The sequence below is a fragment of the Dermacentor variabilis genome, chromosome 5, assembly GCF_050947875.1.
Source record: "Dermacentor variabilis isolate Ectoservices chromosome 5, ASM5094787v1, whole genome shotgun sequence".
NCBI lineage: Eukaryota > Metazoa > Arthropoda > Arachnida > Ixodida > Ixodidae > Dermacentor > Dermacentor variabilis.
Genome location: NC_134572.1, coordinates 65,400,917 through 65,545,095, shown reverse-complemented (window position 1 = coordinate 65,545,095; position 144,179 = coordinate 65,400,917). Strand labels below are relative to the sequence as shown.

The 144,179-nt window shown below is 47.8% G+C and overlaps 1 protein-coding gene across 1 annotated transcript; it reads left to right on the top strand.

Moving 5' to 3' along the window:
* Positions 1-72,386: 72,386 nt before the first annotated feature.
* LOC142582712 (neuronal acetylcholine receptor subunit alpha-10-like) lies at positions 72,387-134,641 on the top strand. The gene is made up of 9 exons (XM_075692676.1): positions 72,387-72,550; positions 101,288-101,436; positions 123,031-123,075; positions 124,523-124,632; positions 127,346-127,529; positions 128,478-128,895; positions 129,741-129,928; positions 132,226-132,492; positions 133,813-134,641. Exons 1-9 carry the CDS (start codon positions 72,463-72,465, stop codon positions 133,999-134,001), a joined length of 1,638 nt encoding a protein of 545 aa, XP_075548791.1. The 5' UTR covers positions 72,387-72,462; the 3' UTR covers positions 134,002-134,641.
* The last annotated feature ends 9,538 nt before the right edge of the window (positions 134,642-144,179 follow it).

Genomic DNA, 144,179 nt, shown 5'->3' with positions numbered 1-144,179 from the left:
ATTTTAAAACAGGAGACATATTGTCACGTTTAGTTGTCCCGTACCTCGACCAAAAAAATGTCACGTTTAACTGTCAGGCGACTTCCGAAAGAGGCTGTTAAAGTCCGAGTCGTCGACGGGGCAGCGCAGCACCGACAAAAGACCAAGGCGCGAGCTCGCGAGCCAGCCCGTCCTCGTCTTATTCTGGGAGCAAGTGGCCCAAGCGCGTGGCATTATATACACAGATAAAGGAAAGATATGGAGGTTATCTAGGACTGAGCATGTCTGGCTACCCCACTCTGCGGGAAGCGCGAAAGGGAGAAGAAATAAAGGGGGGATCTGGGACAGAGTTAAGGAATGCCGGCGACAGCGACGCAGTGCCGAACATGCTGAAACCGAGGTTTCGCCACTCACAAGGGTGACCGCCATGCCTGGTTTCGCTCTCAATTCTGCTTCGCAAGCGCACGGCCTCCCCAAGGTCCCTTGCCGTTCCGGTACGTGCCTTTGTGTCAGCACCAATGTGTTTTCCCTGCGCGCGTTCCGCTGTCAATGCAATGGAAACAAGCACTGTCCGCATCGAAGGAAAAATAAACGAGGGAACTAACAAACGCCGGGCAGGGTCGCGGCTATAGCCAAAGAAGCAACGCCTCGGGCAAAGCGAACGGACAAACAGCCGGCCGACCAGCGCAATACTGCACGTGGCAGTGATCGTTATTCCCCGATTCGTGCGGCCAGCAGGCCCGGCCCGCTTCTATAACAACAACCGCGAGGCGAGCTGTCACCCTTCGCGGCGAGTGCCTGTCGCGGTAGTAACGTCGTTAGGATCGGCGATTCCTCCCGACCCCCTGCGTTTCAACCATCTTTTGTGGCCCCCGTCTCCTTGACCTGCGTCTTCCCGTGGGACTACAGGCAGGCGTCGGTTTCAAGCCAGAGGACAGGCGTCGAAACAGCCTGTTGGACGGTATCACCGTATTCTGCGGACTAAAATTTATTTAATCGTTTTCTTTTATCTGACGCATAGAGACTTTGTGTATCTATTTCGCCTCGCAGATTTTGCTCCTGCATTTCTTATTTTGTTGCTGGAGATGCAGCGCAACCTGTTCTCTTTCCGTTGTTTTCTTTGTGGTTAAGGTTTGGTTGCCGACATTCGTTGAGAAATGTTTCGCCCCAAAGCTCCAGGCTATAACGGTAAATAAATTAAATCAGCACCAGAATTGCAGCGTCAGTCCCACTCAGTAATGTCCTTTCGGTCTTCTGTATTTTATCTCTCTGTGACATTACTTTCTTTCTTTTATCTAGCATGTCATGTAGCGATGTGGCTCCAATCTGGTTGGAAGTCTTTCAGAAATTAGATCAGCGTCTCTGACATGGCTGTTTTTTTTTTTTTTCACACGAAGTTGCTGCGCTTAGACGCTTCTGATTTTTTTTTCTCTTATGAGCGATTATATGGTCTTTCATTTCACTGCTGTTGTTTTTTTCATTAATAATATGTGTAAGTGTGTGTGTAGGGGGGGGGGGGGGGCATCCTGAAACGAGTGTTGACAGGAACTAGCACGCTACGTCTTTTCCATTAGTCGGATAAGTTTATAAGCGTGGCATGAGAGAAAAGTAAAGGCCGAATAGAAGACAACCTTCGAGAATGGCCTTAAGAAATACAGAGATCAAAGTTTAATGCAAGTTGTTACTTGTGACAACACTACGTCGGTCGATCAGCTAGTGAGGTAAATATTACACAGACGTAGACTAAGAAACTCAATACTCACTTTCCGAAGCGGGTACGCCTTGCGTTAAACTAACAGAGGAATGGGGCCATCAGATTCCCGGAGTTTAGAAAACTCAAGTAAATCGCGAGAACTAACTATTGTAATACTGAAAAAGTTCTTGGATGAAATAAAGGGAATCTTGCGCCTGTGCGTACATATGGGCACCTTGTCAGAGATGGGTCGGTGTATGTGAGGCAGTGTTTTCATGGACATATTAGTAAAGACATTGTCTGCATTCTTATAACTATCCCTAAAGCGAGCTCGTATAATCATGTGCTGCACTTTTAATGGGTCGCTCCTTACGGTCTGACTAGGTGAATAGTTCTTTTACACTTTTCGGCAGTGTTGATTTGCTTTTACATCACTTCAAGGAGCTCGTTACATATCCATTATTTTTCGTTTTACTTCGGCATTCATTTTACCACAAAGCTTTTAAAAGAGTGGGCATGTGCCACTGCGAAACAATAGGTACAGGTACCTGATGTGTGTTTACATATGTGTCGTTTCTCTCTGTCCCTAAGCCTCTTCTCACTGTTCTCAACTCGACAGGCGTCTAGCGTCTCCTCCTTCGTGCACGTAACATCAATGCGTCGACATCCCGCACTGTGCATACGCCTGAACTGGCATTTGCATCTTGGCATAACTTCTAAATGGTGCAGCGCGTAAACAAAAACGTTGCCTGGCAGAGTAGTGACCTTCGCGACGCATAAGCGTTAACGTTGCAGGAGATTACACGTTGCATAAACATGAAAATAAGGGCAATTGTGCGCATCCGCATTTAAAGGTACCTCACTTAAATAACTGTTTCCCCGAAGCTCCGCTTCAGATAAATTCCCACAAGTGAGTTGCATGTGAACACGTTTTGTCTTATTTGTTTCTTCTGATTTGCTGTGAAGTTTGTAAAGAAGGGGGAACCCGAGGGAACGGAATGACTCCGCATCTCCACAGCAAGCTATTTACCACAGAACAGAATCCCAGTTACGAAACTGCAAGCGCAAAAGCACGCGTCACAGAACTGCCAACTAAGGCTAGAGTTACTCTGTTTAAGCACTACAGCAACGCTCTTGAAGTGAAGCGCGTAGAAAAAAGAAAAAGAAGGTGTGATCAAGTTAATAATCCTGTTATACAGCGCACACGTTCCGTCAGCGAGACGCGTTTACGCTAGTCTCGAAGGCATCGTGCAATGCTCATTTGGATGACGCCTCGGCCGCCGGAAATAAAGATGCCCGCACACACAGTGCGCAGCTGCTTACGGTGTGAAACAATGTCGCGCGTAAATTAGCGCTCGTTAGGTTTAACTTCCTGTGTTGCTACGCTGCATGGTTGACCTGAGTTATGAGGCGCACCTCTCTCTCTCTCTCTCTCTCTGTCTCTCTCTCGCGCGCGCGCTTTTTGCTTGACGTTCGCCTGACGCCAGAGCAACGGTGCCGGGTCGGCAAATGGTTACCGACTGCGCCACCGTGGCTAACGATAACTGAACGCTTTGCAAGGGATCTGCCTCTTTGTAAGAGGTCTGTTCTTTCTTTTTCGTTATTATTTAAGCCGGTGAAATATGTTCTCCATGCATTAAAGGGCTCACGCGAAATGCATAATAATAATAAGGGACACAGCAATGGAATAAGGTCATAGCCCCTTTACGGGAATAGGGATCTTTCTGCAACTTCGTTAGGTGGCATTAGCGATCTGTCTTCATTAAAAAACAAATTATATTATGGGGTTTTACGTGCCAAAACCACTTTCTGATTATGAGGCACGCCGTAGTGGAGGGCTTCGGAAATTTCGATCACCTGGGGTTCTTTAACGTGCACCTAAATCTAACTACACGGGTGTTTTCGCATTTCGCCCCCATCGAAATGTGGCCGCCGTGGCCGGGATTCGATCCCGCGACCTCGTGCTCAGCAGCCTAACACCATAGCCACTGAGCAACCATGGCGGGTTCTGCCTTCATTGAAGGTAGGAGTTTCAATGGCTTCGGAAATATCTGCACGTACTCCTTTAGCGAACTACGGATGGACCGAAATTGATCCGAAACTGCCTACATTGTCGTTTCTCGTAACATGGGTCTTCTCTGCACTGGGTTGTAGTGCGCTGGCGTAGTAATGGCGTAGCAATAGTGCAGCAATAGTGCAGCTTTTGACCGCAAAACAGTACCAGGCATTTAGTGCAATTTTATCTGCGCCCTCCACGACATCTATATAATCAATGAAAATTAATGGATCGCCGAATTTATAATTAAGCATTATTAATCATTTTAGTTAATATCTTATAATATAAGAACCACAATATGCATTTAGTAAGACTGGAGATGCGGCAGAGACAAAGTAAGAAAATATGGCGCGAATGATCTACACGTGCTAGGAAGAGACACGAACTAAGAAATCGATAAAGTATAATAACAGATAAAATGCCTAAAAAAAATGTTTCTAATTCAAAGCATGAGGAAAACTTAGAATACAGTATTTAATAATAAAAAACCACGAGATATTTTATATATACATCAAAAAGAACTATGGCAAATAAAGAAACTGTGTGGAAGTAAACTCGGCGCTCCTGCGCGTGCTACGAAAAGCACACAATCAATTTTTTTTATGATTTCGTTATTCATTTTAAAATAATAATCTTGTACCCTGTAAGCGCTCTGCGGGCATCAACATCTTTAGTCCGTTAGGAACTCCACCTAGGTACCGCTTATAGTCGCGCGCTTCGAAGCTTCACTTTTGTCATGTTTGAATCTCCTGTTGCCTCGTTACAGTACCAATCTGGATACTGGTTCTTAGTATAATGCTTCGCCATTTCCAAATCGTTCCTTTGACGTGTAATAATATTGTTACGTAGGAAGACACCGACGAAAAGCTATTTACAAGTATATTTACAAGGCTACAAGGCAATACGCTGCGCTTGGCCAAGAGGCAACAGCCCGCGCTAGCTTCTAATCGTCGTCGTCGTCGTCTTCACACTGCTCGCCTTTCGTGATCGCACATACTGTGCCGTAGCACTACCCCCGGCGGCAAAAGCGCCGTCCCGGAGCGACTAAAGATCGGACTCGGAAGCAGTGTAGTAGGCCTTGAGCCTACTGACGTGTACGACATCACTAGATGCCAGAGGAGTGGACGAGGTTGAACCCACAGGAGCAATTTCGTAAGTCACAGGCGTCACCTGGCGCAGCACGCGGTAGGGCCCTGTGTATCGCGAAAGGAGCTTCTCTGAAAGTCCGACGTGACGAGTGGGCGACCACAGGAGCACGAGCGCACCAGGCGAAAACTGTACGTCACGATGGCGGGCGTTGTACTGGCACTGCTGAGTGGTTTGTGAGGCCGTCAGTCGAGCACGGGCAAGCTGGCGTGCATGGTCGGCGAGGGCGATGGTGTCGCGCGCATACTCGCTTGTTGAGACCGAAGCAGGAAGAAGTGCCGTGTCTAAGGGCAAGGTAGGTTCGCGACCGTACAGTAGATAAAAGGGAGAAAATCCAGCGGTGTCGTGCCGGGAAGAATTGTACGCAAATGTTACGTAAGGAAGGGCAATGTCCCAGTCGTGGTGGTCCTTGGAAACGTACTTGGCCAGCATATCGGTAAGAGTACGGTTTAACCGCTCTGTCAGGCCATTGGTTTGAGGATGGTATGAGGTAGTCAGTTTGTGTTGAATGGAGCAGGAACGCACAATGTCAGCGATGACTTTCGAGAGAAAGTTTCGACCACGGTCAGTAAGGAGCTGTCGCGGGGCGCCATGAAGCAAGATAATGTCACGCAAGAGAAAGTCCGCGACGTCAGTGGCGCAACTGGTAGGGAGAGCCCGAGTGATAGCGTATCGGGAGGCGTAATCAGTCGCGACGGCTACCCATTTGTTCCCAGAGGATGACGTGGGAAAGGGACCGAGCAGGTCTAATCCAACACGAAAGAACGGTTCCACAGGGATGGTGATCGGCTGGAGATGACCGGCAGGTAGCACCTGAGGTGTTTTCCGACGCTGGCAGGGATCACAGGCAGCAACATAGCGTCGAACGGAGCGAGCGAGACCAGGCCAATAGAAGCGGCGGCGGACGCGGTCGTACGTGCGGGTTACCCCAAGATGTCCTGCAGTGGGTGCGTCATGCATCTCAAAGAGCACAGTCTGTCGTAGTTGTTTTGGCACGACAAGAAGAAGGTCAGAGCCGTCAGGGAGGAAGTTCCTTCGATACAGAATGCCGCCCTGGAGGACATATCGGCGAACGGATGCGTCGGTAGGTGTAGAACGCAGACGCTCGATAAGTGCTCGCAGCGATAGGTCTCGGTACTGCTCATCGGCGATGTTAGCGAAGGCAGACACAGAGAAAATGCCGTTGGCGCTACTACTGTCGGCGTCGTCAGGCTCGTCGACCGGGTAGCGAGACAGGCAGTCAGCGTCCTTGTGTAGTCGGCCAGATTTATAGGTGACAGTATACGAATATTCTTGGAGGCGTAAGGCCCAGCGGCCAAGTCTGCTTGTAGGATCTTTCAGTGAGCATAACCAGCAAAGCGCGTGATGGTCTGTGACAACGGAAAAGGATCGGCCATATAAGTATGGGCGGAATTTCGCAACCGCCCAAACTAGGGCCAGACACTCACGCTCAGTGATGGAATAGTTGCGCTCCGCGGGTGAGAGGAGCCTGCTGGCGTAAGCGATAACCCGGTCGTGGCCACGCTGACGTTGTGCCAGTACCGCGCCAATTCCGTGACCGCTGGCATCAGTACGGACTTCGGTAGGCGCAGAAGGATCGAAATGGGCCAGAACGGGAGGCGTTGTGAGAATGTCGATTAGATGTGAGAATGCAGAGGCCTCGTTATCGCCCCACTGGAAAGGGGCGTCTTTTCTCAAAAGCTCGGTTAGTGGTCGTGCTATGGCGGCGAAATTTCTCACGAAACGGCGGAAGTACGAACAAAGGCCGATGAAGCTGCGCACATCCTTGACACACTTCGGAACAGGGAAGTGCGCAACAGCATGGATCTTGCCTGGGTCCGGTTGCACTCCGTTCGCGTCAACGAGATGTCCAAGGACGGTAATCTGGCGACGGCCGAATTGGCACTTGGATGCGTTGAGTTGCAGACCGGCTCGACGAAAAACGGCCAGGACTGCTGAGAGGCGCTCGAGGTGCGTAGCGAACGTTGGGGAGAATACGATAACGTCGTCCAGGTAGCACAGGCACGTGGACCATTTGAATCCGTGAAGAAGGGAGGCCATCATGCGTTCAAAAGTGGCAGGGGCGTTACATAGACCGAACGGCATCACTTTAAATTGATAAAGACCGTCGGGTGTGACAAAAGCAGTCTTCTCGCGGTCGAGATCGTCCACGGCAATCTGCCAGTAGCCGGAGCGAAGGTCAATAGAGGAGAAATAGCGAGCACCGTGGAGGCAGTCAAGGGCGTCATCAATCCGAGGTAGGGGATACACGTCCTTTTTGGTAACCCTATTAAGGTGCCGATAATCCACGCAAAAGCGCCATGAGCCATCCTTCTTTTTGACCAGTACTACAGGTGACGCCCATGGACTATGTGATGGTTCAATAATGTTCTTGTCAAGCATTTTGCGAACTTCTGCGTGAATAACTTGACGCTCAGCTGGTGACACTCGATACGGGCGGCGATGAATAGGAGGGGCATCGCCGGTATTAATGCGATGTTTGACAGCTGTAGTTTGGGCCAAAGGACGATCGTTAAAGTCAAAAATATCGTGGTAGGAAAACAGAACGCGGTAGAGTTCACGAGTGTGCTCGGACGGCAAGTCGGGGGCAATCATTTTCTGGAAGTCAGCGATGGTACAATTTGCCGACTGCGATGGTAGAGGAGTATCGGATGAAGTGTCGTCAACTGCAATGGATGCTACTGAGTGATCCTCGAATGAGCAAAGGTGGGCCAGAGACATCCCACGTGGCAGCACTTGTGTCGTCAAGCCAAAGTTGACCACTGGCAGGCAGACGCAATTCGCCGTAATAGATAAAACTGTATGAGGTACTGTGATCCCGTGTGTAAGGAGGACGTCTTGCATAGGAGCCGCGATGTAGTGACCGTCGGGGACTGGTGGGGATGACACGAGGTCAACGTAGGTCAGTGCCGAAGGTGGCAAGCGAACGAAGTCGGCGGAACTGAGGCGACTGGGGTGTGGTTCAGCAGGATCGAGAACAGGCAGGTCAAGGCGGAGAGTACTGGCGGAACAATCGATGAGAGCAGAATGTGCGGAGAGGAAGTCTAAGCCGAGGATGATGTCGTGGGGACAGTGGGCGATGACTGTGAATAGCACGATTGTTGAGCGATCGGCGAAGGAGACGCGGGCGGTACACATACCAATAACGGGGGCTGTTCCGCCATCGGCGACACGGACAACAGGCGTCGTGGCGGGCGTGATAATTTTCTTGAGCCGGTTACGAAGGTCAGCGCTCATTACGGACAAATGCGCCCCAGTGTCTATGAGTGCAGACACAGAAACACCGTCGACTTGCACGTCAAGAAGGTTCAGATGAGTGGGCAAGGTCAGTAGAGGATTTGGCGGCGTAGGGAGCAATGCAGCGTCACCTCGAGGCGCTGCATCGTCTAGTTTTCCGGCGGGGAGCGGCGTCCGAAGGGAGTTGGCGAATAGGAGCGACGGGGCTGGGGAGAGCGAGATTGTCGTCGTTGGGGCGAAGGCGAACGAGAATAGGGGCGGTTCGTTGCAGGAGAATCAGTGGCGGCATTATCGGAAGGTGCGGCATAGGGACGAGAAGGGCCACCTGGGGAGCGAGAGTAGGCAGTGTAAGTAGATCGGATCGGGGAACTCCAGCGACTGCGACAGTGCCGAGAAATGTGCCCGATTCGATGGCAGTAGAAACAAATGGGCTTGTCGTCAGCAGTGCGCCATTCAGATGGGTTGCGGAAACGTGGTGGGTAAGAAGATGCGGGACGGGGCGGAATGGAAGAAGCCGGGCGGGTATCAGGGCGATGGGCCGAGCAGATGGTGTGAAGACCCATGTTTTCGAACTCCTGGCGGACAACTGCCTGGATCAGTGAGACCGTGACTGCAGATGTGTTAGTGGGACTGGAGTCGAAGGCAGCCGGATAGGCGGCCTCGATCTCACGCCAGACGATCCTGGTAACATCAGCAGTGTTGTTGGGACGAGGAGCGTCGGCACAGGAAGATGTCGCTGGGGTGTTGGGCAGACGGGCAAACTTCGGGTCAATACGTCGGCTTTTGGCGAGTTCCAGGCGGCGGCACTCTTTTATAACAGCATCCACCGTCGCTACGTTGTTGCACACGAGCAAGTTGAAGGCGTCATCGGCAATGCCTTTGAGGATGTGGGAAACCTTGTCTGACTCAGGCATGTGGGTGTCAACTTTGCGGCACAGAGCCAAGACGTCCTGAATGTACGTGACATAGGGCTCTGTTGACGTCTGCACACGGCCGGAAAGCGCCTTCTGCGCGGCAAGTTGGTGACCGTAGGGGTTGCCGAACAAGTCTCGAAGCTGTGTCTTAAGGGAATCCCAACTGGTGAGCTCATCTTCGTGCGTGCGATACCAAACTCGAGGTGTGCCACCGAGGTAAAAGACTACGTTGGCGAGCATAATAGTAGGGTCCCACCGGTTATTGCGGCTGACGTGTTCATACAGGCTGATCCAGTCATCGACGTCTTCCCCATCTTTGCCTGAGAATACGCCAGGATCACGGGGAGCGGGGAGAGTGATGTAGGTCGTCGAAGTGGCAGCAGGTGTCGGAGCCGGCGGAGTCGGGTTGTCGTCGCCGGGAGCCATGAAGGAAGGCACGACGTACCGTCCACTGCGAAGCTCCGTGACGAGGTACAGGGAACGTCCACCTCCACCAGATATGTTACGTAGGAAGACACCGACGAAAAGCTATTTACAAGTATATTTACAAGGCTACAAGGCAATACGCTGCGCTTGGCCAAGAGGCAACAGCCCGCGCTAGCTTCTAATCGTCGTCGTCGTCTTCACACTGCTCGCCTTTCGTGATCGCACATACTGTGCCGTAGCAATATGCTTACACTGAAGCAACTTCAGAACTGCTAATCGTCCCTCTGCGCTCTCCGATGAGCAACAGCAAGGTGTACTACTTGCCTGCTAGGTAAAAATACTAAAAGGCGATGTGATTTTCGGCTATAGTATAGTATAGTATAGTATAGTATGTATAGTATAGTATGTCGACGAAATCGTCTTTGGGCTTCGTTATTACCCTTCGAAAGGAAAACTACTGCAAAAACAGCCGATTGCACTGAATAAAATGGTGGTAAAATGTCGTACTGGGTATCCTGAACTGCCGGTAACTAAGTTTACATAATTCTATATAGACCAGGACAGGGAGGTTGAGCGCGGGTTTAAATAAATATGTAAAAGAAATGAAACGAAGGCAATAAATATGGTTGAAAAGATCATGTAGATCCCACGCCCTATGGGAATCGATGCAAGCGGAGCTTTCTGCGCTGTTTTCGCTGAGTGACAACCATTGGTGGCGGTTTTGACGCGGCATACGAGAGCCACGAGGTGATGTTAAATGTTACCTCGCCTGCACTACTTTTGTTTGTCTATGTACGTAGTAAACCGAACACAGAGCGAGACGTGTCTGCTCGAGGCGTTGTTGCGCGTCATTGTTCTTAGCGTCCGAAAATGTAAGCACTGTCATTTTGATTCGCACTGCGCATCAACTTATGTCTGAAGTGTTGATTGCTCAACGGCCGCTTGCGTATAGTGTTGCATTTGCGTTGCGGTGCTTTGATGCGGCTTCGCGTCTACACTCCGTGCATCAGTTGTCCACGTGAACAAACTGTCAGGGTGTTTATTTTTTTTTTTCAGAAATGGCACCAACGTACGGTACCGTATGCCCCCAATTTACATTTGTGATGTTTATGCGCAACTTATGGCATGCCTAAGAGTTGTGTTTTCTTTATTGAAGAAGCCCCGAGCGAGAAATACTTTCTGACGGCGCATTTCCCGTCTATACCACGTTCCTTCCATGTATGCGAGCTGCAACAAGCGAAAAGCGTCAAGACAGATTCACTCGTTTAGTCAGCTCGTCGTTCTACTAATCCCCCTGCCTCCTCTCTCTCTATATACTCTCCGAACTGTCGCGCGTAAGTACAAAGGTAAGCGCCGCAGTTTCTGAAATAATTTTGCGGGGAAGCTCATGCGTGATCACGAACGTTCCAGAAGGCATTGTGGCGACGACTAGGGAGCTCCAGAGTGCGCTGCTGAACTGCGGCGGCCAGCGAGCTCTCGTTGGAAATGCCTAATAGACCCCAAACGAGGCATGCTTTCTGTATTTTTCTTTCTCCTCTGCCACGCTTCTGCCATGTAGACCCACACGTTCCCAGCAACCCTCGGACGCGGCGTGCAAGACAGCAGCAGCATTAGTGAAAAAGTCGAAGGAAGAGGCAAACAACGCTTCGCATTGAAAAGAGAAAAATTCACGCAGAAACTCCTCTTGTAGTTGTCAAAGTTGCGTAAGCATTCTGCCACTTTCTCATTTTCACGCATCCTGGTGTCATTATCAATGTTACAGAACTTGATCCGGCCAGTTTAAACCCTTATCAACCTTTATCGGCTGTTCGCTTATCACGTTCCATAGCGAACATGATGAGGCAGGTTTAATTAAGGTACCGTTCATTATGGCACTCGAACACACGAACATTGGCGTTATTTTGAGCGAAGTTAATTAGCCACAGTTCACTGAGATATAATTGAATAAGGCACTCGAACCCTCGACGTTTGGTGGGAGTCGAATGCACGACCTTTGGCTTTAATTACGGTGAATTAACGTTATTTAGCGAAGCTGTGGCAAAACCACCACTACATTTGCTGAGGAAGGTATGCAATGCTTTATTGATGGTTCGGATGCTTGTTTTGAGCTTCTTCTTTATTGAAACGTATGCCGTTCTGTGTGCTACATGGGTGGTTTCAGTGAGCGTATGAACTGTTCGCTTCACTTTGCTGAGTGCTTGTAGCCTCTGCCTTACGTGGGTATGAGGGGCTGAACATTTTTTTTTTTTTATTTTGCTTGTTAAGATGGGTATGAGCCATCCACTGTCTTGCGTGACGGAGAGATTTCTCGTTGGGTAGGCGTGCACAGAAATGCTTACGCATTTAAAATCCCTCCCGCTTCGCCGAAGCGCAGCTCGCAAGACACATCAAGACGATTGTTCAAGGAGGTACTTGAGGGGACCGCAGGCGTATAGCACACTTTACTAAGTCTTTGCTTCCGTGGACGACATTGCAAGTCCTTCACCAGCCTGAGCTGTCCGCGCCTTTGCTAGAGCGAATGCAAAATTTGGGCGGAGCACTCTAACGAAGCGCGAGTCATTTCGGTTAAATTTTTGCGAGTTGTGACGCTACTAAAGCCGCTCTTGAGAGATAGCGTACAGGTTAGCTCACGAAAAGTAAATATTATATGTCTTTGCTATTATCGTCGTCGTTATCATGATCATTATCATCTTACTCCTCACCCAAACTAGCTCCAACAACCCCCATCACCAACCACTACCGCCAGCAACAGCAATAGCGGCTGCTGCTACTCTGCCGTCACCACCGCTGCCATCAGCGTCGCTATCGTAAACACTGATTGTTATCATTGCCATTAATCATCTCCGGTGTCATCACCGCTATTATTTTAAACTCGCTGTTACACTCAACAACATCTGCTTTCTCTAGTATTAATTACAAAATTCTCCTTCGCTATGACGTATCCACTCAGCAAGAGAACCATAACAACCATCCTTACCATCTTGAACACCAAGGAGAATAATGTCAGTTTCAAAGGCGCTAAAGACTACAAAGTGCGTGCGCAGGCACAAAGAAAACAAAGATGGAGAGAGGGAGAGAGAAAGAGTGAGTTGCACCCAGCTTTGATGGGGTTCGATCGAAGGATAAGTGCCGGTCCACGTCTGCACGTTCGTGCCAGCATCCATCATCGGCCGGCCGTAAAAGGTCCCCATTTCCCTTTACCCTACACGCTCGGGGCGGCATATGCTTTCTGTGGCATTTAGGCGAAGGGCGAAATAAAAAGGGGTTTCGAAACAGACACGCCACCCAGAGGAAAAGTTGTACAAATACGGCGCCACTGTAATCTCTCTCTCTCTCTCTCTCTCTCTCTCTCTCTCTCTCTCTCTCTCTCTCTGCGCGTCCCACAGAAAAAGCGTCGACGAATGATGCTTTCGATAACGCATATTTCGCTCGACGCGCCCGGAAAACATGGTATCGTCGTCGTTCACACACGCACTTCACTTTCCCCACTCCCAGAAACTTGCACGCGCTCGCAGAAATGGAAGCAACGTTTCGTTCCATTTTCTTCCGAAAGAAAAAAACTGGCTTCGATATAGATTGTGAGGGAGTACCTTTGTTGAATGTGCATTGTTTTCCACAGCGCCGGTGTAGAGTGACTGTCATCCTCCTAAGCATCGCAAAACAAGAAATGTCCCGCCGTGTTTTCTTTTAGTTTAACTGGAAAGCGCGCGTCCGATACGTGTACTCCGTCTCACCGACTCGACGCAGTGCAGTGGACGCTACGCGTTGCTTCAGCCAGCCAAAACACAGAACCAGAACCCGTTCTTCATTGTGCGCCGTTGATCGCACTCTGCGCGACGCTGGCCGAATGGGAGAGAGTGAAAAGAGGCGGCCTTTTAACTGTGCTATCTATTGGCCTCGAGCTCCACCACTGGAAAAGCTGGCGCCACCGTCGGCGTGACGTGCTAGGAGGGATCACGTGGACATAGCGGCCGCGTCGGCTGCTTCGGCCGCGCCGAAGCGAGCTGAAATCGAGAGTTTAAATTCCCTCGTACGCTGCGGTCCTCATTTAGTGGCGAGATTTTCCCGCTTCGAGTGTCTCCTTTACAACGCTTGAAAGCACTACAATAGGTAGAGGCTGCCTTTGAAGGCGCACAACATGGTAGGCTACTGCTCGGTGCCGCAATGCCGGACGCACGCAACGGAGCACGGTGTCAGCCATATTCATACGTAGCCGCAGGACAAGAAGCTGTGTGAAGCTTGGCTCGCGAAACATAAAACCGGCAAGCAGTCATCGGCTACAACTCGGGTATGCAGCAAGCACAGACGCGAGGAAGATTTTTGCTACGGCGCCCGGTCTGTGATGTTCTGAAAACGCGCACTGAGACGCTCGCCCGAGTCCGCTGCCCGACTAGTGTCATGACGGTTTGGTCTCTGAACTTGTCGATGCTATAGCAAATGGCAAGTTCAGTGGAGGAAAGGCAGCGGTAAGAAGCACATTTAAAAAAAGCATGGCATATGGTCATGTTTGTGTTATGAATCAATGCACTGGATTACAAAAAAGGAGCAGCGGGGAATTGCACGCTGAGAACACCGATAAACATACAGTGCGACGCAACTCGAGAAATAGTATCGAAAGGTCAAAGAATTTAGAAGAAAAAAAAGATTGAATCGTCGCGACGTCACATCACAGTCCCCGTAGGCGTCGAAGTCTCTACAATGAAATTATTTTTGAACAGCTCTGATAGCGCCCACGCAACAATGGTTGCTTGTATACTGTCAAATGCTCATATTCTGCGGCCTAAAGCTCATGGCACGGTGCGAAAAAGTGCGCGCGGAGAAAGCGAAACAGTGCGCGGACAAGCATGCAGACGCGCAGTCGGTCGCTGCGAATCTGCGCGATCGCTGCATTGAGGCTTTTCTATTACGCTCCATTTAGTTATACAAACACTATAAGAACGTATTTTCAGATAGCTTGCTCTCAGCGTTTACTTACCTTTCACGCAAGAAGCCGGTTTGGGAGACTCCATCGCGGCGACCGCGCGCAGTGGCGTTCACTGTACGTATTCGGTAAAGCGACAGCGTCTGTAAACGATTGTGTGCTTTCAGTTTGCCCAAGATTATTATTTAGACAATAAGAAACTTCTCTCGTTTCGAACGTACTTACAGAAATGTCCGGGAGAGCTCGCGCGTGGTGTTTTCAGTGAGCGCTGACAGCAGAACCTACGAGGAGCGCGCCACGTGATCCCTCATACTACGCCAGCGAGGCGCTTCCGATAGATGGCGACTCCGTAACTCCTCGCCGCCAATACCAAATCAGGGCTGGGCAAAGGTGCTTCGCAAATGTAGCGTGATACAGGTACAAGATACCGAGTCGATAAGTATTTGAGATGCAGATACGAGATAATAGCAAGCTAATTGTATCCGACGCGATACTTATAGTTTGAATATTAAGGTACTTCGATAAATTTAATTAATTCCTCACTATAGCGGCTCTACAGGGGCTGTTGCAAGTTTTTAGGTGTGCACTTATAAATTTCTTATCTCCCGCCCGCCAGATATTGTTCTCTTAAAGTTTTCTTTAGTAACACATATGATTTTCTTTTATATTCTAACCATGTATTATATCGCTATTCCGCAGCAGTCTTTAGAGCCTACCGGACTTAGATCAACTCAAGTGCGCTGCGCAGTGAGCGATTTTTCCGTGCCGCCTTTACATTCCGTGCCGATTTACTGCTTTATTGTCCAATAACAAAATGGGTCCGCGTGCTATTTTGCTTCGTCTTCGTTAGTACATGTGTGTAATTGGCCCACGCCAAGCTTCAGAGCTTAATCTGCCTATTACGCGCTGAATAGGTTATGTGCTTTCTGCAAATGTAGCAATGATTATAAACAACACATCGCGCTATGTGTTTTTCTTTTTGTTTTAGTGCGTCAGGAAACAACGAACGTGGCACCATAAGGAAGTTTGAGATTTTGTGTGCGGCAAACGGGGGCTTGGGTACCCAAAGAGACCTTAGCATACGCAAAATGTAACGCCCGGCTTGCGTTGTTTTGTACTCCTTTGAGTTCTCTTGTATACCTTTTGGAGTTATATTGTAAGCTAACCTGTTTGCTTTACCTAACTTTCCCTACGCAAAATCTAAAGTTCCGTATAGTACCAAGGTACTTAGATATGTGAGAACACCAGAAAGTTGAAAGAAAGAACTGGGTGAAGTGTATCAGTTCATATCATCTATAGATATAAATGAGATGCCCGTACTTCACTATCATCGTCATGACTATGGCGTAGTGAGTTTGTACCAATGTTCAATGTGCGCGTAGTTTTGAGTTAACGCTAAAGTTCCAAGTGGAGCAGCTTACACAGCGCCGAAGGTGGCCACGCAAAACGCTTTGATTTGACTATGTGCTTGTCGGACTAAGAAAAGGTAGATCGTATAACAGCGCATAATGTTCCATGTAAGAGAGCATGCTGACTGTCATTAGCCGCTCTAAGCTTTTCTTATCCTTATCTTATCGTTATCATTATCTCTCTACTTACACAACTGCAAACGTCCCAGCAGAATAAGTTCTAGCCTATAAGTACTTAGGCGTAACCCTGTCCCACGACCTTTCCTGGGATGCGCATGCGACTAACGTAATTTCGTCAGCGAACAAGACCCTTGGGTTCTTGAGACATCGCCTTCGTCATGCTCCACAGCAAGTAAAACTACTCGCATGTAAATCAGATCACAACAGGAATATACCACTGCCATCTGGAACCCTCATCAAACATATATCGTCATTGCACTCCAGTCAGTTCAGAATCGTACGAGTGGATTCATCCATTCTTCATATCCATATAACATAAGCATTTCACTCTTAAAGACAGAATCTAGCTTGACATCTCTTGCTTTTCGTCATCGTATCGCCACGCTCTCTCTATATCGCAATTATTTTACAGCTCGCTAAGCTGCCTACCTTATATCATGCCATCATCGTCACGCATGTATAGAGCACCAGCCATCAATTGCAAGTTTCTCGTCCTCGAACACGAACTGTCACTTTTCAAGCTTCATTTTTTTCCTCGGGCTGCCAAAGACTGGAATGACCTACCCTTCGATGTAACTGCCATCACATGTCATTCAGAATTTCTGGAAACTGTTCAAGCTTGTATTTCACCGTAACACCTGCCTTTTCTTGTGCACACAGGTTAACCACCCCTTATGTAAAGTAACATACATGTAACCACCCTTATGTAATTAAAGACCCAGAATGGGGTCTTTAAGATAATAAAATGAAATGAAAGGAGATTTTCTGTAGACACTTCCAGAATATATATATGCTCGCAAACCATGGGGGAGATCTCGGCGGTTGCCCGCATTTGACAAATCGTCCTTTGCAGTCTCATGAGAAGGTGTAGGAAGAACAAGGGGAAATGTTGGCTACTTTTGAAGAATGTTCACTCACAGCACATAAAAAGCGCGCAAATATGTCACAAAATGCACCAGTAGATATTATGTTCGCAGACGTGTGGACAGTGGCGGAGGAAAGGGTGTTAAACGGAGGTGCATGATGTAACAACATGATGGAGAGGAAACCAGCTATAGAACTATATTGAGCAGCAGAGAACAAAATTAAAGAAGAGAGAAGCCATGATACATCGAAGCGCTGGGCCCTCCTGTTCAGACCCTGTAAGGGTATCTGATCATCTGAACGGCCGTGTCATATAGGCGAAAATTTGCCGATGACTATTCGTCTCTAGCGTCCGGAAATAGCGCAGAAACTATTCAGCATGCTTTCTAATCATGTCAAAGTACCCATACAGAGGTAACTAGTGGCTACAAAAGATATAGTAAGACAAAGGTAAATGAACCTGTTTCTGAAGTAGCAAAAAAATGGCTGGAGTGATAGAGCCGAGCGAAAGTGTATATAGCTCCGCGTTATCATGTACACGCCTCAGGCTGCTCGCTAATTGCGACAGGGACCATGTTGTTCGGCCTCATGTTATTCAAGTTATTCCTAATGGTCAACTATTTACAGAATTTCATGCGGATGCACGCCGTAGAATAACTTGGCGAATAATTTGTCAGGTCAACCGACTTCAAACTGCGTGCCGGCGCGAAATCATTTGTTCCACAGCTGCTAGCAGAATAAGTACATGCGAAAAAACGTTGCTCTCTTGTTTGGCGCCCACTTTTCCAGCTTCTAACTCTACTACAGAGCGTCTGTGCGGGTATAGAACAGTGACTGCGCCAGCACCCGTAAAGTGTAATCAAAGTACTCATTATGTCAAGCAATGTGCATTGCTGTTCGAAATTATATCTTCCTGCATTGTGCAAAATGTGTGTAGAACTCTTACCTGGAAAAGCAAGAGAGAGAGAGAAGGGAAGACGGAAAGGCAGGGAGGTTAACCAGACTGAGTCCAGTTTGCTACAATGTATTTCACGACACGTACGTGGTCAGCACGCATTTCTCGAAAATCGTTCTAACCACAAACTTTCCAGCAAAAGTGGTATGCTATGAGCACTGGCTTGTCTTCCAGTATGCAGTTAAATCATTCCACCTATTGCACACTGAAAAGATTTTGCGCCAAAAAACAACACACACAAGAAAGAAGGCGACACCACGGGCGCTATTATTATTGACTTAATTGACCTATTGACTTAAAAATTATTGACTATAATTTAAAAGGTATATAGTAATATTTCATTGATTCTTAATGGTGGCACCATAAAGCATCCACTTTTTTCAATCATCCTGGTTCATTAAAAACACGAGTTAGCATCAAATCTCTTAGAATGAGCTTTGACTGCCGTCAATTCCTTGCCTCAGTGACTATGGGTGTTTTCGTGGATTTTGCTATAAGCGTGCATTGCATCTTAAGATGCAATCTCTGTATGGCGTGCGCGCGCGCACGCTCACTAAACAGGCGGAACAACAAGGAGGAGACATTTATTGAACTCTTGGCTTACTTGGGCGATGGAGCGTGATAAACTGTGATAGAAAAGAAGGCAGCACAGTGTTAGCTTAACGATTATCTTGTGTTACGGATATTGGAACGTTCGTCGCTGCATGACCGGCCTGGAAAATTATTGACTAAGCGGGAGAAAGAAAAAGAACTCTGAAATATAAAATAATTACCTTCACGTTAAGACTACTAATAAATAACAGTGCTTACAACCACTATGCAAAGAGTGTACAGCATTGAACGTTCGTTGGTTATTGCACGCACGTGAAAGTCGTCACGCAATCATCTGTGGACTTTTCTTAATGGGAAGTTCGATAAGCCTTATAAGGGAAAGCCATTTTTTTTCACTATAGGGACACGAGTAAATATATGGCGAATGTAGAAGCAGTCTGTGTTTCTCTATTAAGGCATGTACAGGCCAAATAAATGATACGATGGCACCATGTGGGAACATTGTACAAATTTTCTTTCGCAAGAATGTTCCGGTTCATTTGCGCGAAGGAAATTACTTTTCTGCTTACCTCCCCTTTATCATGTGCACGCTTACATTCGTTAGGAAGTATTCTGGTGTTGAAATGTATCGCTGGCTTAAGCTACAATGCGAGAGTGTCCCAACTTCAGCGTAATAACCGAACCGCAAATTTAAGTCTTTTCCGCTAGTTTTCCGTGGCAAGCAGGTGACTTATTGAGCAAAACTTGTTTTGTCTTCCTAAACTTCTATACTTTTAGCAGAGAGGAAGTTAAAAATTTTGCGAAGCAGGCTGGTACCATAGAAGGCTTCCTGGACTCGTGCACAGTTCTTTGGATGTGTTCGTGCTCATTCGGTGCTTTTCGGCGCTATTCGGGATCTTCTAAATGTGTTTGTCATGTGACGAAAATTACCCGGTGCACACGAAAAGGCACCAACCTTCCCTTTGAATTCATATAAGAATGCTAATAAAACAACCGGCGGCTCACTTCAGCCTGCGTGATAATGTAGAACTATGAGAAAATAATGCCCAACAAGCAGTGAAACAGCGAACAAGGTACCGATGAAAGATTAAGAGAAATAAATAAATAAATAAATAAACTGTATCGCAGTCTCACCTCGCACTGGCAGTGTTATCACGGTAGAAAAGACAGCAGACCCAATGTACTTGTTAATATATACGATAAGCCACGTTATTTTTATGTTCTTTAATAAAATGGTATGCGAATAGACACATATGATGCGTGTAATATTTGACATCCGACTACACGCAAGTAACGCAAGTGATTTTTTTTTTTTATGTCATCGCATAAGTTTGGTGTCGTTCGGCTTCGTGGTAACGCGTATGCAGCTGTTCCGGTTCTGCCTGCCTCTGTCAGCATAGGCCCTGGATACCTGCCTGGCCTGCAAGATGCTTCTTCTCGGTTTCAGAGAATGCGCTTCGGCCCCATGACACAGGTGCTAACACAACGCAATCATGCGAGTTTTTATATGCTCAGCCTTACTAACGCTATCCCACCAATACGCTCACGCGGACATCTCCGTCAGGTGACACAAGTGACTTACGCGACCGCAGATTTGACAAACTCTGCGATTGGCGCATCTTACTGTTACTCGACTTACGCGTAACACAAAAGGCATTTAGTTACTTGAAATTAATTACGCTTTTTTGTATTTTTGTAATTTAACGATTACTTTGTTTATTCGGTAACGCTCGCTCGCATTCAGCTACTGTATTTTTTTTTTCAGTAACCAGTTACATTTTTCTCACGACACAAGCTATAACAGGCGACGTAGCTTTGAGGAGTGAAATTTGGCAGGAACTACAGTGTCCATAGCCATGAAGAGCTTGGTATGAGCGCTGCGGCCTCCGCATTTCGGTGGGGGCGAAACGTGAAAACACCCGTGTACCTAGATTTAGGCGCACGTTAAAGAAGCCCAGGTGGTCGAAATTTTCGGAGACCTCTACTACGGCGTGCCTCGTAATAAGAAAGTGGTTTTGGCGCGTTAAACCCCATAATCTAATTCTGAAGATTGAGAGAGGGAAGAAACGCGTCTTGATCGCACTTTCACATGCACTATAAGCCAAGTGCAGCATACTTAAAGTCAGGCACTCAAGTCTTCTCCTTCAGACGCGGAGAAAGAAGTATTTGAGGAGAGGAACCTGCTGGGCCACGACAGTGCGCGCGGGCAGCCCGATAAAGTCATGGTCGAGCGAGCAGGAAATGACGGCAGCACGCCCGACGCGTCACCTGTCGCGCTACGACGAAAACTGAGTTTGCGTGTTCTTCTATAGACGTGACGCACAAAAAAAAATCGCGATATCATCTCACATATGCTGCCTTCTCGGCGAGCCGACTCACGACAGGGGGCGCGTCGGCGCTGTGCACGGCGCCGTGACTTTATTGGGACGCCCGTGCGAGTGCTGTTACGCCTCCTCAGTAATCCTTGCGCCATGCCTTCAGGTACTCTAGAAGACGTGTTTTTTTTTTTACAGCAAGTTAAGACACACACAAAAGGAAGACACATAAGGACAACACGGTTGGCCGTGTTGTGTTTATGTGTATTCCTTTTGTGTGTGTTTTAACTTGCTGTAAAAAAAACATGTCTTCTAGCAAGCACCAACTAGGCCAACAAGCAGTTCTGTTGCCACATATGTACTCTAGAATAGCTCGAGTGGATTTCTGGGCTGATAAGTTGTGAAAACATGCACCCGGGTTGCCTCCTTCCCATGATCATCGTCCTGCAGCTACGCCTCGATCACCGTAACGCGACAGGTTTGTAGTATTACACGCCTCTCTTGAAAGTCCAAATTTTCAGCTTTTCTTTTTTCTTATGATAAATTTCTATCCGTCTCCTAGAGAATTGTTTAAGCGGCCTTCCTAGCAGGTAGGATCTGCTTCTCAATTCTTCGCTTAGTGCCTTCTACGACTTCTCTGATATAGACAGAAGTTCTTGGTCCTTAAACGCGTATGTTCTTGTCTAATATCTTACGTGATTTGCATAACCTATTCACAGGTGTACTTGGTTATCGGGTGAGCGCGTTTTCACCCTCTAACAAATGTTATCGCTTAGCGCAGGACGCGCCTGCATGTATCGGAAGTTTCTCGGTTGTTATCGATGGTTCTATCCGTTGTCTGTTGCCACCGAATATTATGTAATTTGACTGCATGTATGCGCGACGCGAATTGTGTAGTACTCTCTGGAAGGTTCCAGAGTGATTACTCTGGAACCTTCAATAACTCATGTGCAAGAGAGACGCGCTTGACCCGCTGATCAGACTTTCGGCGATCGCCGACTGTGTTCGCCGCTATCCTTGTGCTTCGAGTGTAGCCTGTTTTTGAAGGCACAGGTTTGCCCAAAAAAGTACTAGTTTTGCCAACCACAGTTTTGCTGCTTTATTCAGTGGACTGGACAAGCGGCTGTAGCATGAACAGATGGTTCATAGTGCTGCAAGTGCTACTGTTGTACTGTGCGGTGACATTATGCGGTAACAGTGACCGACTGTGATTGTATGTCTGTGCTCCTTTCTCTCTTTATCTCTACTTTGTTATCAATTTACCTCCCCCTCCCCTCTTTCCCCAGCGTAAGGTAGCAAACCGGATCTTCCCCTCTGGTTAACCTCCCTGCTCTCTCTCTCTCTTTCTCTCTCTCTCTCTAATAATATACAGCTTTATATTAAATTACGTTACACATTTGCCCATCTTTCCAAGGAACGTGAACGTTTGCTCGCATTCACTCAAATTAGTCGTTTTAGTCTAAATGTCTAATGAGTGAATAGCGCCGGGTGGCCTCCACCAGATGTGGGTCGACAAATATAAACGGCGCTTCTGCGACGGCTACACCGGAAGCCGCGGAATCGCCTATGGACGATTTTTTTCAGTTCTCCCCTGGTCCTGTCGGGAACGCCTCCCGCTGGCCCCAGCCGCAATCGTGGCATTCAGTAACCATAACCTTGTGAACAAGGTGTTCATACATTTCAATACAGTCCCTATCTCCAGTGAGCACGTCGAGCGAGTTTTAAGTATCGCTGCAGTTGTCATCGCAAGAAAGCGAGGGAAAATAATCGAGAGAAATAGTCAAAGGCAATTTTTATTGAAGATAAAGAACGTGTGATGGCTGCAAAGTACATAATGAAGGAGCCAGGCTAGCCCGTTCTATTTACTGGACTTCTCTAATTTTAATGAATGTAGGGAGGAAAGTAATTTTAAAGTAACTGATTATTTCTTTTTTGCAAATTGTGCAGCTACTTTAGTAGCGCAGTAAACGGTAAATGCGATCAATTATATTTTTAAACAACTAATTGTAATTGTAATAGGTCACCTTTTTTTTCTGCAACGTGTAGAAGTCCGACTATTACACTGTCTCTGTAATAGGCTTACTTTTCGCGGAGAGAAAGCGGTCGGGCAACCGTGCCAAACCGCGAGGAAGTAGGCAAAAGAAATTCTCTCTTTAATAAATATAGTACGCGCTTGAAAGTGGATATCTTGTGCAGCGAGGATATTTACATATCCTTCGTCGCTTCCGTGCGTAATTGCCTGCAGAACAAAGCCAGTCATCGGCACGTCTATATATGTCCAGTGCGGACGGCTTTATGAACTCACCCGTCGTCATCGCGACCATTCCGTCGTCAACTCGGTGAGCAACACGCTCACGCTAAACCCTTCGCCACGATCGAAGCCAATCAGCTGGCTTTGAATTAGAAATGCCATTCGCAGCCAACGGTCATGAAAAATGGCTGAAGCGGCAAAAAGAAAGCCTACACCCGAATACATAAAATTTCCTAAGTTCCTACACGAGTTGAAAAACCAGCCTCGAGGCCTCGCCAGATTGCTTCACCTGAGTAATCGCATCGCAAGCACCCTCTTTTAACTACCTCGTTTATGGGTACTGTGTATAAAACTCGCCCATAGAACGCCTCTGCCTACCAAGAGAGAAGTTCATATAACGGCGTTGGTTGCGGACGCGGGGCAGGCTATCGGCGCTCCATTTTAATGCTAACGAAGTCCTAATGACGACGCATCGTTCGCCGACGCGAGCGAGCGAGCGAGCGAGCGAGAGAGAGAGAGAGAGAGAGAGAGAGAGAGAGAGAGAGAGAGAGAGAGAGAGAGAAAGAGAGAGAGAGACAGAGAGACAGAGAGAAGGGTATCCACTGCCTCGTAGGTTATTTACGCTTTGATGAAAGCGCTCGCCCACTTCTCTCCGTGCCGCGCCCTCTCAGTTCTTCGATAAATAACGCGCATCCGGCGTTTCAGCAAAACCTACCCCAATCAGCCACGCCCGGAGGGCATTTGGGGGCAACTACAAGCTCGTCGCAGAATCAGCTAACCCCCCCCCCCTTTTCCACTCCTCAACTTCCCTTTCGCTTTACCCTTACCGTACCCACTTGTACATCGATCTGCGTGTTTCGACCGGCGCCTAGAAACCATAGTTCCGTGCTAAAATTACCAGAGGGAACTCTGACGCTGCGATCGTGAGAATGATCATGCGGGAGGGAAAAATACTATAGCAGGGAGCCTCAAGTGACAATCATTCACCCTAGTCATAAGTAATATAAAGGAAAGACTTGTGGGAAATAAAGCATCACCACAATGATAGGGAATGGGTAATTTGAAGCCGACGAGCGCGTGAGTGCCGAGGACTGGGGTCGATCGTCACGAAGGCATCACTGAGATCTATATACCATGATGCAAAAAATGCCTTAAAGTATATGGAAATCCGGATATTTCAACTCCGGAAATCAAGGAAGGCCCATTTCCTAAGGATCTACATGCAGGTGGGCTCCGTAGGAAAGGAGGGCGCCAGTGTCAAAGAAGTTTGCGTGACGAGACTGTCGACTGGCGAGACTAGTTGGCTGGCGAGACGCCATGCTCTCTCCTGGTTTTGATTGCGAAGCATCTTTGACGAGGCATTTCGCTATAGGTGGGTTTATGTCTGGCATCGATACGAACCTCGTCAATAAAAAAAAAAGAATTCAAGTGCCCGATGGCGGGATCAACAATGCTCACATATATATGAGCATTGAACAACGATGCTCATATCTTGACAAACATTAGACGTCAATAGCGTAGGAAACGCAGCTTCTGTAAAGAAAGGTGAATTTGCTCAAATATTTTACGCACTTAGCAGCGCGCAAACGCACGAGGACGACCTCGCATCTCTAAGTCGTTGTCATCGTAGTCGGTATGTGCACTACTTACAACATAGACCCCTTTCAGCTAGCCCGCTTCACCGCACATCTATTTGCCGTACAGCCGGAAGGTGACAGTTGCCGTCTGCACCCTGCAGTGGTATGTGCGACTAAATCAGCGCTCTGCTTATTTAGATGCACTGGGTCAAAGGTAAGCAGATATTGAGCCTTCTTGTGTAATCCTCGGTCCATAAGTTTTTGTCGCCTAATGGGAGTTTTAAAAGCCACGTCTCCGCACAGCAACTACACGAGGCAAGTCCGGACCACTTTATTCGGGCTTTTTCGTATGTCGCACTGTCCAGGAAGCCCTGCGGATGCGACAAAAATTGAAGCAGCATGGCGCATTAATTGTGAAAACACTTGTCGGCACGTCCTTTCTACAGCGGAGTCGTATATGGCTAGGGTACCATAGAATTTGCGTGTCCGCTCACAAAAACTATCGTCATCAATTGCTCATACCCTCGTAAGCAAGCAAAAAATTCAGTGGCTCATAGCCCTGTAACGCAGAGGCCACAAGCACTCAGCAAAGTGAAGTGAACAGTGCTTAGGTTCTTTCTAACCACGCATACAACATACAGAACACCATGTTGAAAACTGTCATCGTCAATGACTCACACCCCCGAAAGCAAGCAAAAAATGCAATGGCTCATAGCCATGTAAGGTTCATGGCTACTCACTTTGCCTAAGTTAGATGCGATGACACTACCCCTGCGATCGTAGTCGGTGATTTCAATGTGGATGTGCCGGGACCCAAAAGGGAGTAGTCCACACGTTTCGTGTTGCAGACATATTGCTTGCGATGCCACGCCGGTTCGGTTCAACGGACCACCCAGCGGCATACGTGCATCGATATGACATTGTCAAAGAATGTGTCTGCAGTTGCGAGTATGCCGATCAGTGTACATCATAGCGACCCCAAAGACAATGTGACCTTCGTTACTAACTGACAATGAGTGATGCCTGTATTTACCGGAAGTTTTCTTACCACGAGTTTATTCCGCTGGTCATCCGCCTTCGAAGGGCGGAATAGCCTTGGTTTTCTTTCTTGGTGTGTGTGTGTGTGTGTGTGTGTGTGTGTGTGTGTGTGTGTGTGTGTGTGTGTGTGTGTGTGTGTGTGTGTGTGTGTGTGTGTGTGTGTGTGTGTGTGTGTGTGTGTGTGTGTGTGTGTGTGTGTGTGTGTGTGTGTGTGTGTGTGTGTGTGTGTGTGTGTGTGTGTGTGTGTGTGTGTGTGTGTGTGTGTGTGTGTGTGTGCGCGTGTGCGTGTGCGTGTGCGTGTGTGTGTGCGTGTGTGTGTGCGCGCGTGTGCGTGTGTGTGTGTGCGTGTGCGTGTGTGTGTATGTGTGTGTGTGTGTGTGTGTGCGCGCGTCATTAAGCTTCGCCTTAATCACCTAATGGGATATTTTTTCAACGTTAAAAGAATTACATTAATTTCATTTAAGAGTAATTATGTGTTATCGCTTTGCGCACTCGAACTTGGAACGTGGGCCGTCTAGCCTTGAGTAGCGTTCTGCAAAACAGTTCATATCCCAGAGAGGACGGCTGCAATTTTGTGCCCTTTCTGTGGCCGCAACGTTTCTTTGACTCTTCACTCTCTTTGAAGAACCCATGTGTAGCAGGTTGTCGTCTAAGTTAGAGACGGAGGCACGTCCACATTTTCTTGTAGGTCGACTAAATCGATGCCAGAATCGGATTTTCTCTGGCTTCAGCTTGCACTTCCGATTTAGGCGCTTGGAACCTGTATGTAGTGAAATCACGACAAGCTGGTAAAATAAGCGGAAGGTGTGTCTCACCTCCCCCATTGATTCGTACGTGGAGTAAATCCTAAACACGAGTATTGGCGTGAAAGCTAACATCCAAAAACACAGTGGAAGACAGGCAAGAGCGATAAGTACGAAAGGCGAAGCTGGAAGGTCCACCAGAAAGGGTATCTCATTTAAGACACCCTACGCGGAGGCACTGAAATCTTAAAACGAGAAGATAATAGTCCTAAGATATTCGTTGCTGTGTTGCAATATGAGGAAATATGAGTCATTTAGGCGCAAAGTACAGAGATGATAGCGAAAAATATTGTCGCATGGTGCTTCCAAAGAAGAGAGAGAGACTACAAACAACGCCGAAGACGACGATACTGACATGTTCTCGCGGATTTCGCCCGCCATGTTGTATGCCACTCCACTGATGTAAATAAATTGCAAACAAATTTTATCTCTCTCTGCTCCCCGTAAGATCTTGGCGGTGATGCAGACTGTTTTGCGAGCAATAAGGAGTTACATTGTGGTCACTCCTTGGCTACCTCGGCAATGCCCACTCCGAATGCCTCCGATACATCAACTAACGTGCCTGCCTTCATCTTGAGAGCGATCCTCGGAAGCCGCAATATTTCTTACGTGTTTAATTTAGATGTTGCCGGGTGGCGTAAGTCGACAACGCACTAAATAGAAGAAGGTAAAAACGATGTGGCTTCGCCGGTTAGCGTCAAGTTATACGTTCGTAGCGAAATGCGAATCGCAAGTGGTGTTTTATGGAACTACGACGCTGTTTGTCAGAGGTACGTAAGCAACAGTATGAATTGAGACATGAGTAAACGGAGTAAGAGAGAGAGAGAGAGAGAGACCGCAATGAATGGGTGAGATTGAGGAAAAAGGGGCGAGGCTGAGAGAACAAACTCGAGGCAGCAGACCGAATATGCAAACGCGCTTGAATCCATACGTCTACCCTCTTACCGCGCACCGAAAAGCTACGGCGAAAAATTATCTTTACCTGCGAAATGCTCGCTCGAACGGTTGACGCTCCGAGAAACAGCGGGTACAAGATAATCCTGCCGCCGAGCGAAATCTTATGTCGCGTTCTCGGATCTCGTTTTGTTCGGAAAAAAAAAAAGTTCCTGCCGCTAAGTTGCGGTGGCGGTGTGACGCAGTGCGCGAACGATATATTAAAGCTTGCGGCTTTCGTTATTTGCAGCCTCACGGCGTGTTAGCCGCTGGCGCTTTTCTGCAAACCAGGTGCAAGCGATGCAAGAGAGGCCTTATCTGTTCGCCGTGGCAATTCGTATTTCTCAACTTTGCTAAATTACATTATAGGTTATCGAGAGCACTATAGCCCTGCCGCAGTACGCGATCAGGAGCCGTAAAATTTGATATATTACGATCAAAAGACGTCAGTTGTGTTCAGATTTTATCGCCAACTTTAGTTATCTCTGCTCCAATATTGCGACGTCTTTTCCAATTGTTTTATCTCCCAACCTCTGTTATCTAGTGCTGCCCACGTTATCGTGCTGCTTTACCTTCTTCCGGTTCGGCGACATTTAGAAACGTGAATGGGTTTGTTGCCTTTGGAGCTCATGCCTACGGTTGTTCTTGCTGCTTGACCAGCTTGACCCTGTAGCAGTTCTGTGTCTTTAAAGCTACTCCCATGCACGCCATCAGGTGTCAGCCACACGAACCTCCTTTGAGTCCGATCTACGACGCAGTTTCGGCGCGTTTCTTCAGAGCCATGCGACACTCGTGCTCTGGTGAGTGCTCCCTTTCATATGATGTTGTTATCAGTTCGAAGCGCAAGAATTGCAAGAGCACTGAACGCTTTCAGAGCTGATTCCATGCGCTGCGTGAGCCGAGGGGTATTAAGTAGGGGTGCCGATGCAACGCCGGAAAATACGGCAGAAACACGGAAACTCTGGTTTCTGCTTTGCTGTGCTGTCTTGATTTGTACGGCGGTCACAGGCTTCACCGCACAGCACACAACTGTGCTTCCAGGACGGAACACAATGTCCACAGGGACCTCGCGCGGCATTTTGGCCGTAAAGAAAAAGCGTGCAGGAGCGCGAAGTGGAGCTTTCGCAAGCGGACGTATTCTGTGACGTAGTCGAGACTGTATAGTACACGATTCGACAAAGAGCGCACGCGCCCACTCGTGGGTTTGCCTCTGCAGTCACGCCATTCTCCCGCGGACCAAGCGACAATCCACGTGGTGGAGGTGCTCATTATGCAAGGGAGTGCCAACGTATGCGGACGTCTTGTTCGCGAGGTTAGGAAAGACATTTAATAAATGCAGCACGACATATAGCGAATACTACTTGCTGGCACATATAAAACACAGCCATCAATCCGCTCCTCCCCAAGTATAGCTTTTTTTAGTACACTTGCATCCGAAGCACAAGTGATCGCGATTAAAAGTGCATGCGTCGCGGGGCCCGTTGAATGCTTGACTTTTCTGTAGTTCGAGTGATTTGACGCACTCCTTGGAGAAACGGAAAAGAGGTCAAGCTCCCTGCTATAGCTGCCGTTACGACGCAAAAAAAAGAGACACCATGTGTCTCTTCCAATCTTAAGTGATTTAGGTGATTTCATTAATTGATTGATTAATTAATTACAGGTTTGATGACCAATCGCATGCTTGCCCGGTGAAGTGCGCAAGTACGCGGCTATTTCGAGGGACGGATTCCCATTCACAGGAAAGACGGCACTAATTATGCTATGCATCACGGCCGTGTTTTCGGCAGGCAGCCATCAATGGCGTCGCCAAACATATTTTGAGTGCAACCACGAATGTTGAATAGCACGCCGTGTGCAGTGACTGCCGACACATTAGGAGCGAACTCAGCGCCGAGCAACTGTTCTTGACAGTTGCAAAATGCGAGAACTTGGGGACGCGTGCCATTTTATGCACGTATTTTAGTGACTTATATTTCATCCAATTTTTATTCAATGAGCTCTGCCTTATTGAAACACTGGATTGGCGTGAAACTTTGGCCTGTGCCTTTCGAATGATCCCCGCCTTGTATATCGGAGAGTCTCTCATTTAAAAAAGGACGGATTTCTGATGACAACCCGCAATAAACGGGAATCTCGGATAGCTGGTTCCGTTAAGGACAAGGTGAATCGATAATGCAATGCCAAACGCGCCTGCAATTATTGTTCCTTTGCAACTTTATAGTTCGCACCAAGATAGTACAACCACACCTCTCTGCTGTTAATGGGCTATTAACCTAAAAGTATAGTCAATTCTGTTTAACTTGTTTCTGACAGTAATGCTTTGTCTCCGCCTATACTCGCCAAAGTTACTAGAGAAACAATGGAATACTGCTGCATTTTCTCATTTAAAAGCCCTCTATGCTCTGAAAGTTCTTTACGCATTAGTGAATGAACTGCATCGGACTGACTTATTCGAATACAAAGCGGGGCTGGCGTCGCTCGTGCCAATAACCAAACGGCTGCCTTTTATCAAGGGCATTATTGTTTAACCTAGAACTGCACTTTAATGTAACGAACGTAGCACCGTTCTGATAGCACAAATGACATTCATACGTTCCTGCGCGCCGCTGCGCGAGTGTACTTTACACACTACCCAATAAAAGTACGCCTAGCTCTCGTTGGTAATCCTTGGAAAGCTGCTGTTTTGCTAAAGAAACAGTTACCGCATATTACGGCATGCTCTACTCATCTAAATAAAAGGAGTGCGATGCACTCTTGTTTGCTATATTGAACAGAAAGGCATCGGGCGCTCCCGACACAACGGCGTATACAGTGCAAGTTTTCGAAGCAAATTGCCGCTATACGCGGCTTCAGTCATTCTGCGTAGTACAGCGAAAGCTAGAACTACCCGTCACTGTGGCCCACGCAGTGGCTACGCCGTTGCGCTACGCTATTGAGCTCGAGGTCATGGGTTCGATCCGATGAAGGCGTCTTGCAAAGCCGCATTCTGGTGGGGGCGGAATGCAAGAACGTTCGTGTACAGCGCATTGAAAACAGATAAAGGATCCCCAGGTGGTAAAAATTAATCCGGAGCCCCCCACCACTCAGACCTGCCTCATCATCATATTGTGGCTCTGGCACGTAAAACACCTGAGTTCAATATAACAAAATGTAAAACTAGTTATCGTGTCAGCCAGCCAATAACGAGAGCTGGCTGCGGGTTTTAGAGAATAAAGCAGCGCTCGCCCATTGCGCACCACTGACCCTTCCGTGAAGCTTTAAAAATTTTTTAATTAAATTGTGGAGTTTTACGGGCCAAACCCACGAGCTGATTATGAGACACGCCGTAGTTAATTAAATTATGGGGTTTACTTGCCAAAACCACTTTCTGATTATGAGGCACGCCGTAGTGGAGGACTCGACCACCTGGGGTTCTTTAACGTGCACCTAAATCTAAGTACACCGGTGTTTTCGCATTTCGCCCCCGTCGAAATGCGGCCGCCGCGGTCGGGATTCGATCCCGCGACCTCGTGCTCAGCAGCCCAACACCATAGCCACTGAGCAACCATGGCGGGTCGCACGCCGTAGTGGGAGACTTCGGAAATTTAGACCATCTGGGCTTCTTTAACGTGCGCCTTAATCGTGAAGCTTCCGTTCGGCCTGTTATGCGTTATTAGAGCGATAGCTCTACTACTCCAGGTACAAACCCAGAGAGCGCCTGGCTCCCTAAATCTCACCTTCAAGCTCAGCCAAGGTCAAACCGGGACTTAGCCTGCCGCTGCCGGCGGCTGCTGCGTACGCCGCGTGGGCGCCCGCATCTTGAAAGCGATCTGCGATGTGTACGAAGTGCGCCGAGCTCTGGTAGCCGCTGTGCTTTCGACGCTTAGTTCACGTTGAAAGGAGACGCAGCATGAAGGTCAATTCGCCCGCTGGTGCTGCCGCGCCGAGCAGCGTCTGCGTCCTGTCCCGAAGCAAGCAAAACCGTGCTATCGCTTGACAAACTTGGTTTAACCGCGTTCAACCACGGCAATTTTTTCCTACTTCCTTATCTCTTGATAGCGTAATATATAAAATATATATGGGGTTTTACGTGCCAAAACCACCTTATGAAGCACGCCGTACGTACTAGAGGACTCCGGAAATTTTGACCACCTGGTGTTCTTTAACGTTTACCTAAATATAAGTACACGGGTGTTTTCGAATTTCGCCCCCATTGCATTGCGGTCGCCGTGGCCGGCATTCGATCCCGCGACCTCGTGCTAAGCAGCCCGACACCATAGCCACTGAGCAACCACGGTGGCTGATCCTGATAGCGTGTGCGGCAGCTGTGTTTTGGATAGCGTTATGGTGTGCGTACCGTCGTGTGAATGCTCCGCGTGCTCCATATCGCGGTGTGCAGTGCGTGTGGAGCGCAGGAGGGCTCGCTAATTACAACGTCGGATAACAACATCAAAATAATACTGAGCCTACTTTCATCGCTCCTCTGCCGAGCTTCAAGTTAATCTTGGTTTCTAGCATAAGGTAGCATTAGGCCAACATGCGTCAGAATTCAAGCCATATAATGTCTCAACTCGTGCCCAGCTCGACGGTGTAAACAGGGCAGTTTAGTCTGGCGGTTTACTCAACGAAATTCAATATTAGATCTGACGGCGTATCAGTAATGTCACCAGTGCCAAAGGCGACTACAGGTTGGAGAGTACATCGGTAGCCCACTACGTTTTTTTGAACCAAATTACTCATTGATGTAATTATTTATTTCACACATCACGAGAGGAAAGGCCCTCCACATACGTGCCTGCTATACCTTTTTTTCGAGAATGGTCTGCTGTAGCCGGCAAGAAAGCTTCACGCATTTTTCTTACATTTCTGGGAGACGCTGATATGTTGTTGACAAGTAGTGAACACCAAAGTTACACTGCACGAGATGCTCAGGTGGAGCAACTGCCGACCTCGATGGCCAGGCTAAAACCGCATGCAGCTACAACACAGCACCATTACACCATCAATGTGTTAACTACGCCTGATTCCAGGCCTTGTTCCATGTCAAAGCAATGAGTTCTTTTTTTTTACTGTTCCCCGTAGCATTGAAACAATCCCCTCACGTATTTTACTGTCCATATGAGGCCCTCTCCGACTTCTTTATGTACCTCACATCAAAAGGGACATTCCTTTGACATGAAGCAAGGCTTAGTTAACGCGTTGGCAGCGATCTTCAAGTAGGTGTGAAAAGAGAACTCGACTCACATTATGTAGGCTTGGTAGAAACGGCAATCTACGTGCATTTCACTTACTGGGGAGCATATAGAAAAGAATAAAAATGCCGATGAATACGTTTCAGAAATCAAGACTTCAGAGCATCAGTGTCAGTCTTTATTGAACAACGCACGTATATCTATCTATCATTCTATCTGAAAATATATCTATCTATCCATAAATTTGTCAAGTATATCCTTCTACGAGTACTGGGGAACGATGCACCGTCCACAGATGTCCCCCTTCGTGCTTTCATTCATGAAACCTATCGCCCATTAGAAAAATGGAAAGTTCAGTAGTACCAAACTACAAAAGAAGAATGAAACTGCCAATAGTATTTCGAAGCGGGTTCTTCAACTCCGAGGAATTTCCATTAATTCGGGAACAGCACGACATGCAACGCGCTCGCTACGACGGCCCGAGTATCTGGGGCGGGGGGACTTATTAACTGCGACAGTCGCGCGCCTCGGCTATTATACGTGCGCGGATGCAATACGAATCCCTCGCGCTTCACCGCACAAAAAAAAAACATCGCTGGCAGCCTCGCTGCCAGTGTACACAGATCCCCAGCGCGAGGCAACACTTTTATCAGCAGCGATGTGCGGATGGGGAAATATTTTGGCGCGTAAGGTTTCGCCTTGCAGGCGTCCCGCTACGAGCGGCAAGACATTTCTTATCTGCGGGTGCCCCCCCCCCCCCTCGCCCTCGCAGCGCGCTCCGCCACGGCGTCCAGTCTTAGCGCCTCTTCTCCTTCACACACTCTCTCTCGCTCTCGCAAGCCACGTGCGACGGAGTGGGGGATGAAAGCGAGAACACGATCCTGAGCTAAGAAAGACGCGGGTGTTCCAAGTGCTGGCGAAGGCTGCTGCCGGCTGCGGCAGAAATGCCATTTACGTAATTGGATGGCGCGCCCGCTTCCTCCTCTCGTGATCTCGCTTTCTTCCGAGGCGATTACATCCGTGCAGCATTGCGGGAACTACCGCTGGCTCCAGCTGATCGCCCTTGCGGACAACAGTCTATACAGACTACCCATTGATATCTTGTACACCATTTTCTTTTTCAGTTGCACATTTCTTTTGCGATACAAAATTTATGTACTCTGGTAAGCCTCAGCGTACGGCACGTCTGCTTCAGTGTGAATGCGGATCGTAGCCTATAGACCAGCTTTTCGAACATGAACGATTATCCTCGAGCTATTCAATTCCTTTATCAAATAGCCGCAGTATCCGTGAATTGGTCACGCACGGTCTGTAAATACTGTATGTGAATATCTATAGAATTTCTATTGAACGGCTAAATAAATTTCTAAATTTGTACTCAGGGTAATGCACAAACCCAAGAAGCTATTTGCACGTAAATGGGCTCGGCAAAAAGGACGGTGCCTTTCACTGAATTGGGGGGGCTCTCATTGCATTTCTTTCCGTAAAGGCGTAATTTAAAAAAGAAAAAAAAAAGCAAGCAAGCAATAGCGTACAAGGTCAGTTTCATTTTAATACTAAAGTTGAAGAATGTAAAATTCTCTGCCCGTAATCCGTGATTTGTTTCCATCAGGCTGGTCAATTCGCCATACACATTTGTACAAGAAAATCACTGGAGTATTAGTGTGGTGCTAGTGTGTGCACAAGGCGGCAACTTGGTGATTCCTCTAACAAGTGGTGTCTGGTTGATAGCACGTAGGAAGTGAATCTTCCTGGGTTTCGTTCTTATAGCTTCGGTCGTACCTTTCGCTCCATATATGAACATTCCGCAAGGTATTTTTGTCACCTCAAGTTTCTGTTCGAACCAATACACCAATACGTTTTTTTTTTTCTTTTGAACACGTCTGAGTATATTATGCTGATGTCTATAACGTACGATAATAAATTGGACTGATTTTGGATGACAAACTTTCCGTTGCAGTAAAAGAACGCTTTGACGCAATCAGGACGCAGATCGTAACCTTAAACGAAACTAAAATACATTTTTATACTCACGGCTACTGATTACTAAAATAAGTGGTATCGAAAAGTCCATAGGAGGATAGTGTACAAGGTACACAATGCCTGCAGTATAAATTACTTGCGGACGTCGCGTAGAGCTCGCGTTACCATTGTGTAGACGTTGCATAGACATATTAGACTATATACGATGCATGTGCTTTTGTATATATTTTTTGTAAGAAATATGAATACTACAACTGTAGACACCGGGTCGGCCGTACCGTATGGACTGCTCTATGTCTGTGCTTCTAGCGGTATTCGCATAAATTGTAGGTCCAGCTGATGTAGTTTTCACAGTACTGCACAGTTCTCCAGGAATAGAGTAAAGCTTCCGTTTGGGCACAATTTCTTGCTCGGCGTTTTCTTCTTTTTGTTTCTTTTTTCTTTTTTTTCTCCCGCCACCCCTCAGTCAGTCGGTTGCACCGTAGCTATAATGCGCTGTTAGAATGAATGGAACAACACCGTTCTCGCAGCCATTTGCTATCATTCTACCATTTCGGCTCTGTTTTGTTCTTGTTCTACTAGTACTACTGCCGACTCTCACTCTCAGTCACTCCTTCGTTCATTTCGCTGATGGGTTTCCAGAGTTTTGTGTTTACTGCTCCGAAGAAGTTTTGCGTGCGACGCGCGAAATGCTCTTCGGGCCGTGACAACTGATTCTAGACACGTTTTAATCTCACGCGAGCAAGGAATGACAAAGAGCACTCCTTTTCTTATGTTATTTTTTCATCTCTTTCTCTTATGGCATGCTGAACTAATCTCTAAGCGCTGTTTTCTTTCTGCTTCTCCCAACGCCGTCGTTATTGCACCATGTCCATAGCGATAAAAAAAAACATGCCCGGGCTTAGTTATGATGAGCTCATGCATCAAAACACCATCTGGAAGTGCGTGTGCGGGGCTCATGAGCGTAAAAATATACGTGGGAACGCTTAAATGCGAGTTCCTGATGTGCTACTGGTGTGCAGCACTGATCCTTTTCTCGCTGTATACGCTTCGCGTGTTCAACCCTAGCTGGGAGCAAAAGGAATACAAGCACTGTAATGTTTTATTGTCTATGTTTCGATGATGCAAAACAGTGTTATTAAAGCGTTCGTTAGCTGTTTCTATGCTTTCCTTTTGTTTTTGCTTTTCCATTAGCAGTAGTAACACTCCAAGGTGGTCTTTGCATTCCACTTCCTGTATGACACTGTTCGTGAAATTGTTGTAATGCATCAGAGCATCTGATTGAATGACCTCATAAATCTTCCGAGTAAATTTTCGCCAGCCTTTTGAGGAAAAAGCTTTCTGCAAATCACCGCAACAAGGCGTTAATAGGTCTAGTGCGGCAACGTAGCGTATTCAGGTCAGTTTCACTATCAAGCAACCATCATAATTTATACGTAGACCTTGTTTATTTTCTGTCACGACACCAGCATCACATTTTGTGAAGCAAGTATTAAATATTAATAAAACGAACATAAAGTACGAAGAAGAAGTGAGGCATATCGACGACGCTTACGAGTGGGGCACAGAGCGCAAAGGTTTAAAAACTTAATGCGAGAACCTGCCCACGTGTCTGTGGTACTGCTGAACAGCACAAGTCGCTCATTAGTGTTCAAGGTGATTGGCTCGTAGTCGAAGGAGCCACTAAAGTTGGAAGCGGGGACCAGAAAGCGCCACGCAGTGCTCACAAATGTTAGCAATGACGCGATCCCCCGTTAGCGGCTTCGAGGCCTCTGTGTTCGCGCTTGGCATAGACCGGGACGACCAGAGAAAAAGATATTGTAAGCGACACCCTGAGGCGAGCCAGGTATCCTCGAAATGTTATGAAACACCAAAAGGCCAACAAGGCCTCCCGGTTTCCGTTTAAAGCAAGAATGACCTCTTATTGACACTCACGCGTTATTCGCAACTCCGCAGATTCATGCCTCTCATTTTAAAGGTCAAAGAACTCGCAAGCAAACTCCTGTATACGCAGCGCAAATTTTTTATCGTTCTTCGGCACAAAAATCATAAGCGTCATAGAAATATATCAACATTTACGATTCTCGCTAACGCAAACGACGATGTCGTTAGCACCTGGGCGACTCTCCGACCGCTACCACGGAAATCAATCTGCGCGCGATGAATGACCCCAACGGTAGACTCGCCTGCAATGCACGTAGCGCCCGCTCTTGTTATTCTTTTCAGGAAAAATTGGCATTACTAGATACTGAACGTCCATACTCAAGTGGATGTAAAAAAACAAGTGTGCACGGACCGCACGACTATCTAAAGCTCATCGTGACACGCGCGCACAAGACCAACGGAGAGGACGAGGTTCAGCACGAGAGAAGAGTTAGGCCTGCGCGCCATCGAAAATTGCTGTCTCGGCACGTACTAATCTCATAATCGGCTGAAGGGGGCGAACGAGGGCGGAAAATTATTCTTAGCCGTTGCGAGGGAAAGCGAGCTAGAGAGGTACGATGCTAAAAACGCAAGATAAAAGAAAGTGCTGGCGCTGCCACGCGGTGGTAGTAAATTAGAGGACGAAGAGAGGTACATACGTCTTGCGTCAGCGAGGCGAACGGCCTCGAGACTACACAGTGACCCGCGATGGAAAGCATCCTAGAGAGAAAGCGAGGTGAAGCCTGCGCTGAACCTAATCTCCGCTAATCGGCCAACTGACGCGAGTGGCCTCGTGGGGATGCCTGATTACTTGGCGGGAGGGAGCATCTGTAGCAGCGGGTTGACTACGGGGAACGACACAGCAAAACCAGAGAGAAAATCAGGTGAAGCAAACGAAAGTGGCTGGTAAGTAAAGCAAGCAAAGCGGCTAGTACACGAAAGACAGGTATATACAAGAAAAACGACAGGGGACCGCGATCGTCGGGGGCTGGATGAGAAATCGGAAAAGGAGCCGGAAGCAGCAGCGGAAGCTGAGAGACGAGCCACTCTCGGTGGCGACCGCGGCCGAGAGCTTGCCGTCAATGTGGCACGTAGGGGAGGAGGAGAGTGCGAGAGAGTAGATTAGCGCGCACGGAGCGGAAGTGGCGCTCTTTCCACGCTGCGGAGAGATGCGGAGTCGACCGCGTTGCTCCGCTCGTTGTCTTCAACGTCCCATCTTGGCCTTCTGCTTTATTATTATCATTATTGCGATAGCAATTATATGGACACTCGAGGCGCATTTTTGCCGTCGTCGTCATCGCCGTCGTAACGTTACGTATGAAGTCCGAGGGCCATAACACCGTCGCCGTGCGCATAATGCTGTATGTGGGAGTGAAAGCGCGCGAGGGGAGCCTACGATCGCGGCTTAAAGGGACACTAAAGCGAAAAAATAAATCAGTTTATACTAATGAAGCATTGTTTGAGAACCCTGTAGGCAGTCATGAAAAAATAGTTTGATTATTAGATGAGAAAATGAAGGTCCAAGTATCAGTATTTGAATTTCGCGCCGAAACCCCAGCGCCGGTACGCCAGCGTGACGTCAGGAATTCCAAAGTACGTTTTCGCATTTGGGCCGCGTTGGCTGAATAAAGGTTCCCGAAACTTGCCATGTCTAATATTTGGTTCCTTTAGAACACAATGTAGGCAATCTGACCGCTACATATAATTAGTAGGCCCTAGAAGATGCTATCAAAATCCAAGACGTCACAGCCTCTAGGTGCGGGAACTTAAGTAAGCGTCGCCACCCGTATTTCATTCTTGCGCTTCTTCTGGCTCGCCAAACGTCTTATCGTTGTAAGAGTGGTGTTTCTGGTGTTGTAGAACGGTAATTTACTGGTGCAGAAGAAATAATTTTTCACTTTAGTGTCCCTTTAATCTCGCTCGCGCAAGGGAGGAAAGCGGGGAGGAGGCGTGCCATTTTCCGTCGCGCGCGAGGCACGTGGGGTACGGGGCGGGGGGAAGAAGGTGGGGCGGCATTGTACTCTGACAACTGCGTATTGCGCGGCCGCCCATGGTTGCGCTGGCCGTATCTTGAAAGCGATGTGCGTTGGGGGCAGAGTCTAGGTGCGCCGATGGCTCATACCTTTGTGCGTGCTGTGTTCACGCCACTCAGTTTACGTTGATGCGATAGACAGCACGAAGGTCACTTCGCGTGCTGCTGCCGCGCTTGCTCACTCAAGCATTTTGACAGCGAGTGTCTGTGGTCATCGAGTGTGACGTGGCGCACTGCCACCATGCTTGTTTAGTTATTAAGCGAATGTTTACAAATTTATGCAGACAATAAATCTACTACCCTTACTTTGTATTGTACGGCTGGATTGACGAATCGCGGCAGTAGCAGCGAGCGAACTGACCTTCGTGCATCTCTCGCTTCAGCGCGAACGAAACGTCGAAAGCACAGCGCATACGAAGCTATCGGCCCTCTACGCTCACTCTGCAGACATCGCAAATCGCTTTGAAGATGAGACCCGCGCGGACGCGCACTCTGGCCACGTCGCAGATCGCTTTCAAGATACGGCGCCCGCAAGGCCGTGCCGTACGCAGCAGCCGCCGAAGAAAAACGCCCCCTCCCTCGCCGCACAACCGCGCTTCGCGCGAGACAGGAGAGGCGCGCTATCGCCTGGCCTTCCTCGCTCGCGAGATTGAGCCGCGTTCGCCGGCTCACTCTAAAAATTGCACGCTTTCACTAGCACATACATCATAAGGGGCGCGGCGATGATTTTATCGCCTTTGGACTTTATACGGAACCTCGCGGCGACGGCAGTAATGCGCCTGGAGTGTCCATATAATTGCTATCGCAATATAAGATCAAGGAGATTAGGCAAAGCGCTAGACTGCAATAGATGTAGTAAAACCTGATTAGCCTCAAGCAGGTTAGGTGGCCATTTCTCACCGTCCCGTTTGGAAGAGGATGCAAAAAAAAAAGAATAATCACCAGCCAGAGAGGCACGGAAGCCAACGCGAAGGGTTCAGTGGTTCAACAAATAATTACGTAGTGATAAGCAAATAACTAAGGGCCGATATTAAGCGCGGAAGAAAGGCAAAAAGAGTAAGCCACTATGCTCCGCCTTGAAAGGGCGCCGTCTTGAAACAAGCACACCAGCTCCGTTTGGCGTTATTTGGCAGTCTGCTCGGCCATGCTCTGCTGTTCGCCAGCAAATATATTACGTAGTGATCAATAAAATGCACAAACTCAACCTCGCAACCTTTGGGAAACTTACCCTGAACGAAAATTACTGCCGAAAGTGCACCAAATGGGATAGAAAATCCGTGGCGTCACAACGATGGTCTAGGAGCGAAATTTGGGAAAGGATAAAAAGCTTGGCCTTCATTTTCCACCTCTAATAATTAACGTATTCTTGCTAAATACATGAAAATAAGCTTTTGACCCAGCAGTCTACAATTCTATACGAATTTGGAGTTTATCATCTATAGAGCTTTAACCACCAGGTATATTGAGCTATATTGAGCCTCTACGTGACGTCATAGTTTCGTTGCTGTGGTAGTGAGAGCTTGGACTGCGCTGCCGGAGATCAGAGCTTTTTACCATTGTGACGTGTACGACATTATTGCGCCCTGAAATACGTTCATACATATCCCTTACATCGACTGTGAATTAGCCAAACAAGCTTTCGCCCCTTCTATATTATTCTACAGTGCGCTAAATATGAAGCTCTCTAATTCAGCATTGCGGGTTTGTCCACCTGACCGAGTCAGTGACTTAACTGCTAAACTGACAATACAGTAAACGCGCACTTTCGAACACGGAGTGTTTCCCAGTGGCTTACTCTGTGTTTTCTTTCATGTAACAACAAACAGCACGTACACTTCCGCGCTTATTCAACCAAACGAACACGAAGCTCCTTGAAAGCTTCGTAGGTGCGAAAAACTGAACGAGTGGGAATAAATTCTTTATGCTACGGCAAGGGAATCATGTGTCGCCTTTCGTATTATTTTCTGCGCTGTTTTCACTATGTGACAATATGAACGTGACTTTCAGCTTCGTGGTAAGACAGTAGCTTCCTTTTTTTAAAAAAAAAAGAAGAAAGATTTGCATCCTGGGGTCCATTTGTTAGAATACATTTGCGTCTAACAACACGTTTACATCGGCGCAAACGGACGTCCTAGGCACCTACGGCTTCACCAAGCGAATCGCTCGGTGGGCCCTGCAGGTCACGCTACTCAACAGAACCACGCGAGCTTCCTTAATTAGTACTGCGAGGTACTCACCTGCTGCAACACGATGAACGGCACGCAAGGGTGAGAGTGACGTCACGCGCAGTCTTCGATGCAGTAGAGAAACGCACGCCAACCGCGCAGTGAGCAGAAAGTTCCCTGTGCCGAAGAATTCCAGGGACACGGGCGATATATGCAGAAGCGCCGACAAGGGCTCCGTTGCGTCGCGTCGGCCACTCGAGATCGCTCTGCAGCTCACGCAAAAAAAAAAAAAAAAAAAAATATGCCGGCGCGTGATGCCGTCGGGGCAAAACGGAACTGGACCAGTGGCTACTCGTCGAGGCAGTACGCAGACAAGTTCGCGCACTCGCGAAAGAAACGCGCGAGCCCGCCAGCGATGACTCAGCTTCGAGTAACGGCGGCTGCGTCCTCGGAGCAACACCAGCAGCGGCTTCTTTAACGCGCTAGACATACTCATCCGCGGGGTCACCGCGCGCGCAGTATCGCGCAAAATCTTACGTAAGTGCAGCCCAAGATTTGTCGCCGCCGCTGCAATATTCGTGTTATAACGCCGCTAGCTCTGTCACGAAGGACGGGCACACGAATGCCAGCCAAATCAGTAAAGATTCTTTGCGCGAGACAACGTTTGCGAGTGCACGGACCCGGGTTAGCGTATAGAAAAGCTCTCGACCACTGTCGTTCAGCTATCCCAGTAAATAAGGGCATGAGCGCCGATTGTTCTAGGATTTGGCTTGAATTCGATTAAGTTATGGGGTTTTACGTGCCAAAACCACTTTCTGATTTTGAGGCACGCCGTAGTGAAGGACTCCGGAAATTTCGACCACCTGGGGTTCTTTAACGTGCACCTAAATCTAAGTACGCGGGTGTTTTCGCATTTCGCCCCCATCGAAATGCGGCCGCCGCGGCAGGGATTCGATCCCGCGACCTCGTGCTCAGCAGCCCAACACCATAGCCACTGAGCAACCACGGCGGGTTTGAGCTTCTCTTATTATTTTTTTCATGTTCAACTGCATTTTGTGCTACCTTCACTACGTTTTTTTCCCCTAGAACAGTAAAGTGTTTTGAACTCACAATTCCTTTCGTTGTTAAATTTATTGCGCATAAATAAATCACGACAGATTTGAGTACGCGCAGCGGTAAACATCGATGTCTACTGTAATATTTATTGTAATTATTTATTTTTTTATAGTATGGTGTAATATTGTTGGTTATGTACCTATCACCATACGTAAGTATTTCTTGCATCCGAAACAAATAGTGTTGTAATGTTCTGAAGACCACCAAACGGCAGAATACACACGGTAACCGCAAAACACTTCCCATACAAGGAACAGGTCAAGCGGGGTGCCGAGGCCAGTGGGGCCTTGGACTAAAGTGGCTCCGACCATTCCACGAAAATCCTTTTAAACAATAAAAGTATATATATATATATATATATATATATATATATATATATATATATATATATATATATATATATATATATATATATATTTATATATATATATCATACAATGAATATGCGATGACATATCAGCACCAGAAATGTTGCTATAAGAATCAACAAGGTAGCTCCAAGCCAAGAAAACAAAGTTTGGAAATCTATGCTACGTTCAATATGATGAATAACAAATTTCTCTTGATTGGCTCTTTAAATTGGGCACTTCGGGGCACATGTTGCAGACGCAGTATTTCAACCGCGTATAGCAATGGGGTCCACTTAGCAGTGAAGGTTACTTAGTTACTTAGCAGTAATGGTTCACCGGTTATCAAACCTGCGCATTACTTGACCTGCCCAGCTCCATTTCTTTCTCATAATGTCAATTAGGATATCGGCTATCCCTGTTTGCTCTCTGATCCACACCATTATCTTCCTGTCTTCTAACGTCACGCCTAACATTCTTCGTTCCATCGCTATTTGCGCGGTCCTTAACTTGTTTTCGAGCTTCTTTGTCAATCTCCAAGTTTCTGCCCCATATGTCAACACCGGTAGAATGCATTGATTGTACACCTTTCATTTGAATGATAATGGTAAGCTTCCAGTCAGGATCTGACAACGTCTGTCGAATGCGCTCCAGCCCATTTTTATTCTTCCGTAAATTTCCTTCTCATGATCGAGGTCCCATGTGAGCAATTGATACGTAAACGTAGTCCTTCATATGTTCTAGAGGCTGACTGGCGATCCTGAACTCTAGTTTCCTTGCCCGGCTATTGATCATTATCATTGTCTTCTGCATTTTAATATTCAACCCCACCCTTATACTCCCTCTGTCAAGGTCCTCAATCAATTGTTGCAACTCCTCCCCAGTGTTGCTGAACAGGACAATGTCATCTACAAATCAAAGGTTGCTGAGATGTTCACCGTTGATCCTTACTCCTAAGCCTTCCCAGTTTAATAGCTAGAATACTTCTTCCAAGCACGCAGTGAATAGCATTGCAGAAGTTTTGTCTCCTTGTCTGACCCCTTTCTTTACGGGTATCTTCCTACTTTTCTTGTGGAGAATTTCTTGTGGAGAATCTCTGTATATACTATCCAAGATAATTGCGTAAATGTCCTGTACTCCTTGATTACGTAATGCCTCATGACTGCTGGTATCTCTACTGAATCAAATGCATTTTCATAATCTATGAAAGCCATATAGAGAGCTTGATTGTACTCTGCAGATTTTTCCATTACTTGATTGATTACATGAATGTAATCCATTGTAGAGTATCCCTTCCTGAAGCCAGCCTTTTCTCTTGGTTGATTGAAGTCAAGTGTTTCCCTTATTCTATTGGAAATTATCTTGGTGAATATGTTATACAATATTGGAAGTAGGGTAACGGGCCTATAATTTTTCAATTTTTAATGCCTCTCTATTTGTGGATTAGTATAATGTTGGCAATCTTATACTTCTCTGGAACCCTTGAAATTGTAAGACATTTCGTATAAAGGGCCGCAAGCTTTTCAAGCATATCTCCTTCATTTTTGATTAAATCGACTGTTTTTCCATCTGCTCTTGTCATGCTTCCCCGTTTCATGTCTTGCAAGGCCCTTCTAACTTCATCGTTAGTTACAGAAGGAGCCTTTGTAACCTGTTCATCACTACTTCGAATAGAGGTATTGAGGCTGCATTGGGTACTGTACAGGTCAGTACAAAATTCTTCCGTTGCTTTTACTATATGTTCGAGATTGCTGATGATAGTACCTTGCCTATCTTCCAGTGCATCTTGGTTTGTCGGATGCCTAGTTTCCTTCTCACTGTTTTCAGGCTGTGTCCATTTTTTACTGCTTCCTCAGTCTTTCTCACATTATAATTTTGAATATCCCTTAATTTATTTTTTCCATGTTGATTAGTTTTGAGAGTTCCACGAATTCTATCTGATCTCTTGAGTTGGACACTTTCATTCTTTGACTGTTCTTTATTAGGTCCTTTGTTACTTGGGAGAGCTTACCTACTAGTTGCCTTGGTGCCTTACCTCCCACTATAATTGCTGTTTCTGAAGCAAGCCTAGTTACGGTTTCATTCATTGCCTCCATGTCATCTTCATCTCTCTGTTCTAAGACTGCATATTTGTTCGCAAGTGCCAACCTGAATTTGTCTGCTTTTACCCTTACTGCGTCTAGGTTGGCCTGTTTAATAATAATAATAATAATAATAATAATAATAATAATAATAATAATAATAATAATAATAATAATAATAATAATAATAATAATAATAATAATAATGTCACAGTTTCGCCCGAAAGGCGAAGCACCGATTGCGATAGCAAACTAGTAGATCGCTATACGAATAAAGAATAGTAGTTTTATCGGCCTATGTATAAACTTGCAAGCATTCGCTTACTAACTAAACTAACAAGTACGGTGTCACGCGCACAGGTTAACATGAACACATCTCGCTCGATGAGCGCGGAAAGTCGCTGTCAAAATGCTGGAGTGAAGAATCGCGGCAGCAGCAGCGATCGAATTGACCGTCGTGCATCTCTCGCTTCAACGCCAATAAAACGTCGAAAGCACAGCGCATACGAAGCTACCGGCACTACGCGCACTCTGCAAAGATCGCAGATCTCTTTGAAGATGAGGCCGAAGGCGGCCGCGCAATTTGGCCAAGTCGCAGATCGCTTTCAAGATGCGGCGCCCGCACGTGCGCACCGTACATAGAAGCTGCCCGAGAAGAACGCCCCCCCCCCTTCCTCTCTCTCTCCTCACCCCCGTGCCTCGCGCGGCAGGAGAGAGCGTGCTTCCGGCGGCCCGCCTTCCTCGCTCGCACACGCGAGATGGAGCCGCGTTCGCCCACTCACTCTCGCAAGCTTTCACTCGCACATACAGCGTACGGCGCGCGGCGACGAGTTTATTTCCCTTGGACTTTATACGGAACCTCACAGCGACGGCGACGCCGACGGTAGAGTTGTTCCTGAACTGTCCATACAATTGCTATCGCAATAATAATAATAATAATAATAATAATAATAATAATAATAATAATAATAATGAAACGGTTGTGTGCCAATACATTCCGCTGTGCAAACGATCCAGGCAGGATGAGCACAATAAGAAAAGCCAGACCGCAAAACATAAGTTTTACTTTATTAATGCGAAACCACTATTTGTCTCATGAGCGGTACCGAAAATGACTGTGACGTCATTAGTCTCTTGTATGGAGTCAATAGTAATGCATAGTAAGTCAGAGTAAGGTGATTTGATGTGTAGTAAAGGGAATTAAGGTGGATTAAAGTGGACTAAGCTGGACAAAGAAGGATTAAGGTGGACTAAATCAGATTAAGGTGTCATAAAATTAAAGCGAATTAAAGTGAATTAGGATTGCTGCAAGTTAGAGCAAAGTGGATTAAGGTTAATTGACTTGGCGTAGCGTGGATTAAGGTTAGTACAAATTAGAACAAACTGAATTAGTGTTATTAAGGTGAAACAAGAACACAAAGACGTTGTAATACATAATAGGTCTTTAATTGTGATAACTTAGATCAAATCACGCAAGGATATTTCAGTGACTGTCAAAGTCTTGCGTTTCTTTACTGCAGTGGCTTCGACCCGCCGTGGAGACGTAGTGGCTGTGGCATTGCGCTACAAAGTCCGGGAGCGCAGGAGCGAATCCCGGCAGCGGCGGCCGCATTTCGATGCGGGTGAAATGCAAAAACGTACATGTACCGCGTATTGGGTACACGTTAAAGAACCCCAGGTGGTCAAAATTATACCGTAGTTCCTCACTACGGCGTGCCTCGTAGTCAAATCGTGGTTTTTGCACAGACCCCAGAATTTAATTTTAATTGCAATGGCTTTCACCAAACTCGGTTTATCCCGACTATCAGTCAGCAAGTCAGATTTGTATTTCATACTTCGAAAGCGGAAGGTTGCGGTGTTACAAAATTACCTGAGGAAGTGGGGAGTAATATCGCGAAGCAATATATTATTGTAATTTGGTGATTCACAGATTCGTTTCCCTGCGAACTACTTAAGATAGCTTTCAGCGGGTGTGCATTTGTGTAGCGCCTGTCTTTCTTTCTTTTTTCTCTCTTTTCCCGGTTCGCTCGGGAAGAAGACACCGCCGCTCCTTGGTGTCGTTTATCACTCTTGACTTTCCGCACCCCGGGCGCACACTGCCACCAGGCTTGACTCGATGAAGCGGAATGTTTTTCAGGTGGCGCTGCGATCGGAGTTGCGGTCGATAGCCGCGCTGTGGGAAGCTCTGTGGCACCCAAGCAACGCTGGCTTCAAAGTTGGTGGGTGGGCGGGCGGGCGGTTGGATGAGGTGGCTCGAAAGAAGGGGGCTTGCGCGCCGGGTCGCGACGCTGCTGCTGAGACACGCGACACTGTCGGGAGCCACTGCGGCTCCGGGACAGCGAAGAAGCTCGGTTGTTGTCTCAGCAACGCCTCTTCTGTGTACTGAACGGCGAGGCAGGGAACAAGATACTGCCCGAGTAACTTGCTCGCCCTTTTCTTGCGGGCTGTGCAACCTTGTATGTGCCGTATCTGGCCTTGACGTGGGCTGCGAAAAAGTAGTCTTTGCAAGGTTGCAGAATAAACGACGTCGCTCTCTACGGTTGTGTCCGACCTAGTAGCAGCTCCAGTAGCAGCATTGGGGGAACAAAAGAATGAGTGAAACAAATGAATGAATGAATGAATGAATGAATGCACGCACTGATAAGGAACAAATGTATCTATTCGGGAGTCAGTGAAACAATGAATGAAAGACTGAATCTTCAATCCCTCTTCTACGAGAAGGAGAAGAATGGTGAGGAAGTCTGATGAGCATTACATGAATCTAAATGGCGTTTCCACAACCATCTTATGATATCTATATACGAAAATCTTGACCAAATAAGTCTTCCAAATTAAAATTTTTGCAGATGTGAACAAACAGACGCCACTGTCTTACCTCAGCACATGTAATGAACGAGAAGAAAGGGGGTTCCACGTCCACGTTCCACGACGTTCCACGTCCGCCGCCAAGGTCTATGAGTGGTGGCGCTGGCTAACACTCCCAGGGTTCTACTAGTACACATAAATACCCAAGAAAGTGGATGGGGAAACGCCGCCGCGGCAGCTCAATTGGTAGAGCATCGCACGCGAAATGCGAAGGTTGTGGGTACGGTTCCCACCTGCGGCAAGTTGTTTTTTCATCCACTTTAATTTCCACTAATTGATCGTTTCTTTATTTCATTTATTCAGCACAAGTAATTTCCCCTATGTTGTCCTTGGTGTCAGTGTTTGTTGGCTTCTCATGATATGACTCAGCACATGTAGTGCTTCTCCGTAGGTTGTACAGCTTGTCAGTCAGTCAACAAATTGTATTAAGGTTCTAAGGAACTACTAAGTCGTAGTTGCGGGCCGCTCTTATGTTGCGGCCGGAAGACCGTGGTCCTCCTCCCGTTCGCGGGCCCTTTGGGCAGCCCTTAGTTGGTCCTGGGGATCGCCACTGTTAAGGGCCTCTTCCCACTCCTCTTGTTATACAGCTTGCGAAGCACGGTTAAGATATATTAGTAACTCAAGTTGCTACAATATAACTCAAGAATTCAATTTAAGAAACTGCAATATTTTATTTAACGCAAGAAGAACATTGAAACAAAATGCATAGGTATACTAGAAAGAAGAAAGAACATCAACAACTTATACATGTCGCGTCAGTCGGAACCACTGCACTGTTTTAGTTCCTTATCAGTTTACTTTCTCTGTGTGTGCATACTACAGAAGCCCTCACCAACAATTTAAGATATTTCACGCCCTTAATAGTTTCGTACCTCTTCACGTAGTTGGTGCAGAGAGAGAGAAAGGTACGGATATAAAGAACTTTATTAAAAGGATCCTGAGAAGCGCCGCCCCTTCGGGCGACAACGCGGGCCGCTCCCACGAGGGGACACTTAAGCATAACCTAACCGCTGCATCGCAGGCTCTCTGAACAGCCCAAAGTTGACGATGGTATTCCGAGCTCTTGACGGCCGAGTTCCACTTCAGTTCAGTAATGTCCTTATCCTCCCGTAACGAGGGACACTGCCAGAGCATGGGATCTAAATTGCATGTCCCCCCGCAGCTAGGACACTGTGAACCAAGAACGTCTGGGAATGAACAGTGCATGAACTCCAGACTAGAACAACAGCTAGTCTGAAGCATCGTAAAGGTTATAGCTTAAGGTCTTGTAAGCTTTTTATGTGGTGGAGGAAAGATTGGTCTCTCCAGATAAAAATGGTTTGTGAACACATTAAAGATGAATAGAGTGTCCATGAACTCTTGGACATTGAACTGTGACAAGACTTCTCCTCCCGTCCAGAGAATTAGTACGTGCGCCTGGGAGTGGACAATGTCATTGTGATTGGTGAGCGTGCCCAGATTTAGGACAAGTGTGCCGGAAACCAAGTAATCGTATGTGGAGTTATTGCCCTGTTACTGAGAATACTGTGGGCCTCTTTCGCGATGGAGCCCGAGGCGAACGCCCTGACTGCCTGTCTAGAGTCGGTGTACATTTGCGTTCTGTTGTCGTCCAAAAGAGCCAAAGCAACAGCAACCTGCTCCACTTTAGAAGAAGTGGTCCCAGCCACCGATGCTGCCGAAAGATCATGGCCTTTGGGATCTATCGCCACTATGGCAAAGTGAGACAAGCGGCCACATTGAGCCGCATCCACAAGAGAGAGAAAGCAAGGACAGGAAAGGCAGGGAGATCTACCAGAAGAGCACCCGGTTTGCTACCCTACACTGGGGATGGGAGAAAGGGGTATCGAAAGAGGAAAAGGGAAAGAGTAAGCACTGAATCCGTGTGGGAGGGATTCTATACAGAGGGACACTATAAACGGTCTCTTAAGCAGGTGCTCTTCAAGTATTGCACTAGTGCAGTGACGCGTGTGGCCACGGTCCGAGTATCTTTGACTCAGTGAACAGTCTTGAGTCCAGTCGGTGCAAAGTCGACCCCAGAGAGAGGCGTTGTACATCGTGGCGAGGGCAGCTACATAATAGGTGCTCGATGGTTTCCTCGCACCCACAGGAGTCGCACATCGGGCTCTCGGCCATTCCCAAACGATAGGAGTATGCGTTCGTGAACGCCACTCCCAGCCACAAACGGCACAGCAAGGTTATTTCACCACGGGAAAAGCTAGATGGCAGTTGTAGCCGTAACGTAGGGTCCAGTTTACGTAATCGGCAATTGAAGGCGTTTGAAATCCAGAGATCTTGTGACTTTTTGCGTGCAAGTAGGCGAAGTTCCCTGGCAGCGTCCGACCTCGCCAAAGGTGTTGGACGCGTCTGGGTATCTTCGTTGACAGATCGGGCAGCCTTGTCAGCTAGGTTGTTGCCGACGATGCCAGAGTGACCAGGAATCCACTGAAAGATGATGTTGTGCCCTCTTTCAGGAGCATGATGGTGCACCTCTCTGGTGTCAGATATCATCTGCTCGTAAGTTCTGCGTTGTAATGCAGACTTGATACTGTGAAGAGCTGCCGTAGAATCGCAAAATACAACCCATTTCTCTGTTGGCTCTTCGGTGACATACGTCATAGCGGCATGGAGACCTGCAAGTTCTGCCGACATAGATGTAGTCGTGTGTGACAATTTGAATCTAACTGTAACCTGCTTAGCTGGAACGACGAATGCGGCAGTTGAGCTGGTAGGTGAGGTGGAACCATCGGTATATATATGTATGCGGTCATGATACGTCTGGTGCAGTAATAGGAGCGTAAGTTGCTTCAGAGCCGGCGATGGATTATTGAACTTTTTTGTAATTCCAGGAATAGTAAAATTCACTTGAGGCTGCCGTAGGCACCACAGTGGAGACGAAGGCTTCGCAGCTGGTGTAAAATATGACGGTATTCACTCTTGATTAGCTTTATTCACTGTTGAAAAGGTCGCTTAAGGTCTCTAGGCTGGTAGGGAGGCCAAATAATGGTCGGGGATCCTTGACGGATGGCGAATGTGCGCTCTGAGACAGTCGACAGCTACATGTGTCTGGATCATATGATCTCCCGCGATGGCAATTGTTGCTGCTGTTGAGGTGCACCGAGGCAACCCTAAACATGTGCGTAGGGCTTGACCTTGTATGCTCTCCAAAGCGCGAAAGTTCGTCTTGCATGCATATGACAACACTGGTAGACTGTAACGTAGGAGTCCGAGAAACAGTACCCTGTACAGCTGCATCGAATGGACTGGTGTACCCCCGTTTTTCCCTCCGAGAAATTTGAAGACCTGTGCAATGGCAGCTAACTTCTTCTTGAGATAGACGCAGTGAGGGCTCCACGAGAGGTTGCGCTCAATGATTACACCCAGAAAGTGATGCGTCTTTACATAGGATACAGCTTGACCATTGATTGAAACAGGATACAATGACATTTGTTTGCGCGTGAAGCCGATCAATGCGCACTTTTCAGTAGACACACTGAGGCCTTGTTCTGGAAGATAAGACGCCGCCATGGTTGCCGCTCGCTGAAGCCTGGCTCTTAGCTGAGGGCGAGTCACCGCAGAGGCCCAGACGCAAATGTCGTCTGCGTATATTGAGACATGAACTGTCAGCGGTAGGTACTCCACTAGTCCTGCCAGGACGAGGTTGAACAAAATAGGGCTCAACACTCCACCCTGCGGCACACCACGGCAGATGTAATGTTCTGAAGTTGGGCCGTCTTCGGTCTGTAGGGAAAAGCACCTCTCTGTCAAATAGTCCCGAAGCCACTGGTACATCCGGCCATCAACTCCAACAGTCTCAAGTGAGTTCAGTACGGCCTCATGGGCGACGTTGTCGTATGCTCCTTTTATATCTAGAAAAAGTGCCACTGATAGGCGCTTGAGGCTTTTTTTTTTTTTGGACCCAGGTTACGATGTCAATGACGTTGTCGATGGACGAGCGACCTCGATGAAAGCCCGGCATGGCGTCCGGATAGATGTTGAATCGCTCTAGGTACCATTCCAAGTGGGCAAGAATTATTCTTTCCATCACTTTGCCGGCGCAGCTCGAAAGCGCAATCGGACGATATGATGACAGCTCAAGGGTTCGTCCTTGATCTTCTTCAAAATCGTAATCTCCCTGGTCCTAAGCCTTCCCCCTTTGTGCTGCGGGTGTACATTGCGAGGGATTGGCGCAACATGAATGCTTTCTCTTTGCTCGTCAGTGATTCGATGCCTTCTCTCTTCAGCAAGTACTGGGTTAAGGTCCAGGATGGCGAGCATTCTTCTCCCCGCCGAAGAGCAGGACAGCCGAGACAGGCGGGCCGATTCTTGCGCCTCGATAATCTCCTCCAGTGAATCGTGCACTCCCACTTGATAGAAACGTTCTGTACTGGCGGTAAGGGGGATGCCGAGTACCCTTTTGATGCTTTTCCGAATGAGGATGTTCAACTTCTTTTTCTCAGAAGTGTGCCAATTCAGCATAGCTGCTACATAAATGATGTCACTCATAAGGAAGGCGTGGAAAAGTCTTAGCAGATTGTCTTCCTTCAAGCCTCCCCTTCTGTTACAGAGTCTGTTGATGTGCCTAATTACATTTTCCGTTTTCGTGGTGATTCTAGCCAACGTGAGGTTGTTGGACCCATTGCATTCAATAATCATGCCTAGTACACGGATAGAGTCGACTCTGGGAATAAGAATTCCATCACGTGTAACTCACGTGTAAAAGAGAGAAAGAGAGAAAATTACACTTAAATGATGGCTCTATAGCCAATTTGGAGAAGTGGGTTAGCAGAAGAGAGCCATGTGGGGCTCACAGTGGAAGCTTCGAACTTGAAGTTCCATAAAGAAGTTCTGTATCTTTATTCAACTGCGCGCTTACATTTGTCAGCCATTTTATAACCATCCCCAAGGCGTCCGTAGAATAGTGCCTCCTCGTTTCGAAATCATCAAACGGCGCATCTATGACACTCAGCTTACTGCACATCATTACACCTATAACAGTAAGCCGATATACACAAAAGCACCGAATACACACTTACGTGTCTGTGTTTTCTACCTCTGTATCGCTTTCACATTTCTTTTCATTCACGGCTTCATTGTTGTCAACGTAAAATATTCTTGTAATAAAATTTTCGTAGCTGCTTGTTTTTCATTGCGCGTATTAAGCAGTCAAAAATACTGTGTCAATAACTCAAAATCGGTTGTAATGCTAAAGACGAGGACGCTAATTCTATTCAGTTGGTCCCCAATAAATAGGGTTACTCCTCCTTTGAACGTCACAGCCGCTTAAGCACTGATTACTGCCAGTGATGCTCACATTTGTAGCACGAAGCAGCCTGAAAATTCTACCTTGGCAATACTCAAAACGTGTAAAATGAGCTATGGCATCCGCGGCATAAAAATGTGCCAGCGTGAATTAAGACAAACTTGAATTCTAATACTTTTTGCTGCTGTTGTTATTTTGTTTTGTTTTGAAGCGAACGTTAATTCTATCTGTTCAGCCCTTATTTAAAGCATCCGTGTCTCCAATATAACAGATTTACCTTTCCTCTTGGGCATGTTCCCGTTTAGCTTCGCATTCTACTCTCTATTTATGCCACATGTTAAAGAAAGCGATGAAAGCAGGCCTAGTCGTGTCGCTTACTTTCTTTCATTATGTTTTGTGTTCTAAGGGTCGTTTTAAAATTCCTAGAACGACAGCCTTCTGACAGCATGCAGAAGACAGCTTCTCCGCATACATACTTTTAATGTGAGAAAGTCGTAACACTCTGGCGGAGAAACTCTCAAAAGAGCGTGGACGGGAGAAAAAAAAAACAAGAACTAAAGAATTGGGTGCCGCAGTGTCTTCGCTTGCAAAGCTTCGAATAGCATCGAGGGCGATAACAGCAACACCTCATTTCCATATTCAAAATAGCGAACGTAGGCGAGGAAGTCCGTGTTTTTCTCCTCGTTTGCTCCATAGTTGTGTTTTTTTTTCCCTACAACGAGTTGGAGTGCATCTGAAACACGTTGCACTTCTTCCCCTTCAGTTACGGGACTCAAAGAGAAGCACCTTTAAGCAGCAGCGGCGTTTTACATATTGAAACCGTGAAGTTTTTCCAACAGCAGGACAGGAATTCCGGAAAGGAGCGAGCTGCCATGTAACACGGTTGCACTTCGCACGATACGATCTACGCTTAGTAAGCGAAAGTGGACCAAAGTGGCGCGCACGAGGTTTGCGCCTTTCGCTTAATCAATTTTCCTTCCCTTCCTCCAAAGCTGCTGTTTCTCGGACAAACTTACCTCAAAATGTCGTTTTTTGTTTTGTTTTGTTTTGTTTTGTTTTTTCCACGTTTTCACGCTCTCCAAAGATAAAGAAAGCGTGAGACCGTTTTGAAAGACGAAGCGACGGTTACGTACTTCGACAAAACCTTACTTTCGAAGTTAAATTAACGTTTCCGCAATTTGGTAAGAAAGAAGGTGCATCCTGTTGAATGCAATTTATTACACACGGGAGGCCTCGGTTAGCTGTTTTCAAAGGCATCGGGAAGCTGTTCACACTGCGCACGCATTACAGGCGCTGTTATACTTCATCCTTTCCTATTTGCGTCTTTTTGGTTTGCTGGCTTTCGCGTCGTCTTAGCTTTTTATTTAAGCGGGAGAGCAGCGGCGTACCCACAAATGCGTGAAGAGTGGCGCAGCCTACGAAAGTGTGGCTTATCCGCGTATGGACTGTGGCGAGTGCGCAGTGTTCCATTGTTATTCGCAAACAGCAAGACACCTGATCACTCGGTATTTTTTTTTAGACGACTCTGGCCTTGTCGACCCACGCTAAGCGGGACATGACGGCAGTACAGGGCTCGTGCAGAGCAAATGTCGTCAATACTATATATTTCTGTAGCCACTTATACGTCAACAAGTATTTTGCTCTCTGAATCGAATGGGCCAACGACACCTCGTGTGATGACTATGGCAGCAAGGAGACGCTTCAGCCCCTTCTCTGTGACTGTCCTCGCTACAATTTACAGAGACGATCGCTCGCAGTTGCGATGGGGCGCTTTGATTAAAGACTTTTAACAGAAGAAATCATTTCAGAATGTCAACATCACAAGCCATCGCAGCGGAGGGCGACGAGGGCACTGTCGCTGTTTTAAGGACAACATACTTGGACGCGCGGCCGTAGCCTGAACTAATGTTTCTAGTGCTACAAGTGCTGCTCTGCTGTGCGGTGATAGTAACCAACTGTGATTGTGTATATGTGCTCCCTTCCTTTCTCTCTCTCTACTTTTCTATCACTTTAACTCTCCATACCCACTCTCCCCAGCGTAGGTTAGCAAACCGTATCTTCCTCTCTGGTTAACCTCCCTGCCTTTTCCCTTTCTTCTGGCTCTCTCTATACGTCAACAACCACGACAACAACAACAACAAAAATAACAAGGTGACATGTCACGAAGGAGAAAGACGAAAATTATTATTATTATTATTATTATTATTATTATTATTATTATTATTATTATTATTATTATTATTATTATTATTATTATTATTATTATTATTATTATTATTATTATTATTATTATTATTATTATTATTCTCTGTTATGACTCGCACTGTTTGGGATCGCACCGCTGGTACGATCTGTTGGGAACTCGGCGCTGACGCCCGTGGTTGTACCTGGGTCGCAAGCCCCAAGGGTAGCGTTGGCCTGGCGGCCTGGGGTACAACTGGAAGCATCCGAAGGTCCCGGCAAAGCATGAGTCGACTGGTAACAACGAAACAACTTGTTTATTTTAACATCGCAAAGAGTTGGCGGTCAGGTTTGACCGAAGTAGAGAGACGGGAGAGCACTTCACTCAACAGAAGAAATCGGAGCCCTCCTTTTGGCGTCCGGGGGCAGCTGTTTTTATACTCTCGCAGTTGAGGGCAAGAAGGAACCCCTCAAAAGACGAGCACGATCTCGTAGCACCCTGTTGTAGCGCTGCCGTAGCACCATGTCGAGCACGATCTCGTAGCACCCTATTGTAGCGCTGCCGGTCGGGCACAATGACTATAATGAGAGGATGATCCCTGCTTTGGCATCGCCTGTTTCGGGCACAATGACTGGAATGAGAGGATGATCCCTGCTTTGGCATCGCCTGTTTCGGGCACAATGACTGGAATGAGAGGATGATCCCTGCTTTGGCATCGCCTGTTTCGGGCACAATGACTGGAATGAGAGGGTGATCCTTTGCGGTCGCATCGCCGCAGTCGCGCCTGGAAACACCTGCCGATGAGTGTTGCGGCGACGACGATCGGGCCAAAATGTCTGCCGCCCCGCCGCAGTCGCGCCGGCAAAACCACGTGTCGCAGGCGAAACGCAACAGACCGCCCCGCCGGGGGAAGGAGATCCCGATGGACAGGGGACTGCATCCGCTGTCCGGAGGGATGTCGCTCGATGATGCTCATAACCGAAGTCGGGCGTCCCTCGACGTTTCTTGAGCGCAGCGCACAGAGAAGGCCTCGTTCTCTTGTTCAGGTTCGCACGGGACACTGCAAAGTGACTTCGGGAGAGTTCACCTTTTTTGTTCTCGTTCCCGGCAAGCGTTAGAACTACGCTGAAACTCAACCGCTCAGTCAGCAAGCACGGCACAACCCTCACTAAGCCCTGCCAGGCTCTTTCCCCTTTTTATACCACTGCCTAGTTCCTTACAGTAGTCTAGCATCACTCAGAACGCGTCCACAAATTGAAAAATTGCACTAGAAAGCATATCATCACTTTGAAACACTAAACAAAAGCAATATGTTAAAAAAAATCCTGCCTCAGGAAGAAAAACATCAGTAACAAACAATTTTGAGGCTGATTCCTACGTTAGGGGCTTCGACTTAAGCCATCGGCGTTACCGTTGAGACTCCCCTTTTTGTAACGCACCTCAAAGGAATATTGTTGTAAAGCGAGGCTCCAGCGCAGGAGGCGGCCATTTTTGGGAGAGATGGTCTGCAGCCATTGGAGAGGGCAGTGATCCGTCTCAATGATAAACCTCGAGCCGGCTAGATAGCATGACAATTTCTGAACGGCCCACACGAGACACGCACACTCTTTCTCGGTGGCGCTATACGCCTGCTCACGACTGGACAGCTTACGACTAGCATACAGGACGGGGTGTTCTACTTCTCCATTTTCCCGTTGGCACAGTACAACGCCCATGCCTCGCTCACTAGCATCGCACTAAACAACGAACCCTTTTGTATAGCCTGGCGATCGTAGCACAGGCTGGCTTGTTAGGGCACTCTTTAGGGCGCTAAAAGCTCTTTCCTTTGTCTCGTCCCAGACGACTGTTTGAGGCTCTGTCTTTCTTAGAGCATCCGTCAGGGGAGCCGCGATATCAGAGTACCTAGGGATGTACCTCTGATAGTAGCCGGCGACACCCAAGAACGACCGAATATCGGTCTTTGTGCGCGGTTGCGGAAAGTCTCGCACAGCGGCCACTTTTATTTCAGAGGGGCGGCGACGACCCTGACCAATCACGTGACCGAGGTAGACAACCTCGGCCTGTGCTAACTGGCACTTAGGAGCCTTGACTGTCAAGCCCGCTTCGCGCAGGCGGGTTAGCACTGCCCGCAAGTGTGTCATATGCTCAGACCAGGATGCGGAGAATATCGCTACGTCGTCTAGATACGGTAAAGCGAATTCTTGCTGTCCCCGCAACACTTTATCCATGAGGCTTGAAAAACAGTATGGCGCGTTCTTCAAACCAAAACTCAACACTTTAGGACGGAATGTTCCCATTGGTGAAATGAACGCCGCATACCTACTAGCCTCTTCTGTAAGTGGAACCTGCCAATAACCCCTGACAAGATCTAGGGTGGAAATAAACTGAGCGCTACTAACTTTCTCAAGGCGCTCCTCGATGTTAGGGATCGGATAAATTTGATCCTTAGTGATGGAATTAAGCCTGCGGTAGTCGACGCAAGGACGAGGTTCCTTGCCCGGTACCTCAACTAAAATCAAAGGGGAGGTATAATCACTCTCACCTGCCTCAATAACACCGAGCTGTAGCATTTTCTTTACCTCAGCCTCCATAATATCGCTCTGGCGGGGTGACACCCGATACGCCTTGGATCGTACTGGCTCTGTGGAGGTAAGTTCTATATCATGAGTAAGTACAGAAGTCCTACCAGGCCTCTCAGAGAACAGACCTTGAAACTCTTGTAATAGCTGGTGTAGTTCGGTTTTCTGCTCGGGCGACAGCGGTGCTCTACTGATAAGGTCACTAATGACTTGACCGGTGTCTTCCCTGTTCGTCACTGAGCCTAGTCCCGGAAGCTCGATCGGAAGCTCTTCAGGAACGTTTACCATCATGCACACCACTGCTTCCCTTTGTCTATAAGGTTTGAGCAGATTACAGTGGTAAACTTGCTGTGCTTTCCGCTTTCCTGGCAGACTTACCACGTAGTTAACGTCCGACAGTTTCTGAACAATTCGTGCTGGGCCCTCCCACTGCACGTCTAGTTTGTTGTTTAGCGATGTGCGCAATATCATGACCTCATCGCCAACCTCAAAACGACGGGCCCTGGCTGTCCGATCATAATAAACCTTGGCCCTCTGCTGGGCCTTTGTCATTGCTTCACCTGACAACTCCTGTGCCCTTCTTAAGCGTTCGAGGAGCTTAAGCACGTACTCCACCACGACTGGGTCGTCGCCCCTACCTTCCCACGATTCTCGAAGCATGCGAAGCGGAGATCGAAGCGAGCGACCGTACACCAGTTCAGCTGGCGAAAACCCCGTAGCTGCATGCGGCGCGGTTCTTAAAGCAAACATCACCCCAGGCAGACACAGCTCCCAGTCAGTTCGATGTTCAAAACACAACGCTCTCAACACGCGCTTCATGACGGAGTGGAGCTTCTCAACGGAATTCGACTGTGGGTGGTACACTGAGCTGTGTAACAGCTTTACCCCACACCTTTCGAGAAAAGTTGTCGTCAAAGCGCTAGTAAACACTGTGCCCTGATCTGATTGGATTTCCGCAGGGAAACCAACTCGCGCAAATATGGACAGTAGTGCATTAACTATCTCAACTGAGCTGAGTTCTTTAAGCGGCACTGCTTCAGGGAACTTTGTCGCTGGGCAGATCACAGTCAAAATGTGTCTGTACCCCGTGGCTGTTACCGGCAGAGGTCCCACAGTATCAATAACGAGCCGTCTAAAAGGCTCCGTAATGATAGGTACCAATTTCAACGGCGCCCTCGATTTGTCCCCTTGTTTGCCCACCCGCTGACAAGTGTCACATGTCCTCACGAAATGGTCTGCGTCCCGAAAACACCCTGGCCAATAGTACTCTTGCAAGAGACGGTCCTTAGTTTTCTTAACTCCTAGGTGTCCGGACCACGAACCCCCATGCGACAAGCGCAACAGATCCTGACGATAGCCTTGAGGAACGATCAGCTGATCGAACTCCACTCCTCTGCGGTCTAGATACTTCCGGTACAGGACTCCACCTCTTTCCACAAAACGCGCATTTTTCCTGGCGATACCTTCCTTAACATTGCAGCGTATGTTTTCCAGGCTGCCATCCTTTTTTTGCTCGGCTAACAAAGCCGACCGGCTGACTTTTAGCAACCTATCAAGTCCGTCTGACGTAGGCGCGATGAGCAAATCAGTAGATAGCTCTTCTAACTTTCCCGTGCCGGGCGTTTCCTCTCCAGTATCTGGCGCCTTTAACGTTACAGACTCAAGTTTATTCAGTTCGGGCGTGCTCTGAATATCAGCTTGCTGCGCCTCTGACCCTTTTTCGTTGTTTGATAACGTCGGCCCCGCAACTACCGCCTTTGCAGCGAGCTCCCGAACCTTCGATCTGGTTAAGGCCTGAACACTAGCTTCACCAAACAAAAGCCCCTTCTCGCGCAGGAGGTGATCGGACCTGTTTGAAAATAGGTACGGGTACTGGGGTGGCAGCATAGATGACACTGCCGCCTCTGTCTCAAGCGCTCCGAAAGGTCCTTCAATAAGCACCTTTGCTACTGGCAGACACACGCTATGAGCTTCCACGGCTTGCTTGATCCACGCGCACTCGCCCGTGAACATATGGGGTTCTACGTAAGATGGGTGAACTACATCCATCGTAGCTGCGGAATCGCGAAGCACTCGGCACTCTTTCCCGTTCACGAGGAGGTCTCGCATGTAAGGCTCGAGAAGCTTCATGTTCTCGTCAGTGCTGCCTATTGAAAAAAACACAACTTTTGGTGTTGTTTCCGGACACTGCGCCGAAAAGTGACCCGGCTTCTGGCACGTATAACAAACGCCCGCTCGCCTCATCTCGAACCGCTTTCTGCGTTTGGCTGCCGCCGTCTCTTTACGTTTGGTCGGACTGCTTCCACTCGCATCCGCACTACGCGTGTTCCCCTTTGCTCTCATGGGTGTGAACTTCGGCCTCTCAAACTTCGAGCCAAATTCACCCTTTTGGCCGTCCTTAGCTCCGCGAGCCCGACGCGTCACAAACTCCTCGGCTAGCTCAGCGGCTTTAGCCACCGTACAAACGTCTGGCCTATCCAAGACCCAGTATCGCACGTTCTCCGGTAACCGACTATAAAACTGTTCTAGCCCGAAACACTGCAGAACTTTATCGTGGTCACCAAACGCTTTCTCTTCTTTGAGCCACTCCTGCATGTTCGACATAAGCCTATACGCAAACTCTGTATATGACTCACTTCTGCCTTTCTCATTTTCCCGAAACTTCCGACGGAACGCCTCCGCAGACAGCCGGTACTTTTTTAGAAGACTCGATTTCACTGTGTCGAAATCCTCTGCCTCCTCTCTATCCAAGCGAGCGACTACGTCGGCCGCCTCGCCGGGTAACAAAGTGAGCAAGCGCTGTGGCCACGTTTCCCGAGAGAACCCCTGCTTCTCGCACGTTCGCTCAAAGTTAACCAGGAACAAACCAATGTCCTCTCCAAGCTTAAACGGCCGCATCAGGTCAGTCATTTTGAACAATACGCGTTCTCCTGCACCGTGTGCCTGACTTCCATTACGAGCGCGTTCCATCTCTACCTCAAGACGCTTCATTTCCAAAGCGTGTTGACGGTCACGCTCTTGTTGCTCTCGCTCTTTCTGTTCTTTAAGTTCGCGCTCCTGTTTCTCTTTTTGCTCTTTAAGTTCGCGCTCCTGTTTCTCTTTTTGCTCTTTAAGTTCGCGCTCCTGTTTCTCTTTTTGCTCTTTAAGTTCGCGCTCCTGTCTTTTTGACCTCTCCTCAATAGTCTCAAGGCATTCCGACAGCTCGTCATCCTCAGCCTCTAACTCAAGAATAGTCCTTAGCAGTTCAGGTTTTCTGAGTTTGTCTGAGACATCCAGACCCAACTCTCTTGCAAGCTCCAACAATTTCGGTTTGCGCAACGACTTCAAATCCATGGCTGCTCTGAATGCTGCTTTCTCTACTGCTTACTATTGTCTTGCCGCAAACTAACCCGGCAGCAACGACAACCACAATTACCAGCTCTGTTTCTGACACTAACAAAAGCCTGGCAAAGCTCAGAAGAAGAAAGTCCCGCACTCACCAAACCTCGCAGGCAGGAATTCCGCGCAGTCGTTCCGCTGCAGGCAACCAGTCGTCACACAGGGCTCGTTGCACTGCTCCCGGATCGTCGTTGAGCTGCTCAGCATACAGTCAACTGCATCTCTTTGCTGCTGGCCTCCGTTGTCGCGATCTCACCGCTGGCAGACAGTTGTTTGAAGTCGGAGGCGATCTCACCGCTGCCAACCAGATGTTTGGGATCGCACCGCTGGTACGATCTGTTGGGAACTCGGCGCTGACGCCCGTGGTTGTACCTGGGTCGCAAGCCCCAAGGGTAGCGTTGGCCTGGCGGCCTGGGGTACAACTGGAAGCATCCGAAGGTCCCGGCAAAGCATGAGTCGACTGGTAACAACGAAACAACTTGTTTATTTTAACATCGCAAAGAGTTGGCGGTCAGGTTTGACCGAAGTAGAGAGACGGGAGAGCACTTCACTCAACAGAAGAAATCGGAGCCCTCCTTTTGGCGTCCGGGGGCAGCTGTTTTTATACTCTCGCAGTTGAGGGCAAGAAGGAACCCCTCAAAAGACGAGCACGATCTCGTAGCACCCTGTTGTAGCGCTGCCGTAGCACCATGTCGAGCACGATCTCGTAGCACCCTATTGTAGCGCTGCCGGTCGGGCACAATGACTGTAATGAGAGGATGATCCCTGCTTTGGCATCGCCTGTTTCGGGCACAATGACTGGAATGAGAGGATGATCCCTGCTTTGGCATCGCCTGTTTCGGGCACAATGACTGGAATGAGAGGATGATCCCTGCTTTGGCATCGCCTGTTTCGGGCACAATGACTGGAATGAGAGGGTGATCCTTTGCGGTCGCATCGCCGCAGTCGCGCCTGGAAACACCTGCCGATGAGTGTTGCGGCGACGACGATCGGGCCAAAATGTCTGCCGCCCCGCCGCAGTCGCGCCGGCAAAACCACGTGTCGCAGGCGAAACGCAACAGCACCAGTCGCAAGCGGTAGAACAAAGAGCTGACTACAACTAAATTTTATAGACTTCTCTGTGCTTCTCGCTGTTTCATCATATCACCACACGAACTCGCCCAGCTGTCATTACTTCAGCAATGACGGTGAGAACTATAACATCAAGAACAACAACAAGCGAAATAAAGCCAATTCGAACTGCAGACGCTGGCGCGCCGTTGCGTACGGCAACGATGAATAATGGTTGTTTTCTGCAACGAGACTAGCGTAAGCCGGTGCGAAAGCGAAAATATTCGCAGTACGTTAGCGGAACCCTACCAAAAAAATGCGTGGAATTTTCCACGGCACGTCGCTGACTGTCTGGTCGGAGGCGTAGCTGCTATAAAACACGCGAGAGTCAAAACTTTTCAGACGCGCCGGGCCGTTGCATTGCGCTTTATCTTTTCCGAGCGAATGTGAGGCCTAAACTTTTACCCGAGTTAGGTCCACGCTGTTCAACGTGACTCGAAGAGAGCATTCACTCGACTCACCGCAGTTGGTCATGATCAACGGCGCCTGCAACTCATGCGAGAAAACTCGAGTCAGCAACATCGTCAAATTCATTTGTCTAACTGGAGGTCATGTTTCTTGTCATCGCGTTTGGTTCAGGCGCACCATTTTACTCCTTTCGAACGGAGGTACAGGCGCGTTTCCGCGAGCACGAAATGTTTACGAGCGGCGTCAGGAACACTTCAGTTTTAGATTCGGCGACGTCTTGGAGAACCTTTCAAGACCTCGTTCACTTCGACGTTCGTAGCAGAATGTCGAGAAAGGAAAAGGAATGATCGCAACGAGTAAATTGAAGTTAGTCTGTGACAGCTTAGTATTCTTCTTTATTACTATTGCTTCCGGTCAAGCAGCACGTGACTCCGGCTGACGACATGCGACGACCATGCTGTCAGCATAGGCGAAATATGCACCATGGTGAATCCGCCATAATCTGCAATCGCACGAGTGACATTTAGGTTAATTGTAAAACGGCTATTTGGCATCGCCACGCCAACCGGCGCCGCCTGGCAGCACGCGGAGAGTCCTTCTCGTGTAGGTGTTGGGAGGCCAACATTAGTTCGCGCCCATCTCCGATAGTCATATTCAAATGTAAACGGCAGTATAGCGTTGTTGTGGCTGTTAAAGCAGTCGAGGTTAGTGTGGCGTGCTTGGCCGAAGATTCTCGCTACTGGGCATCTTTAATGTCGGTAAAACGGGGCTCCAGCAAACGTTCATCAAATCAGTGTGTCGGAGGAATGCAATTAGCCGCCGGCGTAGAACTCTTCTTCCTCGTCATTCTTAGGCATTCGGGAAAAAAACACTAAGGTGGGGGAACTCGCCTGAGGAAGAAGTCACCACTGTTTGGACTTTCAATGCTCGTGTTAAACATAAGGCGGGCGAGGAAAGAACGAACTGCAGAGCAAATAACAAACTGGAATTTAAAATTTAAGTCTGCCAGGTTTCACTTCAGCGTACCTCTACAAAATATTTGTCGTGTCTCGTTCCAGGCACCGCAAACGCTGTTTCCATCTCCACGCAGAGTAAATCTTCCTTTCGCATCAGTGTTTTTTTTTTTTAAGTAGTGCACCAGAACACTAGGCGGAGCGCAATCCCGCTCTTTCGGGCGAACCGAGCAGCTGCTCACATCCACGCGCAGCTTCAATATTCTCCGCTCCACATAATTTGGCCCAGAAACGACGCGCAGGGAAAGGCGTCGTCGACGACGGACGGCTACTGGCGACGCACGGGCGCTCGCGTTGTCGACGACACGTAAACAATTTCGGAGCTTTCACTTTGCTCCGAAAAAGACAAGACGATCCGTCCGCTAGATAACATGGCCGTAGCGCCGAAGTGCGAGCGTAGAAAAACAAAAACTGAAAACGGGGAGACGTTTCGCAAGACGAGAAGGGGAAGCCGAAGGGGGGGGGGGGGGGGAGCAGGAGTGCTTAAAGTACGAGAGCAACAGCATCATCCCGTCTTTGCAGCGAGTAACAACGCAGCTATATAGCGCCAAAGCGGGAACGTTGTCTGCATCCCGGCGTGTTTTGTTTCTCGCTTTTCTTCTTTTCTATTCTAGAAAAATCGAGAGAGAAAAAAAAAAACAAAGGAAGCGCCACATTCGCGCGCATCTGTTCTGCCGTTTTATATTTATTTTTGTGCCTCGTAGAACCTGAGTTGTGAAGTGCCTCCTCACTCTCCTCCCCTGCGTCCTCGAGAGCGCTGCCGACTCTTCCTCGGTTTTGCGAAACCCTGGCAGGGCACCGCTCGAACCCGCGTGGGAACCGCACCACCTGCATATCGCCCGGCGCGCGCACAACTCGGCAGAACGCGATGCTCTCGCGTTTATGGGAAAGGCTCCCTCTCCCTTCCCCAACTCCCAGTTGCGTGCTACGGTGGAGCGCCCCTCCTGAGTTGAGGAAAGTAATGGAATCGTCGCGCGACTGCGCGAGTGTTTCTACGCCATGTTTTTCATTCTTTTCTTCCTTCCTTTGCTTTCTATTTCCTTACTGGTTGGAGACGTGCACGCCTCCGGTTTCGAAGCCTTAAGCGACTGCTCGTGGAGTAGCCCGGACGCTGTCTCTATTTCGAGAGCCTCCTCACGTTGCCCTGTTGCGCCGCGCTCTCTTGACTGACGGTCGTGGAGGCGAGACCCGTCCGATGGTACTGCTTCACTCTTGGGTAACCGTGTTTGCCATGGCGTCTGCGAGCGCTAAAACTTGCAGCAAGACTGTGCCGTCTTGTGTGCGCAGCTGTGATTTTGCCGTTGGCTCGTGTGGCCCGCGGTACTATTTGGATCCGACTGCTGGTACGATCTGTTGGGAACTCGGCGCTGACGCCCGTGGTTGTACCTGGGTCGCAAGCCCCAAGGGTAGCGTTGGCCTGGCGGCCTGGGGTACAACTGGAAGCATCCGAAGGTCCCGGCAAAGCATGAGTCGACTGGTAACAACGAAACAACTTGTTTATTTTAACATCGCAAAGAGTTGGTGGTCAGGTTTGACCGAAGTAGAGAGACGGGAGAGCACTTCACTCAACGGAAGAAATCGGAGCCCTCCTCTGGCGTCCGGGGGCAGCTGTTTTTATACTCTCGCAGTTGAGGGCAAGAAGGAACCCCTCAAAAGACGAGCACGTGAATGTACAATGGGCTAATGGTGACGCACACTGTCGTAGCGATGCCGTAGCACCAGGTCGTGGCGCTGCGCACGATCTCGTAGCACCTGGTCGTGGCGCTGCGCAGCACACTGTCGTGGCGCTGCGCAGCATACTGTCGTGGCGCTGCGCAGCACACTGTCGTGGCGCTGCCGGTCGGACACAATGACTGTAACGAGAAGATGGTCCCTGCTTTGGCATCGCCTGTTTCGGGCACAATGACTGGAACGAGATCCCTGCTTTGGCATCGCCTGTTTCGGGCCCAATAACTGGAAGGAGATCCCTGCTTTGGCCTCGCCTGTTTCGGGCACAATGACTGGAACGAAATCCCTAGGCGGTCGCCTCGCCGCAGACGCGCCTGGAAACACCTGGCGATGAGTGTTGCGGTGACGACGATCGGGCCAAAATGTCCGCCGCCCCGCCGCCGTCGCGCCGGCAAAACCACGTGTCGCAGGCGAAACGCAACAGACCGCCCCGCCGGGGAAAGGAGATCCCGATGGACAGGGGACTGCATCCGCTGTCCGGAGGGATGTCGCTCGATGATGCTCATAACCGAAGTCGGGCGTCCCTTGACGTTTCTTGAGCGCAGCGCACAGAGAAGGCCTCGTTCTCTCGTTCAGGTTCGCACGGGACACTGCAAAGTGACTTCGGGAGAGTTCACATTTTTGTTCTCGTTCCCGGCAAGCGTTAGAACTACGCTGAAAACTCAACCGCTCAGTCAGCAAGCACGGCACAACCCTCACTAAGCCCTGCCAGGCTCTTTCCCCTTTTTATACCACTGCCTAGTTCCTTACAGTAGTCTAGCATCACTCAGAACGCGTCCACAAATTGAAAAATTGCACTAGAAAGCATATCATCACTTTGAAACACTAAACAAAAGCAATATGTTAAAAAAAATCCTGCCTCAGGAAGAAAAACATCAGTAACAAACAATTTTGAGGCTGATTCCTACGTTAGGGGCTTCGACTTAAGCCATCGGCGTTACCGTTGAGACTCCCCTTTTTGTAACGCACCTCAAAGGAATATTGTTGTAAAGCGAGGCTCCAGCGCAGGAGGCGGCCATTTTTGGGAGAGATGGTCTGCAGCCATTGGAGAGGGCAGTGATCTGTCTCAATGATAAACCTCGAGCCGGCTAGATAGCATGACAATTTCTGAACGGCCCACACGAGACATGCACACTCTTTCTCGGTGGCGCTATACGCCTGCTCACGACTGGTCAGCTTACGACTAGCATACAGGACGGGGTGTTCTACTTCTCCATTTTCCCGTTGGCACAGTACAACGCCCATGCCTCGCTCACTAGCATCGCACTGAACAATGAACCCTTTTGTATAGTCTGGCGATCGTAGCACAGGCTGGCTTGTTAGGGCACTCTTTAGGGCGCTAAAAGCTCTTTCCTTTGTCTCGTCCCAGACGACTGTTTGAGGCTCTGTCTTTCTTAGAGCATCCGTCAGGGGAGCCGCGATATCAGAGTACCTAGGGATGTACCTCTGATAGTAGCCGGCGACACCTAAGAACGACCGAATATCGGTCTTTGTGCGCGGTTGCGGAAAGTCTCGCACAGCGGCCACTTTTATTTCAGAGGGGCGGCGACGACCCTGACCAATCACGTGACCGAGGTAGACAACCTCGGCCTGTGCTAACTGGCACTTAGGAGCCTTGACTGTCAAGCCCGCTTCGCGCAGGCGGGTTAGCACTGCCCGCAAGTGTGCCATATGCTCAGACCAGGATGCGGAGAATATCGCTACGTCGTCTAGATACGGTAAAGCGAATTCTTGCTGTCCCCGCAACACTTTATCCATGAGACTTGAAAAACAGTATGGCGCGTTCTTCAAACCAAAACTCAACACTTTAGGACGGAATGTTCCCATTGGTGAAATGAACGCCGCATACCTACTAGCCTCTTCTGTAAGTGGAACCTGCCAATAACCCCTGACAAGATCTAGGGTGGAAATAAACTGAGCGCTACTAACTTTCTCAAGGCGCTCCTCGATGTTAGGGATCGGATAAATTTGATCCTTAGTGATGGAATTAAGCCTGCGGTAGTCGACGCAAGGACGAGGTTCCTTGCCCGGTACCTCAACTAAAATCAAAGGGGAGGTATAATCACTCTCACCTGCCTCAATAACACCGAGCTGTAGCATTTTCTTTACCTCAGCCTCCATAATATCGCTCTGGCGGGGTGACACCCGATACGCCTTGGATCGTACTGGCTCCGTGGAGGTAAGTTCTATATCATGAGTAAGTACAGAAGTCCTACCAGGCCTCTCAGAGAACAGACCTTGAAACTCTTGTAATAGCTGGTGTAGTTCGGTTTTCTGCTCAGGCGACAGCGGTGCTTTACTGATAAGGTCACTAATGACTTGACCGGTGTCTTCCCTGTTCGTCACTGAGCCTAGTCCCGGAAGCTCGACCGGAAGCTCTTCAGGAACGTTTACCATCATGCACACCACTGCTTCCCTTTGTCTATAAGGTTTGAGCAGATTACAGTGGTAAACTTGCTGTGCTTTCCGCTTTCCTGGCAGACTTACCACGTAGTTAACGTCCGACAGTTTCTGAACAATTCGTGCTGGGCCCTCCCACTGCACGTCTAGTTTGTTGTTTAGCGATGTGCGCAATATCATGACCTCATCGCCAACCTCAAAACGACGGGCCCTGGCTGTCCGATCATAATAAACCTTGGCCCTCTGCTGGGCCTTTGCCATTGCTTCACCTGACAACTCCTGTGCCCTTCTTAAGCGTTCGAGGAGCTTAAGCACGTACTCCACCACGACTGGGTCGTCGCCCCTACCTTCCCATGATTCTCGAAGCATGCGAAGCGGAGATCGAAGCGAGCGACCGTACACCAGTTCAGCTGGCGAAAACCCCGTAGCCGCATGCGGCGCGGTCCTTAAAGCAAACATCACCCCAGGCAGACACAGCTCCCAGTCAGTTCGATGTTCAAAACACAACGCTCTCAACACGCGCTTCATGACGGAGTGGAGCTTCTCAACGGAATTCGACTGTGGGTGGTACACTGAGCTGTGTAGCAGCTTTACCCCACACCTTTCGAGAAAAGTTGTCGTCAAAGCGCTAGTAAACACTGTGCCCTGATCTGATTGGATTTCCGCAGGAAAACCAACTCGCGCAAATATGGACAGTAGTGCATTGACTATCTCAACTGAGCTGAGTTCTTTAAGCGGCACTGCCTCAGGGAACTTTGTCGCTGGGCAGATCACAGTCAAAATGTGTCTGTACCCCGTGGCTGTTACCGGCAGAGGTCCCACAGTATCAATAACGAGCCGTCTAAAAGGCTCCGTAATGATAGGTACCAATTTCAACGGCGCCCTCGATTTGTCCCCTGGTTTGCCCACCCGCTGACAAGTGTCACATGTCCTTACGAAATGGTCTGCGTCCCGAAAACACCCTGGCCAATAGTACTCTTGCAAGAGACGGTCCTTAGTTTTCTTAACTCCTAGGTGTCCGGACCACGAACCCCCATGTGACAAGCGCAACAGATCCTGACGATAGCATTGAGGCACGACCAGCTGATCGAACTCCACTCCTCTTCGGTCTAGATACTTCCGGTACAGGACTCCACCTCTTTCCACAAAACGCGCAGTTTTCCTGGCGATACCTTCTTTGACATTGCAGCGCACGTTTTCCAGGCTGCCATCCTTTTTTTGCTCGGCTATCAAAGCCGTCCGGCTGACTTTTAGCAACCTATCAAGTCCGTCTGACGTAGGCGCGATGAGCAAATCAGTAGATAGCTCTTCTAACTTTCCCGCGTCGGGATTTTCCTCTCCAGTATCTGGCGCCTTCAACGCTACAGACTCAATTCTATTCTGTTCGGGCGTGCTCTGAATATCAGCTTGCTGCGCCTCTGACCCTTTTTCGTTGTTTGATAACGTCGGCCCCGCAACTACCGCCTTTGCAGCGAGCTCCCGAACCTTCGATCTGGTTAAGGCCTGAACACTAGCTTCACCAAACAAAAGCCCCTTCTCGCGCAGGAGGTGATCGGACCTGTTTGAAAATAGGTACGGGTACTGGGGTGGCAGCATAGATGACACTGCCGCCTCCGTCTCAAGCGCTCCGAAAGGTCCTTCAATAAGCACTTTTGCTACCGGCAGACACACGCTATGAGCTTCCACGGCTTGCTTGATCCACGCGCACTCGCCCGTGAACATATGGGGTTCTACGTAAGACGGGTGAACTACATCCATCGTAGCTGCGGAATCGCGAAGCACTCGGCACTCTTTCCCGTTTACGAGGAGGTCTCGCATGTAAGGCTCGAGAAGCTTCATGTTCTCGTCAGTGCTGCCTATTGAAAAAAACACAACTTTTGGTGTTGTTTCCGGACACTGCGCCGAAAAGTGACCCGGCTTCTGGCACGTATAACACAAGCGCGCTCGCCTCATCTCGAACCGCTTTCTGCGTTTGGCTGCCGCCGTCTCTTTACGTTTGGTCGGACTGCTTTCGCTCGCATCCGCACTACGCGTGTCCCCCTTTAATCTCATGGGTGTGAACTTTGGCCTCTCAAACTTCGAGCCAAATTCACCCTTTTGACCGTCCTTAGCTCCGCGAGCCCGACGCGTCACAAACTCCTCGGCTAGCTCAGCGGCTTTAGCCACCGTACAAACGTCTGGCCTATCCAAGACCCAGTATCGCACGTTCTCCGGTAACCGACTATAAAACTGTTCTAGCCCGAAACACTGCAGAACTTTATCGTGGTCACCAAACGCTTTCTCTTCTTTGAGCCACTCCTGCATGTTCGACATAAGCCTATACGCAAACTCTGTATATGACTCACTTCTGCCTTTCTCATTTTCCCGAAACTTCCGACGGAACGCCTCCGCAGACAGCCGGTACTTTTTTAGCAGACTCGATTTTACTTTGTCGAAATCCTCTGCTTCCTCTCTATCCAAGCGAGCGACTACGTCGGCCGCCTCGCCGGGTAACAAAGTGAGCAAGCGCTGTGGCCACGTTTCCCGAGAGAACCCCTGCTTCTCGCACGTTCGCTCAAAGTTAACCAGGAACAAACCAATGTCCTCTCCAAGCTTAAACGGCCGCATCAGGTCAGTCATTTTGAACAATACGCGTTCTCCTGCACCGTGTGCCTGACTTCCATTACGAGCGCGTTCCATCTCTACCTCGAGACGCTTCATTTCCAAAGCGTGTTCGCGCTCTTCTTTTTCTTTCTGCTCTTTAAGTTCGCGCTCCTGTCTTTTTGACCTCTCCTCAATAGTCTCAAGGCATTCCGACAGCTCGTCATCCTCAGCCTCTAACTCAAGAATAGCCGTTATCAGTTCCGGTTTTCTTAGTTTGTCTGAGACATCCAGACCCAACTCTCTTGCAAGCTCCAACAATTTCGGTTTGCGCAACGACTTCAAATCCATGGCTGCTCTGAATGCTGCTTTTTCTACTGCTTACTATTGTCTTGCCGCAAACTAACCCGGCAGCAACGACAACCACAATTACCAGCTCTGTTTCTAACACTAACAAAAGCCTGGCAAAGCTCAGAAGAAGAAAGTCCCGCACTCACCAAACCTCGCAGGCAGGAATTCCGCGCAGTCGTTCCGCTGCAGGCAACCAGTCGTCACACAGGGCTCGTTGCACTGCTCCCGGATCGTCGTTGAGCTGCTCAGCATACTGTCAACTGCATCTCTTTGCTGCTGGCCTCCGTTGTCGCGATCTCGCCGCTGGCAGACCGTTGTTTGAAGTCGTAGGCGATCTCACCGCTGGCAACCAGATATTTGGATCCGACTGCTGGTACGATCTGTTGGGAACTCGGCGCTGACGCCCGTGGTTGTACCTGGGTCGCAAGCCCCAAGGGTAGCGTTGGCCTGGCGGCCTGGGGTACAACTGGAAGCATCCGAAGGTCCCGGCAAAGCATGAGTCGACTGGTAACAACAAAACAACTTGTTTATTTTAACATCGCAAAGAGTTGGTGGTCAGGTTTGACCGAAGTAGAGAGACGGGAGAGCACTTCACTCAACGGAAGAAATCGGAGCCCTCCTCTGGCGTCCGGGGGCAGCTGTTTTTATACTCTCGCAGTTGAGGGCAAGAAGGAACCCCTCAAAAGACGAGCACGTGAATGTACAATGGGCTAATGGTGACGCACACTGTCGTAGCGATGCCGTAGCACCAGGTCGTGGCGCTGCGCACGATCTCGTAGCACCTGGTCGTGGCGCTGCGCAGCACACTGTCGTGGCGCTGCGCAGCATACTGTCGTGGCGCTGCGCAGCACACTGTCGTGGCGCTGCCGGTCGGACACAATGACTGTAACGAGAAGATGGTCCCTGCTTTGGCATCGCCTGTTTCGGGCACAATGACTGGAACGAGATCCCTGCTTTGGCATCGCCTGTTTCGGGCCCAATAACTGGAAGGAGATCCCTGCTTTGGCCTCGCCTGTTTCGGGCACAATGACTGGAACGAAATCCCTAGGCGGTCGCCTCGCCGCAGACGCGCCTGGAAACACCTGGCGATGAGTGTTGCGGTGACGACGATCGGGCCAAAATGTCCGCCGCCCCGCCGCCGTCGCGCCGGCAAAACCACGTGTCGCAGGCGAAACGCAACAGTACCGTGTCGGCAGCGGCGACGGCCTCATAATTGGGGAGATGAGGCAACTCAGTAGCCGCGTGGCGCGCAAACAAGACGCGCTCTGGATTTCTCAAGACGATCTTGACAAACGTGGCATTGCTAACATTTATGCTTGCTCATGACACCGTTCTTCTTCGCTGACCGAAGCGAATATTTGTTTCGCGCTGCTGTTTCTGTCGCGGCGTTCGCAAACCATGTGCGAATAAAACGTTCCAGGCCGATGATAAAAAAAACTTTAAGCGAACGATTTACAAAGCCGGTGGCTTCTTCGTGCATGCTTCCGTTGACGAAGCAGACAGCCGTGATGCATTTATTCAGACTGCTGTCAAGCCTCTGACGTCCCGTCCACCTAGGATGCACCGAGACAATGTCTTTGTCATGCATACGTCTTTTCTTTCTGCAAATTCCCCAACCAATTAAAACTCGTTCCTTCCGCAGCTGTGTAACCGTCTTACATAATCGTTATTACTATCACGAGAAATGTCGATGACCGAGCGACACGCTCACATCTGGTCCTCGGGAAGGTGCACAACGCTCGGCCTGCTCAAAAGGGGAGGAGGCGGGAAGCGCGCAGGAAACGAAGGCAGAAGATTTGCAAAGCGCGCTAAAATAAAAGAGATAAGAAATCAGAACACAAACAGATTCACTGGAGCAACTGGACAATTTCTGCACCTGAATCTAACCAGACGAGCGTTTTCTCACTCCGCGTCTCATTGCGCGCTTGACGAATGCGGCCATGGCGGCCGGGTGTCGAGCCCACGACCTGGTGAAGCAGAAGAACGCCATAGCCCGCAGTGTCTGCGTGGCAGGCACACTCGCATCCCCATCTTTTGCTAAGAAGGCGCGAAGACACCGCATACACTGCGTTTTTTGCAATGCCGTTTCTCAGTGTCGATCACCGAGGATGTGTTGCCGCCCACGCTGAAGCTACCGTTTGTGAGGAGCCATAAGATCCTATACTGACAGCGTCAATTAAGGTTCGTGCGCGTTCCATTTTTCAGGTTGGATAGTGAGATGAAAGAAGAGAGCGATGCAGAAGAAAGTGTTGATGGCCAATGTATTGCGCGGCTAAGCTAAAGATCAACAACACGTACTGAAATCTGAACTGCAGATACAGGCAAGCGCCTTACGTGTGGCTTGTGCTGGAAAAGAAAGGCCACGACATTCTTTGCCAACTCGTTTTTGATCTCGCCTCGCACAACGTAACTCTTTTGCATCTCCTTTTGCAGGTCGAGCTTACGGCCGCGAGCAACACGGCGAAGTGGCGCCAGGGAGGAAGCTGATGACGTCATCCCGAGGATGCTGAAGGAGCCAGAATGAAGTCTCCCTTCAGGAGTCCGGGGCAACGCAGCCAGCCCGCCCAACCATGGAGTGCTGCTGTGCTGTGGCTGCTCCTTCATTTCGGTGAGCTAGTTCCTCCAGCAGTACGGTAGTTCCAGCCGCATTACACGTAGTTTATTAAGTGCGACATCACGAAAAGTTTGACTACTAAATAGCCTGCCATCGCAAAGTCGTAGCTGAAAACAAAAGCGAGATAACTCTATATATAAAATAATACAAATATTCAAAACCTCTCACAACCGCTTACAAGAAAAGAAACGCGCTACACGCACTCTATAAATATCCTAAGAACTTGACATAGATTTGCGAATGTGCATCAACCATGCGTAATAATGAGTCAGGGCATGACCTTTGAAAAGTATGAGCAGTCTGTTGAAATAGTTTGCTTCTCAGCAGAGCGCATAAAAACGTCACTAACGTAGAAAACTTATCACGGAATTAAACGTTATCATGACAGCTACAATAGCTGGCTGGTGCTGTAGCAGGGCGCGAAGAACGCTCACTTAGGAAGGCGTTATGATTACAAAAAGGCAGAAATGAAAGTCTCTTCATAATAAAGAAGGCTCCATTCATTATTGAGTTCGGAAATGCTATTGGGCATCGGAGGATGCGACGGGGTAGGAGAGGTGACCAGTACAGGGACACTGGTGTCGTTGGAGTGGAAGGTGACTTCACAAGGTATATGCATCAGGAGCCACGATTCTCCCCGAAGTGTTGCGTTAGACCCATTCTTATGCAAGAAATGGCCCCTAGACTTCAACACGCGGCGAGCACATTGGCACTGCGGTGAAACCAGAGGCCCGAGATAACAATTCCCGATAGTGGCCCACAGTCGAACAGCGCCATAACGGCAACCATTCACTTCGTCAAAGAGGCCAAGTCACTAACCGAGTCAAGCAAAGTTGCAAATTGTAAGAGAAGTTTGGAAGCCCGTGCGAGTTGTTTCATCACACCACCTCTGTGCGTGGAGATAGGATTGTGTAGCTAGTTTTATGCGATCGATCCTCCAAGTCCAGAAACGCAAGCGGGCATGATGCATTGTATGGTTTAAAGGGCAGCTTGAGACTCTATTAATGGATTACCAGCTATCACGCTCCTAAGCCTGGCTTCGGACCTTTTGTATTACGCTCTATTAACTAACCTCATGATTGGTTTCGTTCTTTGAATATCCGTTGTTACTTAGAGCGAATTTTAACGGCATACTATTACAGAGCTGGCTGATAGCTAAACCGACCTAATGAGCTCGACACTACGGCAAATTTAGAATGTCTAGTCCCGAACACCTCAACTGCAAGGCGACGTTACGCAATTCGGGCACCACTGCAATTACTGCTGCAACTAGTAAAAAATAATGTAGACAAAAAGAAAAGGACAACTACTTGAACTTCTTCAGAAAAGCAGCGTTTGTTTTTTGAGCACGTGCTCAATAAAGAAGCTTATCCTGAGCTTGTAGCCACAGACGTTTTCTTAAAGAAAACGCATATACGTATATGCTTGTATATCTTGTGCAACAAGTCGCATGAAATATACGTTTAATGAAGCCCCGTGTAGTTTGTGTTTTTCTATTATAATTATTTATAGCAGGTTTTTTTCCTGCATAGCAACCATTTCTGTACGACATTGCAGTTCTATATTACTCCTGAGAAAGACAGCATTCTGATTATATTATTCCTTAAACTGATATGATTCTGACAGAGCGCATAGACAATGATAGATGATAAGTGGTTTTCGATTCCCTTTCTCGCGGCTGTTAAAACTATCAAAGTGTGATCAGTTAAGTTAAATAGCCTAAAACACATCACTGAATATGGTTGTTTGCACTGCGGAATTACTGTGACCCGTCACCGAGGAAGGAAGTTCATAATGCAATTTCAGTATGAAAACCTGCACCTAGAGAGCGTGAATCGAAATCACAAACACAAGCATGGCGTTAGTTAAGGAAATTCTGGGCAGCTTGATGCCTCGTGAATCGCTTAAGCTGGAGCCCGCGTACGAATGAGTTTTAATGAGTCCCCATGAGATTTTTCAGGTCGATGTCTCTCGACAAGCCCCGCTAACCTCTAAGGCGCGCCGCATAATCATCTCGACAAATTTCTTGCTTAGAACAGACTTCGCGATCTCACAAGGTCATGGGCGTCCTGCAACGTAAAGCGTTCGTTTATGTCAACGTGTAATGAAAAAAAAATATTCGAAAGAAAAGAGGCCTACGTTCATCTGCTTAAAGTAAAACTCACTTCCATTTACACAAAACAGAAAATGTCAGTTCACCTAAAATTCAGGCATGGTCATCTAGGTATTAGGACGGTACGTGATTTTGTTAAGTTTTGTTATGAAATACTTTTTCGTGTATACTCTTTTCTTTATTCTTTAATGGCTTTTTAAAGACAACGTCTTTTTTTGTCGACTTCAGGTCGATTTGGGGGTTCGTTGTATCTGAGTATATGGCCACTTTCGCCTCGTCAAATAAGACAATTTGATGCCTTCTAGTGCACGTACGACAACGAAATTAAGCTTTGGAACGCAAAAAACGCACGGAGTTAACGTAGAACTATGTGTGGAGCAGCAATAAATCGTAATTAGAGCGAAAACTCAGAACTTAAATCCAGATGCACGCCTTCAAACTGCGGGCGCCTAAAACCGGCACCGTAAGTGTGGCTTGACTCAATGAGAAATATGGGTCGATCCCGGAGATAGTGCGGTCTAAAGATAACGTAAAGGTTAAAAATTAAATTATGAGGTTTTACGTGCCAAAACGACTTTTTGATTATAAGGCACGCCGTAGTGGAGGACTCCGGAAATTTCGACCACCTGGGGTTCTTTAACGTGCACCTAAATCTAAGTACACGGGTGTTTTCGCATTTCACCCCCATCGAAATGCGGCCGCCGAGGTCGGGATTCGATCCCGCGACCTCGTTCTCAGCAGCCCAACACCATAGCCACTGAGCAACCACGGCGGGTGAAAGTAAAGGTTAAGTAAAGGGCTGTATGTAATAGTAAGATGGCACTAAAGCAGGGTAACGCGGCCTAGATGAAGTTAAAGCGACTAAACAACGGTTGACATCGAAGAAAGAAAAGGCCACCACATGGTACGCTAACACAACCCCGAAACCCTTGTTTTTCTTCGATGCCAACCGCTGTTGAGCCCTTTTTTTTTTTCGCATTTTTGGTTGTGAATATAAGATGTAGTACTGTAAATACGACAGGATGAAGACACTCCTGGCAACGTAAACGAAATGCCCATCCAACGACACTTATGCCCTCTCAACATCTTCTCAATACTATAGAAGCATCGTTTACGGGATTAATGCACACAATTACGCTCACATTAATGTCACGAGTCATTCATGAAATGATATGCTGAAATACTGCCGCGTATTCACATATCAATTCGAGCCAGCGACAAGTAAATATTTTGAGCTTTTTCGGGCGGGGTTAGTTCAATGCATGGGGACACCGTGGCGCCTCCTGTCGCACAACATGCTGCGGCATGAAAGGTCGCGTTCGCCATGAAATGTCGGGCCAATCGCACACGCACGTGGAAGGTGCAAAAGAAGGCGTTCTACTCTATCTCGAATTTTTCGTGTTCGATTTTGCGCAGACAATGGCACCCTGTGTGCAGATTCTTCAGGGACAAAGGCCTGAATTCACGAAGCAATTATTCTGTTAAAGATCAATTGGTAAGGAGAAGCACCAGTCAATAGCAACAGGGAACCCATCATCAGTGAAGGCGGCCGACCTGTGAGAAACAACTTTTAGGAACGAAAAGCTTGGTGAATTCGGCTCCCTGGGTCCGTATCTCCTGAGTGATAGGAGTTGGGGTGCCTGCCACTCATGATAGCAATCGGCGCGGTAAGCAGTTGATTGTCACGTCAGTAGCCAATCGCGGAGGGCGTTTGCGAAAGAGAAACGCTGATAATAAATTGACGAGAGCTGTCGGTGGGCGCTTTATGTAGAATTGCTGACCATTACAGCAGCATGGCGCAAACATAGAAACTAAGGCTAGCCGCGACAGGTACACTCTCCCTCCGCGATTTTAAAAACTCAGCTGGCACAATCGGATGAGTTTCACTACGTGGCTTGTTGCCCTCTCCGGCTCCAAAAAATACGGGCGTTGGGTACCGCAGCTACGCAGTGCATACATATCGCGTACTCGCGCTATTGCTGTTATACTCGCGCTATTGCGTATACTCGCGCTATGCTGCCCGTTTCCCTCTCATTGTTTCTCTCCTTTTTCCTCGTCGCCTGTTCCATCGCTTTCAAGAAGCCTTACCCAACTTGCTCGTTGGACCTCGCTCAAGTATCTTGCGCAACCACCGCTCAAGCGCACTGAATACGCTGCCCACTGCCGCACAATAGAATCTTCCACTCGGCGGACCATTGTTGTCGGAGGGCTTTCCAAAAGAGGGCACCAAATTTTCAGCACGATTGAAGCACATTTGCAGACTTCCCAGACCTCGAAACGAATGAAAGTTCCTCGCCTTTTGTGTTATCAATTCCAGGGTTTTCTTCAATTCACCTATCATCCACCATTCTAGTCCTATTGGGGAACGAATGCATGCAAATACCAGTTCAAAAAAGGAAAAGGTAAGAACACTGTGGGCTTCGAGTGAGCATTGCTTCGCGACGCACTCGCATATAAGCCACCAGCGAAAGGCGAAGAGCTCACCGAGTAAGAATCGTGCTCGCAGAGAGAGAGAGAGAGAGAGAGAGAGAGAGAGAGACTCGGGAAGGCTGCGTTAAATTCCTTCGCAAAGCATCTGGCGGCCTCCTTATGGCGGGTAGTGCGGCGCTAATCTGTCAACGTCGCATTAAAGCGCATTCCTGCAGGAGCCGATAAATAGGACTCATTTCGATCCTCCCGCCCGCCGCCTCCGTCTCCTGTCGAAGTCCTGATGGGCTGCCGGTGAAATGAAGTCGTTGCTGCGCTTCCTTAAAGTACCTTGCCTGGCAAGCCGCCTTTTATGTTTCGCCCTATTATCTCACGGTGTTAAAGAAGAAAAAAAGTCGGAGATCCAGGCAGCGCATTTTTTGTCCTTGTTGGCATTTACTTTAAGAGCGAAGGAAGTGGAAGCTTTTAGTTGTACTAACGCGATAATCTGAGAGGGAATCTACGTGTCCGAACTTTTCGAGCCGGAAATTTAATATCGTTCCACTGTTTCGAGAACATTTTTCCCCAGTGTTGAAAACGTTAGAGAAATCGACACGAACTTTTTCACGTTTTTGGCACACACCTAAGAACCAATAACATTTTTTTTTCTTTGTTCAGTAGGACATTCTGCGTGGTGCTCATTTCACACAAGCTAAACAGCTTCTGTTGCCAGGCTACTCTGTACAGATGAAGATCAATAGAGAGTATTTGTGGCATGGGAGCCAAATTTCACAGACGTCTTCATTTGCAATGCTCTTTCCCATTGGCTGGCCGCCTTCCTAATAATGTGTCCAACATCAGGATTGGCAGAAACTTTCTTTTACGGATAATCTTAGCGTGAGAGCTATTGCTGAACACGAGCCAAGACCCGTATTCACAAAAAGCTGTTCAGCTAGAATTGTTCGTAAGAGCGAATTCCAATTAATGCTGATGTTGGACATAATATTAGTGAAGGCAGCCAGCTAATCGCGAAGAGCACTTACCAACGAAAGGCTTTGTGAATTCCGCTCCAGAGCCCGTATCCACAAAACGTTCTTACGCTAAAAGAGTTCGTGCCATCCAATAGGGATGTAGGACATATTATTAGCGAAGGCAATCAGTCAGTAAAAAACAGGATTTACGCATGAAAATCTTTTTTGAATTCGGCCCCCGATTCTTTTTATCAAGGCGCACGTTCCACACAGCGCCCATTCCATACAAGCCTGTGTAACAGAACCCGTATTGACAAAGGGCTCTTACGAGAATTGTGCCAAAGCGCAAATTCTATAGCCAATCCTGATGCTGGACATATTCTTAGCGAAGGCGGCCCTGCCAATCACAAAACACCCTTACAAGCGAAAAGCGTCGAAATCCGCCCCGAGAGGTGCAGGCACAGACTCGCTGCGAAATAAGCAGTACTTCCGCCGATGGTTGACGCAAGGAATGAATTTTATCGCAGAGCAACACAATCTAGAGTATTAGTACGCTTCCTTAACCCTATGCTATGCGAGTGCATTCTCGAGGGGCAACAGAAACGGAATTTAATAAGGAAGTGCAAGCGACGACGTCCCGCCGAACTAGACGCTAATCAGTCAATTAGGATGCCACTCTCGCGGGTCCTCCTTTTCCAGCGCAGCTGTATACCGTTCGTTAAAGCCCGCGCGCGCACGCAGTAAGGCCGCGACGAGAGAAACACCAGGCCGAGGGCTGCCTGCGTTAATCGAGAGAGAGAGAGAGAGCAACACCTCCGAGCTAAAGCTGATCCAAGAGCGTCGTCCATTCCTATATCGAACCCAGCCACGAAGCAAGCAGGCCTCGCAGGTCCTTCTGCTCTGGCTCAGCCTTCAAGTCCCCAATCAAGTTATCGCGGCTCTAATACCTTTTCTCGGATCGGCTGCTCTGGCTCGCCCCGCCGACGACGCGCTGACTTGCCCGCGTCTGCTTCCTCCTACCAAAGAGCCCAGCAAAGGGAGTTACGAAAACTGAGAGAGAGAGAGAGAGAGAGAGAGAGAGAGAGAGAGAGAGAGAGAGAGAGAGAGAGCTTTCTTCGAATGCCACACTTATAGTCCGCCCGGTCGCCGCCTTTACGCCACGCAGTTACCCATTACTCCTTCCTTTTTCCCTTCTTCGTCCCTTCTTCCCGCAATCTCTGGCGGTGACGGCAATTATCCGGCTCCGTTATTTCGCCGTCCGTTGTTTTGTGTGCACTGTCTCTCGTCTTGTCTCTCTCGATTTTGTACGTTCGCTCGCTTGTTTCTGCCTCCCTCCTTTTGTTTGGGCGTCTATCTCTCTCACCGGCCCGTTCCGAATCCATTCACCGCTTGGAGAGCGAGCGCGTCGGCGGCTTTATCGGCGCCGATAACGACCGGATCTTGCAGAGCGCGTAGAGGATGGCCACCCCACCGCTGCCGCTACCACCGTAGAAGGAGGCTGTTCGGGGCGACGCCGCGGACTTTGGCGTCGAGCGCTGCTCCTATAGTTGTCCCGCCCAGCTGCTTGTTCTGTGCAGCCTAGCGCGCGGGGCACGGAACATCAGCTCCGAGCGTTCTTTGTGTGGCGAGGCCAAAGGTATATAGTTGACGCGCACTTCGAGCAAGCACTGTAGCTGTTGAGAGGATGTATGTGAACTGAACATTGAGCAATTGAATTGCTCTAGAGAAAATGCAAATGTCGAACTGGCTAGGTCGCTGGCACTACGTTAGGACTAATAACGAAGTAAGATGAATGGCGCTTGTACGAGCATCAGCATGCGCGAATCTTTCAAACTTTCTGTAAAGCGAAGCTTTCTTTGCCTCTTCCTTCAACTTCCCCGCTGCTGCTGCTGTCTTGCCGAATAGCTCACACACGGAACAGCACTCACTTTAGTACCCCGACAGAAGTGCTGGCTGCTGGCATTGTTTCGTGCGGAATTACCCAGTTCATGCAGCAAATGGTACCTAAACATTCTCGCTGCAAGAGTATACGTCATCAAGAGCACAACTCCTTTTCTTAAGCCAAATCTTAATATGCATGCGTGCCCGGGATTTGGCGTTTCTGCTTGGTCGTTCTCTCGCCTAGCGAAGTGCAGTTTATCATGGCACTGTCTCCAGGATCTAGCCAGCCTAGTCTTCGCGCCGACCATAGAGACAATGTCATAGCAAAGTGGGCCAATCCCAGAGAATGTACAATGTGTGGTCACGTGGTACACTTGGGTGGGAGTCACCGCGTCTTGCCCGGCCGGCACGTAACCACTGTGGTGCAAAACTCTGCATAATAGAATCAGTTGTATGGCATTTAATTAACTGTTTCACAAAAGCTTCGTGTCTCATATGTTCGAACGTGTGTGTTGAATTTCTATATGTTTAGTGTTTGTTTCTTTTTTTCATGTTTTGTCTGCCACATTTGTCTTTTCTGTATATTGTATTTTGGGAATTCATTTTTAAGGCTACCATTCCGAAGGCTAGATAGCTGTTCCTGGGTACCACGATAGGCAATTGATTGATTGATTGATTGATTGATTGATTGATTGATTGATTGATTGATTGATTGATTGATTGATTGATTGATTGATTGATTGATTGATTGATTGATTGATTGATTGTCAGCACCGTCATCATCATTAGGTTTGTAGGCTCGAAAACAAAAAGGAACAGAGCCGGCAGCTGCAGATAGCAAGCCCAGCTGCTCTTAAAGGAGGAGAGAATAAAAACATAGAAACGGAAGAAAGAAAAAAGGGAAGAAAAGAGAAAGCAAATAATAAGACGACAGATCCCAATGACTAAAGTAAAACGACGACAAAGAACAGAACACAGACAAACGGGAACAAAAAGGCGTCGATGCTTTTTCGCACAAGATAAATGGAAAATGAGAGCTCCAAAAACAGGATAGCACGATATCTCGTCGTTGACTACACAAGTAGCGTAAGTAGGAAAACAAGAGAAAAAAAAGAGAAGAAGGAAGCTGATGCATCACGAACCTGAAGCCAACCGACTACTTGATTAACCCCCTCATTATATTGCAAGAACCACATGAGCCAGGACGTATCAAGCAACGCTGGCTGACATGCTTAATGAATCTGCAAATGACGCTGCATAGGTTAAAGTTACTTCAGGAGAACAAAAGCCAGTTGTAGACATTCTAATTTTCTTTTCTAACTTTTCTAACTTGTGTTTATATCGTGATGCATTTGTTCGGTTCGCGCCGCTTGTAGTCTAACCGCGAGTCATAAACCGCAAGGAAATATCCTTAAATAGCGTTTATTTATTTTTTCCTTTCTTTTTTTCTTCGCGCATGCAGGTCATGCTACAGCGTCAATTACATTCCCGTTCCTCCGTAGGGCATAATCTAATGAACACCGCCACGGAGACTCCGCAAATTCGCTTGTGCCTGCCGGTAAAGAACTAATATAATATATGTGTACTAATTATCCTTTGAAAGAAACCTAAGGAACAGTACTAATCATCTTATCCTCAATTCCTTAACCGCGGTCGCTTTCGAACGGAAGCCCTCGCTACAGAATCTGACTAATCACTTTTTCCTTCCTATAGAATAGCCCATCTCATTAGCCGTAATTTCGGTTACAACGCAAGACACGGCTTATATTTATTGCCTGCGCCAAGAAAGAAAGACAACTACATTTAGGCGTGGTATGACATCTTCCCGGGAATGTCTTCCGGCATATAAATGGTTTAGCATGTGGCATGCTGACTTGTTTACACTCGTGTGTGTTCGTATTCAGATCGAAAAGACGGAGCACTGCTACCTTTGCAAATCAGCGCTAACACGTTCACTGCCACACTAACTAGCAGTTTTCTACCGCGACCCGCAACATACTGCATCGTTATCGCCGCACATTAAGGAGACAGCGCAGGAAAGTAACCACCGCTTACATAGTCAAGAAAGGATTAGCTTTCACTAAAGGCTAAACTTTCTCACGCTGCGAGGTTGCAGTACGCCGGCTGCCCAGAACTCGCAATTACCGCGCGGACGCGTTCCCGCGAGGCTTCGCCCCTGCGCACGAGCCGGTGCGATCCGCCCGCGTCTTCTCCCGAAGATGTGCGGAGTTCGATCGCAGGCTCCTCTGCCACAGCGCGTTGCCGCAGTGCACCGCACTCGCAAGACACGGAAAGCTTAGCGGCACGTGCTTGCGCTCAAGATATGCACGCCGAATCCGTTCGACGGGGCGTTCTATAAATCTCCTTCCCACCCACCCCACTTTCCCCTACACCCGCTCTCCCATTCCCTTATGGCCCCCGCTAGCCGCGGGACCCTGCATTAATCGCGGTTATCAACCCCGCGTCCGGTGCTCTCGAACGCCGCTTCTCCTTCTCCTTGTCTTTGTCCCGTTTACTTTTTTTTCTCTCTCGTGTTCTCTATGACTACCCCCCCCCCCACACGCCTACCACCACTCACAATATCTCTCCCAACCGGCCATCGCATCTCGCGTAATTCTTTTTCTTTTTTTTTTCTTTTTTTTTCTTGAGGGGGGAGCGGCGGCGGCTCCGTGCCGGTTGGGAGGTGCGCGAAGACGCCATTATCTACACCGTCGACGAGACGCGCTCCGGCAAAAGCCAGGGTTGCGGCAAACGGAGATCGCTCGTTCCCAGACCCGCCGGCGTCCCTTCGCGAAGCTCGTTCCACGCACTTCAGCGCCGCTGCGTGGTAACTAGCGGCCCGTTCTTCCTCCTCGGTTCGACGTATGCCTCGAGAATGCGCCCGTTTGTCACGCTAATCGCGAGGAGCCGTAATAAACTTACCAGAGGCGGCTGAAGTCGCAATGAAAGCGCTTAAATGCCGTGAAGAAGGCAATGCAGTCGCGACCAATGGTGAACGAAGGACAATACATTTCTTTTTTCACGTCTTTTCATTCTTCTAGAGTAGGAAAAGTGGGAGATTTCGGAACGTGGTCAAGTCGGGAGCAAGATTACGAGCATTCTCTGGATCTTTGCTTGTTGCTTATGATTCGCTATACGTCTGTCTTTTTTTTTTAATCGCATTTCGCCTGAAACAATCAGTGCAAAAATTACGTGCCCCTGTCTTTTGTGTTCAGTGTCTTCCGGCAAGAGTTGACGCTTCGCTTATTTCTTCGCAGTCACGTTATCTTACGTTTCCTTCAGTTCCAATGGCTGTAATTTGAGAGAAAACTTCATCTGGAGGCAAACCTTGATTTATTTTTAAGTGAGAGAGAGAGCAAATGATAAATGACAGGCAGGGAGGTTAACCAGGACTAAGCCCGGTTGGCTACCCTACACTGGGGAAAGGGAAAAGGGCAGAGAAATATTTAAAAAACAAGAGAAAGTCCACTCGTGATATCGATCGGTCACTCAGTCCGGATCACAGACGGTGACTTAATCCTATCAGCCTCATTAAAACTCCTGTTAATAGTAGTGCCGTCGTAAGCAACCGCGAAAATTGCTTTAATAATGTTCCCTGCATAAAAAGAACGAGTGTACTACTTAGCAACTTCGTAACAAATATACATGTTGCATTTCGTTTAACAAACTTTATTAACACTGCACTTAAGCAGATAAAATTAGCGCGAAAGTTTCTTGATTTTTTGTGAACGTATTATATTTTACATAACTCATATTTGTTCTAAAGCTTGACATTATAATTCAATTCAGTGCGCTTTTTACGTCCTAATGGGTGTAATCGACAGCAGCCTTAACTGTGTAAGCTACTTCCAACATGACAGCGTTTCTGATTTCAATTATCTAAAAGAATACGAAAGGCACCTACGAAAGGGCAGACGCATAAAAACACGGACACAAGAAAAATGACACGGACAACACAGAGGAAGTTGTTTGGGTTGCTTCTTCTTCTCATTTTATTCCTTATTCAAGTTCAGTTTCTTTTCTTCTTTTTTTTCCCTTCTTTTTATAGTTTCATCGACGGCGCGAGTTGGAAAACTCGCGGAATCTGCACGACTTGGAAAGCGAAGTCAGGATTACGCAACTCTCGCATTTTAGGCAAGCATCCTTACTCCCGCACACGCCAGCACAATGATGTCACAAGCAAGCCAGCGTTTAATGGCAGACAGAATAAAATAGAGCTCCTTATCCAAACAAGTAGGCTTTGTTGCATGCACAATAGTTCAACGGCAAAGTGTTATTTACAGAACGCAAGTATCGCGATGTTATTTCCCAGGAAAGAAGATCATGCAACGGTTCCGTCCATTCTCTTTCGGGTTCTTGAAGTTCGCCCCACGGAACCAATAATAAAATGGCTGCACAAGACTTTCAAAAATACATCTTCCTAGTTAAAGCAGGGAGCTCTGCCCTCCTACAACCTGTCGTTAAGAAAATTGTCAGTCGTCAACACGTATTTCGTTCGGATCCTTGTTCACGAAACGGGATTAGAGCTCTGAGTCGCGCAAAAACGCACGCAATAGCTCCAACCCACCGCAATGCCGAAGAAGAATTGTAAGCTGTAAGAACTCGATGGTTAAATCTATTTCGAACAAGAGGTATTGTATTAAGCGTTACGTTTGCGCACTGTGCAAAGCTCAGAGCTACCGACAGGAAACATCTTGGGCCGGTAGTTATTTCGCGTGTCTACACCTCGTTTGTCTCACAATAATTGCACGCATATTTAATTCAACATCACGCCATCACGTGCGCCTGAAATAGTTCACGCCTCCCCAAAACCAGCTCGTCCATATTGCCAGCGATGTGCAGTACGTGCTTTGGCACTTTTATTAAAAATGACTGCGTCCCCTAAACAGACTGCATAAGGAAACTAATCACCATGTCACAAGATTTATGGAGCTGATTATGTTTCCATTATTGTACTAAGAACTGCACATGGCACTGGTATTTCTTTGGTGCTGTTGTAAAGCCATCGCAGTTGTAAATGCTATGTTGCTTTTCGCGTTTCCTTTGGCTTTTAACAACTTAGCGAGGAGCACGTTAATTAGATATGTTTCTACGTTACTTCTATTACTCTTCATCAAAAATTCTAATAGAAAACAAGATACTCCTTTATACTATTTAAAGCTCTGCCACGCGTTTCTCGCTTCAGGTACGTCCCTATAGAAAATTCGCGGTAACAAGAATAGGAGAGGAGGAAGACTATCTCGTTGTTCCGCACTGCGACTATGAACAGCCCCGGTCACACTTCCTTTCTTCAAAAGCTCTACGCGTTAATGCAAGTCAACGTGCCGCTCTAAAATCTCAAAACTGGCCCAGCGATGGCTAAATAATTTTCGTGGACCTTCCGCTACGCACATTTTACGCTCTACCTATTTACAGCGCCCCACCGCTTACTACCGCTTCCTGCTTCAAGTGTAAGCAAATAAGCGCATCACGAACACCTGCTAATCCTCCGCTAGCTTCGAGTTCTCGAAAAATCAAAATTGTTTACCTGTACGCACCGCTCTATTTCTTTTATCGCCGTATTTGCACGGTGGATCTCTACCCGCTAACGACCTCTGCATAATCTTCTTTGACGAGCGTTGTTTCCTTTTCCTCTCTTTCTTTTTTTTATGTAAGGAGTCATTAGCCTTTTATACCACAACACTCCTGCATAGTCGGCAACTTTATTTTAGACGGAGCGCCACCAGGCGCATTATATTTAATAGACGCTTGCCAACACCTGGTCGTAGCGCACATCTAAGCTCGCGTTAACTATTTACAGGACGGTGTTGAGTGCTGCCGTAGTCTTTTAATAACGACCGACTACGAGCAGTATAGGTTGGTGTGCGCAGCCTGGCGAACAACTTTTCATCTTTTGCCTTTTTTTTTCTTCTTCTTTTCATCTCACCACTCCCAAGTATAAATAACTGCTGTTCCCATGTCGGCAAAGTGGGGCTTTGTTTGCGAGATGCGCTAGTCTGGCTTCTCGTGCGCATAGATCTGGGCTTCGCGGCATCCAACGTTCGCAGTTGCTGCTGCTGCCTTCGATGAAGCTTTAACTAGAGGGGAATTAGCCAGACGCATCGCGTGCGCGGAGGTGTAAATGGGAAGGTTGTGAGGGGGAGGATACCGGTCTCTCGGGCTTGGCTGAAAATTTTCAGTAGAGAATGCACGAAGCATAAAGAGCGAACCTGCAAGGCGTACCTGCGTGTCTGCCAGCTGCATTTAAGTGCCGTTATCCCTGAAAAATCTGCTCTAACGAACATTAACGAGCCTAAATGCGAGGTCTAAAACCAGGTTACGCTACGCGAGTGTGTGCCGAACGCAGTTTCATGTTTATATTACATCGGCAAGAATATTCGGCGCCATCCGCAGCGTGTGAGTGCACGGAAGATGAACGGTTATTTGATAAACTTCCGCTTAGCATATGTTATTTTCTCTCTCTCTCTCTCTCTCTCTCTCTCTCTCTCTCTCTCTCTCTCTCTCTCTCTCTCTCTCTCTCTCTCTCTGATTTTAGTTCAGTGATCTTTACCTGCAGCGGTAGCCCTGTGCCTATGACGTCGCGCTACATGAGCTCGAAGTCGCGGTTTTGGTCCCGGTCGCGCCAGCCGCACTTCTGTGGGAGCGAAATTCAAAACGCTCACGTGCTTAGATTAAGGTGCACGCACGTTAAAAAAACAACAGGTCGTCAGCGTTCCCCCGGAATCCCTAATTACGGCGTGCGTCATAATCAGATCCCGACCGAACATGACTGGTTGGTCTCGAGTGGTCATTGATAAGAAAGGAATAAAATCGAGTGAAATTAATTTTGTAACGTGTGTGGCGCCGTCTATAATCTCCGTCACTTGCTTTATGCGTTAATCAGCATGCAAGAAGCTGCGAAAACATCTTCACCTTGTACCCCATACAAAGACCGAGCTTCTCTGCATTACAGAAAGCAAGAAAGCATATTAGATGTTTGCGTAGTTCCTCCCATACACATTTTCGTTTTCAAGGTGTTTTGTACTTGTGTTTAGAAGTGAAAAACAAAAGATTAGCAACGTGAATCAACGAAAGTGAGCCTGGTTACTGCTATGGAGACTAACATGGAGCAATAGAGGTGATCGAAATATTCCATTTCTTCCATTTAAATGGCAAGAAAAAAATTATGTGCTTGATGTGTTCATTTATTTTCTTCTTCTTTTAGGACAGACAGCTCATTGTTCGGTTTCTTTTCCTCGGTTGTAGAAAAGCACAAAATAAGCGTACTTTTCAATTAACACAATACGATTACGGCGGGCAATCATCAAACAATTACGTTTGGTCTCTTCCTGTTTATTTTTCTTTGCTCTTTAAGCTATTCCCCACTATAAGAGTTCAAAGAAGGAAACCTCCACGTGCCCATTTACTTAAAACATATGCTTTTCTTGGGTGGGTGTTCTGGTCGTTTAGTTGCTCTCTTCACTTACAATAAAAGTGCGAAGTCAGCTTTCTTTAAACTGAGACGATATAGTTTTTCCGTTCTTTCCTTTGAAGGGCAGTCATTCTTACGAGGCATTAAGTTTAAATTTGAAACAAAAACGAATAATTTCAACGCCCGCGTTCAATGAAAGCGTATTTCACTACTGATCGTCTCCAACGACTGGCATCGTACTCTCGAACTGCTATATTTTTTTTTTCAGCTTCGACAAAAGCACAGAGCCAACGTAACGCTTCAGTAAAACGTACTTTCGCCTTGCGATCTCCCTCGAAGCGTAGATTGATTTCGTGACTTTGCCTTCAGTTTAATCAACACCGGAGAAAAAGAAACTGAACCTACTAATTCGTATGAAAAGACTACGACTACAATCTCCTTTCCATCTTACCTGTAACTCTCATTTATCTTCTGGGCTTAACATTTTCTGTCGATATTATCCCTCCCTCGCTTACTTTTTTTTTTCTTTTTTTGTAGTGACCTACTTGTCTTGCGCGCTTCTTCATCCACACGTGTTCCCAAACACAGCTTGGTATTTTAATTCCAGAGGGGTCAATTCCAGAGGGGTCAATTCCAGACCTTTTAATATCCCTTCGATCCTTCAGAACTCAGTGCTGTAACGAATTGACCTTCAACAAGCTCCCATGAGCACGTGTACACGCGGCTGACTTTATTTCGTTTTCGCCTTCACCCAATCAATGCGGGGAAAACGGTGTTCCTCCATTCTAAGCATAGCTTGCCACTCCGATTGATCTGCCTACGTGTTACTTTGCCTAAGATTGCGTCACATCTTTTTTTCTTGGTCAAATTGTGCGCCAGGTGTTTGGGAGGAGGCAATGTACAATACAGAACGAGTGAAATATGAATGTTATTTTATTTGAGTTAAGAAGACTTGATAAAAAGTAGCAACAACAAGCGTTTTCGCACGTCCCTGGCGTCGATATTGTAGCTTTAAAACACCGTGTCACACGCACTGAGGAACATATTTTTGACAAATAGCTTAGACGATGAGCCTTGTAGAAGCTTACAAACAAAATGAACATCGTCTTAGGTTGCGACTGGCTTGCAGTTCTCAGTATTAAGGTAGGCTCCAAACGTTAAAATAACGAAATTACTTAATAATGTTACTTTAGCGTATAGTTCCTAGCTTTTATTTATCGCAGACAGAGTGCCCTAAAGGGATAATTTAAAGCACGCATAACGGCTTCAAATAAAAGTTGTGAAAGCCTAACCATGTCCCTTCAATAAAGCATTAAAGAACCGTGGCTTAACTTGGAATACATTGTTTATCACAGCGACAAAGTTGCCAACTCATGTGGTTTCGAAGCCCAATGGTTAAAAGCACGTTATGCTCCTCAAAGAAGGGCGCGCGATACGGCAACGCATTCCGTTACTTGACGTCAACCGCAGCTCGCGCCGCTAGGAAGCGTCATTCAAACTTCACTGAGCTGATTCCCGGTCATAAAGTCGAGTTTGTGTTCTGCTACGTTTTGAGGCGTAACTTTTTCCTGTGCAGCTTGTGCTATTAGAACCGACTGAAAATCAGAACAGCGCAGCGCGTGCTCTTTATTAAAAGAAACGGTGACTAACGATAAGTGACGGGCACGAGGATACGTGGAGACAAATTTAGTGTGCCTCGACCGTCAACCGCGAAATAGGTTGTCGCAGCCTAGAGGTGCGACCGTAATGACGGGCACATCAGCGTGAAAAGGTGGAAACCGCGCCATGCGCAGGTGATACACATCGTTGTACGGACTATTTAATAAATGTACAGGCGAATAACGTGCGAGTGCATTAAACAAGGCTTCGTGCGTGATCACCAGTATGGGAGCATTTCGGCTGTTCATTTGCGCAACGCTAGAGCAAGGGGGGACCGCAACTCTCTCTCTCTCTCTCTCTCTCTTTCTCTCTCTCTCTCTCTCTCTCTCTCTCTCTCTCTCTCTCTCTCTCTCACTCTCTCTCTCTCTCTCTCTCTCTCTCTCCTCGTCACCAACTGATCGAGCAGTTCAGCCACGTCCTTCTTTCGGGCGTAACTGCGAGGAGCGGACTTGTGCGCTCAGCACGTTCAAGAGGAGCTCAGAGACCACACCGAGTCGCCTCGTTCCTACCGGACAGCGAGAATTTGGTGGCTTCGCTGGTGCTTTCGCAACGTCCTCTCCGTTCTGTCCTTTTTCTTCCTCTTTCATTTTTCACGCTTTTCTTTCGGCATGTTTTCACTGGACGATGGCGACGCGCTTCTCGAAGCTGCGTCGCCACTCGTTCGGCTTTTGTTTCGCTCCGCTCAAAGATGGATCGCCCCGGGGAGCTGCGTGGCTCGCAAGATCGCTTTTTCATAGAAGGCGCGACGGCTTCCTCCACTGTTCCTGCTCGCCGCGCCGCCGTACAATCCAGGCTAAAGAAGACAACACAAGTAGAAGCGATACGCAAAGAAAAGAAACGAAAGCAAGTCGGGTTCGTGCGTTAGCCACCGCCCCACCGTACGCTCGTGCGCCGGCCAGTTCCGCGCAGTGAAACAAGGGCTGCGGCACTGCTCTCACCAATACAAACAAGCGAGCGCAGTTGTCAACATGCCGCCGCTTCGCTAGTTTTAACTGTGCCTAACTTTGGACGTCCGTCGCGATGTGCGCTCGCCGGGAAACGAGTCTACAGCGACGACCTCAGGTGTAGAAGCCACTAAAGAAAGCAGGGTCGCAGGAAGGCGCGAATGAGGGACTATATCTTGTCGCGTAGCGAATGATGGCCCCCCTCAACGCGGCGGGACTTCCTTCGAGCCGGTAAACACGGGGGGAAGCACGGAGACAACATCGAGCGTGCTGCTACGGGCTCCGCCTTCTGCTTGTAGCGCTGCCGGCTGCTATCGCGTTCGCCCGAAATGCGGACGAAGTGCGCTCGGAGGGGGAGCCGTGTGGAACAAACATGGGACGAGAAAACAGAGCTGAAAAGCCTCGCCATACTTCGTTCTTGCCTCGTCTGTTTGTTTTAGTCCATGCGACTCCAAAAGTGCCTGCGGTCTTGTCCAAGCGGAGAGCTTCTCGTCTTATCGTTGAAGGGCCCGGTCGCACTTCGTATCTTGGGGCGTCTTCGGCTGCCCTCTCAAGACGTCGTTTCGACAGAGAGTAAGTAAAGTCCTTGCCCACTCGACGAGCCGAAGCGAAAGCACGCTTTCCTCCATTTTCGGGAGTGGCTGTTGAAGAAACAAGGACGTTTTTAATTACGTTTATTCACTTCGTCGTTTTCCCGTTGCAGAGTCCGTCACTGTTTCAAGTGGTCCTTGAAAAATTGCTCAACACTGTACTCAAATAAGTCAATGTTTAATTACTGTCATGGTCCCGGCCGGTGCACATGGCTACACTTAAGCGGTAGATGTGTATAATGTCACGCTATTGGCTAGCGGTGCACTTGTCACAACGCGCAGGTGAAATTTCAGAGCACCGTCCTGTACACGAACAAAACTTATTGCTTCAAATACGGGAGAACTTCAGTGAAAAAAACGAAACAATGACGCCGAAACAGGGTTTCGTAACAAAAACCTTAGCTTTGCGCGTCCAACTTCTAAGGGTAGCATAATAAGAAAATGCAGGGAGAAACCAAGACATAGCTTTCCTGTTACTTCTTTTATAGGCTAGTCAATAGACATTCGTGGGTTTTCTTTCTGACATAAAATTAGCATTCCAGCACTACGACGCAAGATGGCTCGAAGTGAAAGTGCTGAAATTCGTACGGATGACAAATGTTTGCGTTATTCAATACGTGCCACCAAGACAGAGCTTTACGTTAGCTCCGCCTTTGCAGTGAGACCACAAAGCGAAATTACGCTCAGAATGGCTGCACAATACAGAAGCGTGGCGCAGCGCGAAATTATAGTATGCTGGTAAAACATATTTAGCAAACAAAAATCTGCTTTGCCTGTCTAGGTCGCCTGCCATGTGTGGTGCTTCGAACCTGAACTGTAACTAACAACCGACCGTCCGGACATGTCTTTCTTTAATTCATGTTCTCGCAGCATGTAAACATATGAACGTGCACATCGATACGCATCCGGATATATGGCAAAATAACAAGGCGCATTCGTTAGTCCACTGTTCTAAATTGTAAAGAAAAAGAAAAACGGTGACAGTAATACTCCATCGGCATAGATGATGCGATAGTTTTGCGCTCAACGATGCGGGCACCACAGATACGCGCTAGATGCGCGCTTCCGTCAGGGAACACGTGTCATTCACGAGCGGCGCGAGAGCTTTGCACTCGAAGGCCTGAACAAAATCCGGCACGCGCCGCATGTACCAGTGTCCAAGGCGCAGAGCGTCATCGTGTCCCATCGGCCGGAGTCGAAACGCGCACACGTTGCTCACGAAATAAGTCATGTAAAACACCTGGCTCGCCGAAACCCTGGCACTGCCCCAGGGCACGACTCTGTCGTGCCACCCGGAACTCTTCGCCCCTTCGGCAGCAGAATGTATCGAGAGCAGCGCGTACTCGAGACCGGTCGCCTTCTCGCCCAGCCGGTTGACGGCGCACGTCTTGAAGCGTCTCAGCGACTCGCGACTTCCGTGGCTGACGCTGTCCAGGGAGAAGACTTCCCGCCATATGGCGTTGGCGACGTGCGCACCGACCAACGCGACGTTCACGAAGGCGTCCGTGTCGTTTCTCCGGGGCAGCATCGAGTACAGGGTTCCGGACACGAACAGTTCGCCGCCGCGCACCGTGGCGCTCGCGTCGTGCAGCCCGCGCTCCAGGGTCCACCAGGTGCCGGCGTCGAGGGACGCGCGCTTAAGCGCGAGCCGCTGCGCGTGACTCCTGACGGCGAGGACGTTGCTCCAGTAGACGGACGTCATTTCCGGTACGTTTTCCTTGTCCGCCGACAATCCGTCCAGGGCCTCGTGGAAAGACCGCAGCTTCAGGTCTTGCAGCATGTGCTTCAGCTTGAGGCTGTCTCGGCTGGCGCCCAGCAACTTCTTGGTCTGGTCGATCACGACCGCTACCATAAGGCTGAATACCTGAAAAAACAAACGACTCTAGTTTGTCGATGTGCACTATAATACAATCGTTCCGCAACGCAAAGCTGTGGAGTATTGAGTCGAAAATGCACAAATAAGTCAATAGAGCGATGCCAGGCTACGACGTGTCAGGGTGTGCTCTCTCTTGCTCGGTTGTCTTGCTTGGGCTTCTTTAATGTATTGATGAACGATCTACTTGTGAGTGCCGGCAACTTGGATGAAGTGTCTCGGAGACGACGTTATGCAAGAGTGGATTTCGAAAAACTGAGAACGTCATAAGTATTCAAAGCTGGGCCTGTAGCACAGCAGTACTACAGTCTGGTTCATAAGAACAGGCACCGGTAGCAAACAACGGCTTAGGTGGCCGACAAATAGTAAACCGGAAAAAAACATCATCGTGATTTCGGCGTCTGGTATTCATTTCATAACTCTTTAGCGGCGTGTATACAAATCATAATCTTGAACAGACCGTCATGGCGAACCTGAGCTCCCATTTATGTTAATGACTTAGTAATGAATGCTCGCAGAGCCAGAAGCGTTATTCTGCTATAATGGGTAATAGAGTCATTGGTTTTCTGCATCAAACCTTATTCGTCTCAGAAGGCAGCAAGCAGAGGGGGTCAAGTAGTGAAATTACATGAAAGAAAAATAGAACAGGTACTTGCAGCTGAATTATCTACGCTGCAGCTAAATTTGCACTTCGTTGCCACGGAGAATCCAGGCTACACGCTCTCATATTACACGCTGCTGTGCGGCTTCTACTGCCTCCGACTGCTCGCGATGAGAGGGTTTTATGGCAGACTGAAAGCTAGCCGCTAGGATAACCCAACAATCTTTGAGGACGTGTTCGATGCGACCAGTTCAACCGTATCTCACGAAAGTAAATTATTTAAGGAAATGTCGTAGGGCTTAGTTGTTGCATGACAGAAAATAGGAAGACCCTTTCGGGAAAGAAGTGACCCCGACAGTTATGCGCAAATAAACAGTACAAAGTGTCCTTCATGTCTATTTCTGTCAAGTGTCGTGGTCGCTCGCTTCGCGCAAGAATATTCCCATTTAATGTCAATTATGTAACCCTCTGTATAAGAGGAAGCTTTATTTCGGGGGCAGATGTCCTAATACAGCGGAACGAAGAAATTCTTTTTTTCTCCGCAACCACTGCACCGAATTTTATTAGCTTATTGCATTTAAATAATTAAAATAAAGTAATTACGAAGCAAATTTTATATTTAGTTCGTCCGTTGTTTTATAAAAATGGAAGAAAACTGAAGTTTCAATAAACAAAACAATTCCGTTTACAACTCTAACTCAGCAATGAAAAAAGGATATCAATTCGCTAAACCGCATGTTATGATACATCTAAAGCGCACAATATTGATGTGATTAAAGCCCTCTGAAGTTCACCACTAGTTTGTGAGTAGGCCTTCCTCAAAAAGCTCGTAAACATTCTAATAAAGTTCACGTGAGCTGTAAACGCATACATCAAATTTGTCAGCTTTAGATGCTCTAAAAGACGCGGGTTTCAGAACTACACTATATATTGTTGGCGCAGAGGTACCGACTTCTGAACTTCGCGCTTCAATTTATTTGCAACTTACCAATTTCCGACAGTCTTTTGCAAAAAGCTTCCAGGTACTAAATCAAAATTTCGCTTTACAGTCACTAAAATTTAGCTTTTTCCCTCAAACGCAACAAATTTCATTCAAAGCAGTCAAGTGGTTATCTCGCGAAAACATTTCTGCTTTTTACGTGCATTTGAATACGGACATTGGAGGTGGCCCCGAGCTTCGTCTTAAAATAGCAACACGTGTAGCACCGCATATGACTGGACAAAAATAATGGATGAAATCGGATCGCAAAACCAACACGTAATGAAAGGGTGCACTGTCCATACCATCGTCCATCGTCTAGGTGCACTTTGTACAACTCAGCGCTGCCGCTTCTGCCACCGCGCCTATGTAGCCAGATTACCTGAGAGAGATAGACGTTCCGTTGTGACGATTTTATGCGTTCAGACGTGGCCAGGGCCCATAAGGCCCGCAGGGACTCCGTTTTGTCATCGCAGTAGTGTCCGTTGGCCGAAGATTCAGGCGGGTGGGCCGCCGTAAGGAACTCCATCTCGTACAGACCCTCCATCGCCCGGAGCACGACGTACGCAATGGCCGCGGAACTGCGCTCCGGTGCAATTAACGCTTCCAAAACGCGTACAGCGCCGTCGCTAGCATGGATCGTGACAGGGCTTTTCCGCTCCAGAACGCCGGCTGAAGTTAGAAAAGGCTTCCAGTTACTTAAGAGAGCGTCAGAGTCCAGCACCTGCTGTCTCCCAGAGCGGTGGCGGCGAGCGTCCCAGTCTATGCTGGCTGAAGACGAGAGGTTTGACCTCCTAACCAGGTCTGTGTGCAGATCAGTCAGTTCCTTCAACGTCGTGGTGGTGTTCAGCAGACGGTTCGTCACCTGTAGGACAAGTTCGGCATTGTACTCGTTCACGCTGTTCAGAACAAGCGCTGTCAAGTTCAGGGCGGCTGGCTTCCCGCTCAGTTCCAGAGTGAATGTGGTATTCACTGCGACTGCGACGCCGTACCGGAGCTGCATGGCTCCCAGAAGTGCCAGCACGTCGGCCTGGGGCAACGGCACTCGCAGTCGAAGGGTGCTAATAAAGTTGCGCACTGCTTCGAGCAACGTCAACCCGGTGTCGACGGCCGTCTGAGAACAGCTGGCGTGGAAAAGACGCAACACTTCGGATACGGGCTCCCTGGCGGTGCCGTGAAGAACGGGAGACACGACTTCGCTCAGAAGGTTCTTCAGGGTGATGTCCAAGCGTTCGATGCCGGCGCGTCGGAAGCAGGCGAAGTTGTGGAACGAGCTGCAAGGGGCCACACTCATGTTGGACACCTGCGAGCAGAGGAGTGGTTGTTCCGCGTCTAATAAGCCAAGCTGTACGCTTGAGTATGCTGGTGCTTCAAAGGAGTACCAAGAACAACTTGCACATGAATTTAAGGAAATGAAGTGATTGTTAACAACAGCAGGAAGAGAGTAACACGCACTTACTTCCAAGAACAAAGAAATGGATTCTTGGGCAGGAGGAACATATTTCATGCAGCGTCCACAGCGACTGCCGTCCTCATAGTGGACATCTGAAGTCTTTTATACGTGGCCTAAGGGAATTTTTCTTAGACGGCCTTCCTAACTATAATGCTGCTCACCTCGAGTGATTCGACATGAACCTGCGTATTCCGCATGACTGGCAGGACATGACATGGCCGAAGCAAGACTAGCTGTTTTCTGTAGTTTGCAAGTATTTTTAAGTTGCTGTGCACCTAACATACTAAACAACAATGCCTTGCAGTGTGAAGGCAACCATGAGCGAAGGAATGTAGTTTACGTCAAATATGCTTTGAATCAAGACTTTTCATCAGTAAATTTCCCTGCTGTCAACATGCATCTCTGCACCAGAAACTACTTCGGCAGAAGTGAGTGTGCAGTAAACGGGCAGAAAGATATTGCTTTCACAAGTCTTTTTCTCAGAGCCGCCGCTGTTACACGGTCGCCTTGTTCCTAATGCCCTGACTAGCTTATAGTGCCACAATATGTTAAGGCCGGCGTTGCCCTAGTTGGTCTGGACCAGATAGAACAAAGGCATACGCAGACCTTTGTTGCAGCAGAGGCCGTAACAGTTATCGCTGTAATAGCGCTGTAAACATTATTTGCACACAAGTATTTACGGTCGAACTGGTAGGCTAGCTTGCCGACCGTCCACTCCTTGCGTGAAAATGCTTGTGGCACAGATTCGGAACTATTAACGCGCACAGACGGGTACACCTACCTCTGCTAGGGTGGTCACGAGGCGATAACAGCAGAAATCCTGATCGGAATGCAAGGCCGTGCCGGTACGGTCGGCCTTGAGGCTTAGCAGCGCCCAGCCCAGCACCGCCAGGGCAATGAACAGCGCGAACAGCCCGTAGCAGCGGTCACGGCGCCTTCCTTCCCATGGCTGGTGATCCTGGAAGACGCCGGCAGAGGACAACTCGTTGGGCAGTGCCCGAAGATTGACCTGCGCCGCATTCTGCTGCTTGACCGATGATGACGCAGCCGGGTCCATCAAGGCCATGATCTTCTTCTGAAACGAAAGCGGTACACGAGCACATTGAGATGATGATGACTGTTGTGATGATGACGAAAAACATGCAAGGCAGCGCGGCTCTCACATTGCAGGATCGTTTGTTTCCTTTCTTTCGGTCACAGTGGCAAGTGTACCTTACTCCTTGCACTTGTTCGTGAAGCCTCTTGTCGGAAGCCTCAAATTTGTCATATGCGCACCCGAGGTGTATGATCACACAAAATATAGCTTTCAGTTGCAACCTGTAGTTAGTGTTCGTCTTGATTCGTGTCATGCTGTTTGATACGTCTCGAGTGTCATGCGTTTATTCACTACAAGAACAAGAAAGACACAAGAGGAAACATTGCACAAAGCTGTGCATCGAAATGTTGCAGGAAACTACCATTATTCGTCAAAATTGCGCTAAATTGCGGCACAATACTTTTTTATATAATTTGCAGTCGCAGTTTCATGCAAAGATCATTTAGCTCTCAGTCTTTCTCTCTTTAATTATGTTCTCTTGTTGTCGCTTGTGCTCTTACTTTCATGCTTGTTTGCTTGGTTTACTGAAAACGTATAGTGTGTGAGGGCTGCTTTATATTGATGCCTATGGTCTAAATCAGAAAATCAAAATAAGACAATGGTAATAATAATTTGAAGTAATCCTGAGAGTGTGCGCGTTGCTTACTGGAGTAGTTCCTTGTAAGGCCACTGCGGCAATGCCATGCTCGTTGCACGAAGCATGGCGTAACTATGGCTCACGCTAGATCTCGGCGTTTGTACGTCAACTGGAATGGGCGCCTTACTTCGGCGAATAAATTTTAAAGTAATACTTCGGCAGCCACTCTGACTGACTTAGATTAACCACGTGTCGCTTAGTTGAACCTCGAGTAGGCTTCTCGGCAGCAAAGCAAAGTATTGAAAAGCTGTTGCGATCATCTTATTATATCCACAAATTCTGCATGTCGCTTATATTTTCTTCCGTTTTCTTGAGCCCTCATTTTCTAGATCCCCACCACCTACTTCCGAAACGAAAACGAAGAAGACAAGGTTGCTAAAGTCCCAAGCGCGGACTTTGTTTTGTCTTGTGCTTTTCGTAAAGCTAACCATCCTGACACGGCAAAATAAAAGTTTTTATGCTAAGTGGTTGCATTAGCAAGCTTCCAAATCCTTCTCTTCTTTCTCCCTTCTTTCAGACGTACTACGTAAGCCACGAAAGCTGGCTTCGTTAAATTTAAGACAGCTCGCCACAAAGTTCGGAATTAAGGTATGATGTCCAGAGAAAAATCTTCCTGATGGTGCCGATTCCGTAAAGATGGGGGAAAAAGTGTGCCCCTCTCCCAACCTCTCTTCAGCCCCTATGATAAGTATAACATTAACAGAGCACTGGATCTAGACGAAATTTTCGAACGAAGTCTGCCTAAAAGGTTTTCGATAGAGGCGCCACAACGCGGCTCCGAAGTGGCGAGGCCGCTGGCCACTTTTCCTCGCGCACTTTCCAGATTCGCCCGTGAGAGGCGCTAGCTGATCGCAAAGAGCAAAAAGGAAGAGAAAACGCAAGAAAGCTGATTTAGAGAACGTAGGAGCCCAGTCCCGGATAGCTCAGCAAAATTTGGTACCGTGCACCTCCCTCTGTGTTAAGCTGAAACCTTCCGACCCGGAGCTTCCGGGAAACACGGGAAAGGCGGTGAGGAAGGGGGGCCAAAGTTCATAAAGCGAATATTTTTGCTGATTTCGCTCCCCCTGTGCTCTGTTGCGGCAGAATTCCTGCCACATTTCATTTTCTTATTGCTTTTGTTTTTTTTTTCTGTTGCTCTTCACATCTTCGCCGGAGGAAGAAAAAAAATCGCAGCAAGAAGACGGATTCGGCACTTTTCTTTTTAACAGCGTTTGCATGCCTTCTTTCGAGGGTAACCTCCAGCTGCTTTAGGCTTACGGCGTCTGTTTTCCTCGTCGACACGGCTGCGGCACCGTCGAGCTCGCGAACGGAGAAAGTGGGAGAGCCGCAGAGAAACTTCGCGCGTCGCTGATTTCTGCAGAGTTAACGCTTCCTCGGTGAACGCGGCGCGCAGTGGCAGGAGTGGATCGGCAGACTGGAAACAAGAAGTGCTGCCTCCCGCGCCACCGATGCTTGTCTGTGTAAACAACGAGAAGTCCCCTCGTCAAAGAAGAGAAGGGCCGGCTTCGCCCGCGCAAAAGAAGCTAAGAGCGGCTCGAGAAATGTTACCACCGGGAGCAAGGCGGGGGAAATGTTTGAGGCGAAAATCTCGTTTCAGAACCCAAGGTAACTGCTGCCGGAGACAAAAGAAAGAAAGAAAGAAAGAAAGAAAGAAAGAAAGAAAGAAAGAAAGAAAGAAAGAAAGAAAGAAAGAAAGAAAGAAAGAAATAGCGGCGCCGCATTGCTGGCTTGAAAACTTTGCCGACTCTTCCGAGATAGAAAGCGTGGCTCCATAAAGTGATGTTTAATTTAAAATAGACTGGCGCCAGGAGCGGTCTTCTTAGATCCTTGCTTCATTGTCCTCGTATTGATTTTGCTGATATTTTCCGCGCTAGAGGCCTGCCTCTGTTAGCTATTTTCTATTTCCGGTTTTTTATTTTTTTCCTTTGCACCTGTCGTCGTCTACAATCTCCGCTGCGTTATCGGCGAAGAGACGTTGTCGTCGTAACACTGTCGTTGCTATGCCGCTGCTATCGTCATCGTCGTCATCGCCGTAGAATAGCCGTAGAATTGCACTCGATGGAGGACACCTCTGAAGAAGTGAGTGAAAGCAGTTCCCCTCACCTGACCGCCACCTGTTCCTCTTCCTCCTCCTCCTCGTTTTCATTGAATTGCTGGAGTATTGCATCAAATTGGGAGCGTTGGGAACGGTGGGAAAAATTGCTCTGGCAGTACGTGAGTTAGGAGCCACACAAGTCGCTGAAGTTGGCGACGTGCTAAGTAAAACCAGACAAAAAAGAAACCTCGCTAAAAAAAAGGTTCTGCAATGTGATTCCTTCCTTTCCATTTTGTGCTTTCTTTTTGTCACATAAAAGTTAAGTTCTGAAACAGTACTCCTTCTGCGAATGAGCCAGCTATGAAAAGTGAACTCGAGAGCACATTCGACTTGTGTAACTCGAGACCCGCTCGCAAAAACAGGGAGGCAACGGCCCGTATACTGCTTTTTTTTTCCCTGTTATCGGTGGCATGTTCGAGAGGGTGGCATACCCAAGAGAAAAACTCGGACAAACCAAAGGTGAACAAATAAAGAAAATTGAGCTATTCTCTGCAACTTCTCCCACGATTTTCCTTTACTAGCGCTTCAAGCCAACCTAGATAAACATCGCTTACTCACTTGCCTATTTCGTGAATGCATTATTTTTTTTCACTAATGGTTTTCTTTGCGGTATCGGGTTGCTCCTCCCGGCAGTGGCTGAACTTCGGAACGAAGGCGAAGAATGCTGCAGTTTATAGAAAGGCACATTTTGCTGGCATGTGGATGACTGCCTACGCGATACTTCAAGAGATCAGACCCGATCTCTTGCTCATTTGAAGTATCGTGTTTGTGCAGAAGAACCTTGAATGAAGGGGGGCGGGGGGCGAAGAAATTAAAAATGTAATACAAAAAAATGACTTCATACATTATGCACATTTGCAGAAGATATTATTCTATCAGTAATAAAGCATAAAGTTGGAAAGAGAGTCCCTCACTGACGTCTCAGCAGGGCCCAAACGTATTAGATAGATAGATAGATAGATAGATAGATAGATAGATAGATAGATAGATAGATAGATAGATAGATAGATAGATAGATAGATAGATAGATAGATAGATAGATAGATGGATAGATAGATAGATAGATAGATAGATACATACATACATACATACATACATACATACATACATACATACATACATACATACATACATACATACATACATACATACATAAATACATACATACATACATACATACATACATACATACATACATACATACATACATACATACATACATACATACATACATACATACATACATACATACATGCATGCATACATACATACATACATACATACGTACGTACATACATACATACATACATACATACATACATACATACATACATACATACATACATACATACATACATACATACATACATACATACATACATACATACATACTGCGTGACGCGTTGCTGTTGCTCTTTTTTTTCGTCATGCCGGTGTCGCGAGGTTGTGAGTCGGATTTGGTTATTCACTTCTGCGGCATGAATTAATCAAATGCCTTCAGTCTGCCACTCCCTACGAAGTGTTCCAGTTTGACGTGCCTAACCAAAAAGAGTAAAATGTCATGTGATTGGAGTCCTCCCACTGAGCACGCTTGTATATACAAGAATATCTCAGGATAGAAAGGAAAAAGAATCTAAAACAAGACAATATTATGAAGAAAGTTACGACTAAATGTGCCTTAGAGCCAAATTGAGAAACCCTTTTTCCTAACTCAAACATAATATTACAATGCCGGTTTCAGTTGACCGCACCTAAGAGAAAATGAAATTTAGTACGAAGGTAGACGTAAGTTATAAATGCTGCGTACGCACTAAGGTCGGCAGTCTTAACGTCTTCGTTGCGAAGCTCGCTAAAACGCATAAACAGCGCAGCGATGATCATTCCATGTGTGAGGTTGGAAAAGTTGGTGACGTGTCTTATTTCGTCGACAAGCCGCCGTGAATCGACGCCCAGCTGGCGCGCCACTCGAAGTGCTCTCACACGTGTCTCTCGTTTTTTCCCCTGTTCCCCCTGGGGGCGCAGGTTGCAGCGTCGGTCGGGCGGACGAACAGGAGTACCGGCTGACGCGCTACCTGATGTCCAACTACGACCCGGCGGTTCGGCCTTCCTTCAACTCGTCGCTGTCGCTGCGCGTGGACCTGGACCTGTCTCTACTGCAGCTTCTCGACGTGGTCAGTAGACGCACGCGCGAAGGCCTGCGCTGCGCTCGCAGTCTCGACGCTGTTCCCGCGCAAAACAAAAGCGCACGGTTGAAGAAGGAAAGTTGAGCTAGTTCGTGCGAACCCAGAATGTAACTTCGAGGCGAGCTGCGCGACTTTCAGCAGGTACGCATCATAGACTGCGAAAGCCTGCTAGTGTCGCTGAACTTTCACTTTGTTGCTGGTTTTACAAGTGCCTCGCTGACAGCAACTGACAGGTCAGCTGCTGTACTGCGGTTCTTATAATTCAACTCGCCAACTTCGTGCAGTGCGGCGAGAGCTATGGTTCGCATCGGCCGACCAGAAACGAGAACCAGACAACGTGGTCTGGTTCTCTTGTCCGCGTCTCATAAGCACTCGCGTGAAGCCGGCTGAATGGAAACTTCACGCAAGTATTAGTAGCACACAATGGGGGAGCTTTCCTTTCTTCTCCGGAACACGTGGTTGGCTGTCATTACTAATTGGCTAGCACGGGTCCTTGCCTTCACTCTGTACTGCAAGGGGTTGGTGAGATGGTGCGAAGAAATCAGCGAAAGCCCGGAATAGGGCTATGCCACGGATTGTAGTTTGAGAGAGGGAGAGAAGAAAGGGAAGGAGGTTAGATCAAATTTGTCCATTTGGGTACCGTTCACTCGGAAGAGTGAAAGAAACAAAAAGAAATTGATGGAAGGCGATTTAACCTTTGGTTGAAATCGATGAAAGACAATGTCTTCCTCGGCGAATTCGCGGTGAGAGTGGGCTGTATATTAACCGTACAATTTATTGTGAGAGTCTTGATGGGTGGCAAAATTTTGATCGACGTCAACTTGAGAGTGAATCGCGTTCCAACTTTTGTCATCAGTTATCTTCGTAATAGTAATCACCATCGCCGTAACCATGATCGTCACAATAATAATAATAATAATAATAATAATAATAATAATAATAATAATAATAATAATAATAATAATAATAATAATAATAATAATATAACCGTCATCTTTATGCTCATCACAATCATCATCATAACCATGATCATTACAATTATGCCGATCATTACAGTCCTCATCAGTCGCCATCATCAGCTTCGCCACATTTTTAGACAGCACTATCTTCGGTATTTGCCCTCGAAAGAGATGGAGACATACCCGATACAGAGAAGTGACGGAAACTCGCTCAGAAAGACACAGTCTTCAAAAACACGAGTTCGTCTTGGTCACGTTCGCTAGACAACGCACTCATCTCTGCTGGCTTCAGGTACTGCAGAAACCCATATGCGATTGCTGAGGGGAAAGGGTAGCCTCAGTACCTTAACTAGCTTCCGTGAACGGAAGATCATCCAGTCTTCCCAAGGCATACCTCTCTCCGAGAGTCTGGCATGGTTCGTACAGTCGGAAGTAGCGAAAGAAAGATATGTACTGAGTAGTCTACTTGCATCTGCCCTCAGTCCACATGGAAGACTTGCACTGCGATAGATTGAATTCAGCGAGGACTACACGGGCTGAGACAATCTGGGAAGCTCTTGTATAGCACATAGCGTTGCTCGTTGCTCGCTATACTAAACGAATGTTCTGTTCACTTATGTCATCACCGAATTTTCCGGTTTTCATGGTCCATGCTAATGTATCTTCGAATACGGGCAAATAAGACGACGGCACAGAAGAGGAGAAAAACACAAAGACATTGCTCTGTTGAACCCCCGGCATAGACACTCAGACACTTGGTACACAAACACACAGGCATTGCGCTCTTGGAATGCAGACCACGCCGGTATTCCAAGACGACGTACCAACAAGCCCGCATTGCGATGCTAATGCCAGCAGGAGAATATCTGCGAGACCCGTCATTCTTTACGCCAGTCGAACAATCATTCCTGCATTGTTGCGCTTATTCAAGCAACATTCAATGCTTCGGTTCGCGTAGACTTATATCATGATGCTCCGACAACAAGGGGTCGGCCACAGATCGCCGCTATTCTAGATACTGGTTTCCGGCCTTCAGCGCGCTATTAAACTCACAAGAAACACCGATGTTTTTGCCGCACGGCATTTTCTGCGTCTTGCGCTTTTCACGTCCCAGCTGCAACGACTCGTTTTAAAGTGCTTGCGTCATTGCTTCAAACTAAAGAAATATCACACGGTTGTCTGTGCCACGCTCTGGAGCGCGCTAGACAATACATCTACATACCGGACTCGCTGAGGTTCAAAGCTTATGAGAGGTTTAACTTGTCTGCGGTCGCGATAAGGAGAGGCCAATAGGAGACTTAGTGTAAGAAAAAGCAGGGAAGAGATAAGTACGGGGTCCTCCCAAGCGTGCATAGGTTACTTTACAAAGTAAAGTAGACATTAGCCGAATGCTAGGTCGCAATGGGTATAGTAAAACTTAACTAGCTCACGCATGCTGGGTAATTATTTGACTATTTTTTGCCTCCCCGATTCAAAGGAAACATCATAGCCATCATCATATTCAACAGTATCAGCATCAAAATCAGCATCACTGCAGCGTAATCACAACGCTTGTGCAAAACTCCTTGCGCATTGCTGCCATTCTATGGTATATATATACGCGCCTGTCAACGGCATGTGTAGTAGCCGGCCTTCTACTATGCGGCGGAATATCCAGCATCGCTCATAATGTGCAGAATGTTTCACCCGTCATCAGTGCAGCCACCGCGCAAATTGTAAGGTGATCCTGAGTCTATTTATGTGGCACGCTCAAAGAGAAAATAAAAGCTATGTGCTGTTTCTTTGTGACTCAGCAGCCATCTCTGAATGTCCGTTTTCGCAGTCAAACTGTTGGCATAGTCTTACTGCATCACATAAGTGTATCTCTATGCAGATTTTCCTGTTTATACTCATCTGTAGGGTCGTGAATGAAAGGCGTCAATCCTTTCGACACGGAAAAGTACGGTGGCGCGGGTTGCAATCGAGGAGCATTTCTTGCCCAGTTGTTACCGCTTTTGTACGTCGCTGCGTTTCAATTCGCTAGTTGTTATACATTATCTTACAAAATAGCATCACCTCATTATTCACGGCCACGCACCCCAAAATCACTTAAATTTCAGCAGCGCCTCTTTTTGGTGCGTTGCTGTTTCCGTGAACGGTGCCTAAAGTCATCGTCGCGGCGCTGCCGTTACAAGTAAATGCGACGCGACGAATCTGAGCTATTGCCCAGAGCTCCAGGTGCGCCCGTTGAACGTTTGCTGTCCTTGCACTTAATAAACGCGATACATATGTATATACTCTAATTCAAAAACCAAAAAATAAAATTCAAGCGCTCATTGCACCAGCGGTGGCCAGGTATCCATTTTGCGAATGCATCTGGTATTTGGCTGCCGTGTATACAGGCAACCAATACACAAGAAGGGCGAATATGAATTCTTCGAAAGAGAGAGTTTATTATTTAATCGTTGCCACATCAAATGCAAAGCCCCATGAACAACACGTGATATATGTATAGCTCCTCACCTGGAAAAGAATCCGCAAAAAAAGTTCTTACGCCGGAGCTGCTCGCAGCAGAAGGCGCAAGCGGCGTAATCGCCTTGTCGTACATATTATTAGGGAACCCCACCAGCTAAGGGCTAACAGCAATTACGAACGAGAAGCGTCACAGACTCGGTCACCGCGCCTGTATTCAAAAAGGAAAAAAAAATTCTTACGTTAGAAATGTTCCGAAGTCCAGATCCCAGCCAATCGTGATGTCGGACATATCATTAACGAAAACCGCCGACCAGTGACCAACAGCACAGACCAACAGACGAAAAACTTTTCAGAATCGGTACCTGTTCTTTTGCTCCAATTGACGAATGTGTATTCGTATTCGTCACTGCTGATAACCGCTGCACGCACTAGCTGCTTATCGCCGTAAGACGCCAAACATCCCATCATGCTCACAAGCAATCACTACTTTTCGCGGCTACCAGCCTTCAAAGCGCACTGCGAAGTCCAACACGGAGGTATGCGAGACAGGTTAACCCATTTGAGAGAGCGCTTCTGAGTCTGCAAGGCGAGAAGTTTAGTCAGAAAAGTGAGTAGGGAATGTTACTTGTGCAGGAGGAAGAGGAAGACGAAAGCTTTCGGCCTTTCAACACTAGTTATTTTCCTAGACCTATCAAAGGCTTATGATAACGTCCTTCAGAGCTCAATACTAAATAGTTTGCAGGCCATGGGCGTACAGGGCTGTCTTCTGCGATTTATTCACTCATTTATCAGTCATCGGAAAATTCAAGTGCGATTAGGAAGTACCACAAGCACCGAAAGGGCGGTATCGCGAGGTGTACCTCAGGGAAGTGTTCTTTCCCCAACGCTCTTTAACGTTGCAATGGCTGGTCTTCCCGCTGAAGTTTAAAAGCATTGCAGGCATGTCCATATGTCGATATACGCGGACGACATTTGTCTTTGGTTAACCGGATATCAACACAAGCGTTTAGCTCTGGTAGCTCGACAGGCATTACTTTCAGTTCAAAATTACCTTCAAGGTGTTGGGTTGACTCTCTCGGTAGAAAAATCTGGCTTCATCATGTTTCCAGGTAGAGGAAGAAGGTATGCGCGGCTGCAGATAGACCTTAATCAATCTTGTCTTCGACAATTGAAACACAAGCGCTTTTTGGGCGTCATTATTGACTACCGCCTACAGTGGCGACGAGCTGTGGACTCGGTTGTGACATCGATATCTTCGCGTCTCAATGTGATCCGTAGAGTGGCAAGTGAGCAATGGGGAAATCACCCTTCTTCAATGATCAGGTTGCACGATGCACTAGTGACGAGTCGAATAATGTATCAGCTCCCTTTAATTTCCCCATCGATATCACAGCTGGAACGACTTGAGGTTCTGCACAGAAAGGGCCTAAGAAGGGCTCTTGGCGTTCCGCAGACTGCTCCTAACAATGCAGTACTTTATGAATCTCTGTCGAGACCTCTTACCTTAGTCGCTTCACAAAGGTTATTGATGCAAATTGGCCGCCTCAAACAGACGGCAGCCGGCCGAACCCTTCTACAGCGCCTTCGAAAGAGATCCGAGTCCCGAGCGTACTTGGCCCTTAATACTCTTGGTTACCTGGGTCTTGACGCTAGAGGTCGAACTAAGAGGTTGAAACCACCTTGGTCTTTTGCGAGCCTCGATTGTTCGTTGGCAGTTCCTCACATTCGTGCTAAGCGGAGTTCTCCTTTGGCGGCAACGCGTTCGCTCGTACTGGAACATCTTGAAACTGAATATGCACGTCATCTTCAAATTTTTACTGATGGCTCTGTGGACAAGGTCAGAGGATCTAGTGCAGCTGCTTTTCACATTCCCTCTTTGAAGTATGATTGGTCCGTTCGCTTCACTGCAGTCGTGTCCTCCACAACGGCAGAAAGCGTTGCCATTGAGGCAGCTCTCAAAAAGCTACGGTTTTGTAAGCCTCAACCTGTTGTCATTCTTACAGATTCGAAATCCGCCCTTCAAAGGTTAGAGCACGGGTTCCTTACTGATGCCTTATCTCTAAGCTCCCTACGTTCGGTGCAAAATCTCCGTGTCAAAGGCTTCTCCATACGATTCCAATGGGTGCCATCACACATAGGTATCATAGGCAACGAGATGGCGGACAGCCTCGCCCATAGAGGGCTGTCTGGGAATGCTTTGAGAAAAGTGCCTCAAGAAGTCAAGAGACTCTTCAGAGAAGCGGTGTCGTGCCACTTCAGTTCTTTGTGGAGCTCACCTCACAAGCCATGTGTGATCAAGGGTCTCAAAAGAAACCAAGCCACCTTACTGCTCCGCATTCGCACGGGCTCTGCTCGTACCCCTGCGTGGAAGTATAAGACTGGCCTGGCGTTATCACCATTATGTTCAACGTGTGGTGTGGACGGTGACATAGAACATTACCTAATGTGCTGTATTGTGTATAACGCGGAAAGGAGGGTGTTGTTCGGGTCCCTCAAGAACACAGGACTTCCTCACAGCTCTCTTCAGGACATTGTTCTCCCGCGCGGGAACCGATTCTGTAGGAAGGAGGTCTCTCGCCTTCTGTTAAATTACCTACAGGACACGGATTTGGCTTCCACATGGTGAACTGAGGAGGGACCATTTGTAATTGGGAGGTCTGTGTCTGATTATGTGATTTATTTATTTTAAGTGTCGCTACGGTGGAGCAATTGCCGGCAGCAACTGCAAGGCTAATCCCCCCAGTAGCCTACAACAACTCAACTCAACTCAACTCAACTTACTTGTGCAGGCGTTACACCGTCGCGTCAGGGAGCGCTCGAATAGCTCCTACCGCAAGTCATTGATTGGGTGGCACGAGCACGTGCATTTGAAATTGTGGGAGTTGACTTCCTGGGACCGCTATTCATGAAAACACCGTCAGGAGAAACGAAGAGTTACATTGTGCTGTTCACATGCACAGCTTACAGAGCGCTCTAGTCAGAACTCGGGTTCAGCATGACATCCAGAGCGTTCTTGATGTCATTACGCCGTTTAGTCGCCAAGACGAGGCCTTCCTCAAGTCATCTGTTCCGCCAACGTGAGGGCGTTCAAGAAAACATCAAGGGATATGCAAAATCTTCATACAATGCCGTTTGATGAAGACATCGCCAGCCACATGAGCAGTAAAGGCATAAAAGGAAAGTTCATCGTGCCAGCGCCACATCGTGAGGCGAGTGGTGGGAGTTACTTGTAAGAACAGTAAAGATACCTCTTCATAAAATTCTATAAGTAGACTGCCTCAGCTCTCAAGAAGTCATGACTTTGCTGGTAAAAGTGGAAGCCGTCGCGAATTCCAGGCCTCTTACCTTCACTGAGTCGGACGCCGGCGAACTATGCTTGCTGACTACAGCCAATCTACTAGCTGGTCGAAGGCTCACGACGATACCGTGGAAGGCAGCGCCGATGTCACAGGAAGGTCGGCGCGCACGGTGGCCGTCCGGAGACTACACTGCAGAAAGCGTCCGACCGAAAGCTTTTGGAGGAAATGGGCAAAGGAGTACCCAACGCAACTCCGGTAAGGCACATTTCTCTGACTAATGAAGCAACAACAAAAGTTTAAAAAGGCAATGTCAGTCTTGTACGCGCTGAAAACATGCCCAACAAGATCTGGCAACTCGCAAGAGTAATTGAAGTCTTCCGAGGAGAAGATGGACACATATTGCTCTTGCAAGATCAAGCAACAAGGCGTCCTTGTTACAATGAGGATCATTGAAATACTCTTTCCTGTTTGAACTACACGCACGGCCGGGATTGTGTGGAGTTTCCGGCATTCTTCCTTGATAATGGAAACGACAAGCTCCATGCCGCGGAGCTTGTGCTATATATATATATATATATATATATATTTATTTATTTATTTATTTATTTATTTATTCGGTATACCTACATCGCCTGTACGGCATTATCGTAGGGGGGTTAAAATACAGGTGGTCACAATGGAAACATATTCAGCAACATCAAAAGAATACATCAGTAAATAGAACATAGTTTAAGCACTGAAATTCGCAAAAGCGGAATAGAAACTAACAAAGTACAAAACAAAGTGAGTGACAAAATAACTAACTAATATCTTCAATTAAAACAGAAAAAGTTTCTCACAAATCTACTTCACATTTTTTGTTGTTGTTTTGTTTTGCTTTAGTTTTGTCAGTGCCGCGCGGTTGAAAAGAATGAGTCCCTGGCAATGTTTTATGTAGAAGGACTTGAGTTTGTAACGAGCACATAGATATACTATCCTCCCATTTATTCACGGTAAACGTGTTCTAACATCAGCAGCCTTTCGAAGGCACTTCCTTCAACTATCTTTTCAAAGTTTTCCACCTGTAACGTTCATGTCGACGGACCTAGGGTAACGGTTTTTTGTTTACAAATTTCACGGAGTTTGAAAGCGCCATAAGGCAATGGAGTGTCGCACACATTCGTAATAAAAGGTCAACAATTCCCGCGATGGTAATTAGAGCCAAGGCGAGACGAACCAACCTAGGCGAAGACTCCGTGTTGACACCGAGAAATCAATTCGGCTTCACTTCAGAGGAGCGCCAAGCAGCTGTCTATCTCTCTATCTCTTTGCTTATCATTCCTTTTGTTTTATTTAAAGCGCCCTTCTCACGCCGTCACAAAACACGCTCGCATTTGTGCTTACCATATTTTAACTTTTTTTCGCAAAGTACGACCCCTGCAGTCGAGTCTGTCTGAATTTACCTTTTGTGTTTCTCGCTTTATTTATCTTCTACCGTTCTGCCTCGTCAATTTCTTCTCTTCTTTTTTTTTTCTTCTGGGCGCGTTTCAATGTACTGCGAGACTTTCAAGCGTTGACTTTCAGAAGCTTGTCAGGTGGGATGTCAGCGATATGAATAAGGTTCATTGCTAGCAGGGTAAATTAAGAAACTGCAGAAAAAATATCAGTTTCGCCCGAAAGGTGAAGTATTGATAGCGTGGAAAGGCATTCGACAATTACACGAAAAAATTCGGCAGAGGCACTTAAGACTTCTTACGTGTGGGAATGAGAAAGCATGATACCGTTTGTAGACCTCGGAAGGTGACATGAACGCGCTCATTTTATAATTTCGTGACATGGCGCCACCTCCTCCCCATTGACTGGGCCGTCGCGTGCCCAGTCATGCACGCACTAGGCCGCACGTTTAGTCAGCCAGATGGCTGACAAAACTAGTCACTCCGCAGGCCCTGGTGCCTACCCAAACCGAAATATACCAAATTTTCTTATCAAATCCACTATTTTACTTTGTTTACAGGAACCTCCCCGACAAATCTGATGGCAATTGGAGCATCTTGTGATGTGTTCTTACTCTTTGCGCAGTCGTCGAGCATTTTTGGTACCATCTTTCGGTCACGTCGACTACGACGGACTTTCGCGTAATGTAGCATACAGTGCTTTAGCAATAGTGAGGTTCGTAATTTTAGAGGCCGTATAAATAGTAGTACACATTCGCTGGCTAAGTAAACAAGCATTGTATAACGCGCGCACATACAAGCATGTACAGATCACACTCGATGACCGCTATCACTCGCTGTCACAACAATGGCGGGAGCCAGCAACGGGGAGCGAACGCTCCGTACTGCCGCTTGCTTCACGCGCCCCTGAAACTTCATTTCGTCGAGGAAAAAGCCTTAATCAGAGCACAATTCATACGAAAGAAAACTAGGTGACAGGACAGAGCGACAGTAAGACGTAATGAAATGTCAATAATAAGCGCTCTTTCCTGTGGCCTTCTTTCAATTCCTTATAAATTGTGCGCTGAGCAAGGTTTCTCCTCGACAAAAGAGCGTTCCGCCAGCCAGTCCAAGCAGCTACTCGGTTACCAAAACTTCCATTACGCGACCTCCAACGGTTGACGCGCGGAAGAACAGCGCGCATAAAGCCACAAGCCATTTCAGCTCGCCCTCATCCCTGGTACCCGCCGCATGTGAACAGCATACGCCGCGCGGGTCGCGTGTGAGCTCAGCCGCATCAACAGCCATACGCAGCCACGGCCGGGCTAGATAAGACGCGCGCTCTTCTCCCCTATTTCACGCTCGATCACGTGACCTCTGACGCTGAGCGCGCGGGCAGACGGCGCGCATCAAGTCACCCTCCTTCTCGGCTCATCCTCGTAGGCTTTCTCTCACATTTTTATCGCACTTAGACTTAATACGAAACGTTAAGGTGAAAGCGAAAATTCGCCTGGGGCGTGCATTTAATTTCTAGTCAATAAAAGCAAATTATTTGGCGTTGACTTGACTAGACAATTACCTCAATTTCGAATGGAATACGTTATTCGACCTGAGAAGCGAAGACGCTGAGCAGAAGAAAAAATACCAACCTCAACGTTTCCTGTTCGTTAAGTTTACGTTAATTAATGAGAGCTCACGAGTGAGCCGAGCAAGTAAAGACTGAGTGAGTGAGTGAGTGAGTGAGTGAGTGAGTGAGTGAGTGAGTGAGTGAGTGAGTGAGTGAGTGAGTGAGTGAGTGAGTGAGTGAGTGAGTGAGTGAGTGAGTGAGTGAGTGAGTGAGTGAGTGAGTGAGTGAGTGAGTGAGTGAGTGAGTGAGTGAGTGAGTGAGCGAGCGAGCGAGCGACTTCGTGTTGCCCATCAAGGCCTACGGTGTACCCTTTTAGCTAGCAAGACCTTCAGCAGCAAAAACACGAACTGGCCGCGGGTACACAGCGGTCTTCTCTGCGCACTTATCGATGTCCAGAGGCGGCAGCGGGTGGCGTGTCGAATTCACGAGCAAGGCGAACCGCTTCCGCGCTTGGGCGGTCCCGCAGCTCGCTCATCTATGGCAACAAAGGCGCGCAAGACAAGCGAACACCTGCGGCACACCCTCCGCCGTATCGAGCGGTGATACAATTTTGAAGGGTACTGGCACTTCCTTGGCACGCTTCGATGTTTTCTGCACTTTTTTTAAGCTCCTTCGTTTTAGTTACCTGAAAAAAATTTAGGTATTCTGCCTGAGAGGCATCACACTTTTGGCCCGTTCGAGCTACAGAAGCAGTTGCTTCTTTTGTACTTCTTCAGCCACCCCTGGTTTCTTTAAGCGAACAGAGCACAAGTATTCGAAATAAACCCGTCCAACGTACGAGAAACAAAAGAATCGGCACACTTCGTAGTCACGATCGATCTGCATACGCAGCATTATACTCTTTCTCTCTTCTATTATTTTTTCTTTCATCGCTTATTCAGTTGTTCTTCATTCTTTCTATCGTCGCCTTTCCCCCTTCACATGCTTATACATCCAGGGTAATGGCTTAGTAATAAGTTTATGAATGAAACAGTGTAAATTCCATAACCGAATCAATACCCGTCTTCTTGTGGCTGCCTTCTCCCCTTTCACTGTTTCACTGTGGCCACCAGGCTCGAGTTTTACTCAGTTTTGTAGTGGTTGTTTTAGTTTCGTTTTGATGTGTATTGATATTCGTCCCATTCCACGATAGTTTCTACGTGCGGCAACGAGTCGCTACTGAAACGCCGAACCATGACGGAGTGGGTGCGAAGGCAAGAACTTTCGGTGGCCAGTCTTCCAAAACGCGGGTCGATGCAGCCTCGAATGTTCCCCTCGCGTTTCAGAGCCCGTCTCGGCGACGTCGTGCGTCGTCTCGTCTACGCCGCCGCGTCGCCTCTCGCGCGAGGTGCCGGCCCGGCGGCGACTGTTCAATATTTGGCAGCGAGATCGAAATCCCATCCGCTGTGCCTATAGCCGCCACCGTTCTCTCTCTCTCTCTTTCGCCTTACACCCGGTTCGTGTGAAAAAGGCTCCACCAGCTTACTGCCTGCATACGCCGCGTGTGTCTAAACCAGCGTCGTGTCTTTGAAGGCGACCGCGTGCGTTCGTTTCGCGGATATGTAACCCCCTTCCCACATCTTTATATATATATATAAAGGCAGGTAGGCTACATAAAAGCTCAGCCGGCTATCCCAAGACAGAGTTGAGAAATTGTAACTGCCAATTCCCCGCACATACTCACACATGCACCAGAAACACGCCAGCATACTAAGTATACAAAAAAAAAGTTAACGTAAACAAGACAGTAAAGAAAAAGCCAGGAGAAGCCAACCCATATGCAATCGCGTTAAGTAAAACTTCGTGTCCATTGAGCAAGAAAAAACACCGCGATACGAGTAACAAAGAAATGTAAGTGTTCAAGTAGTTCTGACGTCAAACAAACAATATTAGGCTGTCCCAGCTAACGTTAGCCAAGCTGTTAAAAGAAGAAAAAGAATGATGAAATAAGCACGGTGCAAGATACGATTGTAAGACCTATACGGTTTTCGGTAGTCAGGCCTCTGACGAACGAACACCGTAGGTCCTCTGCATTTAATCTTGCACCGCGCCCTTCTTTTAGATCTTCTAACAACTTGACTAACGTTAGCTGTGACACACGGTGTACGTAGAGTTCATATTAATCTCTTAATCAAACCAAATGGTTAGATAGCGCAAAAGGAACTCCGCAAGGCTGTCAACGCACATCTTTGTCAACGCACGTCTGTCCAAGTGACTAACTTATCGCAAAAATGGTCTCGATGTTAGCAATTTTCTTTCCTCTTTGCAAGAGTTGTGTCATCCTCAATTTTGCCGTAGCCATTCTATTTACCTACTTTTTCAGCTTAATCGTAATCAGGGTTCACTTTAACTTTTTCACTCTAATACGATAAAGAAGCGTGTCTGGACTGCAACCGTGCACACAGCCTTAACAGTTTTTTTAATAAAGGTAAATATTGTTTTCGTTAACCTTGCATCTGTTGTTGCTACGTTATACCCATTGTAGGCCACGTGGAACAACTCAATTCCAGCGAGACCGCACGTGACACTTCGGTGCATTGAAGAACACTCAGCGTAACATCTCTGCACGCGTTCGAAGAAAATAAAATGCACGAATGCGTGTTTTCAGGAATATCCCTGTGGCGGAACAGAACGTTAATATTGTCGCTTCTTGACTACTGAAGATTGAATTCGGAGCCGCGAGGAAAAGTACGCACTACACTTCTCACTTCCGGGCTCAGCGACATTTTATTTATTTATTTATTTATTTATTTATTTATTTATTTATTTATTTATTTATATTTTTTATTGTTTTTTTGTAGATACCGTGCTGCAAAACCTTTGGCGGTTGGAAATACGTTAAGGATAATATGACTTACCCCTTTCGCTACAACGTCTAGGCAGGGTCTTGAAGCGAAACGCTTCTTTTCGTTATATATCATGTCACCTGCATTTATTTCCTTTTCTTTAAGCGACACTTTTTTTTGTTAATAATACCACCGAGATTTGGTGTAGGTGTGTTTCTGCCTACTAGAGAGATAGAGTTATCGCGATGCAAACGAATTCATACCCATCTGTACTGGCTCTGCGGGCGTGCCGGTGATCGCCTTTGTTCTCCACAAAATGACGTCATGGAACAACGAACAGTGCAGAAATATCCCTATACTGCATCAAATACCGGCCGCGTTCAAGGGCATAGTTTGTTTACTAAAGCGAAGCTTCCTTTGCCTACCTACCCCTGGTTTGGCGCGGCTGTCCGGCCGGTTTCTCACCGAGTGAACTCGGTTGGTCCCTGAGACACTGCAATAGGTAATGTCCGAAACATGGCATCTTGAACGCATTCATGGTTGACGAAACGTCGAAAAGATGAAGAAAAGAAGAGGTTAGGAAGCGAGACAGCAGTGCGACTGTAAAGCCTGGAAACAATCCTGCAGCTCTGAACTCGTACAGATTGACATCGCTGATTGCCTGTGCAGCAAGCTAATGGAGAATATGACGCGCACAAGGCTCACTTGGTACGTCGAGCAGGGTCGGAAACTACCATCGTGCATGAGGGGATTTCGGCAGCGTCTAACTGCTCAAGACAACGTGCTAGAGCTGCTAAGTCACGTAGAACATTACAGTGCGGATGGCCTGTCGGCACTCGCTGTTTTCATGGATGTTTCCAAGACTTAAATAGTCATCATCAGCCGGTTCGAAGTCATCTGCTGAACCGCCCTCAGCTGATAAGCCCATCAGTTCGGCTCACGGCAGTCCGTAGGGACGCGCGAGGTGATGTGGACGTTCTTTTTCTCAGATATCCGTTCTTTTCACTAACATCCGCAGTATCATCAGCAAACGGGACTGCCTTAACTCCGCCATCGACACTTGCAGCGCTGATATCATAGTACTAACTGAAACCTTGTTGCGTCCTGAAATTCGAGACCACGAGCTTTTTCTTATCGCAAATAATTTCTCTATCTACCGCTGCGATCGCATTGGGCGACAAGGAGGAGGCGTACTGCTCGCTATCACGAAAAATTTCGCTTCACAGCGTATCCACGTCAACACCCCATGGGAAACTGTCTGGGCATGCGTCGCCCTAAATCATAAGAAAGTTATTATTGGGGTCTGTTATCGGCCCCCTACCTATACACAGAGCTTCGTAAATGAATTACACGATGTTGTTAACATCGTTTCAACACGTTACCGAAAGTGCCCATTACTTTTGCTTGGTAACTTTAATATGCCAAACATAACCTGGTCAAACACTGTCCCCACGATGCACCCACATTGCACGCTAGCTAAGGAATTTTTAAAAATGTGTTCAGCTTTTTTTCTCTCGAACAGCTTGTAACGGAACCGACTAGAGCCACATACTATGTCGCTAATACCCTTGACCTCGTTCTCGCTTCACAGCCCGACCAAGTTTCCAACATCACTCACGTTCCAGGAATGAGCGACCACTCTTTACTCTTTTTTTCACTTAGATCTCGCACAACCAAAATATGTCAAAAGACCTGCGACAATCCGTAATTACAATAAAGCAGACTTTGACGCGATTAATAGAGAAGTATGTTCATTCCTTGATGTTTTCCTCCAGGACTTCGACAGTCGTACAGTAGAAACTAACTGGGCTATCTTCGTAGAAAGAGTTACTTACCTAACCAACAAGTACATTCCCATTCGCATCGTAACTAACAAACCAGACGCTCCCTGGTATAATGTTCACATAAGAGGCTTATCAAATAAAAAGAGTCGATTGTACAGGTCAGCAAAGTTTCCCTCGAGTGAAGCTTGTTGGAGTGCCTACCGATTGGCTTCAAGCGAATATGTATCAGCGCTAAGAAACGCCAGAAATAATTTTTTATGCCACACGCTGCCATCCATGTTACCAAATGATACCAAGAAATTCTGGCGCGTTATTAACCAAAAAGATAACGACACCATAATTCTTGTAGATAACTCCGGGAATGCCATACCCTGTGATCATATCGCGTCCGTCTTCAATGAAACATTTATCCAAAACTTTTCTGTAACCTGCAATGTTTCCCCACACACTGTGTTTCCAATTACAATTGAACCATGTGGCGTCGAAACCGTGATTAAATCGTTGCGCCTCTCCTCTGCTCCTGGCCATGACCTAATTTCCGTGAAATTTTTGCACAGCATTATTGTTTATTCATCTATTTTACTAGCAAAACTTTTTAAACAATCGCGTGGCACAGGATACCTGCCCCTTGATTGGAAAGTCGGTAAGGTGATTCCACTTTATAAATCAGGTGACAAGCATTCTCCTCTCAATAACCGGCCTATTTCACTAACCAGTATCCCATGCAAAATATTAGAACATATCCTATATTCACAGCTTGCTAGCTTTCTTCAGTCAAACTCATTTTTTTCAAGTTCACAGCATGGCTTTCGAAAAATATATTCTTGTTCAACGCAGCTGGCTTCCTCCATACATAAGCTAAACGTAATTCTTGATACTCGTCTAATGGCAGATTGCATTTTCCTTGACTATTACAATGCCTTCGATAAAATCTGTAACAAACTGCTACTTCACAAACTACAGCTAATGAACATAGACCCCAAACTTCTTGCTTGGATTGAGTGTTTCCTTAATAACCATTCTCAATACGTGTCAGCTAATAATCTTAACTCTCACTCAAACCCTGTTCATTCCCGCGTCCCACAAGGCTCCTTCCTCGGGCCTCTTCTTTTTCTAATTTACATCAACGATTTGCCTTCTTCTGTTTCCTTTCATATCCATTTATTTGCGGATGATTGTGTAATTTTCCGAGAATTAACAAGCAGTGACGATGTAACCGCTCTTCAGTCTGACCTGAACGCTATTTCATTGTGTTGTAAAACATGGCTAATGGAACTTAACATCACAAAATGTAAATCTCTTCGTGTATCTAGAACTAGCAACAGTATCCCCACTTATTTCTTAGATAATGTCCTCTTGGAATCGGTAGGCTCGTACAAGTACCTTGGTGTACGCATCACTACCACTCTCACTTGGTCTCTACATATCACATACATAATTAAAAATGCTAATCGTATGCTTGGTTACATCCGCCGCAACTTTTCTGAAGCGGCCTCATCCCTCAAACAGCTGTTGTACAAAACGTTAATGCGTCCGAAACTAGAATACGCCGCATGCATCTGGCACCCTCATCATGAAAACCTAACACATTCACTAGAAATGGTCCAAAATAACTCAGTTCGCTTCATTCATTCCAACTATAACAGGACCGCTAGCATATCTTCAGTGAAATCAAGCCTTAATTTACCATCCCTAGCCTCATGTCGTAAAGCGTTTCGTATCTGTCTGTTCCATAAGATGTTTTATCATCCACACTTGCGTAGCGAATTAATCCCTCCCCCACGTCACTTATCGCGATTGGATCATGCCTACAAGGTCGGTGTCCCATTTTGCAGAACTAACGCTTTCTTTCAGTCATTAATACCTCGTACAGCAGCAGAGTGGAATCACCTGCCCGCACTGACAGCAACCATCAAAGATTACCAGCTTTTCAAGAACGCCTTAGCTAATATTGTATGAGTAGACACACCTGTTTCTATTGCAATACTTCTTATTTTTTTATTGCAATACTCCTATTCCTTGTATCAAATTTCCTATTTTTCTTGTTTTGTACACCTGCAACCACTCCCCTCTCCAATGCCAATGGCCCTGAGGGTACATGAAATAAATAAATAAATAAATAAATAAATAAATAAATATATAATAAATAAATAAATAAATAAATAAATAAATAAATAAATAAATAAATAAATAGGCGTGACAAGAAATCTCTCGCACTTCATACATACGTTTCTCAATGATCGCCGCAATAAACTTTGTCTTCGCGACACTTTGATTGATGAAATAGGTAAGTTTCACAGGAGAGCGCTTTATCTCCCTTATTATTTAACACCGCCATGGCTAGTTCCATGCATACCAAACCATCGAGCACCAGTCAAGATGTCTATATGTGCCGACGACATCTGCACATGGGTCTCCAGCTGCCTGCATAGGGAGCAATAAATGTCATTCAAGGCCACTTGGCAACGCTTAGTCTATCACTGTCAGCAGAGAAATCATCATTCATACTATTTCCTGCAATTAAAAGAAAATCTACACACTTGAGGCTGAATTTGGACGGATACCAGATTCGACAGGTCACCAACATCCGATTTCTCGTCATTACCTTGGACCACAGGCTACTCTGGCGCCGCGCTGTTGACCACGTTGTGATGTCATCGTCACAGGGGCTGCACGTATACTCAAGCGATGTCGCTGGCCTACGCTGTGGCAACTACCCGACGTCGATGCTACAGTTACGTGCAGCGCCGATTACCAGTCGGATCATATACCAGCTAGCTCTTTTGTCACCCTCAGGTTGTCAACACGAACGCTTAGGAGTCTTAGACAGAAAGTGTATTCGACTGTGTCTGGGAGTCCTTCAGCCGGCTTCGAACAAGAAAAAAATGGTCAGTTTTACCCGAAGACGAAGCATCGAAAGCGATAGCATGGGGTTTACCACTGCACTGAAGGCTTCTCAGGAGGCTGGCGTGAGGAGCGGGCCAGTAGCGTCGCAGGTGTCGCCCCCTGGATGGCGGACGAGGCGGGATGAACGGAAAACTCACGGGCGCTGCTCGGCGCCGTCGGCGCTCTCGGCGTCCCATTTTGACCTTTGCTGACCTTGAAGGTCAGATTTACGGAACCAGGCGTTTTCTGTATTTGTACCTGGAGCAGTAGAGCTATCGCTCTAAAAGTTCTCTACGGAGCTAAGTTACGCCCTCTGCGACTTCAAGCTTCCCAGATTCTCACGACCCAGAAACTACGTTTAAGTGAGTCTTCGTCCGGTAAAACCCTCTTAAGATGTATATGTAACAGGCCGCGCTCACATTTTTATGCAGCACTGAACACGCTTCGAGACTTAGGATTGCGCTGTTCGAGACAGACGAAAAAGGTAGATCTGCCCTGGACATTCGAAGATAATACATGAAACCTAAATGTACCATGCTTACAGTCAAAGAACTGCATTCCATCTGCAGAAGCAAAGTCTGGAACATTTCACCACGACTTACCCGAATCCCATTCAAGTGTACACAGACGGGCGTGTCGAAGTAGACGAAGACCGCTGCGCAGTTGCATTCTATATTCCCGCCCTGAGATATGCGTGGTCTGGCCATCTGGACTGTACAACCTCGTCGACAATTGCCGAATACGTGGCAATAGCTGCTGCTCTGCTCAAACTTATGACTTTGGTTCCACAGAATGTGGTTCTTCGTACGGACTCAAAGGCTGCATTGCAACAACTCTATCGTGGTGTACCGTCTATCAAGTTTCCGCGAAAATCACTAGCCTTTGTGAAAGAACTCGGCAACAAAGGCTACACAGAAAAGTTTCAGTGTATACCATCACACATCGGTATTTCGGGCAATGAAAAAGCCTCTTGCATACGCGGCGCTCTATCATCCTCCTAAAGTCAAGGCCCCAAAGAGTAGTCAAGTTTAAACATCTGACATTCGAAATCACTTTGGGTTACTTGGTGTCAGCCGCATATGTCCTGAGTAACCTAGAGATTTGGTCGAGTGGAAGCCTCCCTTCGGCATAAAATAAGAACTGGACCTGCTCATACACCAGCACGGTTGTTTAAGAGGTCCCGTGTCAATTTTCCGAACTGTAAGGCATGCGACGAGACTGGAAACATTGAACATTTTCTGTGGTCGTGCCCGAAATACCAACATGAAAGGCACGCTCTTCTGGAAAACCTGCAAAAAGAAGGGACCTTCTGCATGCGTACGGAGCAATTGCCGGCCTTGATCGCCAGGGTAAACATGCCTGTTGCTACACCCCACCACCACCAGCATGTATTTCCGGCACAGCAACCTCTTCTGCTGCATGCAGTCAGCAAAGGCGTGGGCTTAGAGATCTGATTCTCTGACCCAGAGGGAGCCGTTACTGATGCGGGGATTTGGACATCACCTATAGTAAACTGGGCTGATCTAGGAGACTGTATATTTCACAGTCACGTGGGTCCCCTGCTGCGGGTCTCCGCGGTCGCGTGATTGAATGGTAAGGAGAGTACAAGTAAGGCTAAGCATATAAAAATAAACCCGCGTCGTGGAAGTGCCTGGCATTTGCATTAGCTGTCGCGGGGACAAAAGCACATTCTCAAATCCAAAAATAAGCGTAATGCCGGGAAGGCGCGTATCCTCTATGCTGCAAAACGTGGGGCAGAACACGAACAGTTGAACTCCCGTTGTCGTGAAGCCTATAATGACACACAACTTCTGCGATGGGAGAGAAACGTGAACCATTACTTGCGCGTAGTTGTAAATCAAGGAAATTTTGCGCGTTAAGGGTGTCGTCGCACAGCACTTAATTGGAACATTTCAAGAATGCGTCGCCTAATGTACATTCCAACAAGTAAATTGTATATGCCCTACTTTTTATACATGAAGAAAAAGACTAGTTATCGTATACAAACACCTCAATGCACTTGCAAAATAAAGTCTAAATAAGAAGTATAAAGATCTAAGCAACAAATAACCAAAATCAAATCGCGGTTTGTATCGTACACAGTAATGTTCTTGCCATTCGGCCTAACTGATTTTTCATCATTTTTTTACATCATTAAGCAATGAAATTTGAAGCATTGTACAAAAAAATGGGAACAAGGCTTAGAAAGCTTCAAGTCACTCATTTTTGGCACTGAACGAAAATAAGACGACACGCGGCATATATAGAGACTACAAATAAGTTCATTCGTCAACACAAGTTAAAAAGCTTAAGTCCTTCAATCGAGCATCACACTTGTGCACCGTTACTTTCGCATAATGTAAAACAAAAAAAAACGTCCCCATGCATGTCAGTACTACTTCAAACTATGCAGACGAGGCGTCTTCTAATTTAACCGTAACTTATAGATAGACAAATTAAAATAAGAACCCAGAAAGAAAGAACAACGACGCACTGAGGTCGACAGCTTCAAGGAACCGATTACCCAAAAACCCCGCTTCACAACGCTCAACCTGTCTCCGGAAAATTGATCACCCGGAGTTCCTGAACAAGCGTGGCTCGTGTCTTATCGTTTTAACCCGTAAAAAGCGAGAGCGAGTGGCAAAAACTGGAATCAAGATGGCGGGGGGGGGGGGGGGGGAATGCTACGCGCGGGTTTTTACAAACGCGTATTCGCTTTTCGTATCTTCTGCAGGTACCTTCCTGCGTAAACCGTCGCTTTCCCATCGAGTTAAAGAAGAAAGAAGCTTAAATTTGGCTGTGGGCGAGTCCTTTCAGAGCAAAGTGGGGCAAAGAGGATAGCGCCGTATGAGAGAGGGAGACGGTCCCCTGTTCATCCCCGGTTTCAGAGCCACGCGGCGAGCCCCTCGCTTCCCGCAGACGACCAACAAACAAAGATGGGCGGCATGGGACAAAAAAAGTTGCAATGTACAGGAGCAGATGAAACTGTTCCTCAATAATTCATCGTTTACCGCATTTCGCGCACCGCAAGATGGCGCGCCGCACGCGGTTGTACGTCTGCTGTATACAGCATACACCTCGCGCAAAGGCGCCTCGATCCGCCACCGCCTGAGCCCCGCACGCGCAAATACGATCCCGCTCGCTCGGCGAAACTGGAAGTCGTTTTTCTTGTCGAAACACGTGCCGGGGCGCCATCTTTCTTCTAGTTCCTCGCTACACCTATGGAAGAGCGCAGTGGATGCGATGGTGAGGGGGCGTGCAGAGTAGCGAATAGGAGAGAGGGGAGAGGGGGGTAAAAGAAAGCGCGTGCCTAATGAACGACCTGAGTTTCAGTCTCCGCGACGCTGCTCCGAAGAGAATAGACAGAAATCATCAAAAAAACAAAAATAAGAAGGAGAAAGATGGGGAACTGAAACACATTGAGAAGGAGCATATCTCAACACAGAGATGCGCGTGCTAGCGCCGCAGTAGTTCGTGCGCGGACAAAGAGCACTCGGCATTGCTGTTGCGCAACAACGTAAACGGCAACCATAACGAGCAGGGAGAAACCCGAAAGGCCGCCGCCACCGCGCCGCGGTCCACGAGAACGGGCACGCGAGAGGCGCGTATATATGGCACGTCACTGTTGCATCCTTCCCGCTCTCTCGACGACCACGAGGATGCTGCTCTTGCCGCGCTTCGCACAAAGATGCGTGCGGACCGCACGCGTGCTTCTCGAAGCAAAGCAACGTCCCTCTCTCTCTTTCTCTTTCCCCCGCTGCCGCTGTCTGTCTGTGTCTTTCGCTTCTTTCTTTACCTGCAAAACGGCCGTATTCCACTTGATCACGCGAAACGGCACCACTTGCGTCCTCCCAACTAGTTCGCGCTTCTTCCCCCACCCCCCTCGTGCGCCTCGAGAACCTCTTATAATCCGACTGCCGCCATCGATATGCCGCTAATTACACGCGCGACTCATTACAGGGTTCGTTTGTCTGTTGCACTCTTCCCGTGCGAGCACGCGCCGCGTCCCGACGTATAATTAAACTGGGCGCGCGATTCTGCGTTGCCGCGAAAAACACGCACATATGTAAACATCGCCTCTTGGATTATGCTGCTTCGTGCGCTCTCTCTATCTGATTACCTCCTTACGCGGTCCCTACTCTTTATATTTCCTTCTTTCTTTTTTGAGCTTTATCCCATGGGCAACCGCGCTTCCCGGTTTGGCGAACGAGACCTCTGTCGGGCACGAACGGGATTCGAACAAAGAAAAAAAAAAGAAAAAGAGAGCCAGTTTATCGCGGCGTAATTTCTGTGATGAAGTGCCTGATTGTTAACTGTAGACTCTTGCCTGCCTCTGTACTCACTCCTGTTCTTCTGTATATCATTTCCTGGTGTCTTTTTTTCTCTTCGCTTGCAGGACGAGAAAAGCCAGACAATCTCGACGAACTGCAGGCTGACGCAGGTTGGTTGATACCCACGATATCACCCTTATTTTCTTTTTCCTCTTCCCCTAATGTTGTGCTCCCTCCTTTTACTACTGATATCGTTGAAACATGCGCACCCTGCGAAAGGCGATATATACACGTAATTTTGTGCTGATGGCAATTTTGCGTGCAGGCGCCGCACTTCCTGGCTCAGCACCCAGGCAGCTTGCTTTCTACGGCGAAATATGTGTTGTTGCCGTTGTTATGATTTAGTACCCGCCTCTATTCACCGTTGTTTAGCTTTAATATACAGACTTCTAAGCGTCTTTCTTTATTTGCTCGCGTAGAGACTTAAAAAAGAAACAGTTGTTTACAGAACGCTTCATTCCTAGTGAAGGTTAAGCATTCTCTCGTCAGACGAAACTTATGGCCCCTTTTTAAACCAGGAACGCGAAAGCGGTCATAGTATATAGAAGTAGTCGCCACGTCCCTGTGGAAAAGACGAAACGTCGCATACAGAGCTTAAGTCTTAAACAGTACGATAATGGTGCTCGGTGTCCGAGTATAATGTAGAATTTACGGTTGAAACATGACAGCATAGAAGAATCGCACATAGTTTATTTTTAAGAAATAAGATTTTGACGTCATGCAGAGTAGTGATATGTAGCATAGAACTATCAGCAAGCAACATAACGAAGTGTAACAGCTCAGTGTTGAATAATGTGGCTTAGTGAAGTATAACGCTTAATACGCAGGGCGCTGTGCGCTCAAGAATAGACGAAGTGATGGTTCCTTGTGTCAGACTAAATGCGTGTTTCATGTTTGACTCTCTCAAGAAAACGCTTTGAAAACGGAATTAAGAATGCATGGGAAGGCCTCCAGCAACAAGAGTGGCACGCCACGTTTTCCTTTCTTTCTTTCTTTTTTTTTTTAGTTGGTATGGTGTACTAAAGCATGTTATATTACAGCATAGTGTAAAATAGCACGGTGTCAAACATAGTAACAATGCAGAAAAGTACTATACAGTAATACACACAGGACACAAGAAGTGTTATTTCGTCATTTCCAACCATTATGTCCTCACACCTACATATTTCCATGGCATAGATCAATTGACACTGCCGTTGCTTGTCCTTTCTGTCGGTTTCTCGCATAAATGATAGCCTCACAATGTTAGCCTCGCGTCTCTCATAAACTCTGTCCTGCTTTTTTGACGTCAGAACCCGTCAGACATTTAGTCAATTAGCCAACCGAAGGTAATTCAGAAAGATTCTACATGTTGTGCGGTATATATACCGCCATCTTGAATTCCTCACTGCTCATGGAGCTCGAAGCTGTCTTCACCGTACTATGACTATCTATGCAATAAAGCCAGCTTTCAGAATTTGCTATTGAGACGAGAGCTTTGATTAGTGCCTTGGTCACTGCTGTCATATGTCATGTCTTTGTCAACATATCGCAAGAATTCATCTTCTGTGCTCGCAGCGCTGGACGGATGCTCACCTCAAGTGGAATGCATCAGACTTCGGGGGCATTGGCGTGCTGCGCATTCCATCTGGGCAAGTCTGGAAGCCGGACCTGGTCCTCTACAACAAGTAGGACTACAGAACGTATTCGGGCAGTCAGGGCCCTGTAGCGAGAGAGCACTCGGAAATGTCTGTTATGCCCCTTACGCGCTTTCTTGTGTGCTGCTGCATGACAGCGTGTTTTCAGTTCTAGAGGGCTCCTGTTCGATTCGCATGTATAGCAATCAAGATGTCGGCGATCTGGTGAGTGAGTGAGTGAGTGAGTGAGTGAGTGAGTGAGTGAGTGAGTGAGTGAGTGAGTGAGTGAGTGAGTGAGTGAGTGAGTGAGTGAGTGAGTGAGTGAGTGAGTGAGTGAGTGAGTGAGTGAGTGAGTGAGTGAGTGAGTGAGTGAGTGAGTGAGTGAGTGAGTGAGTGAGTGAGTGAGTGAGTGAGTGAGTGAGTGAGTGAGTGAGTGAGTGAGTGAGTTATTCAGCCAGTAAACTTAACGTTGTCCACTTCAAGCGAGTTTATGCGTGGTCGCGTAAGAAGCAATTTCAATGCTACATGCAGCGCGTCTTTTACGCTTGTTTTCTGCGTAAGTATTCGTCTCATCGCAGATAGCGCTTCCTTAGCAGTACTAGTCGAACAGGCTGATGTACGCTTGTTGTAATGATGTGATAATTTATTGACCACTGTTTACTGGATATGCTTGCGCTGTTACGTTAAGTGGAATCATCCTCTAATACTAGTTAGCTTCATTTATCCGTCTCTTTTGCAAACCGAAGATTCCACGGTTTATTGCCAATAATTCAAATTGACGACTATGATTACTCTGGCAGGAGGCTGAAAGCTACTGTAGGAGGAGGAGGAGGAGGATGCAAACTGCGCGCTGATCTAGCTTTCCAGGGTCATGCCGGCAATCTCTGCGCCAGAGGGTCTCCTTCTGCCGTGCGGGGATAGACATGCACATAGTCACAAACATACTGGGCTTCTTTGGGTAATTAACTGCATCCGCGCCCGTAATTATGTTTTAATGCAATTAAGTATCGGAGGAGATTATCTCTTGAAATTCAAGTTTCAACGCAGCCACGTCAGAAACACATTGTGTAGCACTCTGTCATTAATCCATGCGACGAGCAGAGCTCTTTAACGATCCGCACAATTACTATGCGCTGACTCCACCGCATTTCGCCTCCATCTAGTTTGATCCGCCTGATCCCGTTAGTGACCTCATGACCCGAAGGATTAGTTCCGCTCTCACAAATTAGCGAACCCTTATTTTCTTTATTTAAGTTTCGTCCAAAAATAGCTTGTTTGGTGTGAATGACGGGCGAAAGTAGGAATTTCGTATAGCTAGTGTAGGCTTTTGTGGTTTTTGTCGCGTAAAAAGTGATCCACAAAGCGATAGCGCTCGTATCGCTGTACAGACCCACCGCGGTAGCTCAATAGATATGGCCTTACACCGATGAGTATGAGGTCGCGGGTTCGAGTGCGGCCGCACCCGGCTGCATTCTGATGGAGGTGAAATACAAAATCCTTCGTGTAACGCGCACTCTGTGTCGGTAAATAAACCCAGGTGGTCAACATTATCTCGGAGCCCTACACTATGGCGTGCCTCATAATCATATTGTCGTTGGGGCACTTAAAATTTTGAGGACGCTTAAGCTTCGCCTTTAAGAGTGGAACGCGATAGCATTCAAAGATCCCTGACTGCTTCTGACGCTTTCCGGCAAATGTAGCGTACGTAACCGTAATGTTTACCGGGAAACGCTGGCCGCGAACGATATGCACGAAGGCGGGCGTTGTGGTAAAAACGCGGCCTCTTGCGCGGGCCGCGATGCGGCGGAGGCGAGCGCCATCTGGAAGTATTGCAAGGAACCCGGCGTGCCGCTCCGTGGCCCCCGAGATACTGACGCGCCGGCGCGCGCCAATAGTGGACGCAGCGGCCGATCTGTGAACTGTACAAACGCTGGAAAAGGGGGTTTCTTCGAATTTTCGCGTAACAGAATTATGTTTTCTCGTATATTCAAATTACAGTCCGAGATCTATCATGTCCGTAGGTTGTGTGTAAGTCGTAGTTTACGATTTTCCAGATATTTTAACTTGCGAAATTAAATTATTTCAGTAAATCTTTTGCGTCACATGGAGGGCCTGGATATGTGTGGTACGAAAATATGTTTTGCCGAAACGATGTCCGACGCCGTGCGCGGAACGCCGACGCCGGACTTTCTGCGACCCGGGCTGTTTAACGCTATCGCGTTAGAATGCCAGAATTAGTGCTAATCCCCGTGCGCCGCACCTGTCGAACTTCCTAAGGTGTGGTGTTTTATAACTTTGCCGCTGCAGAACGAAGCTTCTATAAAGAAAAGACGAAGCAATAAGCAAGTGGCGCACGCGCCTGTTGGTAGGTAACAGACGTTGTATAGGTACTACGAAGTGACCGCACCAAGCATGTACACAGTTGGCCAAGCCTCGCTTATAACAAAGTAACGAAGGCTTATGCAGCGCGAGTTATCGTTGAGCAAGGACAAAGTCGGTCACAGGGAACTAACTCCACCACTGGGCCTCGGGTAAAGTCAAGGGCGAATGATTCAGCCGAATTAGTTTTCTTCCCCGAAGAAAAATGATCAGGTTGTTTAAAGCTACAGCGCGACAAATGTCCGGTACGGCTGCTGTCCGGTACCGCTCTGGAACGCGCATGGTGGCAGTTTTTTTTTCCTTTTCTTTCTTTTTTTTAGACAGCCATAGCGCATGAGCGTTGGTTTCTCATGCGCCTCAGCTGTACTTTGGCGTTCTCTCACAGCGCACGCGGCGACTACCACGCGGGCCACCTGGGCAGCAACGTGATCGTGCGCTGGACGGGCGAGGTGCTGTTCCCGGTGCAGGCGGTGTTGTCGAGCGCCTGCCGCCTGGACTTGCACTACTTCCCATTCGACGTGCACCTCTGCGAACTGCAGTTCGTCTCCTGGACGTACGACTCGCAGCAGGCACGTCTTTCGTTCCGCACCACGTGTGATCCCCTCCCGAGGGGACGTCAGAGCAGACATAACAGGATGCTGACAGTTGTAGTTATTTATGTAGACCGATAATTACAGCAGGCTGTAAGAGAACAGTTCCTGTATTGGCACAAAGCTACCTTGGCTGACAAAAAACCTAGCAGCCACAGGGGTTGCTGGAATTGCGAGTGACTCGAACCAATTATTTTGCTCATACTTCGCCCAGTTAGTTGGGTTCATCGTCATTTGTTGATGTCGTACTCCGCACACAGATAAGAGACGCGGCTCATTTCTGTGACTTCTATGTCTGTGCATGTTTCTTTCATCCTGCATGGGCAGAAACAAAGAAGGGATACTTTTTTTCGCCACGTCAGTCGCCGCCCGTTACCCGAATAAGTTACATCGCGTCGATGCACACAACCATCGTCTGTCCGTCCGTCCGTCCGTCCGTCCGTCCGTCCGTCTGTCTGTCTGTCTGTCTGTCTGTCTGTCTGTCTGTCTGTCTGTCTGTCTGTCTGTCTGTCTGTCTGTATGTATGTATGTCTGTCTGTCTGTCTGTCTGTCGGTCGGTCGGTGGGTCGGTCGGTCGGTCGGTCTCCATCTACTTTCTCTTTCTCTCTCCATATATCCACCTTTTATTTTGTCTATTATTTTTTCCTACCGTACTTAATTCCCTATACCTCTCAGCTACAGCATACGGGAGGCAGGCGGCTGACTTTGGAGTCTTTTCTCTCTATTTCGTCTCTCCAAGAGAAGGATGCGTTTTCTCAAGAATACATAACGCCCGTAGACTTGTCGGTTGCATCCGCAGTTCTCAGTTCCCGCTTGTCCATGTGCAGTTTGCGTCCTTACATCGTTGTGGCTCACTAGCGCGTCTCACTTTAACACGTACAGTCAAGTACTTTGGGCCTTCTATAACTAACTTCCTCTCTCGCGCAGGTGGAACTGGAGCCGGCCCAGACCACGGACGGCCTGGGCCGCTTTCTCAGGCACGGCGAGTTCGAGCTGCTCGAGATGACCGTCGCCCAGCAGGTGCACCCGCCCCCTGACGCGTCCGCGTCGACTGCGGCGGCGTCCACCGCTGCGGGCGAAGAGGGCGACGGCGTAGCTGCCACGGCGGCCCCTCAATACCGGGGCGTCACGTACACCCTGCGGCTTCGCCGGCGGCCCGGATCGCAGCTCCTGCACCTGGTGCTGCCGTGCGTGGTGGTGAACGCGCTGGCCCTGCTGGGCTTCCTGGTGCCCTGCGAGTCCGGGGAAAAGGTGACGCTGGGCATCAACACGCTGCTCTGCCTGGCCGTCTTCCTGGTCGTGGTGCGCGACAGCCTGCCCCCCGCCGCCTCGGTGCCCTTACTCAGTGAGTGCGCGCGACCGATGCTCGGCGTCGCCGTGGCGCACGTTGCCACGTTTCGTTGAACTTGCACTGACAAGTTGCAAAATATACATGGATACATCCGTAATATACAGCATAATATTTAATGCGTTAGCATCAGGAGTGTCAAAGTGGAAGAAAGTATGTTTATGAAGTGCGGGGAGCCGGTCACTGGATTGAGGGAATATATATATATATATATATATATATATATATATATATATATATATATATATATATATATATATATATATATATAGAGAGAGAGAGAGAGAGAGAGAGAGAGAGAGAGAGAGAGAGAGAGTTCATGGTCGCTTCAGTTAAACCGGACCAGGAGCAGACAGGAACATTAACCAATGCGCATTCGAGTTGGATGCTTTGTAACGGGAGGGCAGTCACATAAAAATGTATGTATAAGGCAGGAGTTCACAAAGACATATATTAAATGTAGGATTTGTTTCAGGTGGGCTGGTTAGCTGATGCAAGGCAGAATGTCTGATCGGTGAATTGAATAAAACGAGAAATAATAAGAAGGCAAGCACGAAGAGCATCAATAGATAACACAATCTATGTGGTAGCCCGCTGTGCTCTCAGTGTCTATCATGTAGGCCGGTAGACCTCAACGTTTCCAAAGAAGCCCCACCACAGAAATCTAGATCTGCGCTGCTGCAGTTGCCGGAGGACACTGGTCTGCTTTTGCTGCGAAAAGAATTCTTGTTTATGAAAAATGTCATAGAACATCGGCGAAACCAAAAAGCTCGCCAGAACTCTACAACTTTGTGACGTGAGTTTGAGAGCGCGCGTCACTTTTGCATGCGGCGTCTGCGCAGGCGTGTACTACGGCCTCAGCACGTGCGTGGTGGCGTGCACGACGGCGCTGAGTGTGGTGACGCTCAGCCTGCACCACCGGGGATCCCGGGGCGCCGAGGTACCGCGCGGATTGCGCCGGCTCGTGCTGGGATTTCTGGCCCGGCTGCTGCTGCTCGGCTGCTGCGGACCTAGCGGCGACGAACGAAAGGTGTGTATGTGTGTGGGTGTGTGTCGATGGATGGGTGGGTGCGGGCGTGTGTGTGTGTGTGCGGGGAGGGGGGGGGGGGTAAGTGTGTGTGGGTGTGTGGGAGGTCGGGGGTGTAAGTGTGTGTGTGGGGGGGAAGTGTGGGGGTCTGTGTAAGAGGGTGTGTGTGGGTGCGTGTGTGTGAGTGTATGTGTGCGGGTGTGTATGTGTGTGTATAAGTGCGTGTGCGTGTGTATGGGTTGAGGTGGGCGTTGATGTGGGTGTTGAAGTGGGTGTTGATGTGTGTGTTTGTGGAGGATGGGGGGGAGGGGAAGGTGCAGATCAAATCCCGGCCGCGGCGGCCGCATTTCGCTGGAGGGCGAAATGCAATAGACGCTCGTGTACCCTGCATTGGGTGCATGTTAAAGAACCCCTGGTGGCCAAGATTAAACCAAAGTTCCCCACTATGGTGTGCCTCATAATCATGTCGTGGTTTTGACCCATGAAGCCCCAGAATTTAAACCGGTCGTTTCGTGAGAAGGTGGACCTGAGCGGGCGTCAAGACGAGTCCATCGAGTGGACTGTGTGTCTCACATCGAAGGCGAGGCGGCATATGACAAAAATGCGCGAGGATCGTCGGCCACAGTGTCGCCAGTGCATGATCACTGTGTATAGACATGAAAGTAGGCGCAAAAGATTTTCACTCCGAAACGTTAGTAACACATCCAAAAGAATGTCATTGAGCACATGTTTTAACATTATGAGGCGCATCAGGCCTCTTAGTTTTTGGGTGAAATGATTCGCCACACACGTGACTTGGTTCACTGAGCGTCTACGCGAAACGCATACCGCTCACTTTAGTATGTGCCTCTAGCAGCATACATACGCTCATGAAGAGCATTAGGTACGTGAGCTTAAGTGAGTCGGAGAGGCTGAACGAACGCGCTGTATTTTAGTGGTTTCCTCATAAACGCAGGGACAGACACCGAGAGCCGTCAGCTTTTAATTTTTTATGGAATGGCGTTTTCTGGCCTTCTAGTAAAGCGTTCAAAGGAGCTGCCAAATTTTTTTTTTCTTCCATCAATGACTCATAGGCTACAATGTCTACTGACACGCGATAATTATGATCACTCCCAGCATACATCTGTTTTACCAGGGGTATGCCGATCCGCTAGTATGTAGGCCGCTATATCACATGACATGAGTGATGACAGCCATATTCGTAAGGTCATGTGAAACTAAGGAATGTGACTGAAGAACGGCAAATTTTATTATCGCTGCAGTGCGCGTGTCGTCCTGTACAGTATGCAAGTGTTCACCGGCCGTGCCGTGAAGCGCAGTAAGTTTGACCATCCGCGTGTACACGTTCGCGCCACGAGTTAGGCTTCACTTAGCCCCTCCCGCATTCTCCAAAGCATGCGCATTCTTTGTTGGAATGACCGATAACGTTGAATGCAACGCCTGTGAGCGCGAAGAAACTGTATGACGTCTTCTGTGCCGGTTCCTTGCAAATGAAAGACTTGCCTTTTGCACCACTGTAAATCACCTAGACGGTAGTCTGAATTCTTCCTGATTCTTTCGAATTCTTCCAAATTATTTCCGGTATTCGAATTCTGAGCAGGAGTGGCAGTGCTTTGGCCAGGGAAATCATGGAGGCATATCATATTAGAAACAAAAAGGGTGCCTGTATTAGCGACATATACGTCGGTTGCTTTGCGGAGCAAAGAAAAGCAGTTTTTAGAAATGATGCTGCAATCTATACTCTTCTTCATATGACGCATTGGTTGGCTTGATTTTCAGAATAGAATTTAGTGGCGAGCTAGCGCTTGTCCTGTGCTTTTCTGTCTATCTTCTGTCCCGTCTCGGAACTGCGCTTGCCAGTATACAGTTGTTAAACACCTAGACGGAATACGTTCCCCGTTGGACAAGACAGTTGGACCATTGTCGCGCATATCACAGCTGCGGAAGGCCGCAAAAGCGCTGCTGCAATTTCCGAAGGCAACAGGACCGTCCGTGATACAGCGCCGAGAATTTTCACCATGTCGGCAACATCGACGCCGGTCTTTTTCTCTCAATGTTTTCCTCCCCTTCCCCCGTGCAGGGTAGTCATAACAGGACTCGGTCCTGGTTACCCTGCATTAAAACACGTTGTGGGGCTAGTTGGTGCATAGCTTTCAAAAGAATAAGCGCCAAAATTGACGGCACACAAGAAGAAATACAGACAGGACAAGGCGCTTCCTGTCTTGTCCTGTCTGCATTTCTTCTTGTGTGCTGGTTACCCTCCTTGCCTTTAAATTTGTCCTTCCTCGTGCGGCTCGCAGAACCACCACCAGCGTCACGACTCGTCGCGCGAGTCGAGCAAGTCATCCCGGCTGCAGCCGCCGAGTCCGTCGCTAGACTCGGACAAGCTGGAGCTGGACCACATCGAGCGGTACAACTTCTCCCCGCGGCTGCGGCACCGCAAGGAGTTCTGCGCCGGACTCGGGAGCGTGCTGGGCGGCGGGGTCCCGCCGCCTCCGGTGCCGGGACCCGCGGTCGACGGCTCCTCGGACGAGTTCGAGAAGCAGTTCCTGCGGGTGCTCGCTAAGGTACGCGCACACAGCTGCACCGCCGGCGGGAGGCGAAGCGAGAGAGAGAGTTAAGGAAAATCTCGAGTTGTCATCCGTGTTAGACACGCTTGCCTCGCTGTTTCGTATGAGGTGATTGAGATTATACCGAAAGGACTAAAAATATATATCAAAGGAATTAAACAATAAAAATAACAAATACAGGCCATATACAAAATTGTGTCAAGGAGTGCGATGAACGGTCGCGTGTGGGCTATAGTTCATTTTTAATCGTGGATGCGAAGTGGCGCTGCGATGTTCCAACCAGCAGGCAAACACCGAAGCAAACACGATAACGCACACACACGATCGTATGTGAGCGTGTTTTCTTCGTGTTTGTCTTGCAATAACTGCGCAGTGCAACCTCGCATTTATTAAAGAGTACTGCGTCCCCGTTTCTGCTTCAAGCTCCCAGGGAATGATTTGTCTGCATGCGCCAGTCGAGTATGTCAAGTGATGTCGGGTAATATAAAGCCACAAGCTGAGTGAACTCTCCTGTCGCGCTCCTTCGGTGTCATAAAGAGCACGAGTGGAGACTGCATCCCGGCGTTGTAAGGACAGAGCGAAATGCTCATTTCACACGCAGAAGATATGGCTGGAACATGGTTCATGACGGCTACGCCTGTAGCATAAGATGAAGACGCAGAAAGGCAACGAAAAATGCGGAGATTGCTTTGTTCTGCTCGGCTGCTCGACCTCCTCGAGCAGCATTCTATTTCCCCACCTCATCGTTAACTGAACACGGTTCGCCGTGAGCATCCCGCAGCTTTAGTCCATACTTTTATTTGCGTTTTTATGTGCACGTGCGTTCGCTCCAAAAGAAATGTAAGCTGAACATTCCATACTCGTGAGATGCAGCACGAAAATCACAGCAGGCGAGAGAATGTCTAGACGGATGTAGACGGACGTTGCGAACGCTCAAAAGAGCTTCAGAGGCAACTATTAACGTGCTTTAGAAGAATGGCATGCTGGGAACGTTGCCATTTTTAACTTGGGGAAAAGCGCAGATTTTGGTCAGCGCTGTGTCTGTCTCTTTATTTCGTCTGTTGCGACCTTCGTGCTGCGGTTCGCAAGTTACGTGTGAAAATGTAACGATCAACCACAAAATAATTACGGACCGCGAAAACACATGGCGAAATGGTCACATCTGTTCCACATACTGGCGATGCTGCTAACTGTCCAGAGCCTCACTTATAACCGGATGCGCGACTTCTTGCGCTCCTGTAGGCCAGCAGCAAGCAGCTTGCGTGGTCCGTAATGTATTGGTGTCGGCTGAGCAAAGTGTATGCTGACTCTGCACAGGTGTACCAGACGATCGAGAAGAACGAGCTTCGCGTGGCGGAACGCGATCGTCGCGACGCGGTGCGGGGGGAGTGGCACCAAGTGGCCGTCGTCTGCGACCGCTTCCTGCTGGCCGCTTTCCTGCTCTCCATCGCCGTGGCCGCCTGCGTAGTGCTCTTCTCCGCAGCGCCGCAGCCCAACAGGCCCTGACCGCCGGCGCGTGCAGTGAAACGAGTCAGCGAGAAGCCCAGTCCTGCAGTGATGGTGCGCCGACATGCTCGCGCCACCTTGTTCTTCTGTTGTGGCCGACGCTCGCTTCTATTGTGGCCGCCGCCAATGTTGTCGCGTCGTTCTGCAGTGCGACGCGGCGTTCATACAGCGGCGGGACTCGGAGAACTTCTGCGAAGCCTGCGGCTTCCTTCCGTCGTCGCGAGAGACATTGTTGGCCTCGTGGGGTTTGGAACCTTTTGAGAAACGAGCTTGGAGCCAGGGCTTCTCAACGCCGATAGAATATGGCCGGGGCGTGTGTGGCTAAATACTCCCGTCTCGCAGGTTCTGTGCGGTGCTGCAGAAATTGACAGCCCGCCGTGTCACACTGTCTCTTGCCGGGCGATGGAGTAATCCTCAATTCGGACTCCCCGGTAACGACGCGATCACTTCTCTCTGAGCTATGTTTTGACGGAATTTCAACAAAAATTATAATGTTCCTTAATGATGCACCACTGTAATCCTAGGATCTTACATGAAGGTACAGGGATACATGAACTGCATGTGTGTTCTATTATTATTATTATTATTATTATTATTATTATTATTATTATTATTATTATTATTATTATTATTATTATTATTATTATTATTATTATTATTATTATTATTATTATTATTATTCGAAATGCGGCTACGGCTTCCGTGGTGTTGCATGGAACTGACGAGACAGTGCGTGAGACTGTGCACGACAGAATCAGCTTTGCGAGGTACCGATAAAGCCATTACGCTGAGTCTGGCTGGGCGGAAATCGGGGAAGAATTGTACGTAGCATTTCTCATTACCCTAAAATGTTGATATAAATGGGCCAAAAGACGTCATAACTGGTATGTAACTATACCTAGATTTTTACACACCCTCTCAATGCAAAAATACTTTATTTTAGAGCATGTATGTTAAAGATTTTAAAAATTTCGAATGGTTTGCCGTATTCAGGCTGTAGCTCAAGCGTTAGAACCTGCGCGAACAAAAAATTGTTCGCGCTAACTGCGCTAATTGGTTGCTAAATTTCACGAAGAAATATCGCTACTGAAAGGGGGGGGTGGTTTCAAATTGAGACCTGGTTAGGTGGATAAAATTATAAATCATTTGCTCACCATGGCCGCTGGTTGCTCTCCACGAATCTTAATTACTTCAAGAAGCAGGGTATAAAAACTACATTTCAGCGGTGCGTAGACATTTTCCTATGGGTGGGCAGCGCAACCCGGACGAAAGACGAGAGGAAGTACATGATACGAGCGCAGACTAACATAGGAACATAGGAGAAACGCTAGTAAACACCGCGTAATGCACTTGCATGGGCTTCAGCCACAGTTTACCTTGCGCAGGCGCAACCAAACGCGATGGCTGTTGGCCGCTAACGGTGATAGTTCACTTACTGCGAAAATGAAGTTGTAGCTGACGTCAGAAAAAGCGTTGATGACTCCGACGCGATGTGCTTCGTGAAGCACGGTGGTTGCGTGCTTGTTCCTTTGTTTTTAACGCCGTACACGAGGTAGCTTTGGTGGCTGTCTGTAGAGTGTAAGAATAACGCGTGCGTGCGTTCTTAAAAACGATCTCACGATTTCCTACTATCTCCGGTCCTGTCGTCTCCGAGAGTGCTTGCCCAAAAACCTGAGCCATGGCTTTCGGTGCCAGAACTTACAGTAGCGTCTGTGAACGCAAAAAGACATTCGCCGCGAGAACTGTGGCGACATTTTCTCTTTCTTTTTTTTTTTTTATACGTGCGCTATCTCCGTAAACCAAGCTCCTGTCCCGTTATCGAGAAAGCCAGGAGACTCGATCTGGACTCGGATCAAACGCCTCATCGCCGTCGCGTGAGGCAGACAGGTTTCTAAGCGAGCTATGCGCGCCCTGCTTATCGCCGTCTCTCTTCACCTTCACACTTCCATCTCACCACAAAAAAGTTCACGCATGGTAAACCAAAAGGCATTTATATAAGGGTATACGATACTATGCTATAGAGTGTACAGCTGCATCCTGTCTATTAACGCAGGCGGTTTAGGATCGCTATAACAAGTGACACGTCGAGCACCATCGCAAATAAGCCGCTTCCTTCGCGACCTTGGCGCTCACGGCTCCAAGCACCGGACAAGCTTTCGCTATAGTTGCTTTTCTTTTTCTACGTCTTTACTACGTCACGCCGACGACAGGCGCCCCGCGCTCAGGCGCGCCTTCATTCACACCGTACTTGCTCACCACTGCCTCAGACGACTTGTGGTTCTTGCAAGCGAACGAGGACGAGTATGTTGTGCTCATGTGTCGGTGCACTCCTGACGATTAACTGGCGAGTGAATCTAAGTGTGTGCACCCATCGTATATACGGTTCGCGAAAACGGGCAAGAACCGAACGCTTGCATTCTTATTTGGGTTTGACTATCAGTTTATTCAGAATGATTTTCTCTTCAAACAGAGGGCATTTAATAACGGGCGTTTGTTACAACCAGTGCGTGTCCTGTAGTGCAGTAGCAGCGACCTCGTGTTCGTCAAGTCACAGCAATCCGAGTGGACGCATTTCCTATGAAAACGAGTCACCGTGACAAATTGGAATCAATCGAAGCAGCCGCAGAAGTTTTCCTTCTAGCACATTCGTACACACGTGTACGAATGCGTTTGCTTAAGAATTTTAAGCAAAGCGTTCACCACAAGATTACAATAAGCACATAACGAAACTGCACATTGTAAATAAGAAACTGCTCTTATTTTGCCTGCGCACATAGTGATGCGCTTTTTCTTATCTATCTATTTTGTTTATGGTCGTCACACACCGCACGTCACACTTTTTGCACAAACCTGCACGAACTCTAGAAACGACGCGACGTCATCCAGATCCATCACACAGTAAATATTCGAAGCACACTAAGAATGCGTCAGTCGTTCTATAAAAGGAGCACATTTAACCGTTATTGTTGATTGTAACTCCGCACCAGTTTAAAAAAAAAATACATTGTACGTTGCTCAAACTACCTTCGCGGAGCAGAGAGTATGTTACGACATGCGAGGGGAGGGGGGGGGGGGTATTCCGCAACTTCTCGAAAAGATACTTGTTGAAACGGTTCTAATTTAATATGTCCGAATGCATAGGCTCTTGCATGGGCCAGTATTGACGATTTCACGACGACGCTGCGATATGGCCGCGCGTCCAATTCATTCGCAATAATTGTTGTATAATTTTATAGGCTTTCTGCCTATTTGTTGTAAACAGCCCGAAAGAATGTTCCAAGAAGTATTCTGGAGCCTTGGCTTATACATACACCTGTAATGACGCTATCAGCACTTGCACGGCGCAAAACCATTTGTTCAGTCAGCATTTCGTTTCTGTTTAGCTCTGGTTAGTTCGGAGGCAAGCTGGAGGATGGTGCATGCAGTGCGATATGTCCGGCTTCTCAGTAACACTTTGTTTCTGCGTCTGATGGCTGTAAGTAGTACTCTGGCCTCGGCTCACTGGTTCTGTCTTTTCTTCTCGTTGCAGCATCGATTAAAACTAAGTACAACTGGTAAAGAAACGCGCAAGGCATCTCACGTAAGTGTGTTGTGTACTGGTATTTTATTCGCATCTACGCATTCGCGAGTAGGCAGAATATTGGTTCAGCTGAAGGATAAGGGGGCAGTCACTTCCTTCGGGCGACTTCATTTTTTTTTGTAAATAGATGCGAAAATTCAATGCCTGACCGCACTCAATAAAAGTCAGAGTTATCAATGACTTGCATATAAAAAAGAAAACTTATACATATCCAAGCAAAAGTGAGGTAAACCAAACCTAATATCTTACACTAGCAGAATTTGGCCAGCTTAGCGCACTTATACGTTGCTAGAGCTTTGAAGCTGGTTGATTGGTAACAAAAGAATCCTGCACTGTACGCTTCTCAACGTCCGGAATCAAGGGTTTGTAGTTCCTAGAGAGAGCATAGAGTGTCCTCCAACGCTCCGAGCCTGACACATAGCTCTCCCCTACTGGACATAAAAAGTGTTCAGTTTAACGTAAGTCCATGATGAAAGTTGCTGCAAGATGCCTCAAGGTGCGTAGAACCAATGCGTAGCTGGTAGTCCCACCATTGCAGCCCTCCGTGCCAGCTTTCCTCCGCAGCCAGATGCAAAGCGAAACAGTGCTCACATGTGATTCGTCTCGCAATAAAACCTCGGAAAACGTGCCAACGTTAACATTGACGACGAAGGCGCGTGACGTTATGTGTTTAAACGTGTCTTCTTCGCCGTTTGTTGCTCATTTTTGTTCCCAGAAGTGTGTTGTGTGTCCTCCGATCCGGGGGAAGACCGTTTCTTCCTTTCCCACCTATGTATACTCCTCAAAATGAGCGTAATCGGTGGAAACAGCAGGCGACAGCGAGTCGGTGAGATACCGAGAGGCGCTCACCTCTGGTGGCCCGTTGACGTGTCGTCTTCATCACTGTGTGGTGTGAGAGATGTGACACGTGTGCCGAATAATCGGACAACTGCCCCCTCGAAGCGGGCTTCACCTTCTAGTGCGAATGACTTGCCCGGAAGCCCGCAACAGACCACAAGTCGCGGACAAAGCCACGTTCTCTTTCTCTTGTCGACACAGACGCAAAGAGCACCTCTCTGATACACAAAAGCCCGTAGATAATCGTTTGTACATAACGTAGAGTATGGTCGTCTCGGATTCTTTGTAGTGCAAAATGTGCTTCGTTGTCGTTTGTCACCCGTTCTTCTTCCCCTTCCTTCCCTGATTTCTTTTTCTGTTGGTATGAATCTTTCTCGCCATTATGATAAAGTTAGAAATTTTCATTTGCGTCGTCTTAGCTCTTTTTCTCACCGACGGTATACTGTTAACAAGGGGCCTTGCACATTCAGAATTTTGTGCACTCTTGCCGTATACACTAGCCGGTCGTGGGGATATTACCTTGAGAACTTCGCATGTAGTCGAACGAGTTGGAGCTATGAACCTGTGCTGTGCGGCGAAAATGCGTGTGGCACAAGCGATGAAGCATTTATGTATGTGTCTGCAAAGCACCAGTTGGATATGCTGCGCGTCCGTCCGCACACGACACACAGTTCTGGCCTTGCCGAAAGAGGGTTATCAATTCGCTATCCTCTCACGCGCTATCGGTCAGCGCGCGCACGCTTGGCCCTGCCTGAAGTTTTATGAAACTGACGGCGAACGGCAGCATATGCAGTCAAACCCTGATATAACGAGCACGGATATAACGAATCATTGGATATAACAAACTAAATTCAAAGTGGTTATTGCCTATATCCGCAAATTGCGTATTTACGCTTATTAAGATATAAGGAGTGTATTTTGGCGTCGCTTGCCTCTTCGCTATAGCAAGGTTCGACTGTACTACCAACGGAGTTATGTTATTCACCATGTATCCTTGCGGGCGCCTGGTTTCTAATCTTTCTTTTTTTCGGCTGTGCTGGCAGTTAGTTCCGGCAACGTTTTTTTTTTTCTTTTTTCTCATGGTGGCGCACACGCCGGCGTTGACCAGTTGGAAAACCCTCGCCTCCTCATTGTTGAGTGTCCGCACAGCACTTCACCTAGGAATTCACACACGGCCAAGCGCCACATGTTGTAACTTGTCACCACCTTTGCACGCCATTCACGCATTGCACCGCGAAGATCACCGGTAAGTACTGGTTTCTTGCACGGAAATAAACGTTATAGAGGGCACATTTCAAGACACACCTTCACTCAGGGCCGTATGTCATCGCTCACTGTGTTCAAGATGTCGCCGGGCAACGGCGCTCACGACGTCTTTGTCATCGTTGGACGCACAAGCTAACCCTTTAGTGGCGGTTACACGTTCTTCCTGGTGTTGTGCACTTTGTTAAACATGGTATAAGACGTTATTCGAGAACACCTTCAACACGTGATCTGTGCCCGAGTAACCCTATTTGTTGTCACCTTAAAACTAACGCGTCTCGTTGAATCCCAGGACATAAAGAATGAAATGGAGAGAAAAGAAAGAAAGAAAGAAAGAAAGGTGTCAACGTCACATTGTCCAGGATCATAAAATAATTATTTTATATTTAAATCAAATATAATCACCTCTACAGCTGCGTCAAAAACAATGGTATAGGGAAGGCCATCACTGAGAATGAGTCCTTTTACTTTTGTGGTTGCTGTTCTGGTGCCGAATTTCAGATTCACGTTACGCCTCGTCTTGGCAAGAATGTATCTCAAAGGTGTTTTCACGAACGTTTCACGCACTCCCGAACTGTTTCTCCACACACACGCGCGCGTGTTCGCGCCCACACGTTGTCGTCCAGTGACAAAACGTTGCCATGACCCTGTTTGTTAGGTTTCAATGCTGCGCTGTAAGTGATAAGAGTTGATTAAACACCTTCAGATCATTTTCATCTTCGTCGTGCGTTACTGGGTATTGCCCGGGCAGCAGGAAAACGCCCCTTCCTCCCAAGCAGATTGACGTGTGACACTACAAGGAAGACTGCAAGTCACCTTCCACGGGTTCAATAGGTTTGTATGGTCTCCTATAGACCACTGCTTGATACCTTTTATTTCTTAAAGAGACAATGAATATAACCACTAAATCAGTTTAAGATGACAAGGTGTTCTCTCAAAAATCTGTTTTCGTCAACTTAGATGCAATAGGTTGGTTATTAGAAGAAAAACATAATGTCAAAGTTGTAGTTTGTCTTTCTTTTTATTTTTCGCCGAAAGTTTAGCGTCATACGTCAGTTAGAGGTCATGAATTTCAAACTATTTTTTCATATCTGGGTCGTTGTGACGCTGTAAAAAATTCTCAAAACTTGCCAAGTTCAGTCCTTGGCTCTTTTAGAGTTCAACGCGTAGTCCATCTTTAACTAGGACTGCAACGTCGTGAAGAGCCGGTGCGGGAACTTCAAGACGGCGTCGCCACCCTCGTTTCGTTCTTGCGTCTTTTCTGGCTTACCAAACTTCTTCTCTCAGGTAAGAGTGGTTCTTGCGGTATTACATAACGGTGCTTTAACCGTGCACCTCAAGTGATTTTTTCTGTTCATAGTGTCTCTTTAATTACGAATAGTCTGTTCACGGTAATCGAATATCGCTCTCTAGAAACCTTTAGCAAGACACAAACGCCGACCTTGCTATCATTACCCCACTACTGATGTGTAGAGGCATAACCGACACTCGGAAGTATGCGGTCGCGCCGTTCTTGAAACGCGATAAGTTAATCAAAATTCGCGACAAATGTTGCTGCGACAGGTGAGTGCTCTCGGCGGAAAAATCTAAAGCGTAACGGCGACGTCCGAAAGTCCATTTTGCGTGGAAATACCTAGTGCAGTGTTTTCCAAATATTAAGGCGTCAAGGACACCGTGAGATTTTGGGCAGCTTTTGCTTGAAGCTGCTTAAAAGTTTATCGGCAAACAAGGATCCCATTTGTATTCTATTTGACTCAACCTTGAGAGTTTTGAGAAATCTTTTCTCAGCAAAAGTTGTGCAGATCCCACGCGCTGTGTAATAATGTATGTTATGCGCAACATTTTGTAGGTACCTGGCTATCCAACATTGATGGGGGGTTCCACAAAGCGTTACCAGGCGAAGCAACGTGTTTGTCTAAATCGAGTAGTTAAGTGTGTGACGCGAGCATACGTGTCTGTGAGGTCAGCAGCACCACGATGACCGTGCGCGATGAAAACATCATATGGCGGAAACGACATTATTTCTACTGCTGCCGTTCGGCGCTTATACGTGCGTACCGTTTGGTTCTGTGCACGTACTCAACGGGCGTTAACAAGAGAAACACGGATTGTGACGTGGTCTGCGATTAAGTGTTATACAATCGTACGTGCCTTCCGCTGGTTCCTTCCAAAGGTGCTTCCATTGGTTGAAGCATGTGCTTCCACCAATGAAAGAAGACAGTTGGGTGACGGTGACTGAAAGCTCGGTTCTCTTGAACACCACCAGATAGCCTTGCCCTCCGCGCATCACTATATGGGCTTTGTGCATCACAGGCGACGAAAACCAGTCCCCCTTAGTGTGTGTGAGCCATTCATAAAGGGAAAGCCACAAGCAAACCAACCGACTGCGGCCACAGTATCGTGAAAGGTCGTGGCGGAAGCAGGACTCTCCGTTCCCCAAGCAATCCAGTGAGTTAGAGATCGGGAGTGGGAGCGCCTAGCCCTACAAAACAGCCCTGCATTTCGCACCGCGGAGGCAGCAGCACGGTGACGTAAGCGCGATAACTTGTCGGTTCGAGCCGCAGAGAATGAAGCACACCGCCTTAGACGACACGACCCTGTGGTTCGAGACACTGGGGCAAAATGCGCCGGATTAGGCAAGCAAATGCACTAATCTTGCACAGCAGAGGCTGCAACACAAGGCATTCGCCAAACACTTTCTGATCAACTCCTTCGACTGCAGCTGCTTGGTGTGAGATTGGTTGTGGTTCAAAAACAATCCCTCTATCGTGCCTCCGCCTCACCAGGCGATACTCTCGTTGGAGTTTCCTCTCTGTAAGCGCAATCAACGTACGCTACTCGGCGCCAGCCACACCCGACATTCACGACGACCACGTTGTCGTGGTCGTCGTGTACAGGCCGCGTATTTACTGGTAAGCTTCCTAGTTCTTTTCCTCCACTGTGAATCAATGTTTTTTCCCGTACAGATACTTCAACACTCTCCCAGCCCATTTACTTTCTTCCATATTCCTCAGTCTTTCTTCATACTCAATTTTGCTGCGAGCTTCCCTCACTTCAAAACTAGTCCAGCCTATATCGTGCGTATACGTGTCTCTCAGAGACCTGAATAGATCCCGAGGCGCCGCTAGCTACAAGTGATAGGATATGTGTACTGCTGCGGATCTCGACGTCAACGCTACAACCATGTGGTGAGTGTGGCCATTTACTTCACTTCACTCACTTCAAAACTAGTCCAGCCTATATCACCCTGCACAGCTTCATTTGTAGTCTTCCCGTGAGCGCCCAGTGCGAGGCGTCCCTCTGACCTGTGGTTCCCATCGAGTCCTGATTGTACCTCTGATTTAAAGCAAAAAACCGCCTTTCCAAGGGTAAGTCTTGGAACCATTACACCTTTCCACATACCTCGGAGCATCTCGTACCTATTGTATCCCCATAGCCATCTGTGCTTCATTATGGCTGCATTTCTCTTCCCCGTCACTGTTATCGTTTTTTCATGTGTTTCTATATATCTATTGCCTTCGTTTATCCATATACCAAAGTATTTATATTCTGTTACCCGAGGTATTTCCTGGCCCTGTATCTCCACTGTCCGTTCACTGTTTTCATTGAATACCATAACACCTGATTTTCTAACACTAAATTTCACACCTAAATTGTTGCCCTGCTGTCCACAGATATTAGCCAGACGTTGCAAATCACTTTGCTTGTTAGCTAGCAGCACAATGTCGTCGGCATAAAATAAACCTGGGAGCTGCTGCTCTATTACTGTACCGGCCTGTTTGTATGAGAGATTAAACCCGATATTACTTCCTTCTAGCGCCCTCTCCATCCTCACCATGTACATCATAAACAGCAATGGGGATAAAGGGCAACCCTGCCTCAGTCTCTTGTTGATGTCAACTTTCTCCTCGCTCCTCATCCCTTACTCCCACTCAACGCAAACGGTATTTTCTAGGTAACTCTCTCTCAAAAGTTGCAGACAATTGTCGCCTAAACCTTCCTCTTCCAGAATATTCCACAAAATGTTGCGGTCTACGTTGTCATAGGCTCCTGTAATGTCTAAAAAGACCACATATAACGGTCTGCTTTCTACTTTTGATATTTCAATACATTGAGTAAGAACAAGTAAGTTATCATCTAAGCGCCTACCTATCCTGAAGCCATTCTGAAGTTATCCCAAAATGCCATTATTCTCTGCCCATGCTTGCAGCTTTAATTTGATTGCCTGCATTGCTAGCCTGTGTATTACTGATGTAATGGTCAACGGTCTATACGAGTGAACTCTATCTTTCTCCCCTTTACCTTTATAAATTAAATTCATTCTACTTTGTCGCCAACTGTCTGGTACTCGTCTATCTTTTAAAGTTTTTTCCATTTCACCAGAGCTTCCTTACTTTTTGGTCCTAGTTCATTAATCAGCCTAACGGGAACCTCGTCTAGCCCTGTGGCTGTGCCAGCCCCTGGCGACGCCACTGCCGTAGTGGCACCTTTATTCTAT

Bases quoted from the DNA above. Each gene is read 5' to 3' on its own strand.
- LOC142582712 (XM_075692676.1), top strand. From the start codon at position 72,463: ATGAAGTCTCCCTTCAGGAGTCCGGGGCAACGCAGCCAGCCCGCCCAA. The intron at 123,076-124,522 runs GTTGGTTGATAC...CTGTGCTCGCAG, and splicing joins CGAACTGCAGGCTGACGCAG to CGCTGGACGGATGCTCACCT. The intron at 124,633-127,345 runs GTAGGACTACAG...GTTCTCTCACAG, and splicing joins GACCTGGTCCTCTACAACAA to CGCACGCGGCGACTACCACG.